The sequence below is a fragment of the Ceratotherium simum genome, chromosome 22 (assembly GCF_057802395.1).
Source record: "Ceratotherium simum simum isolate JZ-2026a chromosome 22, ASM5780239v1, whole genome shotgun sequence".
NCBI lineage: Eukaryota > Metazoa > Chordata > Mammalia > Perissodactyla > Rhinocerotidae > Ceratotherium > Ceratotherium simum.
The window spans coordinates 4,070,558-4,214,736 of record NC_141921.1 but is presented as its reverse complement, the minus strand read 5'-3'; the positions used below and the strand labels follow the sequence as shown (position 1 = coordinate 4,214,736).

The 144,179-nt window shown below is 46.3% G+C and overlaps 1 long non-coding RNA gene across 1 annotated transcript; it reads left to right on the top strand.

Annotated features, from left to right (window-relative positions):
* The first annotated feature begins 22,935 nt into the window (after window positions 1-22,935).
* Window positions 22,936-143,697, top strand: LOC147914040 (uncharacterized). Its single transcript, XR_015555733.1, has 4 exons — window positions 22,936-23,019; window positions 46,784-46,929; window positions 129,618-129,709; window positions 142,494-143,697. It is a non-coding gene; the product is annotated as an uncharacterized LOC147914040 (long non-coding RNA).
* Window positions 143,698-144,179: the final 482 nt, after the last annotated feature.

The window sequence follows — 144,179 nt, the reverse complement described above, 5'->3', positions numbered from 1 at the left end:
GGCCTCTCTGGAGAGAAGACGTTCCCGAAACAAAACCTTGGATGATGTTCACGCATCTCCAGCTCATTAGTCATGCTGACAAGGGGCCGACTTCCCAAGTGCCTGCACAGGCGGTCATCACCGATGCTCCAGGGGTCTGGCCTGGACTCCTTGCTGGCTTCACACATCGGAGTGGAGGTGGCTGTGAGGGGGTTCTGGAGCTTGCCTGGACCTTTAGTTGAGGAGGGACGTACTATGACGTGCTGTGAGGGAACTTGAGTGGCATGGTCGAAATGTGCCCAGATGGGTCCTTCGCTGGAGATGTGGCTTCATACTGATGGCCCTTCTACCCCCACCAGATACAGTGGAGCATAGCTGTGTATTGCTTTATACTTTACAAGGATCATATGCACACATGAGCTCATTGAATTTTCAAAACAGCAACCCTGGGAAATAAAAGTGATTACCTGAAATTTATCGGTCAGAGCACTGAGCCAGAGAGGATGTCTCTTGTACAAATCTCAGTGTACTACCTCCTTGTTCCCCCTACACATGTGTAATCAGGTGAAATTGAATTTTAAAGACTACCAAGTCAGGCGTGACAGGGAGCAATCTTGAGGAACCCCCCACGGTGTGCTGTTTAGCAGGGGGCTGTATGCTGGTTATCTGTCAGTTGTCCTTCCATCTCTAGTCTCTTCTCTACCCTGCTCTGTGCCCTGGGAAGTTGACCCTAATAGACTGCTTCTATGGGTTCTGTTGCCCTCTGTCTTCTGGCTGGGTTCAGCCAATGGTTGGCACCGGCAGGAGATTGCGGTAGGAGGATAGTGACCTGGCAGGGTATCTCCCAGCCAGGAGACCACGAGTTGGCTAAGTTCTAGGCAGCCTAGCTGCTGCTAACTCCAGGGCACTGCACTAGCCCTTGTTGATTTCCTTAAACTCTGCTCACATCTTTAAGAAGAGCCCCTTTATTCACTCCCCACCCCCATTACAGATTTCGTGTACTTGTACAGTTCACTACTTGAAAAGGTTGTTTGTCACATGCATTAAAGAGGGTATTGAGTGTAAATGTCTGCTATTGATCTGCAGCTTGGGTAAGGATGGCTATGTCTCTCCTGGCACTAATTGGAGGATTTGAATCATCTCCGCTGTTAGCCTCTTTCTCCTCCAGTTCCTGCCCAGTCGGGAATTTTCCACCTAGTAAAATTTCCAGATAATGAAATTTAAATGCTCTGAATCTGGAGAGAGTGACTCAGGGGCAAGTTAGAGTTTATTCTGGTGCCAGCAATGCCTGCTTTGTGCCTCGTGTCCAGTGCGGGCCATGGCGGCACCAGTGATGGTTTCCAGGGTCCAGAAGTGGCAGCAGCTGGGCCCTCATCAGATTGTTCCTGCCATAACAGAGCTCCTGGTTGGCAAGAAGGTTTAACTTAGAGCCTGTTCAATTCTGTACAAGTGGATACCTTTGTAAAGTGGGTGTGATGATTATCATAGCAACCCCTGGCCAAAGCCTAGAAATGAGAAAAGCCATGAAAATTACTTATGTTTGTTGAGCCTCTGTTTTCTAACTTGCAAAATGGGCGTCTAAATATCTACTTAATATAGTCCTTATGACATTAAATGACTTAATCAATGAAACATAACCAATCTGGGGCTTACTAAATATCTCTCCCCTTCATCCAGAAATGTGTAATCCCTCATCATGTTCCAACTTGTATTCTGGCTAATAACTCTGGTTTCTATACATGCTAGCAGGCAATAACCAAAGGAACTGAATTTAGTGACACCTTTAGAGTTGTGTCTTCCAGTGACTCATCTGGAAAATGGAGCCACGTATTGAGTGGACGTTCCGTTGGCCTGTCCTTGAGGCCTGGTAGTCCTAGCTAACTGAGCCAGTTTTCCCAGAGCAGGTTCTGGGGTGGTGTGGTCCAGGGGGGAGATGGATTCATGGCCACTCCATGCCAGATTCTGCTCCCAGCCCTGGGGCTACAGGATAAAGAAGACAGAGATTCTGCCTCTGAGTAGCTCAGAGTTTAGCAGAAAAGACCAAGTAATAAAACTAAACGGTCTGACTTGACAGTTTAGGCTGCAGATACAATCTCCCCAGTGGGTGTTCTCTCCAACTCCCTCCTGCTCTTAATAAAAGAAGCCCATTCCTTCTCCTCTGCTAACCCTGTTAGACTCCCTGGATCCTCTCTACTATGTAGGGAGAGGCCTGGTCCTGCTGTTCCTAGGTCATCACAAGAAACTGGGAGTCAAACCCTACCCTCTAAGGCAGGAGGTGCCCACCTTCCATTGGAGATGGCTTGCCATGGGATGGTCTGGTGGCTGCCGGGGTGGTTGGAGAGGGGAGCTGGTGTAGCAGCTGCAAAGAAGGGAATCTGAAGAGGCCTCTCCTTTTATTTTTCTTGCTGCTACTGACCAGGTTTCTTCAAGGGTGGATGATTCTCCTTCCCAACGTAAGACTTGGTAACTAATCAAATGGACAAAATCTTGCCTGGTAAACATTGCCAGGCATGGCAGAAAATGCTAGTGCTCACTAATATTCTTTTCTTCTAGTTGGACATGGAGCTCAACTACGTTTCCAGACTCCCTTGAGGCTAGGTGTGACCATGTAACTGGGGTCTGGCCAGGAGAATGTGAGTGGAAGTGACTGCACTGCTTCTAGAACTGGCCTATGTGTGATCTTTCTCTTTTCTTGCCCACCTGGAGAGGAGAGGACTCTGAGGACCTACATGGAACGAGTCTGAGTTCCTGAATAATGCACAGAGCAAGCCCTCCCCCGCCTCCACCAATCTGCACTTGGTTATGGCCGAAGGGAGAAATAGATGTTAATGTGTTAAACCATTGATTTAGGCACTCAAGTGATTTTCTCCAAAGTGACTTGCTGCCTCCCTTTCTAGATGTAACAGAAACCGACCTCATTTTAAGCAGCCCTTCTCTAGGAGCCAATTATACAAGTGACCAGGGAAATTCAATACAGTGAGATGAATGTGGTGATAGGGACATACAGAGGATATAGAGAAGGCTTGGAGGCTTATTCAGGAGAGGCTCTGCAGAGCAGCTCAGAGTGGGAGGTGGGAGATAGTGAGGATGATGAGTAAGAGGCAAGCAGGTATCTGAGGAATCCGGGATCGAGTAAGTGGAAGGAGGTTGGGGTTCCTGGGCAAGACCAAGTCAGGAGTCCCAGCTGAAGGAGAAACAAGGAGCCTGAGGGCAAAGAGCTAAGATCTTGAGTCCTATAAGTGCTGGTTTTAGGATTCAAGGCTGGGGAAGGGCATTTGCAATTCAACAGGAGGTGAAGCAAACAGACCCATCCAAATTCTCAGAGTTACGGTAAGTTGGCTGGACCTACCACAGGATCTGCACAGAAGCACCCACATGCATCTGAGGTATTCTCGGTAGGGAGTGGTGAGGGATGATGGGTTTGAGATCCATTCAAGAGACAGAACTGGAATTGGTGACTAATGGGAAGAGAGAAGTTGACGCTAATACACAAGTTTTTGGCTTAGGTGTCTGAGTAGATGGTTCTGTCCTCACTCATAGAGGGGACTCAGGGGATGAGCAGTGTTGTAGGGTAGGTAGGAAAATGGGTCTGGTTTGAGGATCTTGAGTTTGAAGGGTCTCTGAGACACCCAAAAAGAGCAGCCCAGTAGGCAGATTGCAACATGAGTCCGGGTCTCATGAGCGAGATTTGAGCTGAAGAGGAGTAACTAAGAGGAGAAGGGAGCCAATACTGAATCCTGGTGAGCACCCACATTTATGGGACGGACAGACAAAGGAGGGCCTATGAAGGTCCTTCAGGTGCCCCCAGCTCCCCATAGCAAGTCTTCCTTCTTGCTTAGGACACAACCGAGCAATACCTGGATGGTTTCTTCAGCCTCCACTTCATTCCCCTTAGACTAGCTGTTGGCTGAGGGCCAAACAAGCCCCCTTTCTGAGCCCACCTAAGCTAGGATGGGCCCACCAAGGCAAATTGTATTCTGCATTAGGACCTTGCTCTCCTAAGGCTCCATATCTAAGCTTTGGTTTTCTACCTTCCGTGCCTCAGCCCCAGTCTTAGAATTGGAGTTGGTGGCAAGGCCTCTGGCTGCAGAATTCATTATGAGCCCCACTCCCCGCCCCAGGAAGCCCACTGACAGTCTGACTCAGGTGTGAGTTCACACTTTGGGAATTTTAATAAATGCTGAGCATCCTAGCCAGCCCAGATTTCTCTGTTTCTGTGCCAATGGCTTCTCTAAGGTGATCTCGTCACATTTGTCATCCTCTGTGCCAGAGCTCCTCTGACCTTTTAATTAAAGTCCTCCCAAAAGAAAAAAGCTTTTGGAAGGTGTGGTGAATGTTCCTTTAAACTAATTGACCAATATGTCTGAACATTCGTGTGGTTTTGTTTACCGAGTCTGACCTGCGTCTGAAACGTTTGCTTCAATGGCGCTCATTTTTTGTTTCCTTGTTGAAACTTCTATGAAAATTTTTTTTCAGGTTGATCTAAGCCCAAATATTCCCCTAACTTGCCTAAATGGTCACCGATCATTTTCTGATAACAAAATACTGTAGACCTATCTGATTTGGTGTTCTAGGCTGCAGAATGATCAGATTCAGTACAAATCACCCACAGGACTTCTCCCAGCCCTCATGAAAGCATCGCTCTTCCTGTCACCAGTTTGGAGGAGCCACAGTGATCCTCGGTTGAGTCCTTTACCCACCGTGATTCCTTTCCCATCTCGAAGACCGCTTCTCCTGAAGTGACCAGGTGGGCAGTGGCGCCATTCTCCAGGAGAGCATCCTCCACCGCCCGGGACTCCTCCTACTCTCTCAAGCTCCGCAGTCAACCAGCTGCAGGCCGGACTGGCTTGTTCAGCACACGTTTATGGTTGAATCTACCATACAACAGGCACTGCGTTTTAGCATCGGGGCTAGAGTGGAGAGCAAGAGAGAAGCAGCGCCTACACTTCTGGAGACTCCGCTTCACAAGGAAGACAGTGCAACAATTACAATAGGGAAGGGTAGGTCTTGGGTTAGGACGACGCCGTTATAGGCTTCCATTAATCTCAGGATAAACCAAGCAATCGATGTGAAGCTAGTTTTGAATCGCAAAGGGCTACTGCAAGTGCTGGTCATTTATTGATGTTATCAATGAGTTCTTAAAGGACATGAAAGCAAAAAGAAGGAAGGGCACGAGCTGTGGGTTAGTGAGAGACACGAGGAGATGAAAGGCCACAGTGAGAAAGACGGGGAGGAAGGCAGTGCCGGGAGGAAGGGGGGTGGTCAGCCACCAGCGCAGGTGTGCTAGCGAGGAGCAGGCCGGAGGGGAAGGAGCCTCGCCAACCAGAGTTCTGATCTCCATCTCTGTGGGCCCTAGTTTCTCACCTGTAAAATGGGGGGCAGGCCACAAACCTTGCAGGGTTGCTGTCAGGACTAGAGAACATGTGTGCAGCACCCAGCTCTGGTGCCTGAGAGGTCACTCAGGCCATGTTTGCAGAAACTGTCCGTGACCAAGGCTAACGGCTCTGGAGACTAGGCTTCAGACTTTAGAATCAGCCCTAATGGTGATCCCAAAGTCAGCTGGCTGGCATGAAGATCCTGGTTAGCTTTTTAGGAGGGACACCACCCATGAGCACCCAGCAGCACTGTGTCTGTCCCAGCTCACCCGGATTATGGCAGAGTGCATGATCCAGAAGGTCAGGATAGCCTGTGCATCAGTCAGGAAATGGAGGGCACACTCCAATTAGGATCCATGGAGAAGTTGATAAAGGAACTCTTCATGGCAGAATGGCAGAGTGTAGGGAAATCACAAGGGTAGTGCAGAAGCCTGGAGCAAGTAACAGACAGGCTTCTCTACCATCGCTAGCCCTGAAGCGGTGAGGGGCCGGGGTGGTAACTGAGCCCGAGGAGCGGGGGGCTGCATGGAAGGGCCCCCTACAGCAGCAGGGCCTGCAGGGGAGGGATTCAGCCAGCCTGTGGTGACCGCAAAGAGAGGGAGCCGGGGAATAAATACCCCACCCTCTCTTTTCTCCCTTCCTCTAATCTCCTGGTCATATTTCCCATTATCTCCATTAGCCAGAGGGCGAGGATGCCCAGTGATGTAATCCATACAAGTCGGCCAGCAAGGACGGAGAGCCGAGGACAGAGGTGGTAGTGGTGGAAGGGGCATGGGGCTCCGGTGACCTAATGGCATGTGACCTTGTTGTTTCTGCCTGAGGTCGTTGGAGATGGGAGCATTTATTTAGCACAGAGAGGAAAGTGCTAGTGTGCTGCCTGCTGTGTTGTCAGTGCAGATCACTCGCTGTTCCAGACTGAGAGACGGCAGTGGGTGGAAGAAGATACATGAGCCCATTCAGGTCCAAAACAAACTAAATTTTAAAAAGTGGAGTCCACATTAGTGAATAGATTCTGGTTTTCGGGGGAGCTGAGGGGTTGGGTTATCCATCTGCAGTTCTGAGTGCTCTTTAAAAGTGCAGCTGCCTGAGTCTAACTGCCAGCTGGGCAACCTTGGGAGAGTTACTTAAACTCTCTGTGCCTCAGTTTCTTCATCTGTAAAATGGGAATCATACTATTACCAGTCTGATGGGGTAGTGGCACAGATTAAATGTGTAAAAACAGTCAAAGCACTTAGAACAGAGTTTACTCCATAGTAAGTGCTCTGTACGTGTTAGTTGCTTTTGTTATTATTATTGGCAAAAGCCTGAACAGAGTCTTCAGACTCATTATTAGTACTCGCTCTGCTGTGACCTGCTCTGTGACCTTGGATAAGTCACTCTCCCTCTTTGGCTTTGGTTTTCTCGTCTCTAAAGTTGGGGGTGGGATTCAAAGATGCTGAAGACACATTTTGGCTAGAAAATTCTAAATTCTGCAAGTCCCAAGTCCACCAAGATTTTGCAAAAGCCCCCAAAGAGGAAATGTGTTTCCAGGGCCCCTCCGGCTCCTGCCAAAGAGAGCTCAGGTTTCTTCCCCAGCATCAGCTGGAGGAGTTCCCAGGAAGGGGGCCCGGGGGGGCTCCCCCTGCAGGTGTCTCAGAGCCCGTGCTGATCTCTTTTTGATGCTCTCCACCTGCAGTGCGTCTCCTGGAAGCAGCTGGGGGAGAGGCAAGCCCTTTGCTGCCGGTCCTTGGGGCAAATCACTCACCTCTGAAGGTCTGCCCCTTGAGGCCTGAAGCCTGCCATGAGGAGGAGGGCCATGAGCTGGCTGCGGGCGGTGCGAGGCTGTGACACCATCCTTGGCTGGGTAGGATGGCCCGAGGCCATTTAATGCTCTGAAATCCCATCCTGGGGTTTTCAACTGCCAATATGAGCTCAAACGGTTTGAACTCGGGAAATTTGCCTTCCACTTCTCTCTTTTCCTGCTTCCTCTTTGTGTTTCTTCTATTCCTTTCTCTAGATAAAATGTAAGCCCCTTAGCACAGCCACGGCTTTTGGCTCCGAGCTGCCTTCCATCTCTGCTTGTTGCCATTGTGGTCCTTGGTCTCAGCTCCAGCTACTCTGGGGGCCTCAACTCCTTGATTGTGCCAAGAGTTTTGCACTTCAGGGACTTGGCCCATGCTGTTCCCATGCCTGGAACAGCTCTCCATCCCTTTTCTCATTAGCTAACTCGTACTCATCCTTTGGGTCTCAGCCGAAAGCTCATTTCCCCCTTGGAGACTCCCCTGACTCCCGCAGTTACCAGTGATTGCAGGTTTTGAGCACGTTGTCAATGTCATTTTCCCAACAGGACCGTGAGGATAGCGCCGTTTCTGCCCAAATCACGCTGGTCTCCCCGTGCCTGGGACGGGTTCTGGCATTCAGTCACTGTAATTAATCCAGCCTCCTCCATTCATTGCTTCCTCCTCTTCTTTCTTGTTCCCATTTCCTCTTTTCTAAAATATAAACCTGATGATGTCAGTTATCTACTTGAGATTGTCTAACTTTCCTACCTTCTTGGATAAAGGTTTGATTTACAAGGCTTATCAGAATCTGCTTCTTGTCCCCTTCCCAACCCTGTCCCCATAAGCACTTTCCGCTCCACCCGTGCCCAGCCATGTAGCTTCTCAAACGTATTCTGCTCGTTCCCAGCTCCAGGCTTCTGCACAGGCTGTTCACGGTGCCTGGCCTACACCCCCTGACCACTACCTGGTTAACTCCCGTTCCTTTAGTTCACAGCTTAAGTGTCCCTTCTATTGAAAATCTGCCCTGAACCTTCTAGACTGGCCAGTTGCCTCTTGCCTCTCCCACAGTCCCCTGAGCCTCCTTTCCTCATGGTTGTGGCCCTGCTGGGATGGACTTCTTTCTTTACTTGTCTATATTCCTTACTACAGTGGGAAGGACCTTAAACCACCATGCCTTTCATTTCGGAATCCCTGGTAACTTATATATATATATTGCCTTGCACATAGTAGGTACTCAGCAAAGGTTTACCGAATGATGAGTTTTGTTAATGATCTTGGTTAACCAGGTCACGTCCAGCTTTGTACTGAGATGACATCATTTACTACCTGGGCAGACATCGTTGGGTGCGCATATAACAAGTTACTCCGCTCTTGCCAATGACACTCTAATTTGGGGTATTAGGTGCTTAGGGGGGATGGGACTATTCTCAGGCCCAGGAGGATGAATCATGATGGGTTGAAGCCTTCAAACTCTTTGTCAGTGATGGTTTTGTATGTACGTAGGGACCAATCAGCTGGGCGATAGGACCTGAGAGGAAACTCACTGCGGGGCTTCTGGGAGAGGATTTCATTGCTTATAAGAGAGATTCACAGGAAAAAAAAATCCTCTTTTTTGGGTAATGTGTCCTCAAGAGACCCCTGCTGCAGCCATCTTGTGACCACAAGGAGAGACATCAGCAATGTGCTGAGGATGTAAAGCACAAGGGTGGCCACATCTCAGCTTGGACGGCATCTTCCTGCCCCTGAATTAACCAAACAGAACTTCCCCTTATTTCTGGACTTCTGCTTTGTGGGTTAATATGCCCTTTATTTTTTATGCTATTTTAAATCAATTTGTTACTTTTAGCTGAAAACATTTTAGCTGGTTTACTGCCTGTGTTCTTGGGCAAGACATGCTTGCTGAGCTTTAGTTTCTTTATCTGTAAAAAGAGACCTAGTCTCTCTGCACATCTGTACATTGCTGATCTTGGAAAAGAAGTGAATTTACTTGGAATGCGGGCAGAGCTCTACACATGGAAGAAGGGGTTAGCATTAGTCCCCATTTGGAGATTGGATGGGATAAAAACATTGGATGTGGCTTATGCTTCTCTCCTCTTCCTCCTTTATTTTTCTCCCAGCTAATAAGTTTAAACATCAAAAACTGTAGAATGAAGTTCCACAAAGCGGGAGGCTGGGTTTCACTCAGCTGCCTTCTCACCAAAATGCAAAATCCAGGAGCAAACAGGGAAGTTAAGCTCTGCCCCGTGTCATAATGTCTTCACTCTATTGATCTGGTCACATAATTATTATTGTTTATTCACCAGAAATAAATTTTTAAAGAAATAATAAAATGTATAGAACGACGTAAGGTGAGAATTTCCTATCCACCCCCTCCTCCCGTCTGCTATTTTGTCCTGCCCATCAGCACTTCCAACGAGCCACCACTATTGCTCGTTTCTTGTTTTTCTGCCTAGAGATGTTTTATGCACATAAGCAGAGAGTACACAACCACAGAGCACTATCTCCCACTTTTTTTTTTTTTCTTATATAAAGAGCAGTTTACCACTGTTCTGCACTTTAGTTTTTCTCTCAGCAGTACGACTTGAGATTTTCCCATAACAGCACATGGTAAACTTAGTCTTTTTCTTTTATAGTAAGACGATATTTCATTGTGGGTTGTATTTGTTTATTTACTCAGTTCCTCATTGATTGTCCTTTGGATTCTTTCTAACCTTTTATTGTTACAAACACTGTTGTAATGAATAACCTCATCATAAGTCTGGTTTAACTGTAGGAAAAATTTGAGGAGTGGAATTGCCGGGACAAAGGATATACACATTTATAGCATTCTAAAAGGTAGCCCACTTGAATCTTAATTACTGAGTCAGGCCCGAAGGAAAAAGACTTCCAATTCCCTCTTTTCTCCACCCCCTGCCATTCCTGTTCCAAATATCATTCTGAGCCAATCTGACCACTTTGTTTCACAAACACTTATTGTGGATGTAGGATGGATATGCATGTGGAATGGCTCTTTCCATCGTGAATGAGCTGATGAGAACCTGGAGATGATTCAGCTGCAATCCAGGACTGTTTGCTTGGTGCAGGCCATCTTCTCTCCATCACAGGGCCGTTCTGGAAGCCCCCAGAGGGAGACTCCCTCATAGTTAATCACATCTTGAGCTGTGTTCTCCATGGACTCCTTGCCATCCTGTGCACACTCCAGTCCTGTCACATGAACCACTCACCATTCATTCATTCATTCATTCATTCCGGGTTCACAGAAAGGGAGTGTAGAGGTGCGCCGCCAGGGGTGGAGGGGCTGTGTGCAGGGTGGTTGCTCTGCCTTGTGCTGGGCTGTCCTCACCAGAAGCAGGGCGGCCAGTCCAGTCTGCCCCACTTCAGGCAGAAGAAGACAAGCTGGACATCCAGGGAAGGGAACCCAAAAACAGGTCTGGTAGAGGCACCACTGGGGGAAGTCGAGGTTACTGTCCGGAAAAAGAGGTTTGGGGAGCCAGAGATCTGTGTTCAGACTGAGGCCTTCCCTAAGTAAAGGGGCAGGCAGGGGGGCGTTCTGTGCTGCTCTGAGAGGAGAGACAGACGCCTGGGAGCTGTCAAGAGGCAGGGAGCTGTCAAGGGTTGGCGCTGACATTGGCAAGGTCCCACCCTGGGCTGGGCAGCTTTGAGGGGTGAGCGTGTCATTCCTGCTGAAGACCCTTCGGCGGCCTCCCACGACTTTAGGAGAAAGGCCAAGCCCCATACCATGGCCTGCGTGGGCTGGCCTCCTGCCCCACACCCCACCGTTCAGCCTCTTCTTCTTCAGCCTGTCTCTGCGCCTGGGCCGCCCTTCTCTCCCTCCCTGGGTCACACGACGCCCTGACCTGCGTCAGCGTCGCAGCACCTGCCGCTCCCTTTAGACTGGGGCCCGGGACAGTTCCCTCCGCAGTGGTGGTACCTGAAACAATAATAGCTGATAATAATATCAGCAACCTGGCTGAGCGCACGTCGCATCGTGTTAGCTCATTTAGCGTGCACGAGAGCCCTCCCCGGGGCCGCCAGCAGGCTGGGCTGCCCGGGAAGCCGGCTCTGAGATGGAGCGGGGCGCGCAGCTGTGTGAGGGGGGCCCGGGCCCAGCACCTGCGGCCGGAGGGGAGGAGGCGGGGGCCCGCGGGAGAAGCCGAGCTGTGACCGCTCTCCCCAAGACCTCGGCTGACCCCACGGGGCCCCGGAGCGTGGATGGTGCTTCGGTTGGTCCGCGTTGGGGTGAGAGACGGGGCTTCGTACCGGCGTGTTGGTTGGACCCAGGGTGGAGCCTGAACTTGGGCGAGGCCATTTATTTCAGGCGAGGCCATCCCCAGAGACGGCCGGCGGCTGTGGGCTTCTCGGGCCAGCACTCCCAGCCACTGGGCACTAGGTTCTTAGCGCCTTGAAGCGGGGACATCCGGGCATTCACCACAGGGGCTCAGGCAGAGAGGGGTCAAGTAACTGCTCTAAAGGCACACAGCCTTGTTTTGGGGAGGCTGTAACCAGGATTGGAACTCATGCTCTACTGCCTCCCAGGGAATCCTTGTATTTACAACGGTGCCTGACAACACTCAGTGTTCAATGAACGTTAGCTACTCTTATTATTATTGTTGCTGTTTTACAGGGGAGAAACCCCGATATTGCTGAGGTTCAACCATGTTTCCAAAGTCATACCGCTTTTAGGGAGTAGAGGTGGGTTTTTAGCCCCATTACATTAACTAGAGAATTAATTAGTATAAACGCACTAGATCAAGGACTTGTTTACCACTGTTATCAACAGGGCCTAGAATGCCTGCTGCGTGGTTGGTACTCAGTGAAAATCTGTGGAGTTAATGACTTAGTTAAAATATTTGTGGAGCTTTGAGTCTGACCTCTGTTCCCTCTATTGGCTGATATCCAGAGATGTATTTGGTCTAAGCACCTCATTTTACAGATGAGGAAACTGAGGCCCAGAGAGGAGAAGGGTCTTGCCCCAGGTCTCAGAGCCTCTCTGTGGCTGGTCAGGACCCTCTCCTAGTTCTCTGGATTTGCAGGCCAAGGCTCTTTCTACTGTGTCAACGTGGATGTCAATTGCCTGCAGATCTTGTTTAAATGCCGAGTTTGATTCAGAAGGTCCAGTGGGGCCTGAGGTCCTGCATTTCTAACGAGCTCCCAGGTGGTGCCGGGGCTGCTGTCTGGACCACCCTTTGAGGAGCAAGGCCGTTGGGGACCACAAACTTCTGAGAGCAGGAGGTCCTGAGAGCCAGAGCAGGTTGGTGCCAGGACTCGGTGTCGAAAGGCCGGGGCCTGTTCCTCTTCCTGCCACACGTAATCCAGGTGCTGTTGACAGGCAGCTGGGACACCTGGCAGTGGGCTCACACATTCACTCAGGCACCCGGCTGATTCTGACGGGCCTCCCCACTAAATCAGTCAGCTGACGGAACTGGCTCAGACCGCCCGCCAGCACGGTGTGTGAGGGCCCCCCACCCTACCAGGGGCGCCTGCAACCTCGGCTGCTCAGGTGGGCGGAGCCAGGCCTGGGTTTGAGACGGGATCTGTGACTTCTTCACCAAGAGGCCTGGGGTGAGCTGCTTCGCCTCTCTGAGCCTCAGTTTCCTCACTTGTAAAGTGGAATAATACTACTTGCTTCCTCACAGGTCGTGATGAGGTTTCAATGACATCATGCATGTTAAGTCCTCAGCTGGCAGGGAGCAAATGCTTGATGAATGTGCATTTTTCTTATTTCATTTTTATGGGCGCCCAGTCTTCTAGGGAATTTCTTGGTGGTGAGGGAGGGAGGGGTGGAGTATTACTCAACTTCCTACACGTGGGGCCGGCAGGCTGGGCTACCTGTGGAGGGATCTGGCATCTGAAATCTGAGCATCATCATGCCTTCTGCCTTTTCTCTTACTCCCCATGTCCAGTCAATCACCAATTCCTCTTCTTTCTAACTTTTGAGTATCTTCCAGGTCTGTCCACTTCTCTTCATCTCCAATGCCTAACTACGTGGACCGTGCTTGGTGATTTACCAGTAATTTACTTAACTTTTGCAAGTCCCCTGCAAGACTCGTGAGAAAGAGGCCTTATTATACCCACTTTACAGATGGAAAAATCTAGTCTCACAGTGGTCAAGTGGCTTCCCCAGCTAGCCAGTGGCAAAGTCAGGGTGAAACCCGGGTCTGTTGGATAATAGAGACTGTGCTCTAGCCACTACACGTTAGTCCTAATATCCTCAGCTATAAAATGAGGGATTTGGTTAAGCAGTCTTTACATTTTCATACATCTCTCACTTGATCTCGCCTATGCCAGAGGCCGCTTTTTGCTGGCCATTGGGCCACTTCCCTTCCAGCTCGGTGTTCCACAGCCTCCAGCGTCACTGGTCAGGGGCAAGACCTGGCTGCCTACCCAGAGTCCCCCTAGTCGAGCACGTCTTTGGAGCAAGAGTGGCACAGAGTTGTCCTGATGTTCTGAGGTTCCTCTGGAGGAATTATAGATGATCAAACCTTTCACCATAGCTGACTGCTGAGCTCTTTGAAATCCTTTCCACACCTCCCCTCTCCCATCTCCATTGTCACTGGGCCGAGCCACCGTCATCTCTTGGATTTCTTCATAAGCTTCTAGAATGGGCATCTCCACTTGTCCAATCTCTACTCCATGCTACAACGAGGCTATGTTTTATAAATCAAATCAGATTGTTATTCTCCTGCATAACACCCAGCAAAGGCTCTCTTTTACCCTTGGAATAAAGTCTGGAATCCCCACCTTGACCTATGAGGGCCTTTGTGATCTGGTTCTTCCTTACCCCACTTCTCCAGCCTTTTCACATCCACTTCTCTTGTTGCTGCAGCCATGTTGATGTGTCTCTGTTTCCACAGGTCTCTGCCCGGAAGGCTCTCCCTGGCTGCTCATCCTGTGTGACTCCTTGGGGAGGTCTCTGACCCCCCATGGCTGGGTTCTGACTCTGCTCTGTCTCTGTCTAGAACCCCGTGCCTCTCCTGTTATAAGGGGCCCCATGCTTTTATAGTTAGTACATCCAATGGTAGGTCTTGGTGAGATACAAGCATGAAACAGTTTTATTTTCTTCTAATCATTGCCGACAGACGTGTTGGGCGGAATGTCCCTTTATGGCAGATCTGAGCATTTTCTGGCCAGTTAGTCCTTTCAAACTTCAATCTCATTTCCAATTTGGAATTCATTTTCTCCATGTTCAGGCCAGGCTTTGGCCTGAGGGACCTGGAGTGGGGGAGGGATGGATCTGCCCTTTCGCTCCTCTTTCACTCTCGCTTTTCTGCTTCTGCATCTTTCAGGGTTAGGGATGCCATGGGGTGGGACGGCACAGCAGCACCCGTTATGTGCTAGCACTACTCTTTAAGTGAATGAATAAAGGGCATGGGCTTTGGGATGAACCCCGGCTTGGGGATTGGGATTACTTATTACTTAGCAGCTAGGGCCAGTCATTTTCCCAGTTTCTTTATCTCCCACATGGGGTTAATAATCTCGACTTGGCAGCTGGGGTGAACAGTAAATATAGAATGAGATGATAACTATACATGACTTAGCGTAGCACTGAGTGCGTAATTGCGCCTCCATAAATGGTAACTCCTCCTCCTCATCTGTGAATGGGGGGCTGATAATCCATGTCCCATAGACTGTGCTCACAACTACACGTGACAACGTGGGAATGGGGCGTCTTAATAAAAATCATTTCATTTCCTTAGGATTCCCATAAGGTCCTTTTGAATGCCTCTGACTTTACATGGTGACCTCAAAGTCTCTACAAGACATAAACCAGAAGGACTTTTGGTCCCCAGAGTGTGCTAGGCTCTGTCCTGGGCATGGGAGGCTCACGTGTCAGACAGACTCCATCCCTGACGTTAGGGAGCTGAGTGTCGCCAAGGACAGACACATCCCCAGTTTAAGTTTTGGATAGAGTAATGTGTACTTTTCTAGGACATGAAAGAGAGGTGCGTGCAATTTTTCTCTTGCCTGAATTGGATGCCAGAGATGCCCTAGGCTTTTAGAACTGTAAGGAAGCTTACTAGGTCCCAAGCTACCCCTGTATGTATGGGTGGGAAAGCAGAGGCCCAGACTGGGGAGGAAGTGTCCGGGTCACACTGCTGTTTGTGGGTAGGGAGAGGAGCACAGCGTACATCTCAGCTTCCCCGCTCCTTTGGCTCATTCCTACTCCTCCTTCCCATTTAAGGGACATTTCCTTAGAGTCCTTCCTCCTTGCTCCCCCTCACCCACACATCAGCATGAGCCCTCTTCTATAAACTCAAGCTTCCCGTTTGGTCACTCTCGTCAGGGCTGCAATTGCTGGTTCACTTTCTTTGTCTCTCCCGTTAAACTGTGAGCCCTCGAGGGCAGGAGCCACATTGCCTTGTCCACTGCTCTGTCCCCGCGGAGGAGGCGCTCAGGAGGTAGTGTTGAAGGACTGAATGCTGCACGGCCCTGACCCCTGTCCTTCGGGCGTGTCAGGGTTTTCTCCAGGCTCCTTCCCTCAGGCTTGCTGAGAAGTGCCCTTTGGAAAGCGAGGAACAAGGGAGTAGGAAGTGGTGCCACTTGGAGTCCCCGAGCACTGAGCAGGGTGATTGTCACAGATGACCTCACTGGACCTTCTAGCAGCCCGAGAGCCTGGCGGGGCTGCAGAAGAAGACAGAGTCAGGAAGCAGGTTTTTAAATTCCATTATTTTTTTCTTAGAAGCCAGGAGGCAGTGTCACATATGGGCAATGGGGTGATAACGGTGCTTAGCCGCACCCAGAGCCTTCCCAGGGGAGCCGGTAACTCCCAGTCAGGTCGGCCTCATGTCAGCAGAACCAGTGTGGGGAGGGTGTGGCTGAGTATCGATGGCAGGGGCTCGAGCACAGGGCACCTCTCATGGGTTCCATCCCCTGGTTTGTCTGCTGCACGGTGAGGCTTCATCGAACCAGTCAAGGGGACAGTGGCTGTCACCAGTGGCCTTTAACACTTCCCTGCTGGACATTCATTTACTGTCTAGTACACCTAACCCTATGGAATCTGGCTGTGTCTTATTCCTCTCTTCTTAGCTGTGTGATCTTGGGTAAGTACATAACCTCTCTGGGCTTCACATGCCTCATCAGTAAAATGGGGGTAAAAGAGTCCTCAGCTAATAGACATTCTGTGAGGATTGAATGTCTCAAAACAAGCAAGGTCTTAGAAAATTGTGTTAATAACTAATGTTTATTGAGTGTCAATATACCAGGCCTTGTTTTCTTTCCCTGATGTCTAGAACAATGTCTGGCGTGAGTAGGTAATGGTATTAGTTTGCTGGGTCGGCTGTAACCAAGTCCCACAGACGGTGTGGCTTAAGGAAGAGAAATGTATTTTCTCACAATTCTGGAGGCTGAAGTCCAAGACCAAGATGTTGGCTCCTTCTGAGGCCTCTCTCCTTGGCTTTTAGATGGCCATCTTTTCCCTGTCTTCACACGGTCTTCCATCTGCATGTGTCCAAGTCCAAATTTCCTCTTCTTAGAAAGACACCAGTCATATTAGTTTAGGGCCTACCCTAATGACTTCATTTAAACTTAATTATCTCTGTTAAAGACCCTAGCTCCAAATGCAGTCACATTCTTTTTTTTTTTTTTTTTCCCAAACCTTATGCTCAGTCTCTTTATTTTTACCGGGTCATGAGAATAGGTTTCTTTTTCTTTTGTATGCGCGCGCGCGCGCATGTGTGTGTGTGTCATTTTTAAAAATTTTTTGTTTATTGCAGTAACATTGGTTTATAACATTGTATAAATTTCAGGTGTACATCATTATACTTCTATTTCTGCATAGATTACATCACGTTCAACACCCAAATACTAATTACAGCCCATCACCACACACATGTGTCAAATTATCCCTTTTGCCCTCCTCCCTCCTCCCTTCCCCTCTGATAACCACCAATCCAATCTCTGTCTCTTTGTGTTTATTTGTTGTTGTTATTATCTACTACTTAATGAGGGAGATCATACAGTATTTGACCTTCTCCCTCTGACTTATTTCACTTGCATAATACCCTCAATGTCCATCCATGTTGTCACAAATGGCTGGATTTCATCGTTTCTTATGGCTGAGTAGTATTCCATTGTGTATATATACCACATCTTCTTTATCCATTCGTCCCTTGATGGGCACTTAGGTTGCTTCCAAGTCTTGGCTATTGTGAATAACGCTGCAATGAACACAGGGGTGCACGTACCTTTACAAATTGGTGTTTTCAAGTTCTTTGGATAAATACCCAGCAGTGTAATAGCTGGATCATATGGTAGTTCTATCCTTGATTTTTTGAGGAATCTCCATACTGTTTTCCGTAGTGGCTGCACCAGTTTGCACTCCCACCAGCAGTGTATGAAAGTTCCCTTCTCTCCACATCCTCTCCAACACATGTTGTTTCCTGTCTTGTTAATTATAGCCATTCTGACAGGCGTGAGGTGATATCTTATTGTAGTTTTGATTTGCATTTCCCTGATAGTTAATGATGTTGAACATCTTTTCATGTGCCCGTTGGCCATCTGTATATCTTCTTTGGAGAAATGTCTGTTCAGGTCTTTTGCTCATTTTTTAATTGGGTTGTTAGTTTTTTTGTTGTTAAAATGCATGAGTTCTTTATATATTTTGGAGATTAAGCCCTTATCAGATGTATGGTTTGCAAATATCTTCTTCCAATTGTTGGGTTGTCTTTTCGTCTTGTTGATGGTTTCCTTTGCTGTGCAGAAGCTTTTTAGTTTGTTGTAGTCCCATTTGTTTATTTTTTCTATTGTTTCTCTTGCCTGGTCAAGACATGGTTCTTGAAAATATGTTGCTAAGACTGATGTCGAAGAGCGTACTGCCTATGTTTTCTTCTAGAAGTTTCATAGTTTCAGGTCTTACATTCAAGTCTTTAATCCATTTTGAGTTAATTTTTGTGTATCGTGTAAGGTAAGGGTCTACTTTAATTTTTTTGCCTGTGGCTGTCCAGTTTTCCCAACACCGTTTGTTGAAGAGACTTTCTTTTCTCCATTGTATGTTCTTGGCACCTTTGTCGAAGATTAGCTGTCCATAGATGTGTGGGTTTATTTCTGGGCTTTCGATTCTATGCCATTGATCTGTGTGTCTGTTTTTGTGCCAGTACCATGCTGTTTTGGTTACTATAGCTTTGTAGTGTATTTTGAAATCAGGGAGTGTGATACCTCCAGCTTTGTTCTTTTTTCTCAGGATTCCTTTAGCTATTCGGGGTCTTTTGTTGTTCTATATAAATTTTAGGATTCTTTGTTCTATTTCTGTGAAAAATGTTGGAACTTTGATAGGGATTGCATTGAATCTATAGATTGCTTTAGGAAGTATGGACATCTTAACTATGTTAGTTCTTCCAATCCAAGAGCACGGAATATCTTTCCATTTCTTTGTGTCTTCTTCAATTTCTTTCAGCAATGTTTTATAGTTTTCGGTGTACGGATCTTTCACCTCTTTGGTTAAGTTCATTCCTAGGTATTTTATTCTTTTTGTTACAATTGTAAATGGGATTGTATTCTTAATTTCTCTTTCTGCTACTTCGTTGTTAGTGTATAGAAATGCAACTGATTTTTGTATGTTGATTTTGTATCCTGCAACTTTACCGTATTCATTTATTACTTCTAAAAGTTTTTTGGTGGATTCTTTAGGGTTTTCTATATATAAAATCATGTCATCTGCAAATAGGGCAAGTTTCACTACTTCCTTTCCAACTTGGATCCCTTTTATTTCTTTTTCTTGCCTGATTGCTCTGGCTAGGACTTCCAGTACTATGTTAAATAGGAGTGGTGAGAGTGGGCACCCTTGTCTGGTTCCTGTTCTCAGAGGGATAGCTTTCAGTTTTTCACCATTGAGGATGATATTAGCTGTGGGTTTGTCATATATGGCCTTTATAATGTTGAGGTACTTTCCTTCTATACCCATTTTATTCAGAGTTTTTATCATAAATGGATGCTGTATCTTGTCAAATGCTCTCTCTGCATCTATTGAGATGATCATGTGATTTTTATTCTTCATTTTATTAATGTGGTGTATCACGTTCATTGATTTGCAAATGTTGAGCCATCCCTGCATACCTGGAATAAATCCCACTTGATCATGGTGTATAATCTTTTTAATGTATTGTTGTATGTGATTTGCTAGTATTTTGTTGAGGATTTTTGCATCGATGTTCATCAGTGATATTGGCCTATAATTTTCTTTTTTTCTGTTGTCCTTGTCTGGTTTTGGTATCAGGAGAATGTCAGCTTCGTAGAATGACTTAGGGAGCTTCCCCCCCTCCTCAATTTTTTGGAAGAGTTTGAGAAGGATAGGTATTAAGTCTTCTTTGAATGTTTGGTAGAATTCACCAGGGAAGCCGTCTGGTCCTGGACTTTTGTTTTTGGGAGGTTTTTGATTACTGTTTTGATCTTCTTGCTGGTGATTGGTCTATTCAAATACTCTATTTCTTCTTGATCCAGTTTTGGAAGGTTGTCTGATTCTAAGAATTTATGCATTTCTTCCAGATTGTTGAATTGGTTGGCATATAGCTTTTCATAGTATTCTCTTATAATCTTTGGTATTTCTGAGGTGTCTGTTGTAATGTCTCCTCTTTCTTTTCTGATTTTACTTATTTGAGCCTTCTCTCTTTTTTTCTTGGTGAGTCTAGCTAAAGGTTTGTCAATTTTGTTTATCTTTTCAAAGAACCAGCTCTTGGTTTTATTAATTTTTTCTATTTTTTTTTAGTCTCTATTTCATTTATTTCTGCTCTGATTTTTATTATTTCTCTTCTTCTACTGATTTTGGGCTTTGTTTGTTCTTCTTTTCCCAGTTCCTTTAGGTGCATTGTTAGATTGTTTATTTGAGATTTTTCTTGTTTGTTGAGATAGGCCTGTATTGCTATAAACTTCCCTCTTAGAGCCGCTTTTGCTGTATCCCATAAACTCTGGCATGTCGTATTTTCATTTTCATTTGTCTCCAGGTATTTTTTGATTTCTCCTTTGATTTCTTTGTTGACCCAATCATTGTTCAGTAGCATTTTGTTTAGTCTCCACGTATTTGTGGCTTTTCTGATTTTCTTCCTATAGTTGATTTCTAGTTTCATACTGTTGTGGTCAGAGAAGATGCTTGGTATTATTTCAATGTTCTTAAATTTATGTAGACTTGTTTTGTGGCCTAATATGTGATCAATCCTGAAGAATGTTGCATGTGCATTTGAAAAGAACGTGTATTCTTCGGTTTTTGGATGGAATGTTCTGTATATATCTACTAGGTTCATCTGTTCTAGTGTGTCATTTAAGGCCAATGTTCCCTTATTGATCTTCTGTTTGGATGATCTATCTGTTGGTGTAAGTGGAGTGTTAAAGTCCCCTACTATTATTGTGTTATTGTCTATTTCTCTTTTTATGTCTGTTAATAATTGCTTTATATATTTAGGTGCTCCTACATTGAGTGCGTAGATATGTACAAGTGTTATATCCTCTTGTTGGATTTTTCTCTTGATCATTATGTAATGCCCTTCTTTGTCTCTTTTTACAGTTTTTGTTTTAAAGTCTATTTTGTCTGATATGAGTACTGCTACCCCAGCTTTCTTTTCATTGCCATTTTCATGGCGTATCTTTTTCATCCCTTCACTTTCAGTTTGTGAGTGTCTTTAGGTCTGAAGTGTGTCTCCTGTATGAAGCATATATATGGGTCTTGTTTTTTTATCCAATCAGCCACCCTATGCCTTTTAATTGGAGCATTTAGTCCATTGACGTTTAAAGTAGCTATTGATAAGTATGTACTTACTGCCATTTTTTAACTTTTTATTTTTTCTTAGCGTTTTAGTAGTCCTTCTCTGTTCCTTTCTCCTTCTATACAGAATTGATGGTCTCTTGAGTTTCACCTCTGTCCGAAAGCTTTACTCTTTAACTCCTCTCCTCCCTCATTTTATGTTTTTGATATCATATCTAACCTCTTTTTTGTGCATTTGTATCCATTACCCTCTTATCATGGAAATAGATAATATTTCCTATTTGTGGTCTTCCCTTTTTCCCCGTAAATCAGTCCCTTTAACATTTCTTGTAGCACTGGTTTTTTGGTGGCAAACTCCTTTAATTTTTGCTTGTCTGGGAAACTTTTGATCTCTCCTTCCATTCTGAATGATAATCTTGCTGGGTAGAGTATTCTTGGCTGTAAGTTTTTTCCTTTTAGCACTTTAAATATATTGTGCCACTCTCTTCTAGCCTGTAAGGTTTCTGCTCAGAAGTCAGCTGATAGCCTTATGTGGTTTCCTCTGTATGTAACTTGTCTTTCTCTTGTAGCTTTTAGGATTCTCTCTTTATCTTTAATTCTGGACATTTTGGTTATGATGTGTCTTGGTGTGGGCCTCTTTGGGTTTATCTTGTTTGGTGCTCTCTGTGCTTCCTGTACCTGGATGTCTGTTTCCTTCCTTAGTTTAGGGAAGTTTTCATCTATTATTTCTTGAAATAGATTCTCTGCCTCTTTGTCTCGCTCATCTCCTTCCAGGACACCTATAACATGGATGTTAGTGCATTTGATGTTGTCCCAGATGTCCCTTAGACTGTCCTCACTCTTTTTAATTCTTTTTTCTTTTACCTGTTCAGCTTGGGTAATTTCTTCTAGTCTTTTGTCCAGCTCACAGATCCATTCTTCTGTATCCTCTACCCTGCTTTTGAGTCCCTCTGGTGAATTTTTCATTTCCAGTATTGTATTCTTCATTTCTGATTGGTTCTTTTTTATATCCTCCATTTCTTTGTTGACATTCTCACTGAGTTCATCTATTCTTCTCCTCAGATCAGTGAGCATCCTTAACATTCTTTGTTTGAACTCTCTGTTGGGTAGGTTGCTCATTTCTGTTTCACTTAGTTCCTTTTCTGGGGTTTTGTCCTGTTCCCTTGTTTGGAATGTATTCCTTTGCCTCCTCATTTTGTCTCTTTTCTTGTGTTTGTGTCTATGTATTAGGTAGGTCAGCTACGTCTCCTGCTCTTGGATAGGTGAAAGTGATGACTTAGGAGTCCTGCAGTGTGCTTCCCTCAGTTCTCAATGTTCCAGGGGGGACCCCTATGTGGACTACGTGTGTCCTTCTGTTGTGGCCTGTTTGCTCTCCCTGTAGGCACCAAGGGAGGCTGAATTATGCTCCTGGCCAGCTATTGTAATGCTCAGCTGCTTGTAGTTGTTGTGGGCCCTTCAGTCTCTTTATCAGGTGTGGGGAGCCCCAGCACAGTTGGCTGCAAGTTCTAATACCATATTTGTGTTTCAGTATTTCTTTTAAGTGAGTAGGCCCCCAGGGTGGCAGGTTGTTAGGCCGAGGGGCTTACAAATGCTATAAGCGTCCAGCCTTTAGGTCTCTTGTCAGCTCTCTGAGGACTGCAGCTGTGTGGGACTGGCCTCAGGCGTGGGAGCACCCAATTGTTTCAGGCTTTGGAAGGTGGGGCAAACCTCCTATGTGGGTCTTTGAGAAGCACAAGTCCTCTGCAGCTGACAAGCTCCGCTGCACACAGGTCCACACACACAGTCAACACAGTCCTGCCCTCTGTGCGCGCCCTGACCTCCTGAAGTGGACTCAGTCTCCCCACGGCGGGAGCCCCGCATACCCCACCACTGCCCCACACTCTCCACCGGCTCCTTGGGCACTCCCTGCCCCACCGAAGTGGGCTCAGTTGCCAGGCTGCAGAGAATCCAGTCAAGAATCTATGCAGGCCCACAAGTTGCCCGAGGGCTTGTTGTTGGGTGGGGCCAGTCTCTAGGGTGGGCTGCCTGCCCTGGCTGAGCTGGATTACATCAGTGCTCTAGTGGGTGGGGCAGACCCTGGGCTAGCAGGCCTCAGGGAGAACTCCAAGGAGTCTGTGTCAGCAAGCCCACACCAGGCCACAACAATGGCTGCCGCCAATGTCCCAGTCCCTGGAGAGGTTTCACCTCTCACTGCGATGCACTCAGATCCTATCAGGTGAGTCTCTTTTCACCAAAGCACTGTGCACCTTTCTTTCTGGTGATTTTAGGTTGCTATCTGAAGCGGGTGAGTTTGCGTGTGGGCCCTTTAAGAGCCGGTTTTAATTTCTTTGTGAACCAGCTTTTCTGGGGGTACTCCCCAATGTTTTAGTAGCAGGCAAAGTCAGATATTATGCCACTTGTCTCGATTGTGCTGGGTCCACAAAACGCCCACAGCGGGAGCGCTCCCCGGCTCAAGGCCCTGCTCCTCCAGGGAGGGCTGCGGACCTTTGGGCTGCTCCCGGGTGGCTGTGAAGCTGGCGGCTGGTGAAGGTGGCGTTTTTCCTCTCCAGAAAGGAGTTTCTGCCTCTTCCACCTTAATTAGGATTGTCCTTTGTTGCAGGGGTTCCTCTTATCCTGTTTTCAGTTCTCTCTCAGAGGTAATTTTTTCACGAGTAGTTGTAAATTGGGTGTGTCTGCTGGAGGAGGTGAGTTCAGAGCCTGCCTATGCCGCCATCTTGAAGTTCCTCCTCTGCGGTCACATTCTGAGGTACAGGGGTTAGACTTCAGCATATGAATTTTGGGGGGACACAATTCAGCCCATAATGGTAATGAATAGAGAGTTACCAAATGATGGGGTGTGGGGAGGCGATGTAATTAAAACTGAAGGCTTTGGAGTCCTGGTTCTGCCTCTTACAACTCTGAGGACTTTTCCAAATCACTTAGACTAGAGGTTGGCACATTTTTTTCTTTAAAGAGCCAGATAGTAAATATTTGAGATATTTTGGGTCGTATGTTCCCTGTTGCAACCACTCACCTCTGCTGTTGTAGCATGAAAACAGCCATAGATAACACATAGACGAATGAGTGTGGCTGTGTTCCAATAAAACTTTATTTACAAAAACAAGTCATGGGCCAATTTGCTGATCCCTGACACTCTGAGCCTCAGTTTCCTCATCCACAAATGGAGATAATAATTCTTTCCTCCTTGGGTTGTTGCTAGGAGTAAATACGATAGTTAACAGCCCTTAGCTAATTTTTATTGAGTTCTTAATTTGTGCCATCCCTGTGATATTATTATTATTATCATTATTATTTTGTTGTAACATTATAAGGGAAAAATCTTGGTACAAGAGCCCCGGATTAGGAATCAGGTGATTTGAGTCTGACTGTGTTTCTCACTGTTTATATGGTCAGAGGCAAGTGGTTTCCCTTCTCTGAACTTAGTGCCTCTATCTGTAAGACGGGGAACGTAATACCCGGCTCAAAGGCAAGAAGAGGGATGGAAACTTGCGAGACCCACTCTCATGGGCCATATGACCACAGGAAGGGAGAGGAAGTCACCAATCTCTTGATGCTGGGTGAGCGTGGGAAGGCTTTTACTCCGTCTGCTGATTAAGTTGCCCCCTGTCACCCCCTTTTGTCTGACACCTTGAGCCCTCTTCCTGACTCCTTCCCCCCCAGGCTCTCACCAGCACATGAGGGCTGTGGAACCCAGCCTCCCCCACAGATTAGACGGAACCTTGCATAGGAAGTGCTTTAACTGGCCAATGTGGAAACATTTCTCATGGTTATCCAGTCTGGACAGTGTCCAGGGCCACGAGGAAGAGTTTTCTTTTAGGGGCTGGGGTGGGGATTGGATGGGGGAAGAGGGGACAATGTGAAGATTCTATGCAGCAATGCAGAAGGTAGAGCTGAGCTGGTCTGGTCTTAGGCAAACATTCCTTTTAGAGCCGTGGTTTTCCCACTGGCTTGCAGAACTTAGAAATCTGCGGAGATTGTTTCAGACTGGATCCTTCCTTCTGCATGTGTGTTTGTGTGTGCCTGTGCACACAGAGGGGTGGAGGCTGCTGGAGGACTTCCTCCCTCGTCTGGGGCTGGAAGGGCTTTGGGGCTGGAGGTCAGAGCTTGCCACAAGGGTGTGAAGGGGGCATTCAATACACCTGCCATCTCTGCAGCCCTTCTGTGTGCCAGGCCCTGCCCTGGGTGGTTTGTGTGTTCTTTCTTTAATCATGAGATAGGTGTTACCCTTCACAATTTAAAGATGAGGAAACTGAGTCTCAGGCTAAGTTCCTTCCTAAGGCCACATGGCTAGGAAAGGAGTGAAGGAGGACACAACCCCATGTCCCTGGGCGTGAGAGTCTCCTGGATGGGAAGACTCACTCCATTCCTCCCACTCAGGCCCTGGTGAGGCTTAGGCTCCTGGAGTCTCCTCTTCCCAGCCAGAAGGTGGGAGATAGACAGAGCAATGGTTATCTTTTGTCTCAGGTCTTTATATACCTCCACCAACCCCCAGACTAGGGGCCTCCATCCTGCTAGGTCTCCAGCTGCACAAGATTGACGACTGCCAGGTCTGGCTTTGGGGTCAGCGTGTCTCTCTTATATGATCCCTCTACACATGCCCTATTTCAGTGGAGACACAGCATCTCCCGTTTACTGAGCTGCTCCTATATGCCAGGCACAGGGCTAAGTGACTTTCAGATTTTGTTTAATCGTCACCCTCCCCTGTGAAGGAGGACTTGATATCTCCATGTTACAGATGAGAAAACTCAGATGTGGAGAGCTTAAATACCAAACCACTCAGCTGGTAGGCCACAGGGCTGGGTGGTGCCTCTAGGTTTGTCCAAGTTCAAAGTCTGTTCTCTGAACTGCTTTGCTTTCCTGGCCCCCTTATCACGTGGTAGGACACTTGTCCATTTATGGGTCTGAGTCCTCACTAGAATGTGAGCTCTCTGAGGGCAGGGCCCTGGATGATGGGGAGATACTGGGTTTAGAGCCACGGAAAACTGGTTTGGACCCCAGCGTTGACATTTCCAAGCTATGGGATCTTGGTACTTCACTTTTCTAAAGCTTAGTTTTCTCATTTTTAAAATAGTGATAACCATGCCCTGTATAATTATACGATTATGGCCATACGATTAACGATGCCAGCAACATGCCCAGCACATGCGTGATCGATGTTTGATGAGTGGGCTAATTCAAACTGAGCCTTCCTGTGAGCCTGACTTTGCTGACCCCAGGCTGCTCGCTCCAGCCTGCAGGCCTGAGTTGGAGAGCAGTGGTTTCTGCTTTCACGTTCTCTCATGGGCAAAAGCTTCCATAGGGGATGCCTGCCTGGTACTGTAGGGGGTGGCAAGGGTCCAAAATATTCTTCCCCGCAAAGAAATCCAACCCTATTGGGTTTTATATGACACTCCACACTTCTCTCTCCCTTTTCCTCTCCTTGACTGAAATAAACCTTGCACATCAAAACTCACTCAGCATCCCGTAAACGGACCAATGGCTCCTCTGGGACCCCTTGGAGTCTTGAAATCCAAAGACTTCCTCAGTCCCTAGGGAGAGGGGCTATTTTTGAATTTCTTAAGAAACCAGTTCAAGAAGTGTGCCCCCTCCCCCTCCACACTTCCTAGAGTAAAAGGACAATTCCCCACGACAATCAGGACTGAAACTTCACATAGCTGGAAACCCACGCTCCCGCCCTGGCCTGAGTTTCTTGCCCCTGACGCCACCTCCCTGCCCCCCCATCACCCAATCTCTTTGCCTGTTATTTTATATGTAATTGGAGAGTGTTACCTAATTTGCAGATGGGGGTTAAATGACAGGTTGTCTGTAAATTATCCAGCCCTGTGTCCAGCACTTAACAATGACTGCTATTTATCAGACACCTATTGTCATGGATGGATCTCACGGAGCCCAGGGAGCCTTAGAGCACCGGGGCCAGAAGAGCCTCTGGCCACTGTCCCCCAGGGTGTGCTTGTGGGGAAGGGGAGCTGCTGAGGAGGAAGTCATGTGCACAGATCTCTGGAGTTGGAGATGATGGGAGGGCGAAAAAATGGTGTGGGAGGGAGAAGATGATCAAACTGTACTGATATTTCTATTTTCTAGTCCAATCCAAGGTTTAGGTCCTGGTCTTCTGAATAGAGGGGTCCAAGGCCGAGGCTAAAGATGTGGTTTTTACAAAGCCCTTGTGAGATTTGGGTCCCAAGCAGGGCTGCTGTGGAGCGCAGCAGGTAAAGGGAGATGGAGGCTTGGGGGAGGAGGCCCCTCCCCAGCGGAACGCCTCGAGGCTGCAGTGCGGAGTGAAGAGTGAAGGCATGCAGCTCGGGAGCCCTGCAGAGGAAACCCATTCTCGATGGCAGGAATGGCAGCAGGGAGGAGCCCTGCCCTAGAAGCCTGCAGGCCACAGATGTCACTGAGGGTAGCACAGAGCCCAGTGTTGTGAGACGTTTCGGAAAACCCAGGGGAGACGTTCAGGAAGGGCAAATTCCTTCACTGGCAGTTGAGAGCTCTGAGCCAGTAACATCTGCATTGTTAATGTGACCCCTCTGTCCCTACAGCCTGCTGAGGGTCCGGGGGATATAATAGTATCAGTCTTGATTCTAGAAATTATTGGGGTGAGGGAGGCATCCCAATCAGCTGCAGTGGGCTTGGGGCAGACCAGCAGCTGGCAGTGGGCTGAGCTGCCAGGGGGAGCTCTGGCTGGACTTGCAGCAGGCCAGGCTTGGGGGGAGCAGGAGGGAGCAGGGCCATGGGGACTGCCTCCAGGCCCCTGGGAGGGTGAGCAAGAGCCCTGGCTCCGGCTGATGGGCTCAGACTCGGGAAAGGTGTCGGTCTAAAAGCAGAGACTAGGCTGGGTTACTGGGGCTGTCAGACTGTGGAGTTGAGGCTAACACTTGGTGAGAAGCATCAGAGCGTGGCTGGAAGCACTATGGCCTAGCGATCAAGTGCAGGGACAGGAGCCAGACTACCAGGGTTCAAATCACAGCTTTATCACTTCCCAACTCTGTAACCCGAGGCAAAGTACTCAGCCTGGCTGGGCACTTAGAGCTGTGCTAAGTAGGCGTAGCATAAGTGTCAGCTTTTATTACGTGTCTATTACCTTATGTGCCAGTGGTCATACCTTCAAGGTGGGTCTGCTCATCCTACAGTTGGCCCTTCAATGGATCTGCTTGTGAGAAGACAGAGGCAAAAGAGGCTCAAGAAACCAGGCCACAGAGAACAAAATCTGGGCTTCCAAAAGCCTCCTAGTAAACAAATAACAACAATAAACATTAAAAATATTTCTAATTGAGGGGGCCGGCCTGGTGCTGCAGTGGTTAAGTGTGCACGCTCCGCTTTGGCAGCCCAGGGTTTGCCGGTTCGGATCCCGGGTGTGGACCTGCTCACTGCTCATCAAGCCAAGCTGAGGCGGCATCCCACACAGAAAAACTGTAAGGACCTACAACTGTGCTATACAACTATGTACTGGGGGCTTTGGGGAGAAAAAAGAAAAACAAAAAAAAGAGTAAGATTGGCAACAGATGTTAGCTCAGGGCCAATCTTCCTCAAAAAACATATTTCTAATTGAGAAAGGAATACAAGCATATTTTAAACGTTCAAACAGTATATAAAAATATATATACAAGTGTGTATGAATGTATGTGTGTGTGTACAATATACATACTATTATGCACTCCAAATTAATTCTATTTAGCTAATATTTATTGAGGTCTTATGGTTTACCAAGCGCAATGCTGGGACCTTCACATGTGTTATCTCGTTTAGTCCTGTAACGCCATTGTGTGGTGTCTGTTCCTTTGACGGTTGTATAGATGAGGAGAGGGATGCTTGGGGATGGAAGCTATACAATTGCCCTCAGCGACGGAATTGAAGGCTGGAGGAGCTGGGAGTCCAGTCAGGTCTGACTGACTCAGAGGGGTGCACTCGCTGCTTCATGCTGCCTCTTCAATGCTCACTGGGAAAATGCTCTCTGTGAATTTCCTGATTCGACTTCAGAAGGTCTAAAATGGACTCTCAGTGCTGAAAGCTGTGATTAGAGACTCAAGAGAAAATCTAGGGCAGAACTGACTCATTAGGTCTCATGGCTCATTCATGTATCCAGTGTCCACTTATTAATTGTCACCTGCAGAAGTTGTGCTGGTCTCCAGGGAATGTGGCTGGGGCTTGCTCTGAGGTCCAACCGACTTAGCCTTAGTGTGTGTGTGCTTCCACGTGCGTGTGCACGTGTGTGTATGTGTGTGTGTCCGTGTATGTGTATGTGTGTGTATGTGTGTACATGTATGTGTGCATGACATTTGAGTCAGATCTGAGAAGCAGCAACATTGTTGGTTTGTCATTGGTGAAGACCAGAGGGATAGTGAAATAAACCTTTGCTTGACCCCTCATTCATTTTTCGTTTCGTTAATTTTTGTAGAGAATCGAAGTAAGGCCTGTCCCGGAGAAGGAGTCCTCCCTGATTTTTGTAAAGCTCTGAAACAGGATAACAATACTTACTTTGCTCTGTCCTTGTGAGGGCTGGAGACACTAGTTGATGCTTGTGCTTCTCTGACTGGGTCATAACTCTGATTACATAGTCACGCATGTCGGGGCCTTAAGAAGGTGCAGGGTGGCTGTGATGTTCTAACTATGGATGCACAGCAAATTAGAAGATACAATTGATTTTTTAATTTAAAGCGAGCATGAACCCACTATGGAGGAAATATATTGTAGGGGTTAAGCACACGGTCTCTGGAGCCACACTGTCTGGTCCAAATTCTGGCTCTGACGCTTGCTGGCTGTGCAGCCTCAGGTAAGTTACTTACCCTCTTTGTGCCTCAGTTTTCTCACCTGCAGAATGGAGGAATAATAGTGCCAGCTTCGTAGGAACACCATAAGGCTTGAGGAATTAATATGTGTAAAAAGCTTAAAACAGCATCTCTTTTAAGGGCTCAATAGATGTTAGCTAGCACTATGATGTGGAACAGAATGTAAAAATCACATTCACTTAAAAGGTAAAACAGGAGAATTCAGTGATTTTTCTCATTTGCTGCAGTCAGCCTTGGGCTGTATTTTTCCAATGGCTGGGTTCTCATATTCATTCTGTGTATTAAGGGGCACTTTTCTGGAAAATTTTGAGAGGCATTGTGTCTATATAGAGCCTGGCACATAGTTGGTGCCCATTACATTATAGCTGATAATCGTCAACTTTGTTAGTATCATCCGAAGGAGTATTACAACCGCCAAATTTGAGAGGTGGTTCACTTATTTTAGTGAACTGACATCATTAATGGGAGATCCTTGCGTCTTCTTGTTGAACAGGGGCTTCAGAGGCTGTTTGTAAGGCCTAGGAGTAAACCAGACCTAGATCTTTCTAAGATTTGGGGGTTAAAAATAAGGTCTAACTATTCTCCCTGTTGGTCACCTGCTTATTCTCCAGGTAGCCATGAATGGCTTTTGGTGATTTCTAAAAATCAAATCTACTCTTGGAGGACAAAGATTAGCCATTTTGACAGAGCTGAGTAATGAATATCTAAAGAGAATTTAACCTTATTAAAACCTCCCAAAAGTAAATTAAAACAACTCAACCCTATTTTCTTTTTTGAAATTAGTCAACGTTGGGAAACTGATAAAACCCAGTGCTGACAATGGGATGATGTGATGGCGTTGCCATAGGGCTGGGTTGATCTGAGCCTGTAAAGTGAAAATTTCATGTGATCAATATCACCCTTGAACTGACCTTTAAATACAGCAACGTGATTTGTGTCTTATAATTCACCGCACCAATTCACCTGAAAACCTTTTTATTTCGAAAATATCTATCACACAGAGAGATACATTGTGTGTGAAAAAATCTCTTTGTAGCCATCACTCAGCTTCAACAACCATCAACATTTTGCCATATCTGGTCCATCTATCAACTAACCTCCCCACTTTTTGTTTTGCTGCAATATTTTAAAGCAAATCATAGTCATGGTGTCATCACGCCATAAATATTTAAGTCTACACTAAAAAATAGGGGAGATTTTTAACCTAACCTTAATGTCGTTATCATACCCCCCAAAATTAACAATAATTTATTGATATCATCTAATACCAGATTTCTTCTATTTTCTAAGAACTATCTTTTTACAGTTGGTTTGTTTGAATCAGAATTCCAACAAGGCCCATACATTCACACTAATTCCTATGCATAATAGAGAGTTGAAAAGCTCTAAGCCAAATTAGAGGAAGAAAGGAAAGGATAATTGTAATTATAGCTAATCATAATGGCTTAATGGAGGTAATGTTTCGAGAACTTTTAATGTGCTTTTCTAGTTTGCTTTCTTCCTTTCTTGACCTTTGCTTTATCTGGCTTGAGGTACCCATCATTCTGGGGAAAGATCATGATTTATAATAGAAAGAATGCAAAAAGAAAGAACAAGTTAATATTCCTTCTCTGACATGTAAAATAGAATTATTCAGGAAGAAAATAACCTGCAAGCCAGGTGTTATCTTGAAAGAGGATTCCTAAATTCCTTTAATCCTCTCCTTTGGCTTTTCTTCAATGCAGCCCGATTGACCCAGCTTATGGAATTCCCCCAGGGCGTACAAAAAATACCCCTGTGCTCCATCATGGCATCTCCAAGATGCTGGAGTGAAAGATGGAGGGCATGATGTATGGGGGAGATATCTGACTTTTGGGGTTCCCTGAGACAGTGAAAAGAGATAGAGAAAGTAGGAATGAGGTGGTGAGAGATCAATTTAGATTGTGTGTTCTCCCAGCTTTGGCCCAAAAAGTAGGGAGGCACACTAGATAAGTAGGGCTATCATCAAAGGTAGAGGGGGCTCCTGTCCTTCTCACCACTCGAGACTCTGTTGAATAGATTGTCACCTGGGGTGTGACCACATCCATGTGGCAGTGTGGTGTGGCTAGGCAGAGGGAGGCCTCAAATTTTAGCTTCTTGAGCCGTCCTTATTTCCAGCGAGGCACAGAGGGACCCAGAACATGGTAAGAACTTGGCTGGGGAACATTGCCAATGGGAGTCGCCATGGTTGGGCAGGGTCAAGGTGTTCTGGAGCAAGGGCTGCACAGTGGGTCACCTGGGCCAGGCCAAACTGGAGGCAAAGCAAATGGGAGGGAGTCTAGAGCCAACAGAGGAGCCAGGGAGAGCTGGTGGGAGGCAGAGCCAGCCAGGCAGGCCCCTGGGCTCTGACCAGCTGAGGAAAGCCTGGATACAAGTTACTCTAGTACAGACACAAGCCTCAGCTGTGAATCTCAGCAAGTGGATCAGGGACCCCCACCCAACCCGGGCGAGAAGAGCCAGAGCAGCCAGAGGAATGACTCTTCACCTTCCATGATATCATTTAAGCCCCACCTTGCCCCCCTTACACCCAGATGTCATCTTGGAGAGAAGCCAGGAAGGCACCAGAAGACAGATATGTCTAAGAGACTAAGCCTTTATTTCCCCCTAGAGAGTAAACGTTCTTTGAAGGGACTGTTTAAATTCCTACGTTATATGATGGTTCAAACCTGATTAGACGTGGAAGTAATCAGGTCATCCTTTTGAATGGCTTTTGGCTATTTCCAAAAATCAAATCCACTCTCAGAGGACAAAGATTAGCCATTATTGAGAGGCTTCTAAAAATATTCTGACTGATAACTATATGACAAAAAAGTTAACCTCATTAATTATCTGCCTAAATGTAAACTAAAACAACTATCCCATACTTTCCTCTTTGAAATTAGTAAACATTGGAAAAAACACCAAAAAATCAGCTAGTTAGGAGGAAAAAAGTTACAGACTAAACAAAGGAGCCACACACTCTGGGTCAGCCTGAGTGTTGATGGGAGGTAAATGTTGTGCTCTGGTATGACTCTAACATTTAACAAGCACTTTCTCTGTCCCTGGTGCTGTTTTAAGAAATTTAGGTGGTGTTTCACTAAAACTTCACAATAACCCTATGAAATATATACTCTCATTGCCCCACTTTACAGATAGGGAAACTGAGCCACAGATAGGTTGAATACCTTGCCAAAGTTGCACAGTTAGGAATGGTAGACCCAGGACTTGAATCCAGGAAGTCTGATGTGAGAACCATCTACCTTGACCTTTGCCTGCCCAGATTTGGACACTCGAACCTTCCTGTCGTGTGACGACTGTCAGATCCTCAGCACTGACTGGAGAGGGTGGAGAATTCCAAAGCATTCCTTCTTGTCTCTGCTCTATTTTAGCACTGAGCCTCTATAACCTTAACGTGTATGGATAGATTTTTTGTTGCGAGAATTGATATTTTTCTCAAAACATCCTGCATAGGCTTAGCCAGAGTAAGTGCTCAATGAATGTTGCTCCTTGAATCCGAATCTTGCTTAATCAGCTCTTTCACACACACTATTCTTTGAAAATGTCTAGAGGAGACTTGGCCACTTGCCTCCTATCTTTGCAAGGTGGCATTTCCTGTTGCGACTTCCCCAAATTGTATCACTCGTGCCCTGGATTATTTATCTCCCCTGATGAGGGGTGCGCTCCTGGGTAGCTGGTGCCCTTTCAGCCTGGGCTCCAGAATAAACACACGTGGAGCAGACCTGACCCAGCCACAGTCTCTCCAAACTCAGCTGTCCTGCTGGCTGAAGCAGAGCTTCGCAGCCCAGTCAAGCCTGGATCAGCTGAACAAGAGTTGGTCTGCAGATTTGTAATTGGAGAGTAAACGCTTGCTGGCGAAAGCTGTTGTTTTGGGGTGTTTGTTATGCAGCATTATGGTAACAGGCACTGACAAATGCAGGGGACTGTGTTCTAAAGGTCACCTGCAGGTGAACTATGTAAGGGTGTGACCTACTCGCTGCTGCTTCTGAGATAAATGAGTACAACATAGGAAAGGAAGATGTGCCTATATCTACATCCATATCAAGAGCTTTATTTTCTACCTTAGAAAATAACCAGGAATATGGGCAAAAGTTCATTACAGTGTTATTCCTAATAGTGAGAATTGGAAACAAACCTAGAAAAACAACATTAGAATCATGATCAAGTAAACTGTGGTTTAGCTGTTAGGACTGTTAGGACTAGGTTCAGTTAGGAAAGACCTAAAATAGTGATTTAAGAAATACCTAAAATAGTGATTTAATAAATACCTAAAATAGTGATTTAAGCCAGATTGAAACTGATTTCTCTCAATAAATGAAGTCTGGGGGAAGGTAGTCCAAAATTGGTTTGATGGCTCAATAGTCACAACCCCTTTCCAGCTTTCTGCTCTGTCATCCTGAAAGGGAGGCCCCTGTCTTCATTATTCGAGATAAATGCTGGAGCACCAGCCATCACATCCGTATTTCAAGGAACAGAATGGAAGAAGGAGTGAAGATGTGTGTACTCGCTCACTTTAAGGAGACATCTTAGACTTTCTCAGACAACGCTTTGTTTATATCTCAATGGTAAAAATTTAATTACAACAATGTGCCCAGCTAAAAATTTGGGTACTCTAACTATGGAAGAAAAGGAGAATAAATACTGGGAGATACACATAGTTATTAAAATTATGAATATGAAGACCTCTAGGGCGTCGTGTCTTACAATTTACTTGGGTTTCTGGTATCTACTGACTTTACGCTACATCCCTGGGGTTTGCTGGAGTAAAGGATGTAAAAGTATTCCCCGTGGACTAAGTGTGGGCTGGGGTGAGAGGGAGCTGCTGGGTGGCTGCCTAGAGGGGGAACAGACTCAACAGAAAGAGGCAAGAGTGAAATTCGGGATTCCTAGGGGCTGCAGAAGCAGCAGGTGACAAGCTGGAGGAGAATGCATTCTTATTGTCTAGGGAACTGCAGATGTGGGGTGTCTGAGACGCCGTGAAACTGTGTTTAAAGAATGAGCTTTAAACACTGCTGAGCTGTGAGTGTGATAATGCTATCTTAACGGCGGTGTCAGAACGTCCCTGCCTCTCATATCGTGTCTTCTTTTCCTCTCTTCCCCCCTGGTGAGGCCAGGAGGCAGCTAGCGAGAAGGGGGAGGGCATGTGGAGGCACAAAGCGGAGAAGGGCAGGAAGGACGGTGTCTTTCCTTGGCCTCCCCCACCGGCTCCAGCAGCTTTCCTGCTCATGGCCTGCCCCTTGCTGTGCGGAGGGGCAGAAACCGGTCCTTTGAATTGAGTTTGGAACTTTGATTATTCCGTGGGACTTTCAATGACTGAATTGAGAGTAAATCTGTGATTTAAAAAGACTGCAGGGCATTAAAAATAAGGCATATAACTGTGAGCAGAAGACTCATGAGAATTGCCATAATTTTCCTGCCAGAGGATGGGAGGAATTTCCCCCGTTGAAGAAATTTTAAGGGCTACAGGAGACAAAAATAAAGGCATATCTAAGTCCTATTTGTTTACCATCCCAGTCACACACTGGATCACTCTTAGGTAATGATATTAACTGAGAAGGCCACGTACAGATTTATATGTAATATGACCCAACTATGTGAAAACACTGAAAGAGAAAGAGAGAGAGGGCGTGATAGGAAATAGCAAAATATTCAAAGCATTTTCTCTGCTTTGGGAAGGACTGTGTTAATCTCTTCTTTCCTCTGGACTCCCCACCCATCCTTCCTTGATGCCCGCTCTGTGGCCTGTCGGCTTCTCTCTCAGTACCATGACACATTTCATGATTATTGGTTTATGTGTCTCTTATTAGACTGTGAAAAACTTGAGTGAAGGACCACGTCCCCATGTAGCTTTCTCTCCCCAGGGCCCAGGACAGAGCCTGGAATACAATCAGCATAGAATAAAGGGAAGCATTTATTCAAGAAAGGAGGGGCATTATTAAATGCAAAAAACCAAAGGAAGTCCAGATCTAATGCTTGTCTGAGTCCCCCAAACTGTGGCAATCACTCTCCTCTCTATTCCCAGAATGTTCTGCTTATGTTTCCAAAATGCCCCAGCCTTGTATTAGGTATCTGTGTGCTTGTATTAGTGATTTGTGAACTGCTGAGGAGGGGACCCATATACTGATAACAACAATAGCTACTATTTATTGAGCACCTACTGTGTGCTGGGAGGGTGCTAGGGCAGTGATTCGGGCAAGCTAATGCACACCTGGGGATCTTGTTAAAAGACAGATCCTGGTTCGGTAGGTCTGGGGTGAGCCTGAGTTGCTGCATTTCTTTCTTTCTTTTTTTTTTTTTTGTGAGGAAGATTGGCCCTGAGCTAACATCTGCCAATCCTCTTTTTGCTGAGGAAGACTGGCCCTGAACTAACATCTGCCCATCTTCCTCTACTTTATATGGGACGCCGCCACAGCATGGCTTGCCAAGCGGTACCTCGGTGCGCGCCCAGGATCCGAACCAGCGAACCCCGGGCCACCGCAGTGGAGCGCGCACACTTAACCACTTGCGCCACCGGGCCGGCCCCACTGAGTTGCTGCATTTCTAAAAGCTGATGCTTCTGCTTCTGGTTCTGGGACACGCTTGGAGTAGCAAAGTGCTGAGGACTTGAACTCTTTTGACTCTTACATCAATCCTACGAGGCAAGCACTGCTATTCATTGCATGTTGTGATATGTGAGAGTCAGACAGGTGAGTAGGGGCGTGCACTCATTGGCGGCAGTGGCACTTGGATGCAGTGCTGTCTAACTTCAAGATGTGGGACCTTTCCAAAATGCCACTCGCTCAGCTTGCCGAGGAGGCTCCTTTAGGAGCCATCTTTGCACTGTTAGACCCTGGAAAGAAAAGGGAAAGAAAATTATTTGTGTTTCTAAAAATAAATCTTGGGCCGTGTTTTGGCTTGGGAGGAAGGCTCGGGGCCATGAGGGATCAATGTCCACTGGGGAGAGCTCGCATCCTCTCCCCAAGTGGGGCGTGCTCATTGTTCCTCTTGCAACCCCAGACCTCCCAGTGAAGGGCTCTCAGCTCCAGGTGGGATAGCTCTGGAATGGGAGTATTAGCCTACATGGGAAAAGCCTGTTTTCAGGGGGAAACGACAATAATAACTTGCATTTTGAGCACTGGCAGGTTCATTAGCTCATCTTGACAACCCTCCTGTGCACAGGAGCTGTCACCGCCACTTTGCAGGAGGGAAAGCAGAGGGCTGGAGCTGGCTCTCAAACCTGGGTCTCCTGATTTTCCCAAACCCTGTGTAACACACCGAGTTCTTTGGGGTTCATGAAAGGAGAGACCGCAATGATGGGAAAGATCCAAACACGCTCCTCTTTGAAGGAGGGCAATCTGGGAGATATGAACCTGGGTTCATATCTTGCCACTTAAGTGCTGCATGGCTGTGAGCAGGTCACTGGACCTCTCAGAGCCTCCGTGTCCTTCTCTATAAAGTGAGGGTAATAATTGTCCATGTGTGTGTGTATACATATATACACAGTCCATCCTCATTGTTCTTAGATTCCATATTTGCAAATTGCCTACTTGCTAAAATTTATTGTAACCCCCAAATCAATACTCGTGGTGCTTTCAAGGTTATTTGTGGACATGTGCTGAGTGGTGGAAAATTTGAGTCGCCCAACGCACGCGTTCTCAGTTGAGGTTAGACAAGGAGATCTTCTGCCCTCTTGTCTCAGCTCATGCTGTAAACAAGTGTCCTTTTTATGATCTATTTGGTGCCACATTTTTGTGCTTTTTTTCATGATTTTGCTGTTTAAAATGGCCCCCACATGTAATGCTGAAGTGCTGTCTAGTGTCCTAAGCACAAGAAGGCTGTGATGTCTCTATAGAGAAAATACATGTGTTAGATCTGCTTCATTCAGGCGTGAGTTATGGTGCTGTTGGCAGTGAGTTCAATTTAATAATCAACAATATATATTAAACAAGACATCTTTAAACAGAAATATATATAAAACAAGGTTATATATTGATTGGTTGATAAAAATACTGTGACCCGAGGCTCACAGGAACCTCAGCCTGTGTTTCCCCTGGAAACAAGTGTTCAGTATTCACTAATTCAGTGTGCACAGTGACTTGTGGAACATAACTACTGCAAATGATGAGGATCAACTGTAGGTATTTTAGGGGCACGTTGAATGGCAGTCCCTCTCTCTCCTAGCCTCACTCATTGATCTTTCCTGGAGGGGCCAAGTCAGTGAGCCCTAGAGACCACGGCCACGGTCAGAGGCGGTGAGGAAGAGCGGGCAGTATAGTCAAGTGCGCGAGTGAGGACTCTTCCTATGAGACCCTGAGCAGCTACTTCCCGCCTCTTCTCCGTGTCTGTAAAGGAGCGCCTCTGTTTTCCGTGTCTACAAATGGTGGTGATACGGTGTGTTGTGAGGATTAAATGAGTTAGTATGTATAAGTGTTTAGAACAGAGCCTGGTAAACAGGGCAGGGACTAGGGTGAGGTGCCTAAGGTGTAAAATTTAGGGAGGCCCCACCTTGCACTTGCTTGCCTCTTTGAATTTTGCATTCCAGGTGTCTCTCATTTCCCCCTTGTCCCAGCCCTGCTGGCAAATGAGCATTAGCACCACGATTTATTTTTATTTTATGAGGAAGACCAGCCCTGAGCTAACATCCGATGACAATCCTCCTCTTTTTTGTTGAGGAAGACTGGCCCTGGGCTAACATCCGTGCCCATCTTCCTCTACTTTATATGGGAGGCTGCCACAGCATGGCTTAACAAGCGGTGCGTTGGTGCGCGCCCGGGATCCGAACCGGCGAACCCTGGGCCACCGCAGTGGATCGCGCGCACTTAACTGCTTGCGCCACCGGGCCGGCCCCAGCACCGCTATTATTAACTGGAAGTCCCGGGCTCCTCCCTTTCCCTCCATCCCTCTGGAAACGGTCCTGGGGCCACTGTCAGCTGGCCTGGGTCTCTTCGAGCCTCAGCCGTCGCCATGGGCATGGCACACTCCCTCTCTGGCTTTGTTCTTTCATCTGTCGATTGCAGATGAATCATCCTAGACATCCTTGACCACGTTGCTTGCCTCTGAGAGTGGTTGTGAGCATCAAATGAGATGACAGTGGGCAAGATTTAGTAAACGGTCAAGTGCGGGACGACAGGAGGTGTTCTTGTTCATTCGAATGCCCGCTCTGGCTCTGTCATCCACCAAGCCATCTCAGCTTGGCTTGAACTTCTCATGGGTTCAGTCTGCACCGCCTAGCCAAAGGAGTTCCATATGGCTAAACCTGTGGTAGAAAGGAGAACATTATTTTTTATTTTTTCTAAAAACTACATTTGAAAAAGCTTCACTCGCGGCCTTTTCCAAATCTGGTATCCTGGGCTTGGCTGTTACCTGTGGGCTCATTTTGGTCTTTGAAGAGTCTACCATAATTTTGCGGGAAGGCAGAGACGAGACACTTACTGAAGACCTACTATGGGCCGGGTCATATGCTGAGTGCTTTAGATAAACCCTTGGGAATCTTTACAACTCTGCAAGACAGATGCCTTTACCCTCACAGCACCAGTGTGGAAATGGGGGCTGAGAGTGTTGGGTGACCTTGGGAAAGTTACTTTAAATTCCCTTAATCCTCAGAGTTTCATCTGCAAAAACAGTGATCATAATAATATGTACCTTGTAAGGCTGTCGTGAGGTTTAAGTGAATGTTCATTCACTTATTCCAGTGCTTGTCACAGTCCCTGGCTCAGAACAAGTACTCATCAATATTAGTTACTATTTTAGGATGAGGAAAGAGGCTAAGTAAATGCTCCCTTAGTACGGGGGATAAACACGTTTTGTGATAGGCTACAGAAATGATTCAGCGATCACTGTTCCCAGCCTCCCCCCCGTGCCTGAGGAAGAGGGTGCTGCTTCTGCCTGCCCAGCCTCCTTCCCCGTACCCTCCTTCTCCCCCAGAGCCTCTCTCAGCCAGCTCTGCCGGAGCCCAAGAGCTGACAGTCATTCTTCATTTCCTCCGTCACCTGGGAACATTATTCGGTGCTTAGAAAACCTTGTTGTCTTCATTATTTTGGCTGTAGCTCACTCTGGGCCTCAGCATGAGAGGGAGAGCTCTTGGGGGCTGGTTGGGTGTGGGTGGGGGCACACGAGGGCTTTGTGCAGCTGGGCTGTGAGCAGACAGCCTGCTCACTGGGGCAGTGCCAGGAGAGGAGAAGTCAGGGTCAGCGTTTCTTCCCTGTGCCAGGAGTGGTCCCTGGGGTGTGTGTGTGTGTGTGTGTGTGTGTGTGTGTGTGTGTGAGAGAGAGAGAGAGTGGGAGAGGATTGGGAGTGAGAGGACTGGGAGGGCTTGTGTAAGAGTTGGTACGTGTCAGAAGACAGGAAGTGACTGGATGTGTGGGGCAGTGAGTGTGTGTGTGAGGGAGTCAGTGTGCGTCTGTGTGAGAGTGAATGAGCAGCTGTGTGGTAGACGTGTTGCCATCAGTGCGTGCTGCGTCTGAGTAGGGTCACTGTGTAGGATTTCTTTCATCTCCCCTCTGTGGATCCAGGTAGGGACGTCACTGTCCCAGCTGCTGGGATATAGAACAGAGCGTGGGGGAAAGGGGAAGTCCTCTTTGTATCTGGACAGGAAGTCCCTTTACAGAGAGATTGGGGAGCAATGGATGCCAGGAGATGGGTGATGTGGCCTGACCTCGTGGCCCCTTTCCCGTTGTGAGAACAAGGAAGGGAAAATGGATGCAGTGTTTGCACAGGAGATACTGGGAACCAACTGGTTATGGGATTATGGAACCAAGTGGCTATGGGATTGTCAAGTTAGGAAGGCCCTGAGGGATGATGTAGAGAGGACCTACTTCCTCAGTGTAGGAAGGGGCCTGAGGTCCAGAGAGGGAAAGTAATTTACCTTTGGCTACGTAGACTTGACCTGGAGCCCTACAGGAGTCTCAGGGGCTTAGACCAGCAAAAGGGAGAAAGCCATGGCTGGAAAGGCTTGAGTGGCCATGTGAGTGGGAAGGATTGAGGTGGCCAGGGAGACAATGGTTCAGTGCATAGACGTGGTGCCGCCTCCACTGTCAACCATCTGGTGGAATGGGGCTGGGGCTGTTAAATCAGTGGGAGGAGCAGAGCAGCACTTACCCACTGGGGTGTCAGTGTCCAGCCCTCCGCAGCGTCTGGGGAGAGTCAGAGAGACGCTGTGGCAAGGAACAGAGGGCAAACAGGGAATCGAAGTGGTGGCCCAGCAGAGCGAATGGGGTGGATGTGGCACAGGAAGGTCATCTCAGGCTTCACCTGATGGACATTGGGCAGCAAAACACTTGGTGGAGGGGCACAGTGACTGGTTTTCCAATCCAGCTGTCCTATAAGTCAGGCTGGCCTCGTCCCTGAGACACTCACTAGACCCTAGAGCAGTCCTTGCTGTGCCTGAAACAATCTTTGAGGAACACATTGTCTCCCGTTTGATCCCAGCCTGCTCGTTCTGGATCCCTCCCTCTGGTTCTGAGTCCTGATTCCCCACTGCAGCCGGGATACACCTCTGCCACTCCTGGATTTGGCATTTGTTCAGACCTGCGGACTCTCCCACCCTGGTCCCTGTCATTGTGATGGGTAGGGATTTCTGTGAAGGTCCCTCAGCTGTGCCTCATTGGGGCCACCCTGGCTCTGCCCTGAGGGAAGGAAGCTCAATGGAGGTTGTGTTATGGGTGTCTGGTCCTGCCCAAATTGGGGGATGGAGGGTTGAGGGGTGCTATCCCTCAAGCAGTTCACTTGTGGGAGAGGCCCTGGGATAGGTCTGAGGGGCCATGGCCCAGCCTGTTGCAAGAGCTGAGGGAGGAAGATGAGTTCACTGCCAGGAAGTGGAATTGGTTTGGAAGCTGGGAGGGAGATGGCTAGAGAGTCAGATGAGGGGGAGGGAGTGGCCTGGGGGGCCAGCAGGCCCGGGTCAGTGTGGTGGAGGTCGAGAGAGCCAAGAGAGGTCTGAGAGAGTGCAGCAGGGTAGCTGAGGATCCAGTAGACAAATGCTGGTCCTCCCACATTGCTCCTTTGCAGTGGGAAGTGAGGAACATGAGTCTTATTTGCTGATCATCTGCGAACACATCTCCAGCTAAGAGGAAATGTTAGTTCAGATCCTCTGAGAAGCAGATGCCAAGACAAGGTTAGATGTTCAAGAGATTTATTGGGAAAACACTAGTGAAGGATAAGGGGAGAGAGCAATAGTAGGCGGGGCGAGCCTGCAGACATGAAGCAGGTCTGTTACCTAGGAAAGCAGAAAGGGAAGGAAGGAGGGGTGGGCAAGAAGGTCTCAGACCGCAGCTCACTTCTAAGAAAGTTTTGGTCAGGCTGACGTAGTGGTTCTTGAGCCAAGTGATCCATTAGAGGAGCCTTGTGTCTGGTAGAGGTGGGCAGGTACTAGCACCTGATGCATCCAGTCATTGGCTGAGTCTGGTAGGGGTGGGCGGGCACTAGCACCTGCTGCACCCAGTCATTGGCTGAGTCTGGTAGGGGTGGGTGGGCACTAGCACCTGCTGCATCCAGTCATTGGCTGGAAGCTGCCCAGGGAAGCGTGGCCTCAGCGCACGTGTGGTGGTGGATGCAGAGGGGCAGCAGCAGGGATGGTCACCTGTGCTCCCTCTGACTAGGCCTCCTGAAGGAGATCTGGTGGTACATTTCCGTGGCCTCTAAAGGGCCTAAAGAGGCTGGAAGATGTCACTCCAAACCACTTCCAGGGGTGCACGACTCTTCATATTGCCTCTTCCAAATGCTCACTGGCATTTAGACTTATTTAATCCAATTTGCCTGGCACTTGCTGAGGATCTACAAGGTACATTTTCTGTATAAACTCAAGGACAAGCCAGACCCTGCCCTCAAGGGTCTTACCCACTAGTGAAGATGACCAGATATGCTAGATGTGATCAGAGAGTGATCAAAAGTCAAGGTTAGCGCTCCGAGGGGTTAGAGGAGGGGGTGGAACATCCAGTTAGGTGTGTGGATTGGAAGAAAGTTCACGAAAGTGGTGGGATGTGAGTGGGTCTTTATAGGTGGGTTGGAGTTTGACAGTAGAGGGTAGGGAAGGGAATTGGACTCTGGAGGAGGACGGTATGTAGCAGAGATGAAGAGTTGGGAGAAGCCAGCTCATGTTTGAACAAGAATGGGGGTTCACTTTGGCTTGAGAGAAAACAAGAAGGTGAATAGTGGTGAGTGGAGTTGGAAAAGGGGGTCGGAGCAGGCGAGGGGTTTTGTGCAGTAACCTGTAGGGAGTTTTAGAGGATCTTAAGCACAGATGAGACATGACTTCTGCAGTGCTTGAAGCATGCTTATGTGGTTGCTGGGTGTAAGAAAGAGCCCCAAAGTCACACGGGAATATAGAGGCAGGACAGACTTGAAAAGTTTCAGGAATCCCCCTCCCCCAAATCCTTCAAAACACTATAGCTAGGTAGTCCTAGGTACCTTTCATTCTCTAATTACAGAGTCATCCCTTTGGCTAAATAAAATCTCCTTCAGCAATACCCTGTTTAAAGCACCTTCTCTTTGATGAGATGACACAGCACATCCCCTTATCAATGAGCCACATCTTAGTGTAAATGAGTTGATGGGCAGTTTTCTACTCAGACCAGTTACTGTTAGAGGGGCCCTCAGAAATGACTTAGTATCGTCCCTCTCCTTGTTTTATAGACGAGGCTACTGAGAACCAGAGAGCGGAAGTGGTGGTAGAGTCTACCCTTAAACCAAGTCTGTCACTGAGACCAGTCTGTGAGGAGGAGGTGGGGAGGGTTTATGGCAGGGAGCAGAGGCAAAGGAAGGGTGCTGCCCGCGAGAGGGGCAGCAGGGGTGGGCGGGTGCAGGAGGCTGCGGGAAGAGGGTGGGGGCTCACGAACAGGGAGAAGAGTCCTGTAGTTGAAAAAGCACTGGTCCCCAAGAATGGAGACCTGTGTCCTCTGGTTCCATCATGAACTCTCCTTGCAACCAGAAGAAAGTCACCTCACCTCTCTGGGCTCATTTCCACATCAGTAAATTGGGGGTAATAATAATTTTCACCTTCTGAACTTGTTGTGAGGATAAAAGAAAATTATGGATGTGGAAGTTTGCTTTTAACTGAAAAGAACTACACGCATATGTGGTATTATATGAATATCGTTAATAAAGTAGGCTGGGCTTATTATGATGAGTAAATAAGTCATTCCATGTGACATGCTTAGCCAGGCACAAAGTAAGTGCTCTATAAAAATTAGCTGCTTTTTTTTCTTTCACAGTTTGGTCAAGAGCCAATTCTATCCAGAGATAATTCTTGAGTGTGTTTAGGCCTAAACCTTTTTCCTCAAGAAATCTGAACTCCGAGTTGCTGTTGGGAGGCCATTCTGTCCTGGTCGAGCTTCCACTTCCTGCGCCAGCGTTTGCTGGGATTCAGGAGGCTCTGTGGAGGGGGGCTGCTCTGCTCCACCTCTGTGAGGTGGGCACTGTTATTATCTCTGTTTTATAAAACGCCTCAGAGAAGTAAAGTGCTTGTCCAAGGTCACAGATCTGGCGGCAGTCATAGCCCAAAGCTGTTTGGAGTGGAAGCTGTGGATTTAATACCCATCTCTCAGGAGTGTGGAAAATGAGTGCGGTGTAAAGGGCCTGGCAGACCCTTTACCAGGCAGGGCCTGGTGACACCGGCAAGGGCTCGGGGAACAGTGGTTACTATTGTTATCAGTCCAGGTTGGCTCCAGGTGTGGGTAGCTGCTCCTTAAAAACTTCCTGATCCCTTGCCCCGCTTCGGCCCTCCTTCGCTGGAGGTGCGCTTCACACATCCTTAAGCAGAATCCGATCTCTTCCTCTGAAGGTCAGGTGGCTCTGTTTGTGTGTTCCTGATTTGGGCTGCCTGGCAACCACCGCCTTTGTGGCCTCTCGCCTCCTGGGAGAGAAGTTCCAGGTGCCTGGGCTGCTGCCCGTTAGCCCACTGGCTGTATGCAAGGGGAGGGCATTTTCAAGAGTTCTTTGGCATGTTTTCTGGCCCCCAACATTTTTAAAGCAAATTCCTCTATCAGTTGGCTCTCCCTCCTGCATTTATTTATTCATTCAACCAACTTGTTGAACACATACAGCAACAACAGCACCAAAGCCAACAACATCTACTGAGTGCTTGTTATATTCCAGGAACCATGATGAGTGCAAGGGAAAGAAGACTAATAATAATAACTGTGGAACTCCTCCCTCTGGACAAGGCACCAAGCTGAGCGCTCTGCAGAATGAGCCTTTGCCTCGTTAAGCAGCCATGTGAGGTCGGTGCTACCCTCACCCACTTTGTACAGACAAGGATGCTGAGGCACAGAGAGAGCTTAAGCCACTCACCCCAAGACACACAATTCATAAATGTTGGCACCAGATTCAGACCTTTTGGCTCCCAAGCCAGGCTCTTAATCCCACTACACTGACTGCCTTCTAAGGGCTCATGTTTCTTAAGAGATGGATGTTTTAACATTTAGCTGTGGAAAAAAAGTAATCTTTAGAATCATTTAGATCCAGATTCAACCCCAGGTCCACCATTTACTAGTTGTGTGACCTTGGATAAATTAATGAAAAAAAAAAAGCTTCAACCATGAAGTTGTGCCCTTCTACTGCTGTGTGTCTTATAGCAGCTCTAATTTTTTTTAATGATATTTCGGTAAGAGAGGTATTATTGTTATTTCCATTTTACAGAAGAAGGAATTGAAGCTCAGAGAGGTTAAGTAACTTTTTGTAAGCATATCAGTCAGGGTCCTGTCAGAAGATAGAAACCATACAGTAATTTGAATAGAGAGAGTTTAATATAAAGAATTGTAAACTGGTTACAAGGAATTTTAACTACTAAGGGATAAAGGTAACACTAAAGAATGCAGGAATAGAAGATTTAAGGAGCAGGCTCTACCCATAGGGTTGAGGCAGGGTACTTGTGAAGTAATAAGAAATATATACAGTCATGCGCTGCATAACGATGTTTCAGACTGTGCTGGACCGTATGTATGACGATGGTCCCATAAGATTAGTGCCAGATAGCCTAGGTGTGTAGTAGGCTATATCATCTGGGTTTGTGTAAGTACACTCTATGTTGTTCACACAGTGACAAAATCACCTAATGACACATTTCTCAGAATTTGTCCCTGTTGTTAAGCAATGCATAACTGTATATTGTTCTCTGACCCCAAATCCTGACACAGAGCTCCTAAAGCCCTATAATTTCCTGGGTGATGAAGAGATAGGAGTGCCTTACATCGAGTTCCTAAATGCCTTGGAATTTTCTGAGTGATTGGAGCCTCTTTTGTTCTAATGATGTGACCCTTGATGGGCTCCTGCATGGGGCTGGTCACCAGAAAGATCAAGCATAATTAGAAACTTGGAACTTTCAGCCCCACCTCTGGTCTTCCAGGGAGGGGAGAGGGGTTGGAGATTGAGTTAATAATCGATCGTGCCTATGTGATGAAGCTCCATAAAAAATCCCTTAACTATGGGGTTTGGAGAACTTCCAGGTTGGTGAACACATTCACGTGCTAAGAGTGTGGTGCACCCCAGTTCCACAGGGACAGAAGCTCCTGCACTTGGAACCCTTCCTGATCTCACCCTATGTACCTCTTCATCTGGCTGTTCATCTGTATCCTTTATTATATCCTTTATAATAAACCAGTAAATGCAAGTAAGTGTTTGCCTGAGTTCCGTGAGCCATTATAGCACATTATCGAACCTGAGGAGGGGGTTGTGGGAATCACCAACTTATAGCTGGTTGGTCAGAGGCATCTGAAGTCACAAGGTAGTCTTGTGGGACTGTGGGACTGTGTGGCTCTGTGCTAAGTCTAGGTAGTTAGTGTCATAATTGAATTGTAGGATACCCACTTGGTGTCCAAAGAGTTGAAGAATTGGTTGGTGTGGGAAACCCTCCCCCAACATTTGGTGTCAGAAGTGTTGTGAGTAGAGAAAAACAAGGGAGTTTTCTTTTAGTATGCAAGGAAGGAACAAATTTGGAAGAAGACCCCCGTCCCTAAGGCTGAGATTCAGACCTCATTGGAGGGGGTGTGGCTGTAGCCCACTGAATGGTGGAGAGGTTTCCTGAGGTGCCACAAGTGGCAAACCAGCCCCTGGGGGGGGGTGTCACAAAACTCTCTAGGGATCTGTCTTCTGGGGTGTGACTAAGACCCCTGGGGAGATGCCTTTTGGGGTGCCAGTGAAATTTGCTGAGGTGTGAGCACCATTGGGATTGGGCGTTCCCAATAGTGACGTGCTGGTTGCTATTCACTGCAGGAGCAAGAAAGCAAGCATGTGGAACCAGGAAGAAAAGACCCTTCCTCTTGCAGTGCTGTCTACTGACAAAGCTAACATTCTACCAGCTGGCAAAGGAGAAACCTTCACAGGGTCCCGCTCCAGCATCCCAAAGCTGGGCAATGAGGGTAAGCATGGAGCTGAGAGGCAATAAATTGAAAACTGGATGGTAAGTATTACAGCCTATTAAAGCCCAGGTTTATCTACTATAACTCTGACCTTTCTTGACCCTCGATTTTCCCCGTCTCTTAACTGGAAACAACAATACTTGCCTCATGGGGATGCTGCGTGTATGAAATAAGACAAAGTACGGATGGGTCTGGACGTTACAGAGGTTCAGTGAGGGTTAGTAGCCTACTAGCCTGTCTTCTTCTAGAACTGCAGGATCTTCACACTGGAGGAGACTTAAGGTGTCATCAAGCCCAGTTTTCTAATTTCACAGATGACAAAACTGAGGTACAATGAAAACGATTTATCTCAGGTTTCCACACTTGTCAGTGACAGAGAAATAATTAGTTCCTGGGCCTCCTGAAGCCTATTTTATTTTTCTTCTTACTCAACTCTGCTACCTCACATTTGATATTTTAATTTCGGGCTAAAGTGGGGTGAGGTAGTCCCATCTGAAATTATTTAACATTGGCTGGCCTTGGACTCAGTTGCACAATCAGAGAACTTTCTTTTGTTTACAAGGAGAAAGGTTATTTTGACCAATTCAAGATTTTCCTTGAAGATCAAGTTAGTTCTTTTATTTCATTACTGGATCGGCATCATGTCATTAGTCAAGCTCATTAATAACGTTAACCTCCTGACATGGAGAGGGCATAGGACTAACATTCCATTGCCATAAAATGTCCTCTTGGACTCCTCCTTTCCATCCACAGTTTCCTCTTGTTGCTGCTCAGGATCTGGTAATGATATCCCAACCTGCGTCATCCAGGTAAGCTGCAGTCTCTTTCAGGCGTATCTGTTTGTGGGTTTCTCTTCTCTTCTACATGTTTTCTTTGGGGGATCACATCTGTAAGCTTGGTTTCAGCTGTGTCCTCCAAACGAATAAGTCCCAAACCCTGGCCCTCAGGCCATACCTCTCTGACCACCTTCGGACCTATCTACTGCCTTCTGGGCATGTCCACATGCAAGTCTCCAGGCACCTCTGCCTGTCCCTCCCGCAGTGAACTCACCACCTCCTGGTAAATCTGCTGCTCCTGCTGCCCCGTCCCCTGGAGTGGCACCTCTGTCCACCAAACGCTCAGGGCAGAACATCTGCTTGAAACTCTTTTGTCACTTCCCAGGGCACTCAGAGTTTTTATTCCAACTCCCTAACATGGACTACAGGCCCTGCCCGAGCTGGTCCCTGCTGACCCCTCTCACTCAGATTGTCCCATTCTTCCTCCTGCTCATTTCCTCCTATCTTCCAGTGCATCAGAGCCTTTCCTGCCCTGAGGCCTTCGTACAAGCTGTTTCCTCTGTCTGATGTCCTCATCCCTGGATCTTCAGAGCCCAGGGCCCAGCAAGGGCTGGATTCAGTGCAGGGTTGGTTATTGTTTGTCTGACCATCTAAGAGAGGTCCTCGTGTTCGAAATTAGTTACTTAAAATAAGGACTGTGGTTTCAAAGTGAATAGTAAAAAAGGGCAAAGATTTCGTTGGAAATTATTTTGAAAAAAGACCAAAAAATTATCGTCATGTTGATTTTGTCTTATATTTAACAAAATTTAGATTGCATCACAATTACATGCGAGTGGCTTAAAAGGAACCAGGATGAATCAAATGTTGGTTTCTTTGGAACAGTTTTTCTGGTAACATTGTGTGCTAGCACAAAATGCTTTCTAGACCTTTGACTTTTGCAGCGTGATCAAAAGCAGGGTAATTTGTGTAAATACAATAGAAGTCTCGCTAATTTTTCCCTGAGCTTCCTTTGTATTAGAAATGCTCTCCTTCAAAGCACTGATCGTGCCATTATCTTTTTCGATTTTCTTGTCTTCGATGGCTCACTGCTCTGTCAGATTATCGTATATCACTGACTTTGCTTGTCATTCATGCAACCAAAGCATCACTTGAGCGTCACTTTTGTTGACTTTGTGACATCTGGTATCTTTCCTAAATTGCAGGGTTACTTTGTAGGCCATTTGCATTGTATAGTCCTTGCATTATTTGATGTGGCATATCTGACCACGGAGGAGAGGCCTTTGCCATCACGTCCACTTCTTTATGGGTCATAATCTTTAGTGTCAAACAGTGTATGTATGTGGGGGTGGGTGGGGTGAGGGGAGTGATCTTTGAATGAGAGCTACTTTTACATGTGGTGAGCACATTGGTGAATGTTTTCATGTTCAATCCTTGCGTCCCTACCTGACCTCACAACTGGGAGTTCTGGGAATGGCTTCTCAGGCACTGAAGACGTTCTATGGATGTCTGTGTCTCAGAGCCTGCTCTTCCCGCATATTTACTGCCCAACATTCCTCACACCAGAACCCAGGGGGCCCTTATGGACCCCTGTGTCTCCTGAATCATATCCTTTGTGCTAAGGCTTGGCCAAGAGCCTTTTGAATGTCACAAGGGAGCCCTGGCCTGGCAGGGCCAAAGCCATCCTATCTGGGGCGTGGTCTTGTGGGACAACGGACACATCCTCTCTTCTGTTCTTTGCATCTTCCAGGCCATACTTTATACAGAACTATAGAATGTTGGAACTGGGATAGACAATATTTTATGCTCCAACCAATATTTATTAAGGGTCTACCCAGTGCCAGGAGTTTTTTGATATGTTCTGACACTTGACCTTCACAGCTTTCCTGTGAGGTGGCTGTCTTTTTCATCCCCTTTTTAGAGATGGGGCTCAGAGAAAGTCAGTCCCTTGTTTCAGGTCTCACAGCTGAGGAGTGGAGCTGGGACAAGGACTGTTGTGTCCTGCTCTAGCTCCAGGCTCTCCCTCACTTTACAGATGATGACACTGAGGCCCAGAGATGGGAAAGGCCTTACCTAGGACACCTCGGCAGGTAGTGGTAGGACCAAAACTTGACCCAAGCACTCCAGTTCCCTGTCTATCTTTTCGACTCTGCTTTCCTGCTCAGACTTGTTATTGCCCAGCTCTTGTTTCAAGAAAAGAAAACAAATTTCATATGAAATTATTTAAAAACTTCCAGACTCTTCCTTAGTTGCACAACCAAACGTTCCATTTTATTTACAAGTGTATTTTAAAGCCTTTTTAGACTTCCAGTGATACATTTATTTCATTACTGAATTGGCAACATGCAATATCTCAAAATTTATCTGATTCATCAAACTTTCAACATCCTTTGACATAGGGACTATGTTCTATTGAGATTTCATTGTCCTAAAACAGCCACAAACATTGATATAGGATCAAAGAGAAGTATCTGTCCAGAAACAAGGTTTTCTGATTCTAAATCCAATGCACTGCCCAGACTCATCTTCTTTATTAACGACAGTTATATTTTTTACTGATTAACATGATAGCTATAATTACATAGTACTTGCTATGTGTCTGGCGCTTTTAACTTAACTCTGCATGTATTAACTCATCTAATACTTAGAACAATCCCACGAGGTAGATATTATTATCATTCCTATTTTACAAGCAGAGGCATTCATGTGGGGATATGTTGATAACATTAAACATTCACTTATATATTTTCCAGTTTGTGTAAAAGTTGATTTTGTACTTTTAACCCTTGAGTCATCTACTCCCCATGTGGCCCTGTCATGTCCCAAGACATTATTATTCTCTGGGTTGATAATGTGTGAAGTCTCAGTTAAGATACCTTTTTTTTTTTTTTTTCGCTGAGGAAGATTAGCCCTGAGCTAATGTATATTGCCAATCCTCCTCTTTTTGCTGAGGAAAATTGGCCCTGGGCTAACATCCATGCCCATCTTCCTCTACTTTATATGTGGGATGCCTGCCACAGGGTGGCTTGACAAGTGGTGTGTAGGTCCACGCCTGAGATCCGAACCTGCAAACCCCGGGCCACTGAAGCAGAGCTCGTGAATGTAACCACTACACCACTGGGCTGGCCCCGCAATTAAGATACTTTGAGTACAAGTGATAGAACACCTGCCTCACAATGGCTTAAGAATTAGGCAGTTCCAGGCCAGTTCAGTTCAGTTCAAAAAACCCTTCCGCCCGCAAAACCCAAAGAAACAAAATCAACCTCTTTCCACCCTCTGGTTGTCTTTCCTCAGAACACTGGCTTTTGTCTTCAGGCTTGTTGCCTCATGACTTAAGTAGGGCTACCTCAGCTTTAGTCCTCAAATGGCTATTTTCAAAGGCAGAAAGCCAAGGGCTAGCCAGAGACACCAGAAGAGCATCTCTCTATAAGGCGAGGCGGTCTCTGCCCAGAAGCCGTCTGGTACATTTCTCTGTGTAGATCATTGAGTTGAGCTGTCACATGGCCACTCCTAGTTGCAAGGAAAGCTGGGAAAACACGAACCTTTGTGTGTGTGTGTAGATGTCACCCTGAACAAAGTGAGAAGGAAATGTTTATTGGGTAGTCAAACAGTTTCTATCATATGTGGTAAATTGTTAGTGGATAATTATCTTTTAATGTGGTCTCCAGCGAGTAATCTGAGACACGTCATTATTTAATTCTTACAACAACCTTGAGAAGTTGTTGAGTTACATTGTGGGAGTTCAAGAGCTAAACATGGTACTTTGAACTTTGAGATGTCATAATTCTATGATTGGACAATGCCTGGTGTATCAGGATGCTTTCCACTATATAGTCACATGCCACATAACGACATTTTGGTCAACGACGGATGCACGACAGTGGTCCCATAAGATTAGTACCATATAGTCTAGGTGTGTAGTAGGCTATACCATCTAGGTTTGTGTAAGTACACTTTATGATGTTCGCACAACGATGAAGTCGCGTAACGACGCATTTCTCGGAACGTCTCCCCGTCGTTAAGCGACGTATGCCTGTATATATAACAGCCACCTTTCCTCTGACGTTTTTGTATGTGTGAGTACCACTTCTCGGCCTTGTCCTTGTCCTGTAGTTTATTTTAGCTGAATAGTATAGGTAAAATATAGGGGCCACAGGGACACACCCTCAGAACCCTGAGGCTGAAATGAATAAGATTGTATTCATTTCATCAAATGAGATCAGCGATGAGATGAGCCACCTTAGAGACAGGATTTGTCCCAGGGCCACAGAAGGAAGAGCAGGCATGTAAAGAGGGTCTTAAGACTGTCCTCAAGGGAGGGTGGCTGGGGGACATCTCTGGGAACTCAGCCCTTCCTTTATGGGAAAGTGCCCACACATTTTTTGCCTCTCCTGGAAGCCCACACAGAGGGAGAGCTTTCTCCTTGGGCTCCTCCTGAGAAACCGCAAAGCAGATGTTTGCTTTGGGGAGGTAAATGTTTTCCCTTCTGTCTTATTTTCAAAGATCAGCAGAAAGGACTGTAAGATATTGCCGGCCTAATTTAGAGGCCAACTTGCTGGGACGCCCCCGGGCTAGCATGCCCATTGCTACCCCATCTGCTTCTCTGATGGGCAAAGATGTTTCTTTTGGGGAGATCTGATGGGGTGGGGCGCAGAGTCTGTTCTGTCCCTCTAGAGCTTGGCTCTCACACCACATGGTGGAGACAGCACAATGGAGCACACTCTGGGCACAATCACCTTCTCACACCTGGAATTGAACCCAGGTGTGGCAATGGGAGCAGAACGACGCCTGACTGGGAGTCAGGGCTCTAGTGTTCATCCATCTGGCGGGCATGCATGCATGGAGCACCTACTGTGTGCCAAGTACCGAGCTAGCGGTCAGCCTGGAAGAGGAGTCAGCCTTCCCACTTCCACGTCGAGTGCCCTTGGCTCTATTCATACGAAAAGAAGAAAGGTGATTAACACGGAGCACATTCCGCATGCAAGTCATTGTGGTCCTGTTCCATTTTATTGGTGAAGAAATGGAGGATCAAAATGACGAGGTCCACATGCCGGCCATGCAGGTAGGAGGTGGTGAAGTCAAGGCTCAAACCCAGAGTAGTCTCTCTCCAAGATTCACCCTCTTCCTACTGCACTGAAAACACTCAGCTCAGAAAACAGTGGCTCGCTTGTCCAATTCTCTGGGTGAGAAGCTGCAGTGTTTTAATTTTCCCCAGGAAGCTGGGGGGAGATCAAGCGTTTGCTGCTCTTTCCAGGGGGTGGGGCTGTGGATGTGCATGTTCCAAGCCCCCAGGTGATTCTGATGCCCACCAGAGCTGAGGACCTTCGTGTCCTACCCCCATGGTGGTGGGAGAGGATACAAATGAAAGGTAGGGATTGTTCTTCCTCAAGGTTGAGGCAAGGAAGATGGCCCAGAGGGGGCAGACTTGGAAAGGGAGGAGGAATCCCAGGCAGAAGGACGTGGGGACATAGCCACTAGCCACAGCGGGCGTAGGGCCTGGGGCCCACAACACTTTTAGGGGGGCCAAGAAAATGTTTTAATTTCTTTCAAAAACACAAGGAAAAAACCCATACATTTAGGGTCAGAGAAAATGTTTTAATTTCTTTCTCACAACAGAGAAAATGAAATTTTTAGGGGACGTGGAAATCTATTAAATTTTGCCTAAAACAGAAAAAAAAAGTTGAAATATTTAAAGTTATATCAATAGTAGTTTTTAATATTGATATTATTATGGTGGGGGGGGCCCCACAAAGGCAAAAGTGTGCAGGGCCTGACAGAGATGTGGCAGGTTTTGTGCAGTGCCATCGTGAAGTGGGAGGCTGGGGAAGTGAGCCAGGCCCCAGAGGGAGGGCCCTGAGTGCCAGGCCCAAGGAGTTATCTTGAACACACAGAGCCACTTAAGGGTTTACACAGGGAGAGATCAAGTTAGATTTTCAGTGTTAAGAAAATCCCTTTGAGATTCTCCTGGGTGTGGCTTTGGAGGGGTTGGTGTGAGGCTGGCCCTGGGGAAATCTGAAGGAGGCGGTGTCTGTAGGGCAGAGGTGGTGAGGAGGCCACAGAGTCATGGCCCAGAGGATGCAGGTGAGGACTGACTGGACCTGGGAGGGGTGCCAGGGACATCTCAACCAAATGATAAGTGTTTTGATTAATACCCCTCATAATCAACAAAGCTCTTCATTCATGTTATACTTCTCACAAATTGCATTGGCTTCTGCTATGGACTGAAATGTTTTAGGTGCCCCACTCCTCCCCTGTCAAGTGCATATGTTGAAACCTAATCCCCAACGTGATGGTATTTGGAGGTAGGGCCTTTGGGAGGTGATTAGGTCATGAAGGCAGGGCCTTCATGAATGGCATTAGTGTCCTTATAAAGAGACCCCAGAGAGATCCCTTGTCCCTTCCACCGTATGAGGAGTCAGTGAAAAGCCATCTATGAACCAAGAAGTGGGCTTTCACCATACATCAAATCTGCCGGTGCCTTGATCCTGGACTTCCCAGCCTCTGGAACTGAGAGAAATAAATGCTTGTTGTTTATGAGCCACTTGGTCTATGGCATTTTGTTACAGCAGCCCGCACGGACTAAGAGAGCTTCCAAACACGTGAGCCGGGTCTGGCCACCCTGACTAGCGATCCTTTGTTGTGTGGGCCTTGTTGAGCTTGGTCTCTTTTGCTCTACACTGTTACCACTTTTAGGGTCCTGGACGGCCACTCTTGCTGCCTGCTCCCAACGTTACTGTATTATTTAGGATAACACTTTGTCCTGTGACAACAACAAAAACCCCAAACTTCAGTGGCTCAAGGTAATCAGTTTCTTTCTCCCTCACCTAATAGTTCAATATGGGCGTGCTTAGTTGGTGAGTGGCTTTCAACCTGGTGGTGAATCTGGGCTGAGTCCTCTTCCATCTGGAGGATCTGCCATGTAGCCCGATGATGGGCAAAGGAGAGGGTGGAGAAGACACACCTGATTCTTACCTGCCTTTGCCTGGTGGTGATATTTATGACTTATACTCACATTCCACTGTGGACACCAGCCCCCACACCCACCTGGATGGAGGGGCACTGGGCAACATAATTTCTGGTTAGGCAGCTGCTTCCCATGGCAACTCCTCACTGCAGAAGGGCAAGCACGGATTCTGGTAGAGAGTGGCCATCTGTGTCACCTCACCCCAGGACTGTTTCCAGCCCTAAGGGCGAGCACATAAAGGCTACATATCAAGTACCCATTAAGGAGTTCAGGGTCGATTAGCCACGTCACGTTACGAAATATGATAAAGGAGGTACAAAAGACATGAAGAAAACCTCTATATATTACATTGAACCCTATGGAAAGGTTGTTTTGTAGATAAAAAACAGTCAAATGTTGGCAATTTCATCTGGTTCAACCTAATATATTGGGGAAGCTCTTCCAAAACAGTTTTTCTTAGAACTCTAGCTCATAACTTTGGGAAAATACTGCATGCTCTATATTCTACTGGGAGAGTCAAATACACTTTAGCCAATTAAAAGCTTCAAAAAATCCTGTATTTAAGAAAATCCTGCATTGTTTAGTTTCTTTAATCAGTGACTTCCTAAGTAACTCTTGTTTAATCAGTGATTTCCAGGCTAATTTGTACATAGAATTCATTTTTCCCAAATGCCTATTAAGCCCTCAGAGCATTAGTCTTTACCCTATGCACTTTGGGAAACTTTGCATGGAACACACGAGGGAATCCATCAGTGAATCCTTTTACATAGCAGAAACCAAGGTTTTTCTTTACAAAAATCCATACTGAGCACATTGGCGGAAATGATAAACATTTGTTGAGTGAATGAATGACTTTGCACTATTCTCATTTCTCTGAACCTGAAGTTTTTCATCTGGAAAATTAAAATGACAAATTAAATCAGAAGATCTGTTTAAAGAGCAGGGGAAGGTGTTGCACATGTGTTTGCTTCTCTCGTCCGTCAGCATCCCTGAGACTGAAGAAGGCAGCCACTTGCCACGGAGAGGACACCGTGTCTCAGCAGCCACACGTGGGATTGCTTTGGTCCTGACGTGCAAACATGTTTAAGCCCAGCTTCTTGAGAGCTCACACAGATATCTGGGTCTGGCAGAGTTATTTTTATGTGTTCAAGAGAGAAGAAAATAAAGAGCAACATCCTCATGTTGACACGAAATGGCCGCCCTGTGATTCTGGGCTGGAGGTGGGGGGCGGGGTAGGGGTCAAATAAGCAACCGAGCTGAACAGTCCACATGGAATCACTTTTCCATGGTCTAATCTGGGAACCGGAACGCTCTCAGCTTGGAGTAGAGTTATGGCTCTGGTTAGAGGATTGATTCACTGGGGCCGGCGTGGCCTCTGGCAAGGCCGTGGACACATCTGTCCTCCCCTATCCTGATCTCCCTCTGGCAGCCTCATCTCCAGGCCTGGCAGAACCCCCAGAACGGATCTTTCTCCTGGCCCCCAGCAAGGCTCTTCACCGACTTCCAAACATGTGTGACTGGTTTGGCCATCTGAGCCTGAGGCCGCTCTGTGCAGGGGCCTTGCTGGGATGGGTCTTTCTCCGTGCTGCACACTTGTCACGGCTTCTAGCTGAGTCCATGTACCTGGTCTTCCTGCAGGACCCCACCCCCAGGGCTCTTTCCAACACTAAGAGGAAGCAAGTAAGGGTCCCAATTTGAGACTGAATGCTGTGCCTGTTTTCCAGGTTGCTGTGGGGCTGGTGCCTTACACCGGTCTCCTGCCGGCAGCTGAGTAGGGCCTCCAGAGCCAGAAAGACCAGGTTTGAATCTTGGTTTGGCCACTAGTAAGCCATGCAACCTTGGACAGATATTATTCTCTCTTTGAACCTCAGTTTCTTCATCTGTATAATGGGGATAATTATTGTTGTTTCATCTGTCATTCAACCACATCACTCTCCTCGAGGGCATTGTTCTGGTTGCCACTCACTGGAGATACAAAGATGAACTACAACTGCTCCCTGTCTCAAACAGGTGACATTATCTAGATTAAAAAAGAATGGCTAGGCATCTAGAACCTGGTGAAGTGGAAATAACTGGGGCTTTAAATTCAGACACATGTATGCTTGATATTAAGTTACTGTGTGATTTTGGGCAAGATGTGTGTTCTGGTCCTTGGCTCCCTCATCTGTACAATGAGGAGGTTTACTAGATTATCTTTTTCTTCTGACATTCCGTGATTGTACAAAGTTACCAACCTAGAAATCAAAAGGAGAAATAATTAGTTGAATTGGTCACTTGATATCACGTAATTAAACCAAATGGGTGGTATGGCACTTGTAATTCTATCCTGGACATTCTATATGGAAGACGTTTTGAGGAGTCCTGTGTATTCTTGGAGAAAGAGCCTAAGTTTGGCATCTGACAGACTTGGAATCTAATCTCACTTCTGCCACTTATTAGCTGAGTGACTTTGAACCAATCACTCAGTGTCCTTGAGCCTCCAGTGCCCATCATAAAATTTGGGGAAAAACACACACTTTGCAGTGCTGTTGTAAGAACTGGAAATTGTTTGGGTGAAGTGCCTGGCATGATAGACCCTCACTACGTGGTCCTGTGGTTCAGCAGACCGAGTCCCTGGAGAGCAGGCTCTGCGTCTGGCCTATTGGTCTCTGCAGGGCCCAGCACAGGCCTGGGCAGGAGCAGATCCTCAGTAAGTGTTTGTTGAATGAATGAATAGGTTTCGGGGCTATGCTTTGTAACCTGGGCCTCAAACGGGCATGTTCCCTCTGTTGCAGGTGGTGTAGAACAGGGAAATGGAAAGAACTTTGGACCCAGATACAGACCTGAGATACGGGTTGTATAGTGTGGACCCTGCCCATTAATAACGCAAGTCCTTGTGCAAGTCGTGGCCCCTCCCGAAACCTCAGCACCCCATTTATCTCATATGCAAGTTGTCCTGCCTACCCTGCTGTGTTCCAAGGTGGTCCAAAGAATTTGTGGCTGTGAAACTACTCTGTAAACCCTAAAATGCCATCCACACCCAAAGCATGTTCTTGCCACAGCATGCTTGTGGAGGGCCATGAAGCTGTTGACATCTGCTGTTTGTCCTTGGCTTGGAGGAAGGTCAGATGGTCCAGCGGTCATGCATGTGAACTCGGGGACTTCACATGCTGTGAACATCATCAGGAGACATCAGTTGACCCCCCCTTTGTCCCCAGGGGAGCAAATGTGCTTCACTCACTGTCTGCATGGACATACGTGAAGCATTTATACAACCCAAGCAAGGCTTCCAGAATATCCTAAAGCAATGTTAACTTTTTTCAGTGCTTCATGCACATCATCTTTACACCTGTTATCTCATTTGTTTCATCTTCCTAGTGACTCTAGGAAACAGGTACGGTTCCTATTTTATAGACGAGGAAAATGAATCCCAGAGCAGTATAGAAATGTGCAGAGGGCAGAGGGAGTTAGGGCAGAGTGACCCACGCTTTCTGACTCTAGGTCTGACACCCTTCCCATCCCTTTAATTTCCACAAGAAAAAAGATCTTGATATTAGTCAGCAAACAGGAAGTCTGTGTCTGATTTATTCCACTAGCTTCCATGGAACTTAGCCCCAGCTAAGAACAGGATAGGTATTCAATAAATACTAGAATCGTGGAATCAAAGAATGTGGATTTGGAATCAGTCAGATCTGGGTTCAAATCCTGCTCAGCCACTCATGAGTTGTGTGACCTTGGGCGAGGACTTCACTTCTCTGGTCTTCATGTTTGTAAAGTGGTGAGAGTGTGCATCCTGCCCGGGGCTGTCGTGAGCGTCGGTAGGGAGAATGTACACTACGCAGTGAGTGGTATACTTGGCACGTATCAGGAAGCTAGTGAACACAGGGCTCTCTAGTTAACAGGAGCTTTAGAAAGTGGCCTTTAAACCCTTTGGTTTGAGAGTAAAGAATGGAGGATGACCCTGAGAACTCACTTCTCTTCTGTTGCTCCCTACCTCTCTCTCTGGCACGCATTTCTTTTTAAAATCCATGTGTGCAGAAAAGAGGATGGGACACAGCTGCCTTTGATTCATTCATGCCTAAGTGACAGGCATTGTGTGGTCAGGGGCCTCAGACGGGCTTCCTCCTCCGTGCCCTCAGCTTCCTTGGCCTGTGGACAGGGAGGTCCTGTCTGATCCGGATGAGCTCCCACACTGGATCCCAAACAGGGGACGTGCCCAAACTCACCTGGACAGAGGAAGGTTAAACCTCTACTCGTTATCTGTGCAAAGGACACTATGTCTCAGGTTGTGGGCAGCTAGGTACTGATTGTACAAACTGTGTGGTCCTCTGTGTCATTGGGGTCACAAAAGAATGATAGATATACTTATTTTACAGATGGGGAAACTGAGGCCCAGAGAGCCATTTATTGAGCTTTTATTGTGTGCTAAATCCCATGCTGGGTGTTCTGTTTGCCTTCTCTTTGGTCCTTATGAGGGATTTGGAGATGTAGAAACTGAGGCTTAAGGAGGTCAAGTGATTTGTTCAAGGTCACACAGTGTATCAGTCAGGGTAAAAGTAAAGATGCTCTAGCAGAGACCTCACACCGCCATCACTAAAACAAGATCCCAGTGGACTGCCTCCTCACATACCAGTGTGCTGCAGACACATGCAGGTGGGGCGGGTGGGCCCGCAGCTCTGCCCCATGAGGTCACTCAGGTATCTGAGTTTCTTCTCATTTTGTCATTAGAGTGTTGCCTCATCCACTTGCTTGAAGCTGTTTTGCCACCACCACGTATGTGTTCCAGTCCATAGGAAAGTGGAAAGAGAGGAAGTGGAAAGAGAGGAAGTGGAGAGCAAGCCATTTCCATCCACAATTTATTGGTGAGAACACAGGAGCCAGGGACCTGTAGTCACCAGCTGGATGACTGCTTGCCCATTCCAAACTCAGAGAGGGGACATGTTCCATCACTACATCTCTAACCATCTCTGCTGCACACAGTGAGTGGCAGGGCTGGGTTTTGAACGCAGGTCTGTCTGCTCTTTCTGTCACTGCACGGATCTTGGCAAAGAGGGCTGATTCTTTCCTTGACTTCTGCTGCTCTCTAGGAGTCCAACCATCTTGGTGCATACAGTCAGACACCTGCCGATATTAGCATAATAACCGGGTCTTTACTGCGTGCCACACAGAGCGCTTCTCATGCATTGTTTCATTTAGTCTTCATCAGACTGAAAGTCTTTGTGTAGAGATCTCATAAAGGGTCAATTGATCTGAAAGGCTCAGTGACCCTGGGCACGCGGATGTGCATTCCAGCTTCTCAGTGCTTCCCCTGGCAGCCCAATGCTTAAGAGCGTGGGGTCCATATACATCCTTCAAAATAAATCATGACACTTTCAGAGTATGGGCTATTATCCAGCTATTACAAAGAACAAGGCAAGGGCCGGCCCTGTGGCTTAGCGGTTAAGTGCGTGCGCTCCGCTGCCGGCGGCCCGGGGTTCGGATCCCGGGTGCGCACCGAGGCACCACTCCTCCAGCCATGCTGAGGCTGCGTCCCACATACAGCAACTAGAGGGATGTGCAGCTATGACAGACTACTATGTACTGGGGCTTTGGGGGAAAAATAAATAAATAAAATCTTTAAAAAAAAAAACAAAGAACAAGGCAGATATTTCTGTACTGATATGGAAGGATTGCATAGCAATATTGGTAAGTGGAAAAAGAAAGGAGTAGAACACTGTCTAGAGTGTGCTCCAGATGGGTAAGCCTAACGCAGTGGCCTCTGCTGGTGGAGAAGATGTCTTGTAGGATACGCAAACACCTGAGAACAGTGATTGCCTCCCAGAGAACAAGATGCTGGGAGACCAGAAGAAAGAGAAACACTTATTCATGCTGTATACATCTTTGTACCTTTTGAATTTGGTACCATGTGAATATATTTCCTATTTTTAAAAAAAGTAAAAATAAAAACAAAGACTAGACCTTGCGGTATGGAGATAGCTAGATGACCCTGGGAATGTCCCTCAACCTCTCTGGAGCTTCAGTTTCCTGATTTGTGAAATGGGAATAAAAATCATAGCGCAGATCTGCCTTGCATTAGAATCAAATGCAGTGATGCCCATAAAGGGCTTCCACAATGCAGGACAAATTGTTTGTGCACGGTGAGCGTTAACTATCATCATTATAGTTCCTTCTTGGAAGGGACATGGAGTAGTTGTTCTGCTCGTCTCAAGGAACGGCCCTTGATCAAGGTTCTGGCATTCTTGTTGGCCCTAGGAGGGCTTTCAGTGAGGTTGAAAGACCCTCCTGCCGAGAAAGCTCGGTCCCTCATTCCAGCTGTCTTTGGGAAGCTCTCTCTGGGAACCAGCAAGAGGAGGTTGGCAAGGCGCCCAAATGCTGATTTTCCTGGCTCAGGAAAACTAGAACCTGGGAAAAGATTGTCCATCCCTGGACAGCCCAGGCCTTGCTGGCATCTGGATGCCTTGTAGCCTGTAACCCCTTCTGAGCTTTGGAGACACCAAGACTTAGATGATATATCAGAAGACTCTCAAGATCGTTAGTCCAAGCCCCTTGTCTGATGGGCAGGGGCGAGAGGGCCAAGAGGAGCCCAAGTTTGCACAGCAGATTAGTGACAATGCTGAGCCTGGAGCCCAGGTGTGAGTCCCAGCTCAGGCTTTTCTCTAACCTTCCTGGCGATGCTGTCACGTTATACCTACTGCTTTAACGAATGCTGAGCGGTGTGCTTTATAGTTCTTACTTATTCTTTCCCTCTACAGACTGCTATTGAGCATCTGCTGTGTATTCGGCCAGTGCGGGAGCCTGGGGGCTTACAAAGATCAGTGAGACCTCTTCCCTTCTCTGAGGGACAGCCCATGGGGTAAGGGTAGGGGGTGGGGAGGGGAATTGGTTCCGCTTAAGAGGAAAGGACAAAGTCCTGGGAGTTCAGAGGAGGGAGAGTTCACATGAGGACAGGAAAACCAGAGGGTGCTGCATGTTCATCCAGTGTCATTCATTCATTCATTCATTCATCCTTCAGAGGGAGCAAGCATTATGTCTGGCAGCATTATGTCTGTCTGCCAGACATAATGCTTTTAGTTTTCACATTCATTATCTGATATAAAATAATAAAGACAACGTAACATAGTGGAAAGATTATAAACTTGATTGTCAGACACACCTGGGTTTAAATTCTAGTACCCCCCACCTTTTTAGCTGTGGGAAAAACTCAGTTAACTTCTCCTAACCTTCTTCCTTATCTGTCAAATGGGGTTAATAATCAAAGAACCATCATGAGGATTGAAAGCGATGATGTTTGTAACCATTCCACATATGGCTTGGCACAGAGGAGCCTCTAAATAAAAATGCTGGCTCTCTTCCCTTCCTGTACCCTAGAGAACTTTTTTTTTGAGACAAATAATTGCCTATTACGGCTTCTAGAATTGGGCTGTATTCTCTGAAAAGGGAGCACTGATGTAGTACAGCACTCTTGACACCGTGCTTACCTCACCTTCCAGGATGAAAGGGCAGGATGGCCTCTTTCCCCTCTGTTTTATCAAAGACATCCCATTGCTTGCTGGACTTAATTCATAAGGCTGCATCAAAGAAAACTTGGCACTGCGAAGCGTGACTGCCCTCTTTTGGATCTTGGGCTTCTGTTTTCTCTGGAGCTGAAGGCCAAAGCCCCAGTGCTGCTTTGGAAGATGGTGCCAGGTTGGCCTTGGGCCCTGAGGGCCTGCCCTACTCAGGGTTCTCATCTGGGGTTGAATTGTGCCCCTCAAGAAGATATGGTGAAGTCCTAACCCCAAGTGCTCAGAATGTGACCTTGTTTGGAAATAGGGTTGTTGCAGATGTAATTAGTTAAAATGAAGTCATACTGGAGTAGGGTGGGCCCTTAATGTGACAGTGTGCTTGTAAGAAGACCACGTGAAGAGAATGCCATGTGACGACAGAGGCAGGATTGGAGGGCTGCAGCTACAAGCCAAGGAACGCAGGCAATGATGGCTACTGCCAGAAGCTAGGAAGAGGCAAGGAAGGATTCCCCTACAGCCTTCAGAGGGAGCATGGTGCTGCAGACACCTTGATTTTGGACTTCTAACCTCTAGAAACTGTGAGACAATGGATTTCCGTTGTTTGAAGCCACCCAGTTTGTGGTACTTTGTTATGGCAGCCCTAGGAAACTAATAAGGTATTTAACAAGTAGATATTTCATCTCCATCTTAAAAGTTCAGAAACTGGAGCCTCCAAACTGCCTCATTTCTCTAGCACCAACAATTTAGCATAGGACTCAGCAAAGGTCATGGGTTCATCAAAGGAATGAGCGAATGAATGGCTGTGGCTCGGAGAAGGGGTGTGGATGGCACAGGGTTCGTGGTTGGTTGGGGGCAGAGTCTACTCTGGAACCTGTCTCTGGAACCTGGTAAACTGTTTGCCCCACTAGGAGAGTGACAAGAGCTACCACTTAGCTCCCTGGTGACGAGCGTGGGCTTTGGCGTCTCTTGGCCTCAGTTTCCTCACTTGTAGCTTTGTGCCCAGTCCAATGAAGAAGCATTCAATAGAGGTCAGTGCTACTGTTATTGTCGCTATTATCATCATCATATTCTTATATTGCACGTTAAGTGGTTCACATACATTGTTTCATTTAATTCTCATGATAGCCCTTGAGGTCAACGCTACTATCCCAGTTTTGCAGATGAGGAGGCACAGAGAGGTTAAATACATTGTCCAAACACGCAGGTGGGAAACGGTGGCCTTGGCCTGCAAACCAGCCGCGCAGCCTCCTGTCGCCCTCAGGGCCCCTCTCTGGCCACCTCCATTCAGACTCAGCTTCCTGGGCCTCAGAGTCGGCCCCTCACTGCACACGGCCTCAGGCCCTCTGTGTCCTGACTCAGATGTACTGTCTGGCCAACCACAGGCTCTGTCTGGAATGTCAGCTTTCCCCAGTTTTTTTTTATTCTTTGAAAATATCTCCCTTGCTAAAATATAATTTTAAACATGGTAAAATTCCGACTCTCATACGAACGTAACGTGAGCACGTCTGAAAGATTTTATTTTAACTTATTAATTAATGAGGGAACTAATGAGAGATTAAATGAGGATTTGACTTAGAGAGATTGATATTCTCTTTCAGACAAAATCCACTTTGACTGCTCTGAGCAGAAATTATTGGCATCACCATGGGCAGGAGACATTTGCATTGCTATTAGTCTCTGCAAGTTAAGTTTTATCCCCCACAAAGTTGCAAAATAGCTAAGTCAATCAAAAACGATCAAAGGGGTTCAAAATCTGATAACCCCTGGGCCGCTAGACAATGTTTAGAATTCAACTGAAAGAGGACCCAGTCATCTCTTTTGCTGATTTCCAGTCTTTGACAAAATTTCCTGATACTCTTCTTAATGTGTGCAATGAAAAAGGGTTTTATCCATGAGATATTTAGGGTTCCTATAAATTACTAAAAAAGAGACAACTGACCCAAAAGAAAAATGGGCAAAGGACATTACACACACAATTCCCAAATATCCAGTAAAAATGAAAAGATGCTCAACTTCATTAGTAATCAAAGAAATGCAAATTAAAACTACAATGAGATACCATTTCATGCCCATCAGATAAAATTGACAAAAATCTACAAGCCAAGCATTAGCAAGAATATGAAGTCCCAAGAATTCTCATACAATTGGTGGTAGGAGTTTAAATTGGTAAAATCACTTTGGACAGAAATTTGGCAATAGCTAGTAAAGTTGAAGATGTGTACACCCTATGACCAGAGAATCTACTCTTAGGTACGTTTCCCAGAGAAACTCTTATTCATGTGCATAGAGAGACATGTACAAAAATAATCATGGCAGCCTTATTCATAATAGCAAATCATCGGAAATAACCTAAATGTCCATCATCAGGAGAACAGATAAAATAAATTGTGCTGTATTTCTACATTCACACAATGGAATACTCTACAGCATTAAAATGGATGATGCTGAGTTACATGTATCAATATGGGTAAATCTCAAAAACTACATTGAGTGAAAGAAGCAAGCTGTGAAATAATCAGTGCAACTTGTGACAGCTTTAAAACAGGCAAAAACAACATTATTGTTTTACAAATACACATGTGGTAGAAGTGTAAAAACATGAAAGGGAATAACACAAACATCAGGACAGCGGTTTCCTTTGAGGTGCAGGAAAGGGAATGGGATTCAGGAAGGTGACAGCAACTGTAATGTCTTAATTTTTAATAAAATGAGGGGTATGTCAATGTTTGTTATACTGTTTTGATACTTTTCATATGCCTGAAATAATAGTAACACCAATAACAATATTAATAATAATGATGTATTTGTGTATCGTTTCCCTATGCTTTAAAATAGAGAAAATAAAGCCTTTCCTCCCACAGTTGGAAAATGTTGCACTTCTCTAAAGAGCCTCTAAAAACCTGATAAAAAGACAAATGCAGGCACTTGGCCCTTTTGGAGAGTCAGTCCAGTGTATGCATTATTCATTGGAATTTGGATCTTAATTTGGATGCAGAGGAAGCCACTGAAAGGTGGTAAACTGAGGAGTGATCTCGATTTTGGCTTGCAGGACTTCAGAGACTTTCTCCCTTTCTCATCCTCATCTGCCTGTCCAGCCTCAGTTTTTCTTCTGGTAACTTTACACTTCTGGTAGGTTCCTAGTTACGCTCTGCTACTTCACAGCTCAGTGCAATTGCTCATGGTTTCCTATGCTTAGGACATCTTTCTCCCCACTTTCCTCTGGCTAACCCATGCTCTTCCTTCCAGAGCCAGCTGAGGCAATGCTGTCTCTTAGGATGTTTTCCTTGTTCCTTCAGGATGAGTCAGGTTTGCCTCCGAACTCTTAGAGCTCCCTTTTGTGTTTGTGTCAGAACCTTATTTTATCCTTGTCTTCCCAGCCCCCCAGCAAAGTGCCCGAGTCAGAATAAGTGTTGAGGAGACGGAAGTGCTGTTGGAGCAAGAAGGTGTGAAACACCTGAGCACACTGGTGTTTGCTCAAGTCCCTCCCGCATGACTGGTTTCTAACAATGGTTCACATGGTCATAAAGTAAGATTCCAGTGTGAATTTGCTTCTACGAGCCTTTATAAGACTTGGAAGAGAGACTCTGAGAAAGGGGTAGGAGGGGGTGGAGGGGGAGTGAGGTTCAGAAGGAGATCACAGCGATGGGTCCAGACGGAAGGAACTTCCCGTCGCCACTCAGCAAGTTGGAGACCTGGTGGCTGAGGCTCCCGTCCCCTCATTCCAGGCCAGTGCTCTTCCTTTGCATCCACCTTCTGTGGCTTGAGAGAACAGCTGCTCTGTATCACCTTATTAAACTCTCCTCCAATACTTGAAACAGGAAATGACTTTCCACTGCGGGGGTAGTAACGCTGGGTCAGCGGCAGCGGGTGGCCTGGAAGAAGCTAAGAGAAGAGGCACCGGAGAAGGGACAAGCCTCAGGAAAGCAATAGTCAACTTGAGCAGGGTCTAAGAAAGGTTTCTGTAGTTGACGCAAGATAAAGCAAGTCTGGTTCCAAAGGTCTGGTGACCCTTCTGAACGTACTCACACATCTGGATATTGGACGGAATCCCAGTAGATCCGTCCTTGACGATCATCTAGAGACAGACTTTTGTGCAATAAAGGAAGAAATGAATAATGAATTATCATATAGATGATGTTGGCCAGGTGTTCATCATTAGAAGACAGAATAAGACACAGGCCATAAACAAGATAAGGCTTCCGCGGCATCAGAAGAAATGTCAATGGTTGTGCTTAATTATCTTTGAGTTTCAGGGCCAACCCAAGGCCTGGGACATGGCAGGTTTTCACCAAGCTTTGCTAAATGAATGGATGAGCTCCAGAGAAATCTCATGACTGGAAAAAGCCTCACCAGTCATGTCTCATATATCTGGTTTGGAAGAATGCTGTTGGTGAAATAAAAAACAAGATTTCCTGCAAGAGCTTTTGACATCAAACTGACCAGAAACATGCCAGATCCATATGACCAGCTGGATCAAAACCAAGGAAAGGCTCAACAGCATTTTAATGATTAAGAATTAGGGGGTTTTGGGTTATGATGGTGGCTTTCCAGCAGTGCCCGATTAACCACCCCCCTTCCCAGTAAGACATGAGGTTGCAACAGTCTGAAGGAATGACTTCTGTGAATAATTCACAGGTCTCTGGGAGGGATTTTTCTCTGACCACAGTGTTGATGGGATGAGGTTGAGAAATAACTCACTTTGATCTAAAAAATAGAACCACAGTGCTAGACTGGAACCCCCACCTGTGTACCAGAACATCTGGCTTCCCATTTCTTGGGAACAGCCTTCTAAAGCAGGCGGGCTTGCTTCCCACTGTTCCCACTGCCCACCCGTGGCTCTCTGTCTCCATCCATTTGGTAACTATTATTCCCGATCATGTGCCATTCTGGGAAGCCAAGTTGGCAGTGGGAAGGGCACAGGAGGAAGGGCTTTAGGAACACAACACTTGGGGGAAAAGCACTTAATTGGGATTAGACATTTGAATTTTTATGAATTTTTCTCTTTCTATTATTTACTACTGCGAGTGCTATTATTTAATGTTTATCTCCGACTACAGAGCAAAGGGAGTTGGGTATCTGATAATACTGATAGCTAATGTCTTTATGGCCCTCTAGAATTTGAAGAATAATTCCACGGAATATTTCAATCCCCCACCCCATCTTTGCCACCATTTTGACCACCAACAAACTCACATTTATGGAGCACTTATTCCCCCCTCCTCTGACCCCATAGCACCATTATCCTCTCAACCACCCCGTGGAGATAGGGACTGTTATGATCTCTGCTCTGTAAATGAGGGAACTGAGGCTGAGGGGTGTCAGTCAGATGGTTGTTATGGACCAAATTGTGTCCCCTTCCAAATTCAGATGTTGAAGCCCTAACCCCCAATGTGATGTATTGGAGGTGGGGCCTTTGGGAAGTGATTAGGTTTAGATGAGGTCATGATGGTGGGGCCCCATGATGGGATTAGTGCCCTTATAAGAAGAGGAAGAGACTAGAACTCTCCATCTCTCTCTCCACCACATGAGGACACAGCAAGAAGGAGGCTGTCTGCAAGACAGCAAGAGGGCCTTCACCAGAACCTGACCATACTGGTACCTTGATCCTGGACCTTGTAGCCTCCAGAACAGTGAGAGATAAAGGTTTGTCGTTTAAGCCTCTGTAATAGCAGCCTGCACTAAGACAGTGATAAGTCACACAGTCATGTGTGTGACAAGAGCCGGGATGTGAAAGCCCTTGCATGTAAACACTTACTAAACCAAGATCCTCAGAAGCAAAGGAGAGATGTGGGCCCCATCACGTTCTGAGATTTGTGGCATATTGAAAGTGAAGAAATACCAGAACAGTGACAAAAATATTGTCTCTTTTAAACGGTTATATTTAACAGATTAGCACCTTTAACACCCAAACCACATTTCTTTAATTTGTTTTGTTTCTCAGCCTGCAAAAAGTAAAACGATTGAAATATTTTTGGCTGATCTGAAATCTTAGATATTTTTGTGCAAAACAATGTCATTTAAAATTTTGAAGGAGACAATATTATACCAGTTATAACAAAATTAAATAGATTATGCGTGATGCATAGCTATGGTCCTACGACTGAGCCATTTAAAGATAATTAGCAGATTTATAAAAAAATACTATTTCATGATATACTACAGGTGATAAAGACTGGTAATGCAACACAAATTTAAGAAATATGGTAAGCAACTTTCGCAATGAGGTCAACATATTTCTGCGGCTGTGTGCCAGGCCAGGGCTAGAGGCTCCCTGGATTGGCACTAATTAGCTTTGTGGCTTCCTCGCTGTGAATGCCCTTTTTGGCTCTGTTTTTCATCAGGGAACTGGAAGGCTACATGTTGGACATCCACATCCATCATCTCCTTGCTCGCCAGAGTGATTTCCCTAATTTGGCCAGCTGGGCTGGAGACACTACATCTGCATCTGCAGATACAACGGACTGGATGGGATAACCTGCAGTGTTCGACCAGGTCAAGAGCCCATTAGCTCTTTTATGAAAAATATATAATTGAATTCAAAACATGTTAGTCTCATGCTGCTGCTGCGATTACCACTGTTATTGCCGCCGCCACGGCCAGCACCACCACAGGACCGCACGCCCCAGTGCAACCGAGCCACTCAGCCCGCGAGGGCAGCCTCGCCACATGGAGGGCAGCACGCCCATCAAGAAGTGCCCTCTGAGGGCTCATCTTACAACCTCCAAACCGAGCTCATAACCTCATGCCAGTTATAGCTAAACCATTAGGAAATAGTTTCTCTGGCAGAAATGGAGGAACTTCCTCTCCTGAGAATTGTAGGGCAGCTCAAAGGTTTTGCTAAAGAGGTGCCCACAAAGACTTTGAAAATAAGAGAGGGAAGGTTGTCTTCTGAGGGTCTGACTGCAAATAAAAACACTGTGGGCACAAATATGCAGAAGCCGCCTTTGGAAGCAGACTAATCTGAGACCAGAAGACCATTAATACAGTGAAAACAGAAAGTACGGGCTGCAAGAGGGTCGGCAAGTTGGAGAATCTGAGTAAAAACGAGTCACCGAGGCAGTGCGTGCTCAAGCTCCTGGCTCTTTGAAACAAATGCCCGTGAGGCCGCGGCTCTGTTTACTGCGCACCTGTTCTCTGCCGGGAACCGTGTTGAGTGCCTTTCCTACAGTGTCTCACCTGACATTCCAGACGGCCCTAGGAGGCAGGTATGACTACCACCGTTTTACAGGAAAGGAAACTGAACTGGGGGTCAGAAAGGACACTCAGCTCGCTGAGGGTCACAGAATGGCTGAGTGCTGGAGCCCAAGTCAGATGCAGGGGTGTGACTGTCCAGGCTCTGCTCCTCCCTGCTGTGAGCACTGCTGGACCTGTCATGGGGCCGCCCCTGGGGCTAGTCTCCAAACGAGGTAGAACCAGATGGCTTCTGAGTGAATAGCAGCTGCTCTGGACTGAACTGTGTCCCCCTTAAATCCATATGTTGAAGCTCTAACCCCCAATGTGATGGTATTTGGAGGTGGGGCCTTTGGGAGAGGATTAGGTCTAGATGAGGTCATGAGGGTGGGGCCCCTGGTGGGATTAGTGCCCTCACAAGAGACACTACAGCATGTTCCATTTCTCTCCACCACGTGAGGACACAAGCAGGTGGCCGTCTGCACACCAGTAAGAGAACACTCATCAGGGAAGTGAATCAGTGGGCACCTTAATCTTGGACTTTCCAGCTTCCAGAACTGTGAGAAATAAATTTCTGCTCTTTAAGCCCCCCAGTCTATGGCATTTTGTGATGGCAGCCCAAGCAGACCACGATGGTAGGCCACTGCTCAGGGCACGGCCTGTCTGGGCTTTGAGGGATTATGTCTCTGAGGGGAAGACAGATGACAGGGAGTGTTCGAATCATACACTGCTGTTCTCAGTGGCTCTGACCCTTTGCTCATCAAGCATCATTCTAGAGGTGGGCCAGAGGGAGGGGACAGGCTTTCTAGCTCCTTAGCAGTTCCCTTTCCATTATCCATAAGTCCAAGGGTATTAGGGTTTATACATCAGGGTCATGGGCTTGGTCAGCCTTGGCCTCCCCACATATAGGCACGTTCCCCAAGGGAATGGAAGCCACTGTGGGAGGGCTTCAGGGCTGGTCCATCTTCTTTCCCTGTTAGTATCCTGACTGCTTTTAAAAAGTGAGAGAACTATGCTGCACTCATTCCTTCAGTGGCCTTTCAGTCCTCCAGACTTTTCTCTAGCTGTGCCCAAAGGCAGACTCCCTCCAGCCAGTGACAGTCATACTGGCAATGATGACAAAAGTAGGTTTTATTGAGTCTTTTGTGCCTGGCAATTCAATTCATTTTATTTTATTTTATTTTTTAGTGAGGAAGAGTAGCCCTGAGCTAACATCCATGCCAATCCTCTTCTTTTTGCTGAGGAAGACTGGCCCTGGGCTAACATCTGTGCCCATCTTCCTCCACTTTATATGGGACGCCTCCACAGCATGGCCTGACAAGCAGTGCATCCGTGTGCACCCGGGATCTAAACCCGAGCCGCCAGCAGCGCAGCGCGGGCACTTACCCACTACGCCACAGGGCCGGCCCCTCAATTCATTTTAAACAAACAAAACTAAGACTAAGAAACCTGAAGACCCCAGGGAAAGTGTTCTGCAGAAGGTGATGTGTAATCATCTAAATTTTGAAGAATAGACGAGAAAAAGGATAAAAAATTCCAGGCAGAGGGAACAGCACAGGCAAAGGTTTGGAAGCTGGACCCGGTAAAGCGGATTCTGGGGACTCAGTTTGGCACGGCAGAGGAAAATGGAGCACCGGCTTTGGTGAGAGGAGGGAGCGGACAGTGGCTTTTGCTGGGGAGGCGATGGACGGACGAGGTGCTCAGGAGGGGCCACCACGGTGCAGGGCGCGGCAGGAACATCATCTTTCACGTCCCTCAGTTCTGCCAGATTCCTTCCGGGTGCCCACCCCCCTCTGACGTGGTGTGACTTGGTTCCCTGGGGGGACCAGGAAATGGTTGAGCCCGATGGAATTGCCCTTTGGTTACAGCAAGAAGATCCCACTCTGGACACCGGGTGAAGTGGACCCTGCTGTTCAAATTATAGGGAAAGAAGAGGCGATGAGGGGGGTGAAAGGGGAGAGAGAGAAGTCAGATCTGGTGAGTGCCGAGATGAGCTGAGCCCCCCGTAGACGCATTATCCACATCGTGTCATTCGATCTGAGAACCTCAGCAGTTTGAACCCCTATTTATAGAGGAGGAGGTTCAGATAAGTTAAAGGGCTCTCTTCCCAAGGAAAGAAGCGGTGGAAACTGGATTTGAACCAGGATTTGTCTCAGGCTCTTGGACTCTTCCAGAGGTCTTAGTTGACATTCTTATTTGGTAAACAAAGTGCTGTGTGGATGCAGGGGAGTCACTTACCCTCTCTGAGCCTCAGTTTCTGGATCTGTAAATCCGACTCCTTGTAGGTTACACTCATTCACTTCTATACTTCCCTTTGAATTCTTTCAGAAATCTATTTTTCCCGACCCATGACAATCCTTTAAAAACATGAAAATAGTGTGCTTTCCCTGAATATTCTCATTTTCAGGCTAAAATTTCTTTCAACTGCTTATTTTCCCCTTGCTTTTTGATTCTTTGCAGTCAATAATATAGTTGGTCCCAATGCTAATAATATCTCAGGTTGCATTAAAAGAAGTAAAATGCCTGAATTAAAGGAGGGGAAAATTTTCTTCTGGTCACAGCGCTTCTGGAATCATAGACTCAGCTCTGAGACCATGAGGTGTGAGGGAACCAGGTGAATGATCGTGTATTAGAAGGTGCTTCCGCGCCGCTTCTCCGGCCATGCTGAGGCCGCGTCCCACATACAGCAACTAGAAGGCTGTGCAACTATGAGATACAACTATCTACTGGGGCTTTGGGGGGGGAAAAAAAAAAAAAAAAGGAGCTTCCACAGAATTGTTCTTGTCGACAGAGGTAAGCAGAAGTAAAATGGACCTCTTCTTATTCCTTTCATGCCAACACTGGAAGCTTTCTCCAGAGTCCCCTTAGAACTGTATTCTGAGAGAGCACAGGAAGTCTCACACTGAAATCCTGGACAGCTTGACGGCTCTAGAGGGCACAGGCAAGGGGCTGGGAACCGCGGTAGGAGGGTCTACATCCTGACCAGATGCAGAGCATTCCATGAGCTCTCATAACTTCTGGCAGCAGGTGTTTTAGCTGGAAAACGGCTGAGCAAAGAATTCTGAAGGACCACTGGGGCATGAGGCCGGTTCTATTATGAGCTGGGCATGACCTCGAGCAAAGTCTTTTCCTTCTCTGGACCTCTGTTTCCTCATCTGCCAAATGAGAGCGTGAGAGTAGAATCTGGGAAGGCCAACCGGCTTCCTCACATAAGCATGTCAACTACACCAAACCTCATGCTAAGAAGACGTATGAGGCCATGCCTGGGTTCAGCAATAAAGAGCTCTGTGTGTCATTAGCGATATTCGTCAGGACAGCAAGCGACAGAAATCCAAACTGAACAGCTATAAACTAAAAGAGAATGGGCTGGCTCATTAACAGGCGTGCCTGCGGGAGGAGCTGCCTTCAGGCAGAGCTGGAGCCAAGGGCAGCCTGATGTCTGGGGGCTCCTCTCTCTCCATCCTGGCTCTGTCTGACTTTGGTTGGCTGCATTTCCCACACTGGCTCTTTTTATTGGGTGGGCAACACGACTGCTGGCAGTCCCAGACGCTCACACTTCCTTCGTAGCAACCTCCAGGGAAAGAGACAATCTTTCCGGTTAACTTGGGTAGACGGGTCCTGGGGTGGTTTCTGATTGGCTAGGTTTGGGTAATTTGTTCATATCCAAGCCAACCAGGTGGCCAGGAGAGAGAATCTTTTGATAGGCTAGACCTGGGTCACATGACCTCAGTCCTGGGCTAGTGGGGTGGAGCACTGTGATTGACAGCCCTACCTAGACCTCCCAGAATGGGGAGGTGCATCCTTTGTTTTGAAAAAAAATCGAGGAGCTATTCTCGGCAGGAGGGGTTTGGGAAAGCCTTTTGGGTAGAGAAACACTGTAGCTAGGGACTAACAGCAGCTATGTGTGTGGGAGGCAGACTGTGTCACACAGGCCACACGTTCTCCACCCCAGGATTAGACAAGGCCCTTACAACTCTGAAATTCTATTCTTATGAGTAAATAGCTCGGAATAAATGGCTCTGCCCTGAAATTCAAGAGGCCTGCGTTGTGCTTTCAGTGTGAGTGGTACCAGTGAAATGAATGGCAAGACTGGCCAGCGCTCTTCTCCACTCTTGGCCTCAGTTTGCTCTTTTTTTAAAGTGAAGGGTTGATCTTGTCACCAGCTGTCCTCTCAAAGTGCCCTTCCTCTCTGACATCCCCATCCCTTCCAGCAAGAGCCCCCTGGAATTTCACACCCCCAGGCCCTGAGCCAAGCCTGGGCCGGGCCAGCAGCACTCAGCGCCCTCTGCCTGTGGGGAGGAGGCCGCCTCTGAGTCTGGGTCGGCTTGCTGCCTTGGGCCAGCAGGTGTCTGCGTGAGCTCTCTGAAGCCCGGCCTGCTCCTATTTTTGCCATGTCGGCCCCACGTATTAGTTGGATGCCTTCCTTGTTTTTCTCTGTCTTCACCACAAGAACAATTTGTCCCATAGCTTTGAACAGATAGCATGCTTTTACTAACCTACTGGACCTGGAGTAAATGAAGCCTTGGTTCCCTCTCAATGAAACTCTAAGGTGAATCACTCTGCATGTCCACCCCAAAGAGACACATTTGCAAATGGCACAGGGAGAAGGAATCTTCTGGGCTCCAGCCCTGTCCAGGCTGATTTCTTTGTTTCAAGCCCTGCTCTCTTCTTCATCCCGTTATTGGGTGAGGTTTGTCACCCATTGCAACCATTCCCCAGTTGCTGTGGGTGATGTCCTGAGTGACATCTGCATCCCAGCTCCTCACTCCTCTGAAGAATGTGGTTTTGATGAGCACACAACAATTGCAGCTTGTTTTCTCCAGTCCCGGGGGACGTGGCGTTATTCGAGTTTAGAGATGCACAAAGACTTTATAAACACCCTGGATTTATAGCCGTGATCGGCTGCCCTGGCCGTGTTTGCTCAGAGCACTTGCCGGGTGTGATGGCCTGATAGGGGTTGGGGAGAGCTGCCTGGGCTGCCTCCGCCCCGGACACCTGTGTAAGATGAGGTTCAACTGGAGAGAGAGGCCGTTACTCATCCTCCTGGCTCAGCACACAGTGACTTCACTGCCGGGAAATCGGCCCCATAGTCCTGGCCAAAGCACAGGGCTGAGAGCAATCGATAGTCCAGTCTTTGCTGAAACTGCCAGCAAAACCAGAAAGGGAAGCAAGGGAAGTGGATATTTTCTGAGTGCCTACCTCCGAACCTTGTTTCAATTTCACAATGTCCTAGTCAAGTCACCAATATCCTCATTCTGTTGAAGAGAAGGAACCTGAGGCCGGACGATTGAAGCCCTGGGGTGAAGACACGGAGCTGGTAGGTCTCAGAGGCCATCTCCCAGGGCTGCACCTGCATCTCAGGGGGCAGATGATGAGGCACGGGCTGAAATGGGGAGACCACGCAGACCGTCCAGCCAGCTGTCTCTGAAGGCCGTCACTCCAGTTCTTGGATTCTGGTTATTAGTCTGTAAACTGGACCAATTAGGCATCTGGAGAATCTGACTGGGTGGGAGGGTGGGGAAGCGGAAGGGCAGGGGAACTGGAAGAGGAGCTGGCCAGGTTGCTGGTGCCCCCCGGCCCACTGCAGGAAGGGCTGGTTTCTTCAGCAAACCCAGAGAGGCTGCTGTCTCCTCTTCACACCAACAGGAGGCAGCAGAGTGCAGTAAACGTCTAGTCTTCATTCCTCAGAAAAGCCCACTTTTGTTCCACGCCCTGGTTTTGCGATTTGGACAAGTTCATTCTCTTCTCTGGGGCTTAGTTTCCTCGTCTAATTGGGGATGATAATCCCCACCCCACAAAAATTCCTCACACGGTGTTTGAGATGATAATGAGATCGCGGATTTAAATCGCTTTGTCAATCAAGTATGGACCCACTTGAGTTTAATGTCTTCTCAAATCTATTGTCTTTTATGCAAATTTCCTTTAAATCCTAGAAGTAGATGAGCTGTGAAAAAGCAAGTACGAATAAAAGAGATGATTGTTATAGAATATTACCTGACGACTGTTCTGAGAAAACACATTTTTTTCATCTTGGGATTATCAAAAAATTTTGGGACCATAATTGTTTTGTGACTGATATTCATTCACTTGAGAGATACCTAATGATTATCTCCTATGTGCAAGGACAATTTGGAGACAATTCCTACCCTCATGGAACTTCCAGTGAAGTGGAGGATATAGGCCTTGTGTGAGTGCACCATTAGATTATTTGATTTTAATTATGATGAGTGCTAACAAGAAGAACTGACTACCCCAAGAACACAGGATAGAGAGACCTCAGCCAGATTTGGAGGGTTAGAGAAAGTGATGTTTGAAATGAAATCTGAAAGATGTGTGGGTGTTAGGTAGGTGAAATGGAAGAGGATAAACAATTGTAGGCATTGGGAATAGCAGGTGCAAGGGCCCTGAGGTTCCAGAGTAAAAGGAAGGTCAATGTACATCGACATGGAATATTCTTGACTTTTCTATCTATGAGGAAAAACAATCACTGGAATATTGGGTAGGTTGAAAGTATAGAATTTTATTTTCTTGTACTCATTGTAGATCAAAATCAATATGATCAGCTTCAGGATCGTAAAAATGAATTCGGTGTAATTTTCTATGCTCATGTGATGCTAATATTTGGCGTAAGGATAATGAGATAGTGGAAAAAATCTATTTTCAGGAACAATAATTTAAGGACTATACCCTCAAAACTGAGTTTTCCTCTTTTATTTTCCACTCTGCCCCTCCTGACCTTGATATCATCAATGGCCCTGCATTGCTTCATGACCTGATCCCAACGTATTTTTCTGGACTTGTTTCCACAACTCCATCTCTTTCACTGCTCTCTGTTCTGCACAACCAGGCTCCTCCCTGTTGCCCCCAAGCCCTGTACCTCCCTGCTCCACACCTTGACTCTGACCGCTCTCCTAGCTCACTTGTCTGTCTTCTCCTTCCTAAATAAACCCCAGCCATCCTCCAGGCCCTGGTGAAACACCGCTTCCTCCTCGAAGCCAAGGTGGAACCACTGCCCGGTCAGGACGCTTCCCAAGCCCCCTCCCTGTGGCCACCTTATCGCAACGAGCACACGCTCTGCCTCACACCAGGGTCTTTCTTCCCTCGACAGACTGTGAGCTCTTTCAGGACACAGACTGCGTTGACTTTAATCTTTCTGACCTCTTCAAGACCTAGTACAGTGCAGGGCACGCTGTGGTGCGTGTCCGTTAAGTAAATGCTTCATCCCAGTTGAATACACTAGATGACTAGGAGAATTTCCTCTGGAGCTCTGGGGTTGATAAGGAATTTCTGCCGAGGGACGTTTTACACTTAAGATTGCTCGATTTTATTTGTACATAATAGAAAATGTTGGCCACAACCTAGATGTCTGTAAGAGGGATTTGTTTACATAAATTAAGCTAAGCATATGTAATGGAATACTACGATTAAACAGGATGTAGAAACACCTTTATTGATAAAGAAAGATGTCCACAATATATTGACAAATAAAAAGAGAAGGTTATAAGATTGTATGTATCTTACATCCCTTTCAACGTGTGACACAGTGTTGAGGGAGTCTGATGGCAGGTGAATGCATCCCTTCCCCCTCTTCAGGCAACAGCCAGGGATGGGGCTGGGAGTGGGAGGAAAGGAAGGTTACAGAGGAGGCTGTGAAGTCCCTGGGCGATGCCCTGTCATGGGGGAAGGGACCTTAGGGTCATTCTCAGAAGATTAGGAGCAGAGTAATGGTCCCAGATATAGGACCAGCCACTGGAGGATTCCTTCACCCCAGGGATGCAAAGGACAGTGCATTGAAACCCTGGGAGACCCATAGGAAGAGCAGGGATGGGGAAGGCATTTCTCCTTCGAGGAGGCAGGAATGTCCATGTGGCCCAGGGAAGTGGCAGTGTTGGGAGTCAGGAGTGACAAAGGAGAACTGCCCCAAGGGAGCCAGGGTGGTCCAGGCAGATGAGCTGGAAGGCAATGGGCACTGGGTGGGGCCACATGGGGCAGTGGCCTGAGAGGAGCCACAGGACAGCAACAGGGTAATTTGGGGGTGAGGTGACAGAGGCATGGGCAAGGGCTTGGACAGGCTTCAGAGCATATATGGGACGCCCCAGGGATACTTGGCAGAGGAACCTTGGAATGGGGGCTGGGGGCCTGGTGACAGGCAGGTGGAAGCCATCAAGTCAGTGGCATGACAATTCATCATTCCTTAGTGGAGCCCACCGTCTGGGGAGACCTGGAGGATATGGGCGTTCCATTTTCTTCATAAATTATATATGCACAAAGAAAAGTCTAGAAAAATAGACATCAAGATATTAACAATGGTTCTCTCTGGGTGGATGGATGAGTGTTTTTTATTTTCTTTTTGGTATCTGTATTTTCTGATTTTCCTGAAAGAAACATGTGTTGCTCTTGTGATAAGAAAAAAAGCCCCCAGGGCCGGCCCGGTGGTGTAGTGGTTAAGTTCATGTGCTCTGCTTTGGTGGCCCAGGGTTTGCAGGTTCCGATCCCCGGTGTGGACCTACACATGGCTCATCAAGCCATGCTGTGGCAGCGTCCCACACATACAAAGTAGAGGAAGATGGGCAAGGATGTTAGTCTAGGGCCAATCTTCCTCAGCAAAAACAAAACAAAAAAAAAAGGAAACAAGCCACAATAAAAGTTGTTTTAAAAAAATCACTTTATAGAACACACGTTGCCTGGGGACAAACTTAGGAGCACAGCCATTTCACATGAAGTGGTGGCCAAAGTACAAACTGTTACAGCCAATCCACACTGATGATTCCCTGCTCTATTCCCCATGGTCTGGAGGATTTACTCAGGGGTGTTAATTCCCCTGTAGCATGCTTGCACAGATGGCTGTACCATGCATGGTTGTACCACGGATGGCTGTGCCATGTATGCAGCAGCCGGTCACCCAATACACTCACTTTCTGCACAGTCCTGCCAGCAGCCACCTCACTAGCTCCTTCCAGAAGGAGTCGCTGTGGCTCTCCTCTCTCTGGGTTGGCCCTGCCTATTTCCTGAACCCTGCCCACTAGGATAGGGAGGCCAAAGGTGGGTGGGGGGGCCAGCATACGTCACGTGGCCGCGGTCTCAATTTTTGATGTGCTGTGGTGAGGTCTGGGGAGCCAAATACTTGAGAAGTGGCTGTTCTTACCTCCACCCCAGCCCATCATCACTCATCCTTGGCTCTGCATTTTTGTCCCTCCACTTCCTGTCGGAGCTCAAGGGCTTCTTGGAGTCCCGGCTTGTCTGGCAAGGGCCCTGACAGCCTGCCCAGCTCTTGCAGCCCTGTCCATCCTGGATCATCTCCCTGGTACCCTCTGACCACGGGTACAGTCCTGAGATAAATGACCACGTCTCCTGGGAACTGGTGCTGCTGTGTGTGTGACTCAGGTGTCCCTGGTACCTGGATTGTGATTACTGTGTTTGGACCATGGAATTGGAACTCAACCATCCTGACACCTGCTGGATTCTCATTCGATTTTGCCACACCATAGGCAGGGTCGAGTGGACAGGCCTCTCCTAGCCTTGGCCCAGACAGCCCTAGGGATCTGTCCGTGACTGCCTCCTTGAGCTCCCCAAGTACCACCTTCCCTCTCATCTCCTGCACTCGAGCAGTGTCGGCTTTCTTCTTGTCTCTTGAATCTGCTAAGCTTGTTTCTACCCCAGGGCCTTTGCATTCCCTTGCTGTTCCCTCTCCCTGGGTCTCTTCACCTGGTGGTTCTTTTGCATCCTTGGGTCTCAGTTCAGAGTCACCGTCCCAGGGAGGCCTTCCCTGTCCACTGGCAAGGATGTCCCTCCAGGCTCTCTCTCGACCAGGGGTGGCAACTTTGTCTGCACAGAGCTGGATAGTGAATGTCTCAGGCTCTGTGGGACACGTGCCATCTCTATTCTTTATAACTCTTTGCAAACGTCAACACCATTCTTGGCTTGTAGTTCCATGGAGACAGACTATGGTGGAGTCTGGACCCTGGGCTGTATTTTAATAACCTCTGATCCGGAGCATCACCCTGTTTCATTTGTTTCACAGTTTATCACCATCTGGAATTATCTTGTGCATTTATGAACTTGATGTTGTCGATCTCTCCCCCCAGAGGGTGGGAGATGTGTCTGACGCATATCTCTGGAGTCTGGTACGGTGCCTGGCACCTAGTAGGCCATCAATACATATTTGTGGGTTACTAAATGAATGCATGAATAAGTGAATAAATAGGTTTCAGAGGCCAATGAATTTCAGTTTGAATCCACATCTGCCTTTTAGTGGAGTGTAAATTTAGGCAAATCATTTAGTTCTAATTCTCCACTTTATCCTTGGTAAAAGGCTGGTGACAAAGCTCCCTGGCTGCTTTGTTGGGGTGATGAATTGAGAGGACGCCCACACAGCACCCAGCCAGGAGAAAGCCCTCATTACACGTTAGCTCCCCTCTGCTTAAGTCCCTTGGCAGGCCTTCCCCAGACGGGACAGCATCTCCGACCCATTTTATTGCCCAGTCCCCAGCCTGCGTAGCCCGCCTCCCTCGTCCTCCCCTTGGTCTGCCCTCGTCAAGGTCCCAGCGCGCTTCGTGGCAGAGCCTCTCCAAGTATGACAAACCTCTTGGAACAGCAAACAGGGTGTTTACCGCAGGGAGAACTGCACGAAGCTGGGATGAAGGCCACTGGGTGATTGATGGAATCTGAGAGGAAGGAGCTGTCCCCGTGGGTGTGCAGATCCCCTTAGATGTAGAGGATGGCCCCCACCCCTCTGCCAGGCCAGGCCTGGCTCCAGCTCTGTAATTCCCCTGATTCTTAGGAGAAGAACGGGAGGAGACAGCACAGCCAATGCAGAGCTTCCCATCTCCCCCCAGCAGAGCTTCTTGCCTTCTGAGCTCCAAGGAACTGGAACAAGATCCCCGAAATGTGTGTGCTGCCCAGTTGCGGTCACGTGGAGGGTCTGGGAGGAATCCCATAACCCTGGAATGTCAGAGCTGAAGGGAGCTGCGAGAACCCTTGTGAAGGCCTCCGTTGGCCTCTCTTCCCCTTTCTCTCCGGCGTTGCCCCATCCAGCCTTGTTCGCTCTCTCCTGGTGCGTCTGGCCTCTCTGCAGCTGTGGTGGTCCCTCCAGTCCATTCTCTTTCCGCTGCCAGAGTCCCCTCTAAGTCTGATCAGGCTAGTCTCTGCTTTTAAGTCCTTACCCCTTGGTGGACCCCCATTGCCTCCGGATGAGGTCTAAATCCGCAGTCCGTTCTGTGATGCTGTCCATAGTCTGGGACCTGTCTACCTTCCCCACCCACCTGTCGCTCACCTCCCTCCACTGTCCCATCACTCTTACCTGGGCTCCTCCTTGTTACACTTTCACACCTGGCTGGATCAAATGCCACCTCCCCTGTAAGACCATCCTTGACCTTCTCTCATTCCCTCCGCCAGGACTGCACGGCCCTCTCACCAGGCCTCCAGAGCAGCTCTGTGGACATGCGTAGCTCTACCTCCAGTTACTAAAAGCTGACACGTGAGGATCTGAACAGACAATTTTCCAAAGAAGATATACAGATGGCCAATAGGCACATGAAAAAATGTTCAACGTTGCTAATTATTAGGGAAATGCAAATCAAAACTATAGTGAGATATCACCTCACACTCATCAGAATGGCCATAATTAATAAGACAAGAAATAACATGTGTTGGAGAGGATGTAGAGAAAAGAGAACCCTCACACACTGCTGGTGGGAATGCAAACTGGTGCAGCCACTATGGAAAACAGTATGGAGATTCCTCAAAAAATTAAAAATAGAAATACCATATGACCCAGCTATCCCACTACTGGGTATTTATCCAAAGAACATGAAATCAATAATTCAAAAAGATATATGTACCCCTATGTTCCTCGCAGCATTATTCACAATAGCCAAGACGTGGAAGCAACCTAAGTGCCCAAAAATGGATGAATGGATAAAGATGTGGTACATATATACAGTGGAATACTACTCAGCCATAAAAAAGAAAAAAATCCTGCCATTTGCAACAATGTGGATGGACCTTGAGGATGTTATGCTAAGTGAAATAAGCCAGAGAAAGACAAATACTATATGATTTCACTCATATATGGAAGATAAACAAATAAACACATAGATACAGAGAACAGATTAGTGGTTACCAGATGGGAAGGGGAATGGGATGGGAGGAGGGCAAAAGGGGTAAAGGGGCACATATATTTGGTGATGGATAAAAACTAGTCTATTGGTGGTGAGCACGATGCAGTCTGTACAGAAACTGATATATAATAATGTACACCTGAAATTTACAGTGTTCTAAGCCAATATGACCTCAATAAAATAATTTAAAAAAAAGCTGACACGTAGCAGCTGTTTACCACGTGTGGAGGCTCGCACCCTGAGGGCTTAAGGATTCACTTGGTCGCTCACAACTACCCTCTAGTACTTTGTGGATAAAAAAGTGAGGGTCTGCGCCGTGAATAACTTGCCCAGTCACAGGGCTCCTGAATGGTGGAGCTCCGACTTGAACCCGGAGTAACCGTAGGGGCCACGCCTACCGCATTGAGGTCGTGAAGCCGTGGGGACGCGGCTCCTGCCCATGAGAGACCGCGGTCGGTGAAGGCAGTACCAAGGGAGGTGCACAGCGTCGTAGTGACACAGAGCAGGGGCTCGCAGCCGCTCACTCACAGAATGAACAAATGAGCAACACGACTTATGTCTAGACCGCCTGGTTGGTGTAGGAGTGAAGCAGGCGCCAGTGGGGGAACAAGTCGCTCCAGGTCACGCAGCATGCTCATTCTGGGCTCAGGGGACTTTCTTCTTGTCTCAGAGAAAATTTCAGGGCATGACAGGGGCATGACATTGGCAGGTCCCCAAATTCACCCGTGCTCAGTCCTTTCATCGGTGGCGCCCGAGGGCTGGATGCTGCCTCTTCCCCGTCCTCAGAAGGGTGAGTGACAGTGCCTGCTCATCAGCTTAGTCTCTGGGGACCTCTGTGTAAGCTGGCACCGTGAGGTACCCGGAGTCGAAATGAATTTGTGTGCTATAGATTCCGTGTGTGTATCCCTTATAATGGGTCATATCTGGATCTCCACAGTGCAAACCTGATCAACTCCCTCCCTCTCAAGAACCTTCAGTGGCTCCCAGAGCTTCCTGAATTAAGCTCAAACTTCTCATCATGGCTTTCAAGACCTTTCCCAACCTGGGTGCCACTTATCTTTCCACTGCACCCACAAATGTCCTTGACTGGGACTCCTTGATGGGGGAAGTAGTAGGACGAGGTGTAAGGGACACAGACCTAGTCGCCCCACACCTGCATCCCGTGTCAGTCCTACCTTCTTAGCTGCGTGACCTTGGCTTCATTACTCCCAAATCGAAGCTGTTTCCAGGACAGCATGCCACCTCTCTGATCTCCTGTAGCCCCCAGTGGTAGAGGGGCACGAGGGAGGGGGCCACAGTCTGTTGGGAGGAGGGAGAGGAGGGAACCTTGCACGACGTTGTGCACACATCCTTGCACAGACGTGTACTGGGACATATTGGCGTCTTTGAGAATCTCGTCCTCTTTACCTTTCTTTCCTCCTACCCTGTTTTGGAATCTGTGAAATGAATTCTGTGCAGTGACTCACAGGTGCCAGTTAAGTGTGATCCAGGGGCAGATTAGGTGCAGTCAAAGTTCTCTTCATGGGAGTCCTGAGTTTCAGCGGTTCCTAGGGGACCTGTCAGAGAACTTTCTCTCTCCTTCCTGTCAGCTCAGGGTGCCGAGAGCCTTCGGGGACCACAGGTCAGTCCCACCAGCGCACAAGCCTCTGCTGACAGGATGGCTTGGAGGGCAGGGCTGTGGGGCTCAGGCAGGTATGCCGTAGTCTCTTAGCGAATGTAATTTCCACAGGACAGATGTTTTCTGCTGGTGGAAAACGAAATAATAACTGTGCTGGGACCCCCCACTTCCATGGCTGGAGGGCTGCCAGCACTCAATCAACAGCTCTCTTTTGAGTGTGTTCACACACACATTATTCCAGTGGTCAATGGCTGAGGGCCAGCCTGGGTCCATGCAGAAGTGTATGTGTGTGTGTGTGTGTGTGTGTGTGTGTGTGTGTGTGTGTGTGTGTGTGTGTGTGTGTATGTGAGATGGGGTGAAATGCCCAAACCATGACTGGCCTCGGGTTCAATTCAAAAAAGACCTCCTCCTCCAGGAAGCCTTCCCAGAGCCCCTGGGCTGGAAATAGTAACCCTCTTTTGGTACTTGTTGCTTTCTACCCATATTTTAGGAGGCTTGCAAAGTGTGAGACAAGCACAGACTGGAGGGACAGAACTGAATTTGAATCCAGCGTCCTTATTTAAGAGCTCATGATCTTGGGCAGCACACTCTCTTGCTCTGAGTCCCGGTTTCCTTGCTTTAGAATAGGAATAGCAATACCCACCTGTTAGCATTGTCCCGGGATTAAATGAAACAACACGTGTGCCTGACAGAGAGAAGGCCCTCGATGAACATGTTTCCCTCCCTCGTTATTGTTGCCAGCTCTGTGAGGGCAGCACCCAGATTCCCTCCCATCACCTCTGGCTGTGTTGGCCTTAGCACCTCCCCAGGTAAGGGGACGTGAGTGTATAAACCTTAGGGAGATGGAGTACGCTTCACACATAGTAGGGATCAAGAAAGATTTGATGAAAAATCAGCTGATAGACTTGATAAACTTGGTTGTTGTATTCACTCACTTTTCATTTACTAGTTCCTGTGACTTGACTGTGTTGGTCAACACAAAAATCACGGAATGAGGGAACTAGTTAGGACTCACGGATCACCCGGTTGCTGCGCAGAGAAGGGCAGTGACTTGTTTAAAGACATGTCGCCATGTAATGACCAGGTTGGATTTTGAAGGCCTCCTGACGTTTAGATCACTGCGAGGCCCCGCTTGTCTCTGTCACCTGTGTATTTCCCACCAGGCCTGAGTCTGGGTGAGAGTCCCCGCCATTTCGGTAGCTTTCTGCCTTGGGAGTGCCCCTTTTGGGCTCCCTGCCCCTCAGAGCCCATGCCTGATGTGCGGGTGTAAGGCGCTCTGTTCACTTTCTTTCCTCAATGTACTAATGACGGAAGAATAAAGAATTCTTTGGTGCCTGGCCACCCACACCCACCCGACTCCCCCATGAACGTGAAAGAGGGCAGGCAGCGCTTTTGCTTCTAATTTGTCTCCAGTGGAATAATCCGGAAGGTGGATTTCAGGGGTTTCCTGGAGACAGAAACGCTCCCTGCCCCATGGCCTGGGCCTGACGGGGGAACTTGCATGAAATACGGCCCAGATATTTGATGTCGCCTGGGTAGAATAATGAAACACTTCTTACAAGCAATTTATGAGTCTGAAAGCCAGGCAGCTGACTTTCAAAGGCAGACGCCCAAGTGTCAGCGGGTTTCTCTTAAGGTCAAGGCAGAGATGAAAACTCGCCCGAGGCTAAATGAGGAAAGGTTTGCATTTGGGCCTGCGTGTGTGATGGATTTCATTCCAAGCTGTTGGCACCTTTTGCCACACCCCTCTCCTGCATTATTACGAAAAGTCCACTGGACTCGGAATCACAGGTCTGAGCATGGATTCTGATTCAACCACTTACCAGCTGTGTGACCTTGGGAAGTCACTTGACCTCTCTGAGCATCAGCATTCTCAGGAGTAAAATTAAAATAACACCCTCACCTCCAATGACATATGTAGATTAAATGTGAAAGTGCCAGGCACGTAACAGTAAGTCAAAGCTTTTTTAAAATTAAAAAATCATTTTTTTAACAATGTGCTGTAAGTCAGGGGACCTGAGGCCTAGCACTGGTCCCATCAAAAACTTTCTGTGGCTCTTGATAAGTCTTTTTTTCTTTCTAGGCTTTGTTTCTCACATCTGGTAATAAAAATGACCATTTACTGAAGGCTTACTGTGTGCCGGAAACTGAAAGATGCTTTCTGTCTCCTTCCCTTCCTTCCTTGCTCCCTCCTTTCCTTCCTTCCTTCCTTCCTTCCTTCCTTCCTTCCTTCACAAGTATATATCAAGTACCCACTATGTGCTGGGCGCTGTTCCAGGCACAGGGTGTGGCAGGGAACAGAATGGACAAACTCTGATGCCTCTGCACTTACGTTCTGGCAGTGGAGCCGGGAAATAAACAAAATAAATAAGTAATTTGTATAGTACGTTAGAAGACGTTAAGTTCTACAGAGAAAAACAAAGGGTGGAAGGGGATAGGGCTTGTATGTGCCATTTTCCGTAGGGGCTCAGATAAGGCTCAGGACGCGGTGACATTGGGCACAGGTGTGAAGGGGCAGGAGCAAGTGCCCAGTCTGGGGAGGGGTGTGGCAGGCGGAAAGGAGAGCAGGCGAAAAGGCCTCGAAGTCGGAACGAGCCTAAGGGGGGCAGGGCCCAGCCTGGAGCCTGCGCATGTGTGTGTGCATGCGTGTATGCGTGTGTGTGTGTGTGTCTGTGTGCTCGCGTGCGTCTGTGTGCAGCAGGTGAGCAGAGGGGAAGAGAGCCAGACGGAACTGGAGTGCAGGCTCGGAACATGAGGCACCTGGTTGGCCAATTCAACCAACTCGGGCTTTTTCTGTGAGATGGAAACATGCCAGTGAAGTGGGTTTTTTTGTTTTGTTTGTTTTATATATTAATGAGATTTTTATTTCACAAAAATTTTATCTTTCCCTCCCTCAGGAAGCATTCTTGTTCCTCTCCCAGGAAGAGCTGACTGTAAAACCTTGCCCTAGATTCCACCCCTCTCCCCAACGCTCTCTCCTCCTCCCTCATCTCTCCGTGTTCATCTTTCCATTCCTAAATTTAGAAGAATCAATCTATGTCGTTCGACCTTCCCAACTGCTCTATGAAGTGGGGGTTATAATCCCTGATTAAGTAGTTTTTTCTTTCTATATAAAAAAAGGATAAAAAAGATAAAAATAGAGCTGGCAATTTTTCCCAGGCCAGAAGGCCCAATATCCGCAGTGGTGCTCGTTCATTGGAATAGCTCTGTCCTTCGGGCCACACAAGACATCGGTCATTATTGTCCTTGACAAGTCTTCAGAGACCTGCCAGTGCATCCCCAGATTTCCCAATTGTACCCTTCCTTTAAGATGCAGTGTAAAAGTTCCCACCCCTAAGAAGCCTTTCTGATCCCTCGAATAGCCTGAACTCCCACATTATTTAATCCGAATATCCATTATGCAATTTGCTACGAGTAGACAGAAAGTGCTGTGTATTAGTGGAGAGTGTCCTGGACTTGGAAATAAGACCTAGGCTTTTAAAATTTCTATCATCATCATCAATATTATTATGATGTTTTCAAAAATTATTAAACCCAGGTATCAACTGGACTCTCTAACATCCTAAGATAGATCAAACCATTATTTCATGGCCTGCGGACGTCTAATATCCTTCTTAAGGTCCTGAAATGTTCAAGGGGGCTGGGGTTGTCATGACCATCTCTGCTTTAGGTTTCTATGTCAGCATTGCTCTCTCTATTCTGCAATGTCCAGACCTAGGTGTGAAACTCAACTCTTTCTTGATGTTCATAAAAGAAACCCACTTTCACAAAGCTTTCATGAATATGGACTTCGCTGAAGACTTGGTTGTCGCTCAGTGGGGTCACACAGCCTCGCTCAGTGGGGTCACACAGCCTGAACAGCAAACAATTTTATATCAGCACAGTCACACCGCCTTCCTTATGTTTACTCTTTGCATAGCGTGTGAGTCTGCTTGGGCTGCCACAGCAAAACGCCACAGACTGGGTGAAACCACAGAACGTATTTTCTCACTGTCTGGAGGCTGGAAGTCTAAGATCAAGGTGCCGTCAGGGTTGGTTTCTGATGAGGCCTCTCTTCTTGGCTTGTAGACAGCTTTCTTCTTGCTGTGTCCTTGCATAGCATCTTCTCTGTGCACGTGTGGAGACAGAGAGAGAGAGACTTCTGGTGTCTCTTCCTCTTCTTATAAGGTTACCAGTCCTATCGAATCAGGGCCCCACCCTTGTGACCTCATTTAACCTTAATAACCTCTCTAAAGGCCCTGTCTCCAAATAGAGTCACATTGGGCATCAGGGCTTCAACACATGTATTTGGTGGGGGTTGGAGGGGCGGGCGGAGAGGGCCCTCAATTAGGTCCATAACACATAATATGTCTTTGTCCACCCTTATACTCTCAACATATTTGTGTTTTGAAATTTAAAAGGCATCTCTTGTAGACAGAATATTCTTGATTCTTCCTTTTTTATCCAGTCTAATCGTTCTCTGTTTTTTAAGTTGGGAAGCTTTAGTCCCTCTACATTTAATAAGGTTATCAATTTGTTTGGGTTTAAGTCTACCATCTTGCTCTTTTTTTTGTTGTTGTTCCTTTAATGATCCTTTCCTTTCCTAAATATATATGTTTTTGAAATTCCATGTTATTCCCTCTATTTTGGCTTCTCGTCAATACTTCTTTTTATTACTTTTTAGTAGTTGCTCTAGAGCTAATAATATGTATCTTTAACTTATCAAAATAAATCTATTTAGACTCAATATTATACTACTTATCACTGCACACCTGATTCTTTACACTTTTCCTTTTCATTTCTCACGTTACACATGCCACGTATCTCCCACTTCACAGATGGAATAGCAGTTTACCCATGTCTTGTACTTGGTGCTTTGTTGTCCTATCTTTTATTTCTAGATAAGTTACAAACCCTGCCTTATAATGTTATTATGTTTGCTTTAACTGGTCACTGGTCTTTTAAGGAAATTACAAGAAAAACATAATCTTTTATACGCAACTTTTTTTTTTTTAACTTTTTTTGGGTGCTGTTTTTTCCTTCCTGTAGATCTGAGTTTCCATCTGATACGAATGCCTTTTGGCCTAAAGAACATCCTTCAGCATTCCTGTAGTGTAGGTCTCCTGACATCAAATTCCCTCAGCTTGCATTGATCAAAAAAGTCTTTATTTTATCCTTGTTTTTGGAGAATATTGTTGATGAATATAGAATTCTGAGTTGATAAATTTTTTTCTTTCAACACTTTAAAATGTTGTTCCATTGTCTTCTTGCCTCCACTGTTTCTGATGAGAAGTCAGCAGTAATTGTTATCATTGTTTCCCTGTACAGGCATATCTCGGAGATATGGCAGGTTCAGTTCCAGACCACTGCAATGAATTGAATATCACCATAAAATGTCACACAAATTTTTTGGTTTCCCAGTGCATATAAAAGTTATTTTTACACTACACTGGAGTCTATTAAGTGTGTGATAGCATTAGATCTAAAAAAAAAATCAATGTATATACCTTAGTTTAAAAATACTTTATTGCTAAAAAATGCTAACCATCATCTGAGCCTTCAGCATGTTGTAATCATTTTGCTGGTGGAAAGTCTTGTAAGAAAAGCAATTTCTGTGAAGCACAGTAAAGCAAAGTGCAATAAAATGAAGTATGCCTGTATATAAAGTGTCTTTGTTTTCTGATTGTTTTTGAGATTTTTTCATTTTTCTGTTGTTTTCATAGTTTGATCCTAGCATTCCTAGGTGTAGCGCTCTTTGTATTTATCCTACTTAGTGTTCACTGAGTTTTTTGAATCTATAAATTTATGCCTTTAGTAAACATGGAAAAGTTGCAGCCATTATTCAAATATTCACATATTTTTCTTGCCCATTTTCACTCTCTTCTCCTTCTGGGACTCCTATTGTATGTATTTGACCATTTGATTTTGTTCTGAAGATCCCTGAGATTTTGTTCATTTTTCTTCAATCTTTTTCCTTTCTTTCCTTCAGATTGGACAATTTCTACTGATTTGTATTCATGTTCATTATACTTCTGCTTCCACAATCTAAGTTTATTGATCTAGTCAACTTTTTAATTTTAGTTATTGTATGTTTCAGTTCTAGAACTTTAAATATTTTCAATATCTCTGCTGAGAGTTTGTATTTGTTCACTCATTAAGAACATCTTCCTTTACTTCTTGGAAAATATTTAAAACTGTTACTTTAAAGCAATTGCTCAATCCAACATCTGAGTTATCTTGGGGTTGGTTTCTTGACTATGGGTCACATTTTTCTATTCTTTACACACCTAGTAATTTTTGATTGTGTACTGGACATTGTTTATGATATGTTGTTAAGACCTTGGATTATATTATCTGCCTCTGAAAAAGTGTGATTTTTATTTTAGCATGTGGTAGGAAGTTTGATTACTGGCTTATCACCTTGCATTTTGTAGCCTCGTTTTTCTGCTAGATATGGAGGATCTATGGAAAGTCCAATGTCTTTCTCAATCAACTGTAACTTGATGGTGCCAACCTCCAAATCCGTGTCCCTTGTGGATCTTGTGAGGGCCTGGCTTCAGGCTTTTTTATAGTGGAACTAAAGCTGTGCTGTACAATATGGTAGCCACATGTAGCTATTTACATTTATATTTATATTAAATAAAATGAAATAAACTAAAAAATCATTTCCTTAGTTGTACTAGCCATATTTCGAGTGCTTGATAGCTGTATGTAGCTAGTGGTTACAATTTTGGACAGCACAAATAACATTAACATCATTGCAGAAAGTTCTCGTGGTCAGTGGTTATCATGAGCATGCCTTACTCTATGGTGTGTTCCCTACTCTTGTGTTGCCATTATTTTGGTGTCTCAGCTGGAGGCCTGGGATGTGAACAAGACTTCTCCTCTATGGCTGAACTGTATCTCTTCTGTACTCTAGCATTGCTTAACTTCTAGTAGTTCTGTTCTATTCTCTACCCTGTTGTAGCTGCTCTCTGGCAAGCCTGTGTATTCTCTCCCTGAGCATGCATAGCCTCACTTGCAGCCAAGGACTCTACCCCTACACAAGCTCCTGGGGACTCCTGTCCATGCAGTTCACTCTTCTCTGGTGCCCTGATTCACAGTTCCAGCCATTTCAGCTGCTCTGAACTCTGATTTTTACCTCCTCAGCTCCTGAGAACCATCATGCTCTGCACAGACTCTAGTTCTCTGCTCTGCAGTGGGGGTAATTATTTCCAGACAGAGGGCGGGGGCAATTGTGGGGCTCACCTTGTGAGCTCCCCTTCTCAGGGATCCCAGTCTTGTGCTGCCTGTCATCCAATGCCAGAAAGCTGTTGCCTTCCGTATTTTGTCCAGTTTTGTGTTTGTTCTGTTTTTTTTTTTTTAATTTTTTGTTTATTGCAGTAACATTGGTTTATAACATTATAAAAATTTCAGGTGTACGTCATTGTACTTCTATTTATGCATAGACTACATCATGTTCACCACCAAAATACTAATTACAACCCATCACCACACACATGTACCGAATTATCCCTTTCACCCTCCTCCCTCCCCCCTTCCCCTCTGGTAACCACCAATCCAATCTCTGTCCCTATGTGTTTGTTTATTGTTGTTATTATCTACTACTTAATGAAGGAAATCATACTTGTGTTTGTTCTGTTTTAATGTTGGGAGGGCTAGTTCATACCAGTGATTCCATCATATCCTGAAGTGGAACCCCCATTAATTAGCAAACAACTTAAAATCATAAATTACATACTTCTGTTTTTTTTTTTTTTAAATTTTTATTTATTTATTTTTCCCCCAAAGCCCCAGTAGATAGTTGTATGTCATAGTTGGACATCCTTCTAGTTGCTGTATGTGGGACATGGCCTCAGCATGGCCGGAGAAGTGGTGCGTCGGTGCGTACCCGGGATCCGAACCCGGGCCGCCAGCAGCGGAGTGCGCACACTTAACCGCTAAGCCACGGGGCCGGCCCCATACTTCTGTTTTTTAAGAGCTCCTGTGCTACTGGGTTTTTCTCATTGGAAATTCATTCTGCTTAGTAGCTAGCATCACAGTGTCTTGCTGGTCCCTCTTTCCTTTGCTCTTATTTTTTTTCCATTGATATTCTCCAAATTCTTTCCTTCTATCATGCAGAGAATTTAGTTCTCCACAGCTCCACAGCTCCTGTCTTCAAAAAAGGAAAAGTCATAGAAATTCACCAAAGTCATAGAAATTCTTAACAGAACAAAAGGCCCCTCTTCCATTTAACAGGATCTGCCCTCTTTAGAAGATGGTCATAGTTACAGAAAGCGAAACAAATTTTTTTCTGTTCTAGTTTTTACTGTCACTATATTATTAGCTAACTCATCTCCATGTTTCTCACCCTGACCTCCCTCAAATCTATTCTCTACTCATTTGTCAGAAGGATCTTTTTAAAACACCAATCCGACCATGTCACTCTTCCTTAACTGCTTTCCCTAGCATATAAGATATAATCCCACATCCTCAACTGACATAGAAGCCCTTCCCTGAACTGTTCCTTTCTATGTCCCCAGCTTCGTCTCTTGTTATTCTGCACCCACACCATATACCTATGTGTAGCTCCTGCAAGACTGGGATCTCGGTGGGTCTCAAAACACCCCAAGATGTTTCTTTCCTCTGTTCCTTTTCTCATACTGTTTCCTCTCTCTGGCATGCCCCGCCCCCGCCACCCCCAGCTTTCTCGTCTTTATCTGGCTACTCCAACTCATTCTTTAAGACTGGGTTTAGAAATATTTTCCTCCTGAAAGGATTCCCCTGGCCCTGACCTTCCATAGCTAAATCAGGTACCTCCTTAGGGCTCCTGCTGAGCTCCTTTCTGTCTCCCTCCTCACGGACCAGGAGAGTAGGACCCTGTCTGTCCATTTGGTCTCACCAATGCTCAGTGTAGCACCTGGCACATGGTAGGTGTTAATTTGTGCCTTCATTTATCTACCCCCAAAATGTTAATTTAATACATAGTATTGGCAGGGCACTGTTCCAAAATCTCTGCCCTTTGGGAGTTTGTATTCTGGTGAGACAGGCTGAAAACAAACAAGATACATAATAGAACTTAGGGAGTGATATGTCTATGGAGAAAAATAAAGCAAAGTAAGGGCAAAGCAAGCAGTGGGGATGCTGTTTTGGATAGAGTGCCTCTCTGACGAGGTGACATTTGAGCAGAGACCTGAGTGAAGGGAGGGAAGGAGCTATGCAGACATCTAGGGGAACATTGTTCCAAAGAGTCTGAAGTGGGGCTCTCTAGGTATGCTCGAGGAACAGCGAGCTGACCACTGTGGCTGGAGCAGTGCGTGTGGAGGAGAGTGGACAGGTGAGGTCCCAGATCATAGGACCTTCTGGGCCTTGTGAGAACTCTAGATTGTTCCCCCTAAGTTTAGGGAAGTGGTTGGGAGGTTTTGAACGGGAGAGTGACGTGATCAGGCTGGTGCTTTAAGAGGCTTGTGCTGGCTGCTCTGTTGAGAACAGTCTATAGGGGAGCAGGGGAGAGAGCCAGGAGACCCATCAGGAGTAACTGCAGTGGTCAGGCAGGAGGACGTGTGGCTTGGACCAGGGAGTTGACATTGGAATTGGGTTAACATTGGCTTAGTGTGTGTTTGTGGAATGATGATTGAATTAAATTTCTTTATGTCTAGCTCCCCTATAAGCCTGTAAGCTTTCAGAAGGCAAGGCCTGTGTCTGATTTATCTTTATATTCTGGGTACTTAGAACTAGGCCTGCTAAATAATAGAAGTGCAATGTTATTTTTTAATCTTTTTTTCCTTTTTTTAAATAGATGAGTTTCTGAGAATGACATATGTGGAGGGAAGGATGATAGATGATATCCTATTGTTACCCTATTTTCCAGATGAGGAAACTGAGGTTCAGAGAGGTTAAATCTCTTGATCAATTCTCACAAGCCACAGAGCAATGAAGCCAGTCTTTAATCTCAAGTCTGTTTGACCCCATAGCTCTTACCTTTTCCTTTCCAACAGATGGGCTGGTATAGACGGAGTGCTGGGGAGCCAGGGGAGGACAGGCTGGATGAGGGCCCTGGTCATGAGCAGCGAACCCCACCCGTGATGACAGACAGAGCCTCCTTCAAGGACAGAGTCGGGAGATACGTTGTGGGCAGAAATGACGTGCTTCTGGTAAAGCCCCCATTTCAGGCAGAGTCAGCATGCACCTGTGTGGCTGGTCTTTCTGATTCACACATGGGGGTTGCATTTTATTTTTCTATTTTTTGAAAATAAAAAGAAAATATAAAGAAAAAAAAGCAAAGTCCCAGTTGCCAAGTCTGTTAACGACACACATAATGGTGTGTTAACACTGGCGATTATCGAGCTGGACAGCACCCAGCTTTCTGCCAAAACAAACCTTTCTGCTCAGCCAAACTGGGAAGGCTTCAGCCAGAATGGGACAGAGCGAGAAGGGTGGACTGCAGTCTTCCGTGGTCTGGAAACAATTAAATGCCATGGCTATTGGCTTTGCTGACTTCTCCATGGGCTACAGTGGGAAGGACTGGACCCCAAGCCTCTTATGAACCCTCCGGGAGACCCCAGGCAAGTCTCTACCTGTTCTGGATCTCGATGTCTTCTCGTGTGTGTTGGATTAATGATCTCTAGGGTCCATCGGTTTTAACCTTCTATGGTTCTGGGGGGCCTTCAAGGAGCCAGGGGACGAACTGGGCTCTGGGCCCCTCCTGCGAGCAAGAGGGAGGGTCCTGTCTGCACAGCAGAGCCAAGCTGGCACCACCAGCTCAGTGGCCTATGCAAAACCTCCAGATTGCTCTACCAGCTGTGAGACCTTGGGTGTCACCTAAGTCCCTGTTTTCTCCCCTGTACAATGGCAAATGGGCTTTCCTTAAAGGGCTGTTATGGGGATCAAATAAAATACAACAGGTGAGGTCCTCAGCACAGGGCCTGGCACACAGGAGGTCACGGTAATGTTAGCTCCTTTCCTTTATTCGTACTTCAGCTTCATTCTTCCCTCCCTTCATTCTTTCTTTATTCTTTTCTTTCTCCTTTCCCTTCCTTTAGTCCCCCTCTGCTTCCTCCTCTTCCCTTCCAGAAGAAAAATCTGTCTTGTATTATAAAACTGTGAGCCGGCTTATCTGCTTCATTCAATTGCCAATTGCTCCAGTGCAGGGACCATGTATGGGCCATCTTGTTACCCCGTCTGTCTGCAGGCACAGAGTAGGGGCTCACGGGAATCAATGATTGACCTGAAGGAGTCCGAGGCAAGCCTGCCATCACTGGTTCACGGCTTTCTCATCCCTCTTTCTTCTGGTGGGAACATAAGAAGCATACAAGCTCACAGTCCCACTGGCTCGTCTGCATCTCCTCCCTTCCCCAGGCTATAAAAAACATTATATTCTAAAATGAAACAAAGGTAATGGGAACCAGAAAGCTGTGTTTTGTGTGAGATCGAAAACATATGTTAAGAATGAGGACTCGAAATGATGAATCTGCACAAGGCTGTTGGCCGTGATCCCCGCTGCGCCTCTCTGCTCTGGTCAGAAGCAGGAGTGTGCAGGTCTGCAGCAGCCCCCGACCCAGGAGCCTCTGGTGTTGAGGCAGCAGGCCTGGCACAGCCGCGGCTGCGTGCTGTTCCCTTCAAGCACCCCCTGGGGGACACTAGGTGATATGCGGGAGAGGATCACATAATACTTTTCTGACCTTTGGAAACATGGAGAAAGGATCTCTTTGGGTTCAGAAGAAGAGGCACTAGGTCTGCTTTGCCCTTAAGATGAGAATAGTCACTATCACTGTTGATTCTCTCTTATTAAAAGGTACATTGAGGCAAATTAAAATTTTTAAGAGTTTGTTTAAGCAAAAATTGATTCAAATCAGGCTGCTCCCAATCTAGCAGACAGAAAGTGGCTCTGAGGAGCTGTACAAAATGAAAGACTTTTCTAGGCAGAAGGGAGCTGGAACAAGGAAGTTATACTAGGCAGAAAGCAGACTGGTTATTACAAGGTCACTTTCCTTCAGGGCATGCCAGGGGTCTATCAGGCAAATGACCTCACTAGTGCTGATCAGATGATTCCTGATTGGCTGGTTTGAGAGTCCATCGCTGGGAGAGTCAGAGTGTAATTAAATTAAATTTGGTTTGGTGACATGGGGCTTAGCATAAGTGACTCCATGTTGGGCCTGTTCTCTCTCTCTCTTTTTTTTTTTTTGAGGAAGATTGGCCCTGCGCTAACATCTGTTGCCAATGTTCCTCTTTTTCTTTTTTCTCCCCAAAGCTAAAGTACCTAGTTGTGTATCATAATTGTAGAGTTGTAGCTCTTCTATGTAGGATGACGCCTCAGCATGGCTTCACAAGCGTAGGTCCCCGCCCAGGATCCGAACCGGTGAATCTGGGCCGCTGAAGCGGAATGCGCGAACTTAACCACTATGCCACTGGGCTGGCCCCTGTTGTCTTGTTTTTAACACTCCTATGAGATAAGCATTGTATCCACATTAAGTCAACAGCTATTTTGCAGTGTCATTTTGAGTATTCATTTTTCCCATTTTACAGGTGAGGCAACAACGTCACACAGCTAGTAAGTGGTAGACTGAGCATATAGTATTAGTGATGTCCATCCAACATTGAGTTCCCATTTATTTGCTTATTTACACGTTCATTCAACAGATGTTTACTGAGCACCTGCTGTGTGCCAGACACTGTGGGCTGGTTGGAGGCACAGCACTGAACAAGAGGGGTGAGATTGCTGCCCTGATCGTTGGCTGGCAGAGATGTCATGACCTGTGCAATGTTACATTCACTGAGTTTGATGTCAAAGAAATTCCAGGTGCTGTGAGTGAGCCTTTGTGGTCCGAGGGACTTGGTCTGAGGAGTCACGGGAAGCTCTCCTGAGGAGTGACTTCAGTGGGGGGCCTCAAGATTGTAGGAGCTATCCAGGCAAATTGGGGTAGAACCTTCCAGCCAAGGGAAGATGTAAGAAGGCAGAAAAGAGCATGGTGTGATCAGGGGAGCAAAAGAGGCTTGAAAGGTGAGGTTTCCATCCTTCGTCTCATTCTGTCCCCTCAACAACCTGTAAGGGAGATGTTAGCATCCTCCTTTAACAGATCAGGGAGCTGAGGCGAGGTTAAGTGGCTTGCCCAAGGTCACACACCTAGAAATGAATTGAAACCCAGGGGATTGACTCCCTTGCCTATGCTGATTCTAAAACACGTGGTATATATGACCAGGCCTCTGTGGTTTGGCCTTTTGAAGAGGCTGAAAGTGAGAGATGTGACTGAGAACCAGAAATCTTTGAGTCCTGAAGCTCTGAGCTGTGGGGCCTGGGCTGCACCAGCAGCAGGGACAGCAGAAGCCCAGGCAACTGTAGAAGAATTTTCTGCCATGGGCCTCTCCCTCTTCTACCTGTACGAATGGCAGTTTCTGGGTGCCTGTAGATGACAGCATCTCATCCCTGTTCCTGACATTGCCCTGGGATCCCGAATTGTCTAAGGTCCTGTGTTTGCACATGCTTAAAATTGCAGCTTAGATACTGCCTCTGCCAGGAAGCCTTCCTTGGACACTCCAAGCCTGGATCAACGTCCTTTCTTTGGTCCTCCCACATGCGCCCACCTCTCCCAGCCCCCTGCCCTGGGAGTTTTTCTTTTTCATCCTGTATCACGCATATTCATTCACTAGTCTGCCAACCCCACTCAAAGGCGAGCTCCTTGAGGGGAGAGCTTGGTCTGATTCATCTTCATGCCCCAGCTCAGCCCAGGGCTCCCCAGCGCTGGCTGGTGATGAGTGAACACTCCATTTTCCATCTCTGTTGGAGGGAAGGCAGCCTCTGGGTTTTCGTGGACTGAATGGTCGTCATCAGCCCAAAGGTGGTCAATGCTGGAAATCAGATCAGCGGTGGGAAACATGCAGAAGAGCTCAGAGAACAGGCTTTGGTTTCTAGGACAGAGACCACCACACCTGCTTTAAGGTGGACATTATTGCCCATATGGGGTGTTTCAACCTCAGGTGAGACGCTGGGGTGGTGGAGCCCAGGCTGGAGAGGGTCGGTCTGGAGAGGAAGGGCTGTGTTTCCCAAATGGTTTCCATCTGCTCTGATGACGTCCATACTCTTACAGTGAAATCATGTTTAACTCCCTCCTGCCCGTGCATCCATGCCATAAGCGTGTACTGAGCACCTACTCTGTGCCAGTTACTCTGCTGTATCCTGGGACACAGAAAGGAAGCAATGAGTCTATTTGGGGGAACGAAAACAGATGTGATGCAAAGTGCTTTACGTAAGGAGGAAGACCTTTAGAAACTCAGAAGCAGAGGTAAGTCCCTCTGAAAGAACTGGGAGAGATTTGTAGAAGAGATAACATGAAGCTGAGTAGGAGCTTGAAGGTGAAACAGGGCATTCCTGGCAGAGGAAACACACAGGCAAAGGCCAGAAGAGGAAAGCAGGGCTGTGGCCTGTCTAAGGAACGGAGCCAAGTTGGTTCATCGTGGCAAGGGGCGACATAGGGCACTCTTGGAGGGTGGTGGGCAGAAGGAAAGGAGGCCACAGCAACAGGTGGTGTCCTGGCACCTGGACTTACCCTCTGTGGAGTCACAACCACAGTTTCTGCTGTGAGACAGCAGACAGGAGTTGCTGACCAGTGCGAGGAGTCGGCATTTTCCACTTCTTTCCATGGCCGGTCCTGTAACCAAGCACAAAAGAGCCCAGCAGCCAGTGGAGGAGGCTGGACAGGCGTAAGTACAGAAGATGTGGCTGGTGCACAGCAGGAGCCCACAGGGCTGCCGCAGTGAGGCGAGAGGGGTCCCAGCACAGGAGGGGCTGGCATGTGCTCCGATTAGAATGAAAGCCAAGAGTCACAGGAGCAATGTTGCCCCTCGGTGCTGTCCCTGCTTCCCCCATATGAGAATGGATAGAATGTTCTCTAAAGAGAGTAGACAAGGGAAGGAGAGAGAAGGGGGGCGAGGCAGGGCGAAGGGCGCCAAAGGGGAAGGTGGGCTCTGTGCACCTGCAGTCCCTTGTCCTCGTTCCAAGAATAGAGGGGGGGCCCCCAGGAGCAGAGCGCACGTCAGCCTGGGCTCTCTGAGAAAGCCCTGTTGGCAGCACCCAGCCTGTAGGAACGGCATCGCCAAGTCCTCTCCCCTGAGCCGTGTGCCGGGGAGGAGGGGTCACTGAACTCGGAGCTTAGGCTGCACGTTTCTCCATCACTCCGCCTGTATCTGGCCCCACGTTTGGCAGCCTGAGGTTGCTGGGTCCCCTCTGCCCTCACAGCCTCCTAAGCTCCATTTCATTTCCTTTCACCCTGTGCTGTGTGTCTGAGGCCTTCTCAGTAATGTGAGCCTGTTGAGGACCCAGACTGTGTCTTATAGGTGTCTGTATGCCTGGCCTCCACCATGGGCCAGTGCTGGAGAGGAGAAACAGACAAACAAATATTCTCCTAACAGTTTCTGAAAACAGACAAAACTGGTGATGATACCCCTCAGCATCTGTGGGCAAGAGTCATGGGAACAGCGACCTATTCTTTCCCTGGTGGATTTTCGGTCCCTTCATTTCCTAGCAGACACTTTCCTCTTCAACCTTCTCAATCCACCCCCAGGCTGTGGACAGGTGGGTGGGAGTGGAAATGTTTCTATTTACTTATTGTAGACTTTGTTAGAGCAGTTTTAGGTTCACAGAAAACTTGAGCAAGAAATACAGAGACTTTCCATATATGCCCCCTCACCACACACATTTTCCCCTATTATTCACATCTTGCATTGGTGCCGTACGTTTGTTACAACTGATAAACCAATAATGATACATTAGTATTAACCGAAGTCCTAGTTTACATTAGGGTTCATGCTTTATGTTGCACAGCTCTATGACTTTTATAAGTTTTGACAAATGTCATGTATCCACCATTACAATATCATATAGAATAGTTTCACTGACCTAAAAATCCCCTGTGCTCCTCCCGTTCATCTGTCCCTCCCTCCCCCTGAACCCTTGGCGATCACTGATCTTTTTATTGCTTTTTCCAGAGTGTCTTATAGTTGGGATCATACAGCATGTAGCCTTTTCAGACTGGCTTCTTTCACTTAGCAATATGCATTTAAGCTTCCCCCATGTCTTTTTGTGGCTCAATAGCTTATTTCTTTTCATCACTGAATAATAGTCATTATATGGATGTACCACAGTTTGTTTATCCATTCAGCTCTTGAGGGATATCTTGATTGCTTCTAAGTTTTAGCAATTCTGAATAGAGCTGCTACAAACATTCTTGTGCAGGTTTTTGTGTGTTTATAAGTTTTCAACTCATTTGGGTCAATACCAAGGAACATAATTGCTAAGGCATATGGTAAGACTACGTTTAACTTTGTAAGAAACCAACAAACTGTTTTCCAAAGCTGCTGTTCCAATTTGCATTCTCACCAGCAATGAAGGAGAGTTCCTGTTGCTCTACACCCTTGCCAGCATTTGCTGTTGTCGGTGTTTGAATTTTAGCCGTTCTATTAGGTGTGTAATGATGTTCCTCTTCTTTCCACTCTTGCCTCCAGTGCTCGGGGTTGGGTATCTGCTGTCTGTCAGGCACTCTTCCCAGGGTATTTATGACTTCATTTCATACATGAGAAGATTAAAAATCACTGAGATGAAATGACTTGCCCAAAGTCCCGCTGCTGAGTGACTACTCCTTTGTTTGGACCCAAATGGGTCAGATTCTAAAGTCACTGCTCTTTTTTACTACTTCAGGCTCCACTGAACATTAAACACACAAGTAAGACAGCAGGCAATAGTCCCTCCCTATCCGTGCGCCATGTAAGCCAGAGACAAGGAAAATCTGCTAGTTAAAAGATACCTATGAAATTCATCCAACTGGCTGGAGGAGGGATCCCCTTTGATTGGCATGGGTAAACCAGAACTTCGAATAGAATCTAAACTAGAAGCCCACCTGATTCAACACCCTCTTTTCCCAGGTGAAGAATCTGAGGCTGCATTGTTGAATGAGGCATTATTATTGGGTCTGTAGAGGAATGGGCCTGAGAAGCAGGGTCCTGGAATTGAAAACAGACCAAACGTGGGAGTTGCAAGCTTTCAAAAGTGAGCTCAAAGGCAGGGAAGCATGCAGTTCAGGCCCCTAGGGAGGAATGGTCTCTGGAGAGCAATGGTGATGGGCGATTAGTGATGTAGACCAATTGACCCTAGGGCAAGGAGGTCTGGCCATGATGCCATGGCTACATGCCAGGTCCTGTGCTGAGTGCTGGGGAAAGATGAACTAGACAAGTGCGTAAGGCGATGTTGTTTAGTAAACAAGAGTGTACTTTATGGGGTCAGATCTCACGAGCTTGGATTTCAGTTATGTCACTTAATAGCTGTATGATCATGGGCAAGTGGCAAATTCTCCAAGCCTCACTTTCTCCATTTGTGGACTGGGGAGAGTAATAGTCCTTTCCTCCTAAGATTGTTGTGAGTATTAAATACGATAATGCCTGTAGAGTACTTAGCATAGCCCTGGCGTATAGAAACTTCTCATTACATTTTAGTTACCATTATAGGAAGGAGGAGGTGCAGCCATGCAGGGGCACACTGCTGGAGGGATCAGACGGCAGGCTGATTTAGCGTGGACTGTCCTGAGTTAAAGTCCCCTGGGTGGGGGACAGGACAGGTTCTAGAGTCTGGGATGCAGCTGAATCTTCAGAGGTGAGTCTGGTGGCTCCAGCAGCGGTGTGAGGGACACAGGAAGCAGGCAGAGCATTGCAGTCAGAGAGGAAAGTTGCTTGTTGCAAATCACACATGCAGTGAGTCAGGGCCAGATTTAAGACGAGACCTCCCTCCTCCAAGCCTTTGTCCTTGCAGCTCCTTCTTGAAATGAGTAACTCCCTGGTGCTCTGTTATCTGCCTGGCAAACAACAACCCGCCATTCAGGACTCGGCTCATGAGAGTAACACGCTGGCTAAGACCAGCGTGTCTGTCTGAACTGTGTCCAAACCTTGCTTTCCGCCTTACTGGCTGTGTGACCTTTGGTAAGCTGTTTACCTTCTTAAGGCTCTGTTTTCTCATCTGTAAAATAGGGCTAATGATAGTACCTGCCTCATAAGGTTGTTGTGAGAATTAAATCATATAACGTACGTAAGGAGCTGAAACGTGGTGTACAGTGTTAATTGTATCCTCCAAGAAGACATGCAAATCCTCATCTCCCTGTACTGTGAATGTAAACACATTTGGAAACAGGACCTGGAAGTGAAATCACACTGGATTTAGGGTACCTTAGAGGAAGAAGAGACATACAGAGACGGAGAGGACGGTCATGCGATGAAGGAGGCAGAGACTGGAGTGACACAGCTACAAGCCAAGGAGCACCAAGGATGCTGGGAGCCACCAGGAGCTAGAGAGAGGCACAGAACAGATTCTCCCTCAGAAGGAGCCAAGCCTCCAGGTGGAACCAACCTGCTGACACCTTGCTTTCTGGCGTCGTGAGCTGTGAGAGAATAGATTTCTGTTGTTTTAAGCCAGTTTGTGGCAGTTTGTTAAGGCAGCCCTAGGAAACTGATACACATGACGGGTACTCAGTAAATGGTGAGCATTAGCATTGTCATCCTCTCTGGAGCCTTTCTCTACACTCTGAGCACAACGGGCTCCCTTGTCCTCAGTATCCCACTACACCTTGTACATCCCTGATGCTCCTAGGGGAATTATTTGCTTATATATTCATCTGACATTGCACTGTCAACCTGCGAGGGCAGGGAACCTGTGTGGCTCATCTTGTGACAGCAGTGCCTAGACAGGCCTGGCACAGAGAAGGCAGGCACTTAGTAAGGACTAGACAAGAATGCAGGTTTTCTGGCTCCCTGCTGGCACCCAGGTCTTGTCAGCCTCCCACCTTGACGGAATCCTCCACGATCAAATGCACCGCATCTGGTACCCCTCCCCCCACCCTCCCCCACATCTGGCAAAATTAGGTGTGAATGAATGAAAAACATAAGGATCCCATTTGCTTCCCCTCTGCTTCTTTTTAAGCCGTGTGCATTTAGAATTAATCAGTGAAGCATGACAGAGTCTTGACAAACCCAAAATATTGGGGAAAGAGTTCAAGATGTTTTGATGATCCTCAGCGCAAAGGTGGTTAAGTTGTTGGCACAACCATTTGTTCTGTCTGAGGCCAGTGATGCATGGGATAATGGCAGCCTGCATCAGTCTTCCAGGTGAAGATGGGAGATGCATATGGGGACTCTCAGGGCCTGTCTCTCCCAGGGATACTCGCCCCAGGACTCACACTGCCCAGGCAGCAGCCAGTGCCAGATGAGCCAGAAAGAGAGCACTGAGGGTCTGCCTAGTGTCAGCGCTGCCATCCTTGGCTCAGGACTGGAGTCCTAAATGCCACAGTACTGGGCATGTCTGACATCACTCATTGCTCCTAGGGCTTTAGATTTCAGTTCTGGAAGTCCATGATGACAGGGGTGACGCAGAGACTGCTGTACAGCTAGACCCCGCTGGTGAGAGTCAGAGGTCAAAGGGCTTAAAAATCAATGCACCACCTTCTATCTCTTTAAGAAAACAGATGTGTCGATTTTTTTCTTATTACAAAAACATTAACATTGTAATATATATCCTTCCAGACATTTTTCCTATGTGTGTATATGTCCATTTTGCATATAAACAATCACATGGTACCCTGATCATTTCCCAGAATATAAATGATGTGCCCCAAACTGAGTAGAGAGATACTTCAATTATACATATAAACATCTAATTTTTAAAGTAAAATTGGAAGTATAATGTCATATTCTTTGTACCCTGAGTCTTCAACTATTTAGCCTTCAGATTTTAGCTTAAATGTTATTTCCTTGGAAGCTTTCTTGACCGGACGAGTGCAGATTTCCCTACTACGTGCTTTCCCAGAGCCCTGGATTCATATCATGATGTATCGTAATACAGTTAGACATAAACATTTCTGTGTATAGTTTTTGTCTCTCCTGCTAGACTGTAACTTGGGCAAAGGTGGGACAGCCACATACTTGAGCCACAACACTACCCACCACTTCTCTCCAATCCTGCACCAACTCAGCCCCCAGTCCCTGGGCCCCTGGGGTGGAGGGGAGGCCTGGAGCCCTTGGCAATGGACCTTGCTCCATACACACCTAAGTATCCCTGGAAATACCTCCTCAGTCTTCTCCAAAGGAACCTGCTGCCATGTAAACGCCGTGATTGTACCCCAAGGAGAGAGAAGTGGCTAACCTTTTGGAATTCGATTTGACCCTGGCTGCAGGCGAAAGCCAGGGATTCAGAACTGCGCTGTGGTTCTCCACTTATAATGGGGGAGGACTTTCACAGGACCGGAGATCAACAGAGATCTCACTTGAGTCCTCTTTGTAGGACAACAGGGCACTAAATCTCCTTGTCATTGTCACCCCAGTCTGGATGTGTGGCTGGAATGGATATCTTCAGCGACTGATGGAATCCCCACACAGCTTCCTGACCCACGATAAGGACTTCTATGGAGAAAGGATCACACAGAAGCCATTAACATCCACCAGTTACACAAAAAGAAAAAATCAAAAGCAATATTACATTTCTGAGCAGAGCTGAAGGCACTATCACAGTGATCAAAGATGTAAAGGATGGAGTCAGGGTCCTTCCTAGCTCATCCTCACGTAAGGTTTTCATTTGCCAGGTTAAAAGGATCCTTGCGATGACAAAGGCTTATTGTAAGTGTAATTAGGTGGAGACTCCAATTGCCGCTGCTATTTCAACCGTGTTCTCCTTCTGGAACAAGCAATACAGTCCCTGACACTGGATATGCAGCCATTGAGCAGGCACATGCATTTTTCTCCATTCTGAATCACAGTGAACATCAGATGCAGTTTGCTCTCCTCTGGTAGAGACAGCAGTAATGTACCACTCTCCTGATTCAGAGATTTGTAAATTTTCCAGATCTTTGCTACAATCTACTCACAGGATCCTTATGGCTACACCGTCTTACAGGCCATCACACTTGTCCAGTAGTTTGGTGACATTATGTAGTGATGGAGTTCAGGAAACACTACCCCAAAACATGGCCCCTCGGTGTATTGAGTACCTGAAGCTGAAGGAGTTTGAGAAAACAGCAGAAGCAGGAATGTCACTCTGACCTCACTCCTCACCCTTCCTCCTTGAAACAGGTCTTAAAACTCTCGTGTGACAGGTAGCCTCCCTGTACCAGGAAGAAGGAAGACATCTTATCACTAGAGGTGGAATTTGGGGCTAAAAAATCTGTACAAACAAACCTTGTTAAACTCACCCTTATCTTCCTAGTCACTTCTTCACCATTGACTACCCGTAGCCAAACCCCGTCTTGTCAATTCTTCACAAATTTATTGTTTTTTTGTCTAAAAAATACATAAAAGCTTTCTGCTCTTGTCACTTCTTCGAGTCTTCATTCCCTTTTGAAGGCTCCCACGTAAATGTAAAAATTCAATAAAATTTGTATGCTTTTCTCTTGTTAATCTGTCTTAGTTTAATTTTCAGACCCAGCCAGGAACCCTAAAAGGGTGGAGGAAAATTCTTTCCTCCCCTACAGTAGGTAAGTAGGTAAGACCTCAAAATAGCACAGTCCCTAGATGTTTGGCAAGATGCCTGTGTGCAGAGGGGAGCTACACGTCCTGTGAGATCTACTTCTTGTGTCATCCCGGTGATCTCGGGCAGAGTCAGCAAACTTTCTCTGTAAGGGGCCAGAGAGTAAATCATATCAGCCTTGGGCACATGGTCTCTCTTGGAATTACTCAACTCTGCTGTTTTAGAGAGAAAGCACCATAGACAATATGCAAACCAATGAGCGTGGCTGTGTTGCAACAAAATTTTATTTACAAAAACAAGTGATGGGCTCAATTTCGCCTGCAGGACTTAGTTTGTAGACATCTGATCTGGAGAATGTCAGAAATCTTCTCCAAGGACAAAATGGTCTCTCCCGTTCTCCCTTCCACTATGAAGGAGGTGTGATGCTAAGTGGGTCTCTTAGAAATTTGGAGTCAGTTATGTCACGTTTGGGTGTGCTGCTCTCACCCACTTGCCAGGTGACCTGAAAAACTGGCGGCTTTAAGAGAGGCCCAGATTCAAAGAAGGATCTCCAGCTCTTCCAAAATGCAGTCCAGGTGGCTCTTCACTCGACCCTTGACCTGCAGACACAGCAGGGCTTGATGTGTCTGCAGTAAACTAAGATGCTTGTGGCTTACATGAGAACACCATCCTAATATTCTTACCTTCCTGAGCCTTCTGACCCTGTCCCCCGGAACTCTGCCTTGGCAGTTTGGGTACCTCTTTCTCATTTACTCTGAGCCAAATTTGTGTCCAAGCTTCAAAGAGCCATTCCAACTGCCATGGAGGCGTCTCGACTTTCAGAGCAAATCTTGAATAGATTGTTAGCTAACTGAGCTGTCATTTTCTTTTTGTCAAGGCTCCTAAAACTTTAACCACAGCTAGCCAAATCTATACTCCTTGTAATTACTATCACCTTCATATCATCCAATGTCCCCACGCTTCACTTCCTTCCCATCCACCTCAGTCTTAGTACTTAGTACTTCTGGGGATTATCACCAGCCCACTCACCGCCAGCAATGGGTTCCTTATCACCGTCTGACCTGTGAATATTACAGTTCCAGAGTCCTATTTGGAGGATCTGCTTTCCAGGACACTTCTTACAGCAACTCTCTAGATTAGGTTATCCCAAAAAGTAGATCCAGAGACAAGAGCTTATGGGCAGGTTGTTGATTTTGAGATGTGATTCCAGGGAAAATGGGTGGGGGTCTGGGAGGAGGAAGACAGGGAAGGAGGAAAAGCCAAGATAAGGATGCATTGTTGAGATGATCACTGCTGTGGGTAGTTGGGGCTTTGCTACTGGGAACCTCTGAGAACTTCAGAATTATCCACCCAAGTGATGGAAAAGGGAAGCATTTGTCTATTGCCTCCAGGGGTTGCTCCATGGAGTGCTGCTTCCCTCTTATTTCTAGGTTTGCCTATGACTGACAACTGAATGGGCTCCTGTAGGTATCTCATATCACAGTATCAGAGACGTCCCAGGGCAAAAAGCCCAAGATATATGGTGCAGCTGAGGCAATCAGCTGTCAGGTCAACCTGCAGGCTCATTGCTGCAGCAACGGGTGGAATTAAAGATGAACTGAGAGGATGTGAGGCAAGCACAAGGGGTGATGGATCATGGACTTCTCCACTTCAAGCTTTCTGTCACTGTTAATGCCCACTTTTCCAGCCCCACCAACAAATCCTGAGTCCCTGATATGTATAGTGAAAGAAATAAGGCAGTGGACTGATTATTATGACAATCATTGGTTTTATCATGATCTCCATTCTCCAGATGACATTAAAAGCCAATAAAATGTCATATTGAAGATTTGGATATAGCAACAGGTGGGAGGTAACTGATTACAAATTTGAAGTATTGTTTTTCAGGATATGGTGTATATTCTGAATTGGCAACCACAGATTTAGGAACCAAGAGGTGGAGGTGGGGTGGTGCCTCTTATGACTGAACCTAAATGATCCACACTCAGAATGTTGTTTCTTGACTTGTGGTTCTGTGGTTTGCTGAACCCTAGAAAGTACTTAAGGAAGGAATGCTCTCACTGGGGGAAACAGTCGTTCTAAATTGGAAGTTATGGGGGCTCTCTGGTCATTTTGGACTCCTGGAGCCATGAAGTAAACAAAGGAGAAGAGTTTTGCCTGTGTGGTTGACTTTGACCATTGAGGAGAAAGTGTTTGGTCTACACAATGGAGACAGAGAGGAATATGGAACTGATTCTCCTGGTCTCGTCATATTACTATGTCCTGGTGTGGAGGTTTACAAAAGACTCTTACAAGAACAGGACCACCAAGGACTGAGATGCTTTGGGAATGAAGTGTTGGGTCACCTCACTGGAGAAGACCTCTGGTAAGTTGTAGTACAGGAAGAAGACAGGGGAAATGTGCATTGCATTGTGGATGGGTGACCTCATTATGTTAGCTCTGGATTTGTTTCCACTTTCAGAGGAGAGAACTGTGTCTTTTTCCTGCATTTTCTTGCTTGTGGGGGGAGGGGGCTCTGGGATTGAGTAGGGTGGAGCTAGGAGTGTAGGCTTCATCATTTTGTTCCTTCATCTTCCTCTGATTAAAACTTTGATTGGGAGCCGGCCTGGTGGTGTAGTGTTTAAGTTTGCACACTTCGCTTTGGCGTCCTGAGTTTTGCAGGTTTGGATCCCGGGCGCGGACCTATGCGCCACTTATCAAGCCATGTTGTGGCGGCATCCCACCCAAAATAGAGGAAGATGGGCACAGATGTTAGCTCAGGGCCAATCTTCCTCAGCAAAAAGAGGAGGATTGGCAACAGATGATTAAAGCTCAGGGCTAATCTTCCTCACAAAAAAACAAAACAAAACAAACAAAATAACTTTGATTGGGTCTCCACTCCCAACAAGTTCTGCTCCTCAGGCTGGGTTACATACTCCTAGGGCTCCATGGCCATATGTTGGAAGACGTAAGGCCGTCTGCTGGGGATTCATTCTACTCGAAGAGTTAGGAAAAATAACATTTTTTAAAATAGTAGAGCCAAAATTATATTGTGAAGCAGAATGCAAAATATACATGATTTTTTTAAAAGGAGAAAAGATGAAATTTCAAATCAATTTTATGTTTATTAGAGGCTGCTTTGGACTTCAGCTCTTCCTTTGGTTTCCCTGCAGCCTATCTGTACGCTTGCCTATCATTTGGAATACTTTCTTGGAAAAGACTGCAGTGCTGCCTAGGTCCTGATGCATGCCCTATCTTCAAAGAGTTGGCCCTCCCCTTCTCCTACAGGCATCTCTCCTGCTGCTTTCCACATTTCCTAAGCTGACGTCACACCCAACCACCTACCTGCTCCCTTGCCCAAGTGTGCCACTGCTTTTCACACTGCTGTGCTTCTGCACTCTCTCTTAGAAGGCTTTTTTTTAGGTAGAATGGACCATCTTCAGGCTCCAGCTCCGTGTCCTCTTCTCCAAAGCGTTGTCTCATACCACCTTCTCCCCCAAAGTCAAGGTCCTGGTCAAGTGAATAATTTTTTCAAAAACCTCATTTGTAGTACTTAACACCTGATTTGTCTTTGTTTCCAGATGATTGCTTATGACTCTTGGTCTGCATATTTTTGTTTATGGGACTGTTTCTCTGTGAGGCTGTTAGAGATGAAGATGAATCTAAGCCCATGGCTTTTTCCCCAGCACCAAGCATACTGCTTGGCAAAGAATCTTAAATCACATCTAAAGATATTTCTGCCAAATAACTGAATGAATGGATAGGGGAATGTACCATTGGGAGCTTGGACTGTGTTGGACGCCAAGCTTCCAGAACTGCTCTCTCTGCTGACCGGTACTGGTGATGGGGTTTCTGGTGCCATAAACAGCTGCCCTATTTAAATTGTTTGCTCTTTATTTTTTTCTAAATCCCAAAGACCTTGAGGAGCAATAACCTCTTCGCCTGCATGAGATTTGCAAGTCATCAATTCCCCACCATGGGCCATTTCCTTTGTCCAGGGGAGAAAGTGAGTCCCTGCAGTCTTCTGAATTTACAAAGAAAAGCTGTCCAGATGTGTCTGGCCTACCTCTCTCTGCTCCCTCTCCTCATAGCCCCCCTAATTTTCCCTCCAAAGGAAATTCATTCCTGGCTGAGGGGAGAGAGGAAGGATTAGGGAGTCCGCAGGCAGCTTCTTTCAAGCTTTGGGGGAGGGCAGATGGTTCCCGTCAATGTTTTCTTGACATGCAGATTTTGTTCCTTAAGGCAAACCACAGGCGGTGCATACTCAGGCTGGCTCTGCACCAACTCCTGGGGGTGGAGTGGCCCTCCCAGGCTGGGTCAGACCCTGGCAGGAAAGACCAGGCGGTTGCTGGCTTCAGAGTCTAGCAGTGCTCTGGGGTCCAGGATGGAAGAGGCATGCCCAGCCTGAGGTCTGAGCTGAGTTCATGTTTCTTACAGCGAATCATAGTCTGAAATAACTCTAGGAGCTCAGTGAATTCTGGAATAGCCAGGTAGGGAACTCTAGAAGAGTTAGGACTTAAGTTTGGTTTGAAAAATGGGGAGGTTTGTTCAGAAGGAGAGAACAGAGGTGGGCATTTTGAGCAAGCAAAATAATGTGAATATGGTGGCAACAATTTAGTAAATTAATTTCAATCTAATAAATATTTGTTGAGTACCTAGTGTTAAAAAATGATTAAAGAAGACAATTTAGGTGATACAAACAATCTTTATTTAACACTTCATGAAGCAGACAGTCTCCAATTGGAGAACTGCAAAATGGGGCAGAAGGGAGGAAGCTTTATATAGGATAAAGAATAAAGAACAAGAAAGAGAAAAATAGAAAATATCTGCTTGGCTGGGGCCACATAATCAACCTTGTTAGGGGTGAGAAGGAACAAGGAAATAAATATAGAGCCCAGGGCTGGCTTGGCATGTGGGGATTGGCTGACTGGATGTGTTGTTTCTGTTCAAGTGGAGGAGTTACAGGGACACGGAAATTAATTAAGTTTCGGTTTCCTGACGTGGCACCCTGGGCAGGAGCGGCTCCATCTTGGGCCTAGAAAGTTATTTCAACATTAGTGTTACCAAGCAAGACGGCCTGATGCCCAATGTGCCTAAAAAGCCAGGTCAACTGGCAAGGAGACAAAAAGCAAGGCTCTCAAATCCGTCTCTCCAATCCAAGGTTTGGGGCAAAATTGAAGGAGTTAGGAGGTACTGAGCTACAGCTGGGCCCGGCTAAGCTGATGCGCTAGTCTCGAATCAGTCCACACGTGGTAATCAAGCTACTTGGGCTGCTGGAAGCTGGGTTTTCCTTACTGAAGGACTTCTCGCTTTGTAAAGGGCTCAGGTGGCAACATTTCTAAAGATGGTTCTGGGGTCATCCTGGGGCTAGGGGTTTCCACTTAGCACATGCGCAGCACTGTCTCCATTATTGAGCAAGGTTTGATGTTTTAAGGAACAGGTTGTTGTTCCTTACGTTTAAGCTGGTCAACATTTTGTGCACTGTTTCATTAGTATATACCAGACATGTGTGTTTATGGATCTGTTCCCCCATCAGGCAGTAAGTCACTTGCAGACAGGGACTGTCTGCTTTGCAACTAGACAATAAAGATTCAAAGAGCTGGTGGTTGAATGGCTGAGCATTTCCTCTGCACCAGGCCTGGTGCTGGGTGGCAGGAGTCAGGGCTAAACATGGCTTCTGAAGTCAGGCTCATGGCCTAGCAGTTACAATGATATAGAAGCGTGTGTACAGGGTTTGGAATAGCACAGAGAGCAATCTGTCCCGTGGGATCAAGGACATCTCATGAGACTATGAATCTGAACCGAGTTTTGAAGGGAAACTAGGATATCTCTGGCTGGATGAGGAAGGGGGTTTTAGGCTGAAGAACAGCATATGCAAAGGCTGAGATGTATGAAGCAGCATGTATGTTTGGGGGAAACTATGAGGAGTTTGTATTTTCAGAGTGTTCATTCAGCAATTATTTATTAAGCACCTACTATGTGGCAGGAACTGTTCCAGGTGCAGAGGATACAGGAGTAACCAAGGCAGACATGTTTCTTTCTTGCTGTCTTAGTTTGCTAGGGCTGCCATAACAAAGTACCACAGAGAGGGTGGCTTGAACAACAGAAATTGTTTTCTCAGAGTTCTGGAGATGAGAAGCCCTAGGTGAAGGTGTCGGCAGGGTTGGTTTCTCCTGAGACCTCTCTCCTCGGCTTGTAGATGGCTGTCTTGTCCCTGTGTCTTCACATGGTCTTCCCTCTGTGCGTGTCTGTGTCCTAATTTCCTCTTCTTATAAGGATGCCAGTCATATTGGATTAGGGCCTATCCCAATGAGCTCATTTTAACTTAATTATCTCTTTTAGAATCTTGTCTCCAAATACAGTCATATTCAGAAGTATTAAGGGCTAGGACTTCAACATACAAATTTTGGGGGCACACGATTCAGCTTATAACACTTGCAGAAAGTTTACATTCTAATGTGTGTCGGGATGGGGGGGTTCAATAAATGACTATATCAATAAATGACTACACCAATAAAGAAATTTGGTAATTTTAGATAATGATAAGTGTTGTGAGGAAAACAAAAATGAGAATGGAATAGAAATTGACCATTCATTATTATATATTATATGTATATTATAGCAAATATAGACAATATTTGCTATATTGTCGGAATACCTTTTTTGAGACAGGATTTAAGTTTCTTGCTGGGGATCAAAAGGTCCATCAGACATGATCCTTGCCCTTAAAAAGTTCACAGTGTAGTAGAGGAAACCTATGTGCAAGAAAACATATGAGGAGACCCCAAGGAGGGAGTTAGATGGTTAATCGGGAACCCTTGACCTGCTTCCGCTGGGGCCAGGAGGAGGCCGTGGTTGAGATCCACCGGTGTCATGTAGGAACAGTCAGCGCCTCTGGGTCTACCCAGTGGGGAAAATCCATTTCCATCTTGGGTCCTAGAGGTGAAATTCTCTTGCCACCCAAGGGAGTGGAACAAAACATTCTTTGATGATGGCAGCCTTCCACAATGCCCTGTGTCCTGACATTCTCTGCACCCGAGGCCAAGTCCACACAGGCCCAGGTCAGGGAAGACTGGCGAAGTGCCAGCTGGGTTAACTCATCATTAGAAGCCAGCATTTACTCTGGGCACCATGGTGGATAAAGACTTACAGAGAACTTCAAACAAGATCTGAAGCAGAGACTGAAAACACAAGCCCTTAGACAGTGGCTGGCTGTGTCAGCCCAGCCCAGCAGGAAGAGAGCAGTAAGGGGCTCTCCGCAGGGCAATGCAGAAACCAGGCCGAACAAGGGGAGGACTCCATGGGTCAGCTGAGACTGGCGGGGACTCTCACTGGTCCCTCGAGGAGGAGGAGCAGAGCCTCTGCCAGTCATTCAGGGCAGTGACTCTCAAAGGTGGATGTGCCAAAGAATCTCTCAGAGAGACTTATGCAGATGACGACCTCACTGGGCAGTGTTCAGTACGGGAGTCTGGGGTGGGACCCTGGAACTGGCATTCTGAACAAGCCACCCTCCCACCCCACCATGTTTAGGACGTAGGTAGGTGGATTGCTGATCACACTTTGAGGAATTCTGCATTGTTAAATACAAATAGGACTTTAACTGTATGATAAATTGTATACAGTGTTCTAGTCTATGAGTAGTTTAGTCATTCTTACTAATTCTTTTGGGTCACAAAAGTCCCTAGTTAAAGCAGCTGTGCAAATATTATTATTATTATATATATATATATATATATACACACACACACACACACACACGGACAGGTAGACCCTGCCTGACGATCTCAGTTACCATTCTGCTGCCTGGAGTGGGCGAAACCCGATTCCAGCTCTCGTTCAGACTGCTGACTGAGGGGGCCTGAGGAGCAGACAGAGGGTTTACCCGACTACTTTGCTTGTTTCCAAAGCAACTGGAAGAGGGAAAAGACTTGGTTATGTGGTTTTAAGGATTACTCGTGACATTTACTGAGAATGTACTGTGTGCACTTGGGTTCACCCGAAGCAGACCCTGAGACGACGACTGAAAGGCGACTCGTTGAATTGGGTGATGATCCTGGGAAACACCCAGAGGGAAGTGAGACAGGGAAGGGAAGGAAACCAGTAAAAAGTTACTGTGAGCAGCTGGAGCTGAGCCACGCTGGGGTCCTCTGCCGTAGGGTGACCAACGGACCCAGTTTACCTGGGATCAAGGGGTTTGCTGAGGTGAGGGACCTCCAGTGCAAAATCCAGGAAAGTCCAAGGCAAATCCGGATGCACTGGTCACCCAGTCTGGGAGCCAGTGTAGAGCACGTGCCTGAAGTTGTCCCGACTGGGGAGAGGAAACTGGGTTATTTATCCATGAACTTACTATCTGGTTGGTCAGGGATGACGCAGTTTCTAGATCCCTAGAGATGCAGCTCCTCCTTGCGGCTCTAACTCCTGAGTGCTGAGAGTACCAGGTTGCGGATTGCCATGCTGGCTCTGCGACACAGGCGCAAGAACCAGAATGCTCCTCCCTGCGTGGCGCCGCTTCCCGCCTTTGCTTGCCTCGCTTTCCTTTTTCTTCACTCTCGCCGTCTGGGCTTGCACCTCCTGAGTAAAGTCTCAACACCGTGATCCCTGCCTCAGGCTCTGCCCTCTAGAGGAGCCGGCCTAATTTGGCTGGGATTTAGGGGACCTGAGTTCAAGTCTGGGTTCTTTGGCTGACTTGCCCTGTCACTTTGGATAACACTTTTCTCTTCTGGGCCTCGGTTTTCCCACCTCCAAATGAGGAGTTGGGACTGTACAATTTAGTTCCTTCCCAGTCCTCATAGTCTCTGATCTTATAAGATTCCCCTACAAGACCCTTGTGAGTTCCCTGCTAAGCAGTAAGCCGCAAACTCCTTTCAACTCAGCCATATTTTCCCCCCATCATTCTTAATGATTCCTGGTTTCCTGGGCAATTTTTATTTAAAGGAAAAAAGGAGAGCAGGAGAAAGCAAGTTTGGAAACTCATAGCCTCTATGCCCTGGGGAGATTTTCCTAAAACAATCTTTTTTTTTTTCACTGGAGCTGGTGGGGAGACTTACTTTGCAAGGAAATTCGTCGTTCTAAAATGGCCTTTGAAACTGAAGACTATGGAAAAGTTTAAGGAAAAGCACAAAGTGATTGGGGATAAATAGTTCCATATGAGTTACTGGATGTAATATTCCTCCTTGTACTACTCAATGCGGGGTGAAAGCAGACACTGCATGCTCGGTGTGTGCTAACAGATGTGTGTTTAGGTTTAATGGGATTTTGGAAGGGTCAAGAATTCCCCCAAAGAGTACTTACTCCACTCTGCTCTCTGAGGGTCACATGAAGCCACTCAAAATCCCACCTCCTTTTTTCTTGCCAGCCCTTAAATATTTTGTTCACTTCTCTCCATGGTAAATAATTTGGAAAAGTTGAGGATAAATAATAATAATAATGGTAATAATGTTAACAATAATAGAACCAATACTGTTTATCAAATGTGTTGTGCATTAACTCATTTGGGTTTCGCAAAAAGAGTTCAATAACTTGTCCAAAGTCGCACAGTGGTGGAGGCGAAAATGAACTTGGATCTGTTAGGTCCCGAAGTCTATGCTTTGGTCACTGTGTGACATGGGAAGGGAGGCTGTGAATTGGGCAGTGGTCTGGACCAGAAGCCTTTAAAGTAGTTTCCAATTTGACGGTCTAATAAATGTTTGCTTCTTTAGCTGGCAGAGATTTAAACAGCTATTGTGGGCCAGGCCTGTGGTTGTAAAGTGGAATCGAATATAGCTCCTGTCTTATGGGAGCTGACACTCTAATAAGGAAGATCAGGTGTGTCACGGATGGGTCACTGTATACTTTAGACACAGATAATTACCACCCAGCAGACAGGGTGAATAAAAGCCCAGGGGCAATCACAAGGATTATTGAGGGCAAGACGGGGCATTGGCAAGAGCCTTTGCTCTGGGGTCAGATCATGATTAGAAGTCCGGCTCTACTATTCCCTAGCTGAGTGACCTCAGGCAAGTTACTTAACCTCTCTGGACTTCAGGCTCAAAGAAGGTAAATCATTTGAACAGGACCTTGAAAGTTGTACAAGATTGGAGCATATGGAAATATAAGGGAAAGAACACATTAAAAGTAACAGAGTTGTCGAATTACGGGTGATTTCTTTGAACATTTTTTTCTATGAAACAGAGCAAAAACCCACACAAAAACCATAGCCAGTATTGATGAATTCTAGGGTTGGCAGCAGAAATGATTTGTTTTTTGAGGGAGATTTCTTTATTGTTTAGGAGAAACATTTAAATAGGCTTTTGGTTATGGGAAGACATAGCCAGAAGCTGGTCTGGAAGGAGAGGTTGAAGCAGAGGGAGTGGGTGCTACACTGTTCCACACCATCATGTAGAAGGTGCCATCTCCCTGGGCACAGAGCCCCTCACGATAGCACCTGTGGCAGTGAGTGACTAGTTGCTCAACAAATCTGCTTCCTCTTCCTCCTGGGCTCAAGTTATCCTGTTTCCCAGCCTTCCTTGCAATGAGGCACGGCGACATGTTCCGGCTAATGGAACATGGGTGGAAATTTCACGTGCCACTTGCAGGCGTGGCCCACAAGAAACTTTCTGCATCTGGTTCCCTCTCTTCCTCTGCTGCAGACTGGATGCCGATGCCCAGGGCAGACCGGCAGCTTTGTGTGGAAGACGGCAGATCCTCTGTGAGCCTGGGTCCCTGGGAGCAGAGCTTGTGGGCCCCTGTCCTTGCACTGACTGGACTTTGTAAGAGTAGACTAAACAATTTTTTTAAGCCTCTGAAATTTCAGAGCTTTGTTCTTACAGTGGGTTATCTTAGCAAATATGACACCAAATTTGGGGCTTCCTCGGCAGGGCCTGGAGGGAGAGGATTTTGGTCCTGAAACCTGGTGGCGAGGAGGTGAGATGGAGTTCGCTATTATGAGGTTAGCCCAGGCCGAGCAAAATGTGCCCTGCTTTGGCCAAGGATGGAGGTCCCTTATGTTGGCTAAGGATGTTGGTCTTTGGGATCAGTGTCATCTGGTAGGCATTTTTTCATTTTACTTTTCCACATGGTAGGACTTGAGTAGAGTTGGTCAAACACTCTGGTGCTTGTCACCTGTGCTTTGGGGAATTAAGGGAAGGCCAATGTCTACACGTGAGAAGACCAGGGAAGAGGCACGGGCAGCTTGGGGAAGCTTGAATGGGCAGAAACGAGTGGTAGAAGAGCTTGGAGCAGAGGTCTGGAAGGAGAGGTGGCTACCCAGGGAACACAGGCTCTCCTGGGATCTTCAGAAGTACCTGGTAGTGATGTGGGTGGAGTTTGCTTTTGCTTCTACAATTATGCAAACTGAGGTTTATGGCCCCTTTGATTCTGAAGGGGCCCTGTAGACTCCTCTTCAGACTGGGGAACTCGGGGAAACTCCAGTTACTTGTATTTTTAAAGTTTTCTTCAGTGATGATTATTTTTTATGAAGAAAAAAACACTGAAAGAGTGGGAAAGAAAGAAATGAAAGTGAAAGTACTTAGCATCCAGCATTGGGTCTAGCAGATAGTAGGTGACAATCAATGGTGGCCTCTTCTACTCTCCTGTTCACCGTCAATTTGATTATAGCTTTTTGGAGGGAGGAACCATGACACTAATTAATTATTATTGCATATTCATTATCAGATGTGTTCCAATTTTAGAAACATTTACATGTGAAAAAATGTGCCTCTAGGACTTAAGAAAGTACCCAGGGTGGTGATCTGCTCCTGGGTGTCACAACCACTAATCCTTCTGGGATGGAGAAGGTTTTCCTGGGTTACTTGCATTTTTTTGGTTTCGCTGAAACAGTTAATGTATTGAAAATCCAAGTGCTTAGATCAGATCACTATCTTTCATTTTTTACTCAGAGTAAACATCAGTTTATTTATCACCAGCTCTTGAGTTGTGACTTACCAGCACAGCTTGCATGGGTTCCTGGAAGTGGATGACCCTGGTCCTGTTCACACACTCTGGTTCCTTACTTCCTCCCAAGATGCAGGCTCTGGGCTGGCAGGACAGATTATAATGTTCCCTGGAAAACAAAGGGGCCCAGATAATGTTCAGTTCTGATGTCACCTCATGTGAATCGGGACACTAGCAAACTGGCGTGAGTTCAGTTGAAATGATGGAGGGAGGAATTCAAAACCATCAGCAGCAGCATCTTTTGAGGACCTACTGTGTGCCATGGCGCGAGGTGCTTACCTTTGTTATCTTGTTCAATCTTTACAAAAACCCTGTGGGAAGAACCGTGAATATCCCCATGTCACACAGATAGGAAAAGTGACATTCAGAGAGGTGAAGTCACTGTGCCCAAGGTGACATAGTTGGGACAAATCCTGGTGATTCTGTTCCAGAGCCTGTGGTCTGGAGCACCACACCACGAGAGTCATGGACAATAACTGGTAACTGGAGGTGTTTAGCCTGGAGAGGAGAAAGAGAAGACTCAGAGGGGATGTAACTGCTGTCTTCAAATCCCGGGAGGCAGACTGATGAACTGAAAAGACTACAGGGCCAGCGAGACTAGACGTGTCCCCAAAGGCACACAGCCAGTAAGTGGGAGAGCCGGAATTGGAACCAGGGGCTGTCTGAGATGTATTTCTGCATCTGTGAAAAAGGGAAATAACAACTACTTCACAGAGTTTTGGGGAGGATTAAATGAAGCAACATTTGGAAACCATATAGGCCTGACACTTAGTAAGTGCTCAATAAATATTTAATTCCCACCCTACCCCTTTCCTTTTTCCCAAAAAAGTTGACGTGTGGAAGAATTTTGTTATGTGGTCCCCATAGACTAAAAAGCAGAGGTTTCAGAGACGCAAAGTTGGGTTCATTATCCAGGTGCATTTCAGTTCAGTTCAACAAATGTCTATTAGACACCCACTAAATGCCAGGCCAAGAGTTGGGCACCAGGGGTGCAGAAATAAGTAAGACGTGGGCCCTGCCCTCAAGGAGTTTCCAACCCACATTGGGGCTGATGAGATGAGAAGGGCATCGTGTGCTCTGTAGACTATTTCCCATTCTGTTAGAGGACCACAGCGGGGCGGGTGGCTTGGGAGATAGTTTCCTTGGTCCTAGAGGTGGTTGTGCAGCGGCTGGAGAACCTCGTGGCCATCAAGGACTCTAATAAGTCCTATAAGCAAACTTTCAGAGCTCCTGCCAGCAAATACTGCAGCCTACACACGTCACCGATTGATCACGGCATGCTCTGCTGCTGTGCCTCTAGCTACGTCCCCAGAAGCCATGTTGACAGTGTGTTTTCAGCAGCGTGAGGGAGGGAGAATGGGCCTGAGGGGAAACTCCAGCTCCAATCCTGCTACAGAACAGCTCCCTGACAGGGCCTGGTTTAGGAAGGCCCTGCTGAGCACAGTAATGAAGGGAGATGGAAATGTGAAGAGCAAGTGCCCTGGGTGTGGACGGCTCTCCACCTACCGTCTTAAATGACTTGCTCCCTCACTTCATTCAGGTCTCTGCTGAAGTGTCACCTCCTCAGACAAGCCTTCCCTGACTACCCCTCCCTGACACTCTCTGTCCCCATCTCCTGCATACTTCTCCCTCTCTGTGCTTATTCTGGTCTGACTAATGGATGGCTTGATGGATTGTTTTCCACTGTAACTAGAATCGTGAGCTCCGCGGGGGAGGGGGTCTATCTGTTCAGTTCGTTGTAGAATCCCTGGTGCATTTGTAAGAACTAGGAAATCAATACTCATTTCCCAACCTGGTTGAGAGGGTTAAATGAGGCACCATTTGTAAAACATGTGGTCCCTGACCTGCGGTGGACGCTCAGTAAGCGCTGTCATTCCCTTCGCTCCTTTCCTCAGAAGGCTGGTCTGTGCCGTGAGCGGGCTTTCTGTTACATCTACCCAGTGAGTGAACAGGTGTGCCTCATTTCCTGAGCTGTACAATGGGCTAACAGTACTATCTACCTCCTGGTTATGGTAAAGATGAGCTGTCACACAGTGGAAGGCTCTTAGCACAGGACACCTCGCCCAGGACATGGCAGGTCCTCAGTCAGGGTGACAAGGGCGGGGTCTGTGGGACATGGGGCTGGAAGCTGGTAAACTGCTTCAGGGGAGGAAGGGAGTCGGGGAAAGCTTGAGAACAGTGACTATGACCGACACCTGCCTGTCCCCAGTGTCAACATGGGGCTCAAGTCACCGTAGGGGAATGAATACATAAATGAATGAATTAATCCCAGTCGGCAGCCGACTGTAGTTCTCGCAGATGCTGAGTTCTAAAATGTTAGTAGTCACTTTCCACAGGTTAGTGAGCACGGACCGGCCCCTGGGACCAGCTGCTCTGCCCTTCCCCTGCTTCCCAGACAGAGAGGTTCTGTCCACTGAGAACCAGACGTGGAAATGCAAACCCAGAGGCTTCGTGTGCCCGACGCGGTGACTGCGGAACCAGGGGGCACAAGCCAGCCCTGGCTGACGTGCTGGCCAGGAGGCTGCGGTCAGGGCTGCTGGACCACAGACTCACGCCCCTGGTATTGTCCAGAATCGGGAGAGGAGCAGGTGCAAGAGCGATAAGCCATGGGACAAGGAAACAGAGGATCATCATCTGGGGGCTGGAGATGGTGTGGGGAGCACGGGGCAGGGATTGGTGAGTCTTGCCCAGCATTAGCACCGTGGTCGTCTCGGCACAGCTTAGAAGGAAGGGCTTGCTTGTCCTTCCTGAAGGGAGCCCTCAGCCTCAAACTCGAGCTGGGTTACTTGGCTCCTTGTCTCCCCTCTTCCAGTCTGAGAGCTCTCCGGGGAGAGGCCCTGCGTTCTTTCTTTGTGGTCCTGCAGCATCTTCTGCCGGGATGCAGAAGCCTGGAATAGGGGCAGCCCTCATGGCTCCCCATGCAGTGCCTCACACGCCGGCTAAGCAGACAACTCCTAGTGCCCCAGGGAGCAGTCCATCGCCCATTTCCTGGTCCTGCACCGCCCAAGGAAAGAGCACGGGCTTTGGAGCCAGAGAGACCCGTTGCTAAGCCCTTCTAGGCCTCATCTGTGAAACCAGGAGGATCTCATGCAGGGCTGTTGTAAACATTAGCAATGCTACGTCTAGATCAACCAAATTTAATAGTCAATAAATCTTAGTTATTTTTATTGTTTCAAGTAAAATATAAATTTTTGTTTAAAACAAGTGAATTCTTCTGTGTAATAAGCACAGCATTCAACTTCAAAAACACACTGCAATCTCGACACGCAAACCAATCTAGAGAAGATCTTTTAAGAGTCTGAAATGTGTAGCATCCCCTTTACAGACTTTGGGCGCAGTGTTTTGTACCGAGCACCGCCCGTAGAGGTCCCTGTGTCGCAGGGACCGGCTCAAGATGCTGATGCTGTGGTTTGTTCCTCTTCAGGGTGTCCCTGTAAAGGCCTTGGCGGGTACACAGGGGCTGCAGGGGTGTCCCAGGCTCACAGTCTCAAAGCCCCCAAAGATGAAGGTGGGATCAGTTCAGCTTTCTCACCTCATCCTTGTGGAAGCAAGTGGAGACCTGAAAAACTAGAAGCAACGCCGTCTTTGTTCGGCACAGTGCCAGCCCGATATTCCCCGTGGGGGCTGTTATTTTAGCACTGCTTTCTTCACTGTGTTTGTTTATCTGGGAGCCTGGCTGGCCCATTAGGATTTCTTGTCCTTCTATTAGACGTCAGTTTGTCTGCTCGTTTATCCCATTATCAGAGAAAAATTAATTAGCTGAAAGACTGTGTTCCTTCTGACTATTTCCTCACCCACCTGGGGTCTTCGTGGCTGGGGGACTCTGGGACCCCACAGACACTAGCCCCTTGGCTGCCGTGGCTGTGCAGGCCATGGAACAGCACATTGCAATGGGTGCAGGTGGTGACGCTGGGTCACCGGCTTCTCTGTGTTGTGCTGAGGCAGTGGCTGTTAGAACTCTGCAGCTGGGAGGGTTTCACTAACAGCCACGGGAAACCAGGAAGCTCCCCCTGTGCTTCTCTGAGCCCCACCAAATACCGGTGGTCCTAAGGTTCAGTATTTGACAAACGTTTATTGACTTCCCCCCAAAAGGTCAATTCCAGTGCCAGGCGCTTCTTCTTCTAAGCTTTTTACCGCATAATCTCCTTGGCCTTGGACTAGCCATCTGCTTTTTTTGTGCCTGTTCAAGTGCTACTCATCCTTTAAGATCCAAGCCAGATGTCACTTCCTCTTGGCAGATGGATGGTGCTTTCTTGTGTGCCCTTAGCATCCTAAATTCTTCTTGAGTGTGAGAGCATCCATATCTTACGTATTTCTTTAAAACAAGGGTCTAGTACTGTGCCTGGTATGTACACATTCTCCCTGCCTGAAGTGTTCTCCTTCCTTCCACCCAATCCCCATTCACCTCATTAATACCTCCTTAGTCTTCAAGTCTCAGCTGAAGCATCACTTAATCCAGGGGCCTTTCTTGACTCCATAGACTGGATGCGACTGCCCTCGTCTGTGGTCCCATAGCACTCTGTACCTCACCACCATAGCCCTTCTCATCCTTTTCTGTAATAGTATGCTTAATTGTCTCTCCTCCTCTCTAGAAAGTCAGCTCTGGAAGGACAGAAACCCTGCTTGTTTTGTTTACTGCTGCGTCCTTAGAACCTAACCTCCCTTCAGGCCCATAGTAAGCACTCAGTAAATATCGAGTGAATGAATCAGTGAATGAATGAATGACAAAATCTGGGTCCAGGTCCCTTTAGCTGTATCTTTGGAAAAGTCCGTCTTCTGCTTTGACCCACAATTTCTTCTTTGCTAAAGGGACAGATAATCTCCCCAACCCCTCCCAGCTCTGACCCTGCTATCTCGTGACCTGTTTTACTAGCTATCTCCAGCTCACGTTCTGGCCCATCCAGCGTGAGTCACGCCTCAAGAACTGCAGGCGCTTGCTCACTCGCAGGATTTTACATTCTTTGGAGAACCTTTCACTCTTCAAATATTATCTTTCTGATGTGGTCCTTGGCAGCGTCGTAGAACTCTCCAGCTTACTCGGGTCAGGTCACTGTTGGGGGCAGACACCTTCGCTGCTCTCTCAGTTCCCGGCGGCCTTGGCCTCGTGCATTCCCATCAGGGGCCCCAGAAGAGGGTGGGGTCTGCGAAGCCCGGGATAGAGCATGCTGTGATTCTCCTGCAGCCTAAGAGGAAGGCAAGCTGTGACTCAGGATTTGTGAAATGTTAGCTTGAGGGTGAGTAAGACCGGACTGAGGCTGTATGTCTTGGGAGGAAGTGAGTCTAGTTAATTGGAATTGGAGCCAGAAGGCCATTTCCCGCCACTGCCACTCCCACCTTTGGCAGTGTCCTCATTAACACGTTAGTCTATCCTTTCTGGGCCCCAGTTTTTTAATCCGTAAAATGGCTACATTATCACTCAGCCTGCTCACCCCATAGCATGATTTAGAAGTGCGGAGGGAACACATTTTCATTTTCATTGAATATCTACCATGTGACAGGCACTTTACATCTGGTGTTTAATCTAATCCTCAGAACCACCCCACGGGGTTGTGGGGTGAGATGAGATTCTGGATTTCTGTACAGCAGCATTCCCCTGATCGTGTGTTGGAACACTCTTCCATCTGAGGTTACTAGATAAGGGTTTGGTGGTCGAACATGTCTCTTTAATCCTACATTCCCTCAAATTAAGCAGGACCGCCCAGAGCATTTTCTACAACAACACGCACCCTTTGGGACTCAGTGGCATAAAGTAACCAAGATTGTAAGGGAAAGGCTCCAGCCACTCCAGAACTCTGACGTTTATGCTCAGGAGCCTGAAATCTGGCTCCCTAGTGCTCGAGTTGTTAGATAGGGCAGCCATCTCCCCAGACAGGACCTGCCAAGGCAGCCACTGTATGACCCCACTTGTAGACTTTTACTTTCCGCTCCTGTGACTACGTTCTGCTTGTGCGGAGGTCTCCGTACCCAAGTGAGGCATTCTTTCACCGGGGGCACAGCAATGGTTCTTTTGGGGAGGAAGCTGAACCACCACCTGCCTATTGTCAGTGTCCTTCATGCCCTTGATGAAGAGGCAAAAAAGGAGGTTGCTGTGCTTTGTAGGGTGACTAATTCTGGTGATCGAGGGGAAGTAGGGTTGCTGCTAACAGAATCGGCAGGGCAGAATAATATATCTGGAATTAAGAAGCTCCTCTGTGGGGTCTTCTACATTTTTTTTTTTAACATTTAGGAATTAAAAAAAAAAAGGAAGACCCCTAAGTCTCCATACTGGTGAGATCAATGGCTCAAATCCCTCAGAAATGAGGATTTGGTTTGAGTCACCCCACAAAGTCAAGATTTCTGAGCAGCTGAGATGCTGGCTGAGAGCAGAGCAAACATGATAGTAACTCTTTCTTTCTCCATCACTCTTTCTAACTGTGGTTTCATGACGTGTGACAGAGCTCGCTGGAGGATATGGTCTTGATCGTGTTGCAGTGTAACACGTTTCCCTGTCCTTCCCTGGTGCCCTCACTATTTCACTTGTGTGTGTGGTGGTGGTGGACTTTGCAGCTTTGTCCATAGGCTACAGAATATTAAGATAGAATTGTGATGGAACTAGAGGAGGAATGAATGTTACCCAGAGGTCTGGGACTTGTTGCCCAGGGCCAATAACTGACGAGACTTTGGGTTGGCCTCCTTTACGCAGAGGGCAAGCCCACTCCCATGGACGGAGAGTCTCCTTGTGTTAGATTTCTGTTGCTGTCATAATTTTCATTGTCAAGTTCCAGTATGGAAGAAAAGTCTACATGAAAGTTGGGCAGCTAAGGAGGGGACTGTAGAGGACATCGTTATGTTCTCTGCCTGGTTTTCCACTCTTTTTGAACTCTGCAGAGTTTTTAGCCTCATGAGTCTGCCTCCTGAAGGTTTCACAGGTCAGTCACCCCGAGGAGCAGCTTGAGGAAGCAGGGCCTTCTCAGATCCATTTGGTGGCCACCACGGGCTGGGCGTGCGGCTCTGGTGCAGAAGCGCTACTGTTGGGGTGACGGTGGCGAGGCCAGTGTCCACTTGCATTCGGCAGGGCAGCGGCAGCCACAGCAGGTTCCCCCTGAGACCAGGCTTTTGGGCATTGTCTGTTCAAGCTTTCCTTGCCTTCTAGCCCTCCCGACATCCTTGAAAAAACTTGTCTTCTACATAATCAGCCAGGATCAGCTCCTGATTCTTGCGGCAAGAAAGTCTGACATATAGAAGTTGGAATAGTAGTTATAATAATAACAAAAGAAAATCTTTAAACACCTACTGTGTGTCAAGCACCCTACTGTCTTATGCTAGACATGCATTATCTCATTTCCTCCTTGCAACAATCTCACAGATTTGGTATATTTTTACTTCTTCATTTTGTTTTGTTTTTAGTGGAGGAGGTCACCAAAGCTTACAGAGATTTTAGAATTTGTCCAAGGTCACAAATTAGGAATGTATGTTCATGAAGCTTGAAAGCAGCAGAAAATAAGTCATCCCAGGCCTTGTGTGCCCGACGAGTTAGGACTACAAAATAATGTTTTAGACTTTTATTATGGGGAATTTTAAAACATGCACAAAAAGACAGAATAATGTAACAAATCTCCGTGTACCCACCAGACTGGTTTTAGCAGATCATCAATATGCAGAACAGTGTAATAGGCTTCATACTATTAGTTTGAGTATACGGGAGCTAGCTCTACTGAGTTTTCTCGAATGTTGTGAGGTTTATGTTATGTAAAATTTAGAACTTGTAGGTTAAAATATCATTAAAATTAAAAGACAAACAGTAAACTGTGAAACTTATTTGCCACAGATGTGGGACATTATAAAAATATCTTTACTATATAAAGAACTCATGCATAGTGATAAGAAAATCAATAAATGTAGCAGAAAAGTGGGTCAAAGGTACAAACGCACAGTTCCTACAGAAAGAACCAACAATAGCTATCAAGCTTATTGGTAATCAAAGCAATGAAAATAGAAAAATGCTGTTTTCACCTATGAAATGGAAAATTTAAAAAATGGGTATTCACGTTGTGCTGAAGGCAAGGTGATTTAGTATAACCCTACTGGAAATTAATTTGACAAAATGTATTATGGACTTAAAAACGTTTATATTCTTTGATCTAAAAGTTCCACCGGGAGAATCTTCTCCTAAGGAAAATATGAGAGGTGTGGAAAAGATTTCTATACAAAGAATCTCATTATAGCATAAATTATAAGAGCAAAAATAAAACTAAAAACCTAAAAATAGGAGAAAGATTGTGTAAATTTATGGTTCTTACACAGATAGAATATTATAGAACCATTTTTTTGTGTGGAAAATGGTCATATATATAAAGTATGATTTCATTTATGTAAAATTTATCTCTTTCTCCACATGCAGGAAAAAAACCATTAGAAAGAAATACACTAACATGTTAACAGTGGTATCTTTGGATTATGGGATTGTGGATTAAAAAATTTTTTCTCTCTATTCTTGTCTGTATTTTCTCCATTTTTCATGAGGAATGTGTATTTCCCTCTAGAATCAGAAAAGAAACTTAATAGAAAGTTGATTTAAAATAATGCTATTCAGCAAAAACCTTCATAACTTAATTATTGTGAACTAGTGAGCAGTATAAATGACTATTATTAACGCTAATGATAATTATTGAGTACTTACTATTCGTAGTAATACTGATAACAATTATTGAGTACTTACTATATGGAAGGCATTTAAAGATTTTTATCCTTAATATCAATTGCTACCTGCAACACAGACTTATAGTAAGGATTGTAATCATCCCCATTCTATAGATGAGAAAACTGAGACTCCTAATTGATAAGTGGCTAGCTCAGAGTCACAGAGCTTTCACTGGTGGAGTCAGGGCTTGAACTAGCTTTGTTGACATCAGGGCCCCTGTCCTTTCCCACTAGAAGTCCATTGGTGAACACATTTCCCTCCTGGACAGCACGAGGTATCTCATAGCTCAGCCCTTCCACAGTGAGCCTGCGTCAGAAGGCAATGTGAGTCAAGGCCGGCCCAGCACTGAGTCCAACCTCCTTTGATTGTTAGAGTCAATTGGTTATTGGAGGACCAATTTGAAGAGAAAATCCAATTTTCCCCAAGGCTGAGGAATACAGGCTTTTCTTCGTATTTCATTCACTGTAAACAGCAAACCTGCCAGAGAGCTGAGGCATTACATGCTGACATTTTCCTAAACAGAAACCTCTGTTATCCATTTTCTCTGCCTCCGTGTCTGACCCAAACCCGTGCAGATGGACATAGACTTTTTCATTTTTTTTGTGAGGAAGCTCAGCCCTGAGCTAACATCTGTGCTAATCCTCCTCTTTTTGCTGAGGAAGACCGGCTCTGAGCTAACGTCTATTGCCAATCCTCCTCCTTTTTTTCCCCCAAAGCCCCAGTAGATAGTTGTATGTCATAGTTGCACATCCTTCTAGTTGCTGTATGTGGGACGTGGCCTCAGCGTGGCCGGAGAAGCGGTGCGTCGGTGCTCGCCCGGGATCCGAACCCGGGCCGCCAGTAGCGGAGCGCTCGCACTTAATCGCTAAGCCACGGGGCCGGCCCCGGACATAGACTTTTTCTTTAGAAACACCAGTATCTTCAATGAGGCTACAATCCAGGCCTCCAGGTCCGGAAGCCTTTTCTACCTCCTTCCATGCTGTCCACAACTCGGTGATGTCCATGACATTGTTAATATTTAACTCACACAGGGAAACCTTCTTTTCTTTATTTTTCCATTTCTTAAAAGGGAGCAGTGTTTGGCTGGGTCACTTTGGTGTCCAGGACCTGCCCACACCTTGCAGAGTTGTGGTAAGGATTAGCGATAGTGGGAGAAAGACTATTATTCTGTACACTCCATGAAGACAGGATCCCACCAGCCTTGTCCCGATGGGTATCTCCATTTCTTGGCACGGTGCCCTGCACGGAGCGGGTCCTCAGCAGATCTTTGATGAGCAGCGGTGTGAATGAATGAACACAGCACACAGCACTGGAGGAGTGCAGGCACTCAACAAACCCTAGCCGTGACTCGCTGTCACCCAGGCCCTCTCTGGCCCTAAGTCTGCGCGTCTGTATTACAAAGGGCTTGCACTAGTTGATCTCAAGGGTCCCCTCTGGCTCTGACATCTGTGCCTGTATCTAAATACTCCTGAAGTGAGCTGGGGCTCAGGGAGGAAAGATGATCTTCCCAGCATGTGCACAGAATTATTTGATGTGTTCACCATGTGAGACAAGAGCCTGTGAGTGTGTACCCTCCCAGGGCTCGCTCTGCCCCCTCCAGTAGCCCATCTGGGCCTCTCTCGCATGGCAGTCTGCAACATCTGTCAGGAGCACTTGGTGCCAGGATGACTCTTGCCTTAAGTATGTCCTTGGAAAGCCCTGGAGATAGGAAGTCTTCCGCGAGTTTATGTAACTCGATGAGTGGCCACAAGAATGTGCACAAAGAGTTCTGATTCCACAGAGGATCAGCCTTCTGTGACCACTCAGGGTGACTCAACCGATGGCCGCACACAGCTGGCAAACTCTGGAGGACAGAGAGCCCCTGGTGAAGGGCGCAGGAAGTCCTGCCTCTACTTTATATATTTTTTGGTGGTTATTCCCCTTTTTTATTCTAAAAAGGAAGAGTTTGAGATGGCTGAACCAAACAGAAAGAGTAAGAAAAATGAAAGAATGAAAAATAAATGAGGAAATCAGGAGGAAGGGAAAAGAAGGTACGCCGGGGGTCTTCTGCTTGACCTTCCAGACCCACTCTGCACCCTTCTCCGTCCCGCTCTCTGCTCTGGGATGCTGGCCTGTGTGGCCCACATCTGGATCCTCTTTGGGTTTGTCCACGGGACCACCAGCGGATCAGAGGGAGAAGGGGGTGAGGTCAGGAGGTCATTTCAGGCAGGCTGTGTCCTTCCATAGAGGACACAAATCCTCCCACAGTAACCTTCTCAACAAGACCCTCTCTTTCTAGACAGGTAACTTCTCTGTCCCCTGGAACTAGGGGTGATAAACTCCACTGTTACTGGCCCCTGGTCACTGTGTACCCCCTCTACCTCCAGCCCACACCTCTGTAAGTAGTCCTATTGTAAAGAAAGCCTTCTTGAATTACCCTAATTTGAGTGCACCATCTGTTTCCTGTTAGGATTCTGATTGATACATAAGGATAGAAAAAATGAGAGGCAGTCGGAAATAATTCTCATAAATGAAACACAAATTGTAGTGCCCTATACATGTGCTCCCCAAAAAAGATGCATATGTGCATGGTGGCACATTTGACTCTGAGCTTCCTAGGGACCAAAGCAACAGAACCATAGGAAGAGATCTCTAGTTTTATTTCTTCTTCCTGCCAGAGCCTGAAGGCTCTTCCTAAATAAAACTCTTACCGTCATTCTCATTTACTTGTGTTGTGGGTTGAATTGGGTCCCTCAAAAGATACAGTCAAGTCCTAACACCTAGTATCTGTGAACGTGATCTTATTTGGAAAGAGTGTCTTTGCAGATGTAATAAAGTTAAAATGAGGTCATACTGATTAGGCTGGGCCCTAATCCCATGACGGGTGTCCTTATAAGACGAGGGAGATCTGGAGGCAGAGGCACACACAGGGAGAACACCGTGTGGAGACGGAGGTGGAAGAGAGATGCGCAACCACCAGAAGCTGGGGGAGAGGAATGGATCAGACACTCCCTCCGAGCCTCCAGAGGGAACCAACCCTGTGGACACCTGGATTTCAGACTTCTAGCCTCCAGAGCTATGAGAGAAGACGTTTCTGCTGTTTTAAGCCACTGAGTTTGTGGTAATTCATCACGGCAGCCCTAAGAAAACTAATACACCTTGACATGACACCAAGGCTCTTCGCGATCTGGCCTCGCCTACCTTTCTAGCTTCATCTCCTACCACTTTACCCTTTAAGCTCTGGTTCTCGTATGTGTCGTGCTATTTCAGATTTCCAGGCCTTTGGCTCTGTTCTTATTGCTGCCTATAACTATAGCTTTTTCTGCTTTTCTGGACTTGGTGAAATCTTTTTCACCCTTATAGATTCAGCTCAGGTGACACTTCTCCAGGAGACCTTCCCGTCACTCCCAGCTGAGTTGGGTCCACATCTTTGGACTCTCATGTCATCCATAATAGGTAGCTGAAGCATTTGTTTCCCTCCCCAGATGGTAACCTCCTGAAAGGCAAGGTCCTGTTCATCTCTGCTTCCCCAGGGTCTAGAATGGTGCCTGGGGCACGCAGATGCCTTATCCGCGTTTATGGAATGGTACAGCTCCTTAGCATGGCATTTGCATGGGACCTGCTATAGCCAGGCACTTTTCTAGGCACTTTGTACCCATTTCATTTGTGGATGAGGAAATTGAGGCTTGGAGAGTGTGATGGCTAATTTTATGCATCCACCTGGCTAGGTGACGTGCCGAGTGTTTGGTCAAACATCAGTCTAGATGTAGTAAAGGTATTTTTAAGATGTTATTAACATTTAAAAGAGTTGACTTTGAGTAAAGCAGATTACCCTCCATAATGGGGGTGGGCCTCATGCAATAGTTAAAGGCCGTAAGAGGAAAGACTGAGGTCCCCTAAGGAAGAAGGAATTCTGCCCCCAGAATGCCTTCAGACTCAACTGCAACATAAACTCTTATCTGAATTTCCAGCCTGCCAGCCTGCCCTACAGATTTCAGACTTACCAGCCTCCACAATCATGTGGGCCAATTCCTTAAAATAGATCACTCTTACTGTCTCCAAATATATCCTATTGGCTCTGTTTCTCTGGAGAACTCTGGCTAACACAAAGAGGATTTTTTCTGAGGTTATGTGCCTATATGTGGTTGAACTGGGATTGACATTACGTCTGACACCATACTCTAGGCTCCTCCATTCCAATCTGCTGCCTCTTACACTGGACAGATAGAGGGGGCCTGGTTAGGGAGGATCTGAACGCTGTATTTTTGTTCATAACAAATCTATCTTGAGCAATCAGCTTGGAGCCTTGCATGGACTATGTTGATCAAATAAGTTGTGTATTTACTAAATCTCGTTTTGCTTTTGCTCAGAGAGCAGAAATGTTTATTCCTTTAAAAAACACAGTGCCTAAGTGGCGCAATATGAACGGGACACAGTCCTGTTGAGAGGCTAAGATTTTGGTTGGCAGAACATAAAAAATGATGGTTTTAGGTCTCAACAGCGATGCCATTTTTCATCTCTGTGTCATATTGTGTCTATGCAGCTGAGAAATGATGGCACCGGCCAAACACCCATCCCGTCTGCATCACAGCCTGCCTCCCAGAAAGCATGTTCCAGGAGGGGACCCGTGTCACGGTGAGCCACTGGGGACGGCGGGCAGGGAATCACCCTTTACTGAGAAGTTAACATTTCCACACAGCCAGTTAATGGCACAGCTGAGATTAGAGCCCAGCTCTCCTCCCTTCCATCCACTCCATTGCTCTTAAGTGTAATTATTGTGACCATCAAATGCAGTAGAATATGGCTTTAGAAAGGGCATTTCCATGCTCCGTTTCCCAAGACTCTTCAATTTGCATGATGCATTTGAGTTAGCAAGCATCTCTTCAGTGCCTAGTCTATCAGGCCCCATGAGGAAGGGGGGCGATGAGTGTGGAAGAGGGACAGAAGTGCCAGACCCATGCCAGTCTGCAAGGTACCTGTATCTAGTGGTACATTAACAGGAGAAAGAAAATTAAAAAAAATTCAAATGGCTTTTATAATGTAGAATTATAACCAAGTACAGTCATGCTCCGCATAAAGATGTTTCAGTCAATGATGGACTACATATATGACGGTGGTCCCATAAGATTGGTACTGTATACCCTAGGAGTGTAGTAGGCTATGCCATCTAGGTTTGTGTGAGTACACTCTGTGATGTTCGTACAAGGATGACATCGCATAACGACACATCTCTCAGATCGTGTCCGCATCGTTATGCAGCATGTGCCTAGAAACATGAGTAAGACTCATATATTTCCCAAGGAGTGGGTATACAAAATTATTTTGTTATTTTGTTTTGGGGACTAAAGAGGCAAAGCAATATTCTTGTGCGCAGGGTAGAGTTTTCTTTTGAAGAGAATATTTGATTCCATTTTCAGTCATTCTGGGAATTGTTAATTCTGGGACAGAACATGATTGAAATTTTGAACTGGGTCAAGAAGATTTTGGCTGCAGACTTTGGGTTTGGGAAAGATGACTGAGACAATTTTGATGGTGGCGTGAACAAGGGTGGGGGGTACAGCGGGCTGAATAATGGCCCCCAACGATGTCAAGTCCTAATCCCTCGAACCTCTAGCTGTTATCTTATTTGGAAAAAGAGTCTTTGCAGCCGTAATTAAGACAAGGCTCTTGAGGGGGCCTGCCCCGTGGTGTAGCGGTTAAGTGCATGCGCTCCGCTGCCGGCAGCCCCGGTTCGGATCCCGGGTGCACATGGACACACCACTTGTCAGGCTGTGGCAGCGTCCCATATAAAGTGGAGGAAGATTGGCATGGATGTTAGCTCAGGGCTGATCTTCCTCAGGAAAAAAAAAAAAATACAAGGCTCTTGAGATGGGAAGATTATCCTGGATTACCCAGGTGGTCTCTAAATGCAATAAGGTATGGTTTTAAGAGGCAGGCAGAGGGAGATTTGAGGACACACAAAAAAGGGGGAGGCAATGTGATTATGGAGGCAGAGATTGGAGTGCTGCAGCCACATGTCAAGGAATGCCAACAGACGTGAGAAACTGGAAGAGGCAAGGAACAAACTCTCCCCTAGAGCCTCTGGAGGGAACATGGCCCTGTCTACACCTTGATTTTGGTCCAGTGACACTGATTTTGGACTTCTGGCCTCCAGAACTGTGAGACAATAAATTTCTCTTGTTTCAAAGCCACCCAGTTTGTGGTAATTTGCTACAGCAACTGCAGGAAACTAATACAGGGGCTTAGAGGATAGTGAGCTGCCCTCGGCCACGCAGAGGCGGGACACACACCTGAAGCATCCTGAACCTCCCACTGCACTGGTGGCAATAACGGCATTTGCAACATTGGTCCAAGCAGTTCAGAGAGGTGAGCTGATGCTGGAGCCCCCAATGTCCACGGCAGCCTCAAGGGACGGAGTCTGAATCCCAGGACCATTAGCAAGGATGAAAGGAACTAGGATTCCTAGTGGTCTATGAGGACAGCCAGACCTTTGCAGAGCAGGTGTGGGGCACAGTGTTAGCCACCATAGAGACAGTAACAGGGACTTCATGGGGTTGCAGAGGCAGGTGTGGGGCACAGTGGTAGCCACCGTAGAGATAGTGACTCCCAGTGGAGCAGGGACTTCATGGGGTTATTCAGCCCGGAGGCAGAAGAATGTCTGATGGCAAGTGCAGGCCCATCCGTAATACTTGCAGGACCCAGAGTGGGAGTTCAAATGGAACCTATATACCATATGTCTAAATATTTAAAAGTTATAGATCAACTCAATAAACTATTAAGTAATATATTTTGATAATATTTTAAAAAATGTTAAATTATAGCTTTTTTTTTTTTTGTGAGGAAGATAGGCCCTGAGCTAACATCTGCCAATCCTCCTCTTTTTTTTTTTTTGCTGAGGAAGACTGGCCCTGGGCTAACATCCGTGCCCATCTTCCTCTACTTTATATGGGACACCACCACAGCATGGCTTGACAAGCGGTGCATTGGCGCACGCCCGGGATCCGAACCGGCGAACTCCAGGCCACTGCAGTGGAGCGCGTGCACTTAACCACTTGCACCACGAGGCCGGCCCTTAAATTATAGCTTTTAAATGTAATCTTAAAACTACATTTAAAATGTAGTTTTAAATGAGTGAAAGCTGGCAAAGTATAAAATATGACTGAATTTATTATGAATATATCTGAGTGTTCCGTTAATGAGCCAACAATGGATAAGTGATAAAGCTAAGACAGACATAATTTATAAATTTTTATGTCATTCCATAAAATTAATTATTCTTGTCTCCATTTCTGAAAAATTAGCAAATACGTTGTTATATCTTCTTGGAGCATTGATCCCTTTATCATTAAGTAATGCCCTTCTTTATCCCAGATAGCTTTCCTTGCTTTGAAGTCTGCTCTGTTTGAAATTACAATAGCTACTCTTGCTTTCTTTTGATAGCATGGTATAAAAATGGACAAAATAAATGAAAAAAATGTTAGAGAAGGTAAACAAATTAGATGAGCCCAATGATCGTTTTTCTTTCTGCCCGGAGGCACTTTCTGGGCTGTGGTGTAGGATGAGGAGTCAGAGGTATAGGGAGGAGGAATTTGCTCTAATTTGCAGAGCAGAGGACCAGAGAGCAGGGAACTACACAGAGGAAAAGCTCCAGGTATCTGCATAAGGCTCCTCTTGAGTCTGTCACTGAATATTAAGCTGAACATGAATAGGGTGAAACTCGAGGAAGCCAAGAAAAGAATGACTGGGGAGCTGTAAGCAGAACAATTCACAAAGCTCCCACAGTGCTGGGAGACATTTGCAACCAGACTAGGGACCTTATTGAACACCCAAGGCATTCAGTAAACACCAGAAGGGTCATCCCTTATTAGAAATACTAAATTAGCCCTAAACTAAAGCCTACCTTTGAAAGCTTAAAACCTTTCTTGAAAGGATCAAGCTGATCCATGAGTAATTTAGCTGCCTGCCTGAACAAAGTCTAGCGTTCTTTATAGGAAGACAACAAAATCCAGTGAACAACAATGTCCAGGATCCAATTAGAAATTACTAGATATGTTAAAAAGTAGGAAAATGAGCTTAGGAAAAAAAAGAGAAAAATCAGCCAATAGAAACAGGCCCCAAAATGACAGATAATAGAAATAGCAGATAAGAACTTCATAAAAGCTGTAAATATGTTCAAATATTTAAAGGAAAACATGGACACAATAAATATTGAAGTGGAAGATATTAAAAAAACAATGAAATAGAATTCTTATGGATGAAAAATATAATTTTAAACAAAAAATTCACATCTAGTGGGATTAACATAGATTAGACATTGTAGAAGATAACATCATTGAACAATACTATTTGCATTAGTCTGCTTGGGCTGCCATAACAAAATACCACAGACTGAGTGGCTTAAACAACAGAAGTTAATTTTCTCACAGTTCTAGAGGCTAGAAGCCCAAGATCAAGGTGTTGTCACAGTTGGTTTCTGGTGAGACCTCTCTTCCTGGCTGTAGACCACTGCCTTCTCACTGTGTCCTCACATGCCTTCCCCTTTGTGTGCACAGAGAAAGAGAGAGAGAGAGAAAGAGAGAGATCTGGCATCATTTCCTCTTCCTGTAAGGATACTAGTCTTATGGGATTAGGGCCCCACTCTTACAGCCTCATTTAACCTTAATTACCTCCCTAAAGGCCTTATCTCCGAATACAGCCATATTGGGGGTTAGGGCTTCAGCATCTAAATCCTGAGGGGACATAATTCAGTACATAACACTATCCAAACTGAAGCACAGAGAGAAAAAAAAAGCTTAAAAGGAAAGAACAGAGCCTCAGTGACCCCTGGGATGTTAACTTTAGAAGATGCTGAGGAAAGGATATACGGGAATTCTCTGCACTATTTTTTGCAATTGTTCAGTAAATCTAAAATTATCTCAAAATAAAAAGTTAAAAATAAATGTCCCTACAGAAAAACAACAACAAAACATCTTAATGAATTCACATCACTGGTGAATTCTACCAAGCATTTAAGAAAGAAATAATGCCAGTCTTACACAAACTCTTTTTTAGAGGATGGGAGAATACCCTCCAACCCACTTTATGAGCCTAACATTACCCTGATACTAAAACCAGACATAGATATTACAGGAAAAGAAAATCTAAGATTAATATCCCTTATGAATATAGATGTAAAAAATGAGCAAATCATGGCCAGCAATATCCTGTGTTTATCCCAGAAATACAAGTTTGTTTTAACATCCGAAATTCAGTTAACGTAAGACGTGACATTCATAGAATAAAGGAGAAAACAATATGATTATTTCAATAGACACAGAAGAGGCATTTAACAACATTCAGCACCTATTCATGGAAAAATTCCCTGGCAAACTAGGAATAGAAAGGAACTTTCCTAACCCAATAAAGGTCATTTACAATAAAACCTACAACTGACCTCATACTTGAGGTTGAGAATGAACGCTTTTCCCCTGTAGTCAAGGATGTCCATTTTCACCAGTTCTAACCAGTATTATAGTAGATTTTCTGGACAGTCAAGAAAGTAAGGGGAAAAAGGCAGTAGATTGGAAAGGAAGAAGTAAAACTGTCTTTATTCGCAGATGACATGATCATACATGTAGAAAATTCCACAGAAACTACAAAAAAGCTATTACAATTAAGTGAATTTAGCAAGATCATAGGATACAAGTTCAATATACCAAAATCAATTGTAATTCTGTCTAGAGCAAGGAACAATTGAAGACGACATTAAAAAACACAATGTAATGTAAAGTAGTATCAAAAAGCACAAAATAGTGTAAGTTTATAAAGATATGTGAAAACTGCAAAACGCTGGTGAGAGAAATTAAGAAAAAACCTAAATTAGTAGGGTGATATACTATGCTCAAGACTCAGAAATCAATATTTTCAAGATGTCGGTTCTGTCTCAAATTGATCTACAGATGCAATTAAATTCCAATAAAAATTCCAGAAGTTTTTTTGTAGAAATTGACAAGATGATTCTGAAGTTTACATGAAAATGAACAAGACCTAAAATAGCCAAACACTTTTGAAAAAGAACAAAGTTGGAGGAGTTACATAACCTGATATCAGGATTTACTATAATACTACAGTAAGCAAAACAGAGTGGTACTGGTGTAAAGATAAACATATAGATGAACGAGACACAGTAGAGTCCAGAAAGAGACCCACAAGTATAGGATCAATTGTTTTTTGACCAAGGTGACATGATAATCCAACAGGGAAAGGATAATGTTCACAACAAATGGTACTGGAACTGGATATCCATTTGAGAAATATGAATCTTGACTCTTACCTCACACCACATACAAAAATTAGCTAGAAGCTGATCACAGATATAAATGTGAAAACTAAAACTATAGAAAAAATTGTGATCTTGGGAATTGGACAAAATTCCTTAGGACAAAATCACAAATTATAAAAAAAAAATTGATGCATTTTGCTTCTTCAAAAGTAGAAACTTCTGCTCTTCAAAGTAAAATATTAAGAAAAAATTAAAATATTAAGAAAATGAAAACTCAAGCCAAAGTCTGGAAGAAAGTATTTACAATGGATATATCCTATAAAGACTAGTATCAAGAATGTATAGGGCCCGGCCGGGTGGTGCAAGCGGTTAAGTGCACGCGCTCCGTTGCGGCGGCCCGGGGTTTGCTGGTTTGGATCCCGGGAGCGCACCGACGCACTGCTTGGCAAGCCATGCTGTGGCGGCGTCCCATATAATGTGGAGGAAGATGGGCCCGGATGTTAGCCCAGGGCCAGTCTTCCTCAGCAAAAAGAGGAGGATTGGCAGATGTTAGCTCAGGGCTGATCTTCCTCAAAAAAAGAATGTATGTAGAACCTCTACAATCAATAAGAAGAAGACAAACATCCAGCAAAACACAGGCAAAAGATTTGAACAGACACTACATGAACGAAGATAAATGAATGGCCAATAATCACATTAAAATGTGTTCAACATCATTAGGAGTTTAGCAATTAAAATTACAATGTGATTCCATTATGCACCTACCTGAATGGCTAAAATTAAAAAGACTGACCATACCAAGGCTTGGAAAGTTTGGAGCAACTGGAAGTCTCATAGATTGCTGGTGGGAGTGTACAATGGTACAGTTTGGCAGTTTCATATCAAGTTAATCATACACTAACCATACAAACCAGCTACTCTACTCTTAGGCATTTATGCAAGAGGAATGAACACATGTACACACATGAACAAATGTTCACAGCATTTTCATTCATGATAGTCTCTAACTGGAAACAACCCAAATGATCCTCAGCAGGTGAATGGCTAAGCAAATTGTGGTATGTCCATGCAATGGAATACTACTTAGCAATAAGAAGAAACAAATTCTGATACGTGTAGCAACATGGATAAATCTCAAAAGTTGAGTAAAAGAAGAAATGTTGAGTGAAAGAAGCCAGGGACTAAAGACTACATACTGTATGATTCCACTTATGTGGATTCCAGAGCAGGCATCACTAGTCCACAGATCAGCAGTTGTCTAGGGCCAGCGTAGGGGGTGGGAGGCAGGACTGATAGCAAAGGCGAAGGAGGAAACGTTCTGGGATGATGGAAACATTTTATACCTTAATTGTGGTGGTGGTTACGCTGGTGTGTGCGTTTGTCACAACTCATCTGTATACTTAAAACATGCATTTTAGGGTAAGTTATATCCCGATAAAATTGATATAAATGTGACAATAAATTACTTGAATGCATTTAGTTGGTATTCCTACTGTGTGTTAGAGAGAGTTGGCAGGTCAAATATGATACGTGTTTCATCAGATCTTACAACTTTGAGCAGTTTTGAAAATATTGAATATAATCTTTGAATTGCTCCAAAGAATGACTTTGGTATCGGCACAATGGAGGCTGAATCTCCTGGTAACAAATTCAATTGTGTACCATGCAAAGCATAAAGAATACTTCTGGATTCGGGCTGTATGTCCTTTCCTATCCTATTCTCCAGTAGGTAGCATCTTTATCACAGGCTTACCCGCAATAATCTATTAAATCAATGCCTAAGACTGAAGTTGATTTTTTCAGTTTTTCAATGAAGTCAAAACCTGCACATTTTAGAAGACCTGTGAAATGAATCTAATACTCATTAATTTCAATTTTTTTTCCGGTGTTCTACATGACTTTTATGCCTGCTACAAACTAGTTGAATTGAGTAATACTATTTAATAGTATATACTGATATTATTTTGAAATTTAAAAATAACTTTTCTTCTTTCTTTTTTCTCCATTAAATTAAAATTTTCATTTTGAATTCTTCCTCCTGCAGGGTAATCATTTGTCTCATTATTTTAAAAATAAATCTTGCAGGTTCTGCTATTATAGCATCAAATGCCAAAATCGTTTTAACTAAACCTAAAATTTTCCATGGTGGTCTATAGATAGTAGTATGCTTTTAATTCCAGGTAAAGTATCATTCATGATGTTTGGCTAAATATTGGACAAATAACATTGTTGTTTAAAACATCATGCCAATATCCAATATCACTTGCCTTTTTGGGTACTAAGAAATCTTGCCATTTTATAAGACTTATTTTCAGTTCTAGGAATTGCAAAGGTTTTTTTCACTGTTTCCAATTTTTATTTATTTATTTATTTTTTATGAGGAAGACCAGCCCTGAGCTAACATCCGATGCCAATCCTCCTCTTTTTTTTTCTGAGGAAGATTGGCCCTGAGCTAACATCCACGCCCATCTTCCTCTGCTTTATCTGGGACGCCGCCACAGCATGGCTTGACAAGCGGTGCATCAGTGCGCGCCCGCGATCTGAACCTGAGAACCCCTGGCCGCTGAAGCGGAGCGCGCCCTTAACCACTACGTCACCGGGCCAGCACCTCACTGTTTCTAATTTTTAAAAATTTTAGTAGACCTTCTCTTTAAGTTTTTCTATTTCCTTGTTCTTTTTAGCCTTTTTTCTTTTCTGAATTTCCCTTTCCTATTTTCTATTTCTATCATGATCACAACTTGTGCTCATTCTCAATAATCTATTCTAAAGGATTAAAAATAAAATGTAAGTGTCTTCAAAGTACATATAATTTGAATATTTTCATCAATAAATGTAAAGATAAAAATGACTATTCTTCCTAGGTTTTTCAAAAAGTTATTTTTTAAGATATTCAAAGCAAAAGGCAAATACAAATTATGCTAAATGAATATCAAAACCATAAAATATTTAAAGATAAAATTTTATTTATATTTGTGAAATTTTAATTAAGAATATTTAAATATTTTTATGAAAATGAGACTATTAAAAATTCTAAAATTCAATGGCTAATTACACCTTTATAGAGTTATCACACTTCATTCATGTTTCATCTAGACCTACATATAGACGCATTTCTAAGCAACTGAATTGTTGACTATTACAGTGTTCCTTCGCTATTGCAAACGCTATTGTGTTCATTTGCGTTCATTTGTAAATACCTTTGACATTATGAACTGGGTTGTTAAAAAAGTAAGAAACGGACTGTCAGCACTACTGGAAAGCAGTCCTCTGCCTTGCAGGGTGGCTGCATCTGCAGCATCTGAGAGGAAGGATTTGACCCTCCAGCGTGTCTTTTCGCTCTCCCAGGCGCTTCTGCCCCTCAGTTCTCTTGGCTCTCAGCAGCAGAGTCGTCTCTGATATTGGCAGCACAAACTCGCACAGCGCTTGGACCCAGTTGCTCTCTGGTTCAAAGACAGAGGGAAAGAGAGGAGGCCTTTTTCTGGAGCCTGAACAGAGTTAGTCCGGGAACGGCTGTGTTGTACGTGGCGCTGTGCCAGTGCTGAGCCCCAGCCATCAGTGACAGAGGTGCCCACGTGTTCTTTAGCGAGTTCTGTGTGTGTGTGTGTATGTGACATGGGGGCCCTCTAACCGGTAGGCCCATGCCTGGGGCCCCTCTCCCCCAGGACTAGGGGTGGTACTGGTCAAGCCAGCCTCTTGAGCAGTAGACATGTGGGCTGCAGAGCAGAACTGTATAGAAACACAGAGAACGGCAGGCCTCTTTCACAACCTCCTGGTTAGAGGACTTCCGAGTTCCTTGGCACCTTGGTGCTCAGGGGAAACTATCTTTCTTCTTTTGAGCTCTGACCTAACTTGAACCAGAGAAATTCCATTCTAAATTTTTAATCAGTTTTATATATTGGACTTTTGCCCATGAGTTTGTTAGGGAAAAAAAAGAATTCTTTTACTGAAAAAAAAAAAAGATGGAAAAAGTGATCTGGTCCAGTTACCACCCCACACCCCATTTATAATTGGGAAGGCGGAGGCCCAGACAAGGACAGCGATCTGTCCAAGTTGATTCTCCAGGTAGCTACAAGGCCCAGACCAGAAGCCAGGTGCCCAGACGCCCTGCACACTGTGCTTTTTTTTGCCTCATGGAGTCAATTAAGGATGGAATAAACAGCTTATTACTGTGTTGATCTCAGAGAAGAATTTTATGAGCTGTTCAGCCTCTTCCCAGAGTTGGCCTGGCCCTAAGTGGGCTAGAAGACGTTGTGTCCCTGATGAGCCCTTAAGATTTTGGAGGCCATTGCTGAAACTGGAGATCTCACGCTCATACCCGCTCTTGGCTGACTTGAACTTTTTCCACTGCAGATGGAATAACTGGTGAGAAAACAGGAGCATCACGTTTGAGCTCTGTCCTGTTCCCTCTCTGTCCATCTGTGCTTCTCTTCCTCTCCATCTCCATTCCACGTTCATTCAAAAACATTTATTAGTACCTCCTGTGGACCAGTTATCACACGACAGTAGCTCAGGGGCACAGTGGGCCTTTGTCTGTCTTTCTTTAATCTGTTTGTCTGTCTGTGTTTCCTTGTTTCTTATTGCGTCTCTCATCTACATATGCGTGTGTATTTGTGTGTACCTTTTTCTTTTTGTCAATGTCTCTCTTTTCCTTCTCCATCTTTCTTTCTTCTTTTTATTTTTGTATCTCTCCGCCTTTCTCGATTTCTGTCTTCTCTTATGTCTCCCTGTATTGCTCTCTCTGTCTTTCTTTTTCTTTTTAGCTTCTCTTACTTTTCCATTGTTGTTTGCTTCTCTCTCTCTATTTCTCCTTCTGTCTCTCCCTGCTTCTCTGTGTTGCTGTGTCTGTTTCCCTCTCTGTCCTCTGACTCTCTTTACAGAACGTTTGTTTGTTCGTGCACAAAGTGTGGGGCTGCAAAGGGCTCTTGAATTTCTGTTCTTCACCCAAGTCTGCGGGAGGACACTGAGGCCACCCCATTTGTTAAGCTGATTTCATAAGATTTTCCTCTTCTGATTATTTGATTATGTAAACACATTTTGGTCCCACTGAAGAGGAGATCTGGATCTCATTGGGTTTGTACACTGAAGAAGTAGGGGCCAGATGTTTTTTTTCAGGTTGTAAGGAGACTTGGCCTAGTTTTAAATATAAGTGAAATGGTTTCTTTGAGCTGGAGATTCTAAAGGAATTTTGAAGGAGGTTGGAGCCCGTAAAACCCAAATTTGCAGTTCTATTCCTCAGAGTGGAAGCCAGGTTGATAAAATAGTCATTGAGCGCTTCCTATATACCAGGCTCTCTGGTAGGGGCCAGAGAAACAGATGTGAACCATCGTCTTTTAGGGCCACACAGTCTAGTAGGGAGAATTTCCTGGGTAGTAGAGAGGGTTCTTTACTTGTCTAAGTGTTTTAACAAAGGGAAGTCAATGCTATGAGAATTAGTCATTAGGCCTGGAGTAATCAAAGAGGGCTTCATCAAGATGGTGGTATTTGATCTGGGCCTTGAAACATGAATAGGAGTTTTCCAGGAAGAAAAGGATGAAGGACGTTCTTTGTAGAGGAGATGGCACAAAAGGATAAAGCAGTTTGGGATATTGAGAACATAGTGTGTAAAAGGATGAGGCTGCAAAATTACGTTGGGGCCTGAACGTAGGGGCTTTGCATGCTAGGATGAGGAATTTGCCCTTTTTCCTGATGGTCGTTGGGGTCATGGTTGGGTTTTAAGCAACAGTGTGGCAGAGTTAGTGCAGGGGATGGAAGGGAGGTGTCCAGACTTGAGACCAGGGAGGAGACTGAGGCAGCACTCCAGGCAAGAGAGGATGCGGCCACTGTTCTAATGTTCCTCCTCATTACATCATGTGTTTCCTTCAAATTTGGTTCCTTCTGCTCTGGTTATATGAGGGTTTATAGTCATTAAAAAATTTAATGAATCTCTACTATGTACTAGGCTCTTCGGGAGGTATTAGGGATACGGCGATGGGTAAGACATGGTTGAGTTGGAGTCTCAAGGAGCTTAAAATTGGGAGGGGCTATAGACACATTGACAGGTAATTTCTTCATAACCCTTTATGTGCTAGGACAGAGGAAATAACAGGAGAATGTGGGGGCCCAGAAGAGGAACCTACCACAGTATGGGAGGAGGCCAGTCACGGTGGGCTTCCTGGAAGAAGTGAGGCTTTAGTTGAGCTTGAAAGGCAGGCCAGAGTTATCTGGAACCATAGTTTTCAGAGTGTGGTCCCTAGCCTAGAAGCACCAGCATTGCCTGGGAAGTTGTGAGAAATGCAAATCCACACCTACTGAATCAGAAACTCTGTATAGGGTCCCAGCAATCTGTGTTTTAACCAGTCCATCGATGTATGCTTAAATTTGAGAACCACTGATCTAGGCAAGGGAGGGAGGAGTTGCCCCAGGCCAACAGAGCAGGTATGCAAAGGCATGGAGATGGCAGGTGTCCAGGTGGGGACATCACTCAGGGTCACTGTGTGGTTGTGCCACGAGAAGAGCCTGGAAGTCTGGCTGGGACAGACGATGGAGGGCCCTAAATATCGGCAACGGAATGTGGACTGTAGGGACTGTGGAGCCACAGAAGGCTTCTGTAGAGGAGATGGGCATGGTCAGCTGTCTCTGTAGAATCTGGCATGAGGGGGCATATGTAAAGCAGGTACTCAATCAGCATTTATTGAACTGACCTGGAATAGTCCCCTTTATTCGATGACCGTGCTCCAGGTGAGGGAGGGCAAACACTCCTCTCTTGTGCCGGCTCTGGTCCAGTAGCAGCTGCCTGAGTGCTGTGTTGAGAAGGATCCTGAAGTTAAGTCTGGGATGTAAGGAGATGAGGTTTGTGACTAAGTGGGCAAGTTTGCCATGGACAAGAGCAGCAGGGGGGGGGGGGTGAGGCTGTGGTGGCTCACGTGCTACGTATTAAATTTGAGTCGCTCCTGCCAGGTAATTTACAAAATGAAAACAAACCCATGTGTTTTGCAGAACTCATTTGTACTCAGGAAACCCAGCCCTGCTCCTAGTCAGTACCGGCTAGAATCAATTCTAAGTTATGTGGAGTCAAGTCATTGAGGGACATGCGGTCCTCTCCTCTTCACACCCCACGATTGAAACCCCTCCTATTTCTTGACACAATGACTGAATTTCTACCATTATGCTTTTCTTTAGGGCTGGGCAGCTGAAGTCCCTATAGAACCGAGGAAGTTACAAGAGAAGAGGAATCAGCTCGTCAAGAACACATCATTCAGCCACGGCCATCCATCAGGGACCTGCCAGATGCCAGGCCCAGCTCTTTGGAGGGGAAGAACACAAACTGTTCAGTAAGAAACTGCAATATGAAAGAAAACTTTCTATCCAGGTAGCCCTCACGGCACAGGGGTCTGAACGGGTGCCAGCTGGGAGGCCTGGAGCACAGCCCGAAGAGCCCTCCTCTGGTGCAAAAGGAATTTGAAGACGTGCATTTCATCTTTAAAATGTGCAGTCTTAAAATTCCACTCCACAGTACGCACATCTGGGCTTATTTTAATGCAGGTATTTTTGACATCAAATAATGTTTAAATTACTCACCAGCAAGTGAAAAGGATGCCCCAGGTGGGTGCCCAGTGTTTATCCTGCCTCTGCACAGGCACTGCCAGTACACCACTGTGTCCTGGGGGATTTGTGTGCTCCGGGTGGGGACAAATCACTGCCGGAATGAGCAGGGGAAGCCTGTTTGACCAGCTGTGTGACATTGGGTGAATTACTTCACCTCTCTGAGTTTGTTTCCTCCTCTGTATAATGGAAAATTAAGAATAGGAAGAGATAAAATAGATGAAAGTGTGTAGCACAGACCTTGGCACATATTAGGCCCTCAATACATTTTAGTTAAATCCCCACGTCAAGGAACCCGAGTCATGTCGACCACAGTAAACATAAATTATTCTTAACGCACAGTTAGGCCTGGGGAGACTGAGACTGTTAAAGGGTCAGTTTAGATTTTTGGGTAATCTCTGCCATTTCCCCTCCCTGTCAATTGCTGGGATACTTCTGTGAGAACCCAGAGGGAGGAGGGTCGTTCCTCCTGGGGATCCTGGATCGTTCCGGGGACGTGGCATTGAGCTGGGCCTTGTGGGGTGGGTAGATGTTGAGCAGGCTCCTGACTGAATCCTGGATGGTGAAGAAGGAAACTTAAGACTGGACGAGCAGATGTGAGTCTGAGCCTGAGAGTCCAGGCTGCTTGAAGGAGTCTAATTTTTATTCCTGTGGCCATAGGGAGCCATTGAGGATTTTTGAGCATAGGGGACTGCTTATGAGAACTGCATGTGAGAAAGAACGTTTGAATATAAGCCTCTTGAGGACAGAGTTTTCCCCCTGTGGGTTCCTGCTGTAGCCCCTGTGCCCACAACAGTATCTGGCACAGTTCAATGTCCAGTAACTGATATTAGAATGAATGAATGAGTGGATGACTCGGGCAGCAGGCATGTGGGATAGGTTGGATAGGACACGCCTGGAGGCAGGAGAACCAGGCCAGAGGCTGGCAGTGCCGGTCCCCAGGGGTTGGCCGTGGGGTGGGGTGAGGGAACAGCTGGGGGAGACCCTGTGAACATTGCCCCTCTCCTGCTCTCTGCACCTCCTGTGGAGTGTTGACCACTCTCTGAATCCAGGGAACGCTTCAGGGCAGCATAATTCATCCTGACAGCCCTGGCCAAATGTTCTTCCTGAGCCTCTGTTCCCCTCTGCTCCCCGTTCACATTGGAACACAGTCTGGACACGCTCTAGAGAGGAAATAGTCATTTGCATCTAAACATGAAACAGCATTTTCTGAAGCTGCAAGCAGGGCCCAGCTGGTGTGAGCTGGGCTTGCTCACAATTGCG